Genomic DNA, 114,318 nt, shown 5'->3' with positions numbered 1-114,318 from the left:
TGTCCCAGAGCAGCAGTGTTTGCTGGCGTTTCTGTTTGGTGAGGAGCTCTAGAGTGGGCAGTGGAGCGGGCAGGAGCCTGATACTGGGCAGCGGTGGACAGCACGTTTGAAAAATGGCCTTATCACGCACTGAATGAAGAGAAGCTGGACATTTACCCTTAAACTTGGGGGGGGAAATAGCTTTCCTGTATTTTTTAAAATCCGGAATACACGTAAGTCTTTACACATGATAAATAGGAAACAGAGTATGAGAGTGGTTATTTGAGGCCTTCCTTATCTAGAAATCTACTATTTGGGATTTTTTTTTTTTAATTTTCATTCTTATTTAATTTTTTTTGCTGGCCTTGTGAATTCACAGAAGTAGTATTGCAAGTTGAAAGGAAACAGCTATTACCGTGTCCCCTACTGCTTTTTTTTGTTTGTTTGTTTTTGCTTTTTTCCCCCTTCTTGCTTTCTCTTCTTTGCTTCATTTTAATTTTATTGTTTTTCAGCATGTAATTTTCTTTGGAGCCTCTGCACTTTTTTTTTTTTTTTTCTTTTTCATTTTTTTCCTTTTCCCCCTCCACCCCCGGAAATCTTAACATGCAGACGTTTGTGTGACTGCTTATTTTGCCTCACAATTATGCTGTGAATTTTAGGAGAGTTTATTTTCCCTTTTGATAATTTATTGTACCAAAGCAGTTTTTTTTATAGCACATAGATGTCTGTAACCAATAATGTAGCAGTTGTGCACTTTGAAACAAGGTGTATCAGATTTTTTTTTTAAATGTCAGTAAAATGGCTGTATCTATTGCTTTATTGAAACTGGAACTGTTGTTAATGCGGCATATTTACTGAGAGCTGGATCCCGAACAGTATCGTTTTTTCCCTCTTTTTTTTTTCTTTTTCTTTTTGAAACGGGAAAACAGCGTAAAACAACTGAAACACAACTCTTGTGTTGTAGATTTTAGTTTTGCTTCATTCTGTGAGGTGGAGGGAGGGTCGATGCCCGTGCCGTTGGCTGCTCTGCGGGTTCCAGAGCTCCAGGGTGGCCACTGAGCAACTCGACGTGAGGACAAGGAGAAGCGGTGCGCTGCGTAATCCAGTTAGACACCTATTTCTGAGGTGCCTCGTTATCTGGGTTCCACTGCCTTAAGTGTACAGCACCGTGCTCTCATGAACAAACTGTGCAGAATGTGCACCGAGCAAAATGTGCAGCCCCTGCCTGCTCAGCAAGCGTGATGTTCGAGTTCAGTTTCAACCTTCACAAGCTCAGATGTGAGTTTTTTCCAAACTGGGCTCTTGGTGGCTCAGGAGCTAGGGTTGATGTGTGAGCACAGCCTGGTCTACTAAAGTCGTCTCCCTGTCGCTCTTTCTTTTTCTTTTTCACACTTTCGCTGAAGGTATCTTCATACCCCGTCCTGCTTTCACGCTCCCTCTCTTGCTCTCTCCACGTGAGTGTGATTGATGCCTATAAATACAAGGTAAATGGTCCTATAGGGTTCTTGTTCTTGGCCAGCAGCAAAGGACAGCTAATGGGAGGAGTCCATGAAAAACCCAGGCTTCAGGTGTTTACTTTGTGACCCCATTTTAATAGCTGAAATAGAATTTATGTACATATTTATATTTTTTTAAATAAAGGAAGTTTAGAACTCACTACTTTTTTCCTAATGGTATTTTGAGTACATTTAAGTCAGCTTGGTGACCATGCAGTGGAACTCTGTGGTAGTCAAATGGGTATCAGTGCTTCCAGCCCAAAGTAGTTGACAATACCAGTACAAATGCAAAACTCTAGGGTTTCAATCTAACAGGAGAGTAGATCTTCATACCTTAAATATAATAGACAGGGTATAGTGTGTGGATGTGTGTCTACAAATCCGAATGACGGCAGTGTTTTCATATATTCGTATACATAAGAGATTATGTATGCCTAGTACAGGAGATATTTTTGTTGTGTTAATTTGGCACACGCTTCAATAAATGGGTCCATGTGAAAACTGAATGTAGGCTATTGCTGGAGGTGCATGTAGCAAAGTGCACAGCGGTCGTTTTTCAACAGTCCGAACCGCGCATCCTCGATTTAAAAACATCGGCTCTTCACTCCGAGTCCCATAACTGCGACTACTACCCCAGGACGAGCGCAAAGCCCCACTGCGGCTTTCCCCTCCCTGCCCCTATTCCTGGCCCCCTCAGGCCTCCACGCCCACTTTAGAGTCTCCACTTCTCCTCCCTTTGGTTCCAGGACATCTGGTGTGCACTGCAGAGCTGAACAGCATGACGGAAGGATAAGTACCTTTTATCCACAGATTGTACGATCAGGACTTTCTGTGTAAAGTAAAATGTTACTGAGAGGCAAAAATGGACAAACCCTTTGTACTATATTCAAGCGGTCTTATGTATGACATAAAAAAGTTGCTTAACTTTTGATTGTCTCTTGTTTTTGTATTGTGCCTAACTTCTAGATGCAGACTTACATTTTTCTTCTAGTGGTCTTTGTAACAGCATTGCTAAGCAAGAAGAGACGAGTCACATTTAGCCTCGGAGGTCTACAGTATGTTCACGCACGCTGCCTGTGAAGTGGCGGGACGGATTTAAAAATTATGGCCGATTCTAGATACACAGGTTGAGGAGATTCCAAGTCTCTGGTGAGACTCCACTTCAACTGAACGGTCATTTAGGATGCTGTTTTGAAAGTATTCTTTTTATCTGGAGTGATATAACACAGCTGGTGCATCAAATATGAAAGTGGATGCACACTCCAATCCTGGAGGCTCTACAAGTGTCCACGTAGTTCCTCTACGTCTTACTCAACTCGAGCTAGCCATCAAGCCTTCCATAAGGTGGCTCAAGTGTGTTGGGGGGGAAAACGTGCAGGGTAGTGAGTCTCCAGGGCTAGAGCTGAGAACGCTTATAGCAGCGCTCACCAACCCTCTTCCTTGAGATCTACCTTCTTGCAGGTTTCATCTCCAACTAAAATCTTAAAACCCCTGTTTTAGTTCAAGAACTTCTTGAGACAAGGATTAGATGGTCAGGTGGACATAATTATGAAGGTAGATCTCCAGGAACAGGGTTAGTGACCACTACCTTAGTCACTTCGGCCTATTCAACAGTTCGGCTTCCTAACGTTAAAGGAATGCCTTGCTGACTAGTCGGGAAAGTAAAATAACGTGTAGATTGAATAGTTGACTACATAAAATTTCATTTGAATGTAGCCAACCTTATACTGTTGTTAAAGCACCCTGCTGAAAAGTCCCGTCCTGTCTGAAGAGCTGCCAAAACACAGGCCATGGTGGTCAATATCATCGACAACAACAACAACAAAAAAGCAGTTAGAAAATCTCATTTATTGATCAATTTAGAAAATTAAGAATGATGCTGGAAATTGAACTCTCTGACGTAGACCGAACAAGCTCGATTTTTCAGCTGAGTAGCAATTCTTATGCCAAATTTGAGCACTTGGATACCTTCTGCTCCTGAATCTTACTCTTGTGTTGACTTGATTCTTCCGCTTGAATTGGTGAAGTGGGTCATATAATAAACTGAAACAAAACATGAGCTGTTAAAGCAAAGGAGAATCTCTGAACAAGGTGAAGAGGATTCTGTAAGGAGAAGTGGTGAGGTGGGGGGCAGTGGAGAAAGCGGTGTCGAAAACGTGTCTGTTCAGTAACACACTGATTCCACATTGCTGTAAATGTTTTCAATGAGAAGGAGCTCTCCATGTAAAGGGTAGACCTAGAGAGGAGCTTAACGGAGGACAGGTGCTAGATACACACTCTTTCCTGAAGTGCTTTCCACAATCCATTTTGCTGGGAATTTGCTCTCCATCTTATAAGCACGAGGCAAAAAGAAGAAAACAGGACTGGCAGTCAGTGGCTGTTATGTGTAACTGTACGGTTTAAACACAATCCCAGGACACACAACCTTATCATTCTACTGGACACGAGACACAACTCATTATTCAAATCTGACCCAAGTAGACCACACCACCAGGTTGAATTTTCACTCGGCCTATAAAACATCTGTTGGGGAAACAACACTCAAAGCCTTGCTATAGCCTATACACTGCATGGCAGTGTTTTACATTTTAACAGTTATTTAACATGAAACTGGGGAAGAAAAAAAATGGCTCATACTAGTAAACAGTCTTACTGAATGTTTTCCACTGAGAGGGTGAGAGATAGTTTCAATATGAACCACTAGGTGGCCTACTTGTCAAGTGGCTGAAACCTCACTCCTCATATTACAGGCCACACTGCTCTAATATCCTGCCTATATAATAATGATTTTATTAGCTTTTTAATAACAGCACATGGCTGTAGTTTTTCAACTTTATTTGGCTATTTATTTTATGGATTTAGTCATCTGTCTGAATGCAGCTGTTCAAATGAGCTCAATTAAGTCTCTATGTGCATTCTGCTAGAATACACTAACCCCTGCTTGTTACAATAATTTTTCATTTTAATTAAGATTTATAAGATTTTTTATTTATTTTTAAAAATCTGCTTAAGGGTAGTGCTTTACTTATATTCCCAAAACATGATCTATTTATGTATTAAAGACTAGGATGAGTATGACATTAATCCTTTAAGTGTAAACCTCACACTATTATTTCTCATCTTACCCCTGCAAGATGAAGCAAGTGACTGGTTCTGTTTTCAAAGGATTTTGAAAAGCCACTCATATGTTACAATAATTTTTTAAAAGAATTTTTAAATGATCAAAAGAGTTTATGTAGATTTATGCAGGCCCACATGCACATAATGATATTGTTCTCTGCTTTTGGCCAGCAGCACTGGTCACACCATGTGTCTCTGCAGATGCTGCCTTCAGAAGTCTAACACAGGTTCGAATTCCCAGCCAAATTTCTAGAAAACTCTTGAATTCGATGAAGCTTCACTAGAAAGGAGATTCTGGTGATGGTATGATGGTAACGGTATGAAGATTCTCAATAGAAGTGACATTAGGCTGGTCATGGTTTGCAGAATTTTATTGGGAAACTGTCGTAAGGTTGAGATGGACTTTAACAGGAAACATGGCAAGCGCATCACACACACCACACTGTTGCCAAACTTCTTAACCATTTCTGAAGACTGGATGTGTTGCGGACCAACCGAGAACTGGATGTCCAAGGACATCCACTGATGAAGGCACAACCAATGTGGTACTGGCATACATACAGTAGTCCCCTATAAATGGAGACTTTTGGGAAACCTTATAGAGCAGAGGCTTTTATTCAAAGTGACTCGGAATTTGTTGCAGAATACAATCTGAACACTACACAGCTGTTTGGCAAAGCAAGTATGTGTATGTTCTGGGGATTCAGAGATGTTTCCTATAAGAATGAGATTAGAATTGATTATTAGGTGAAAGATTTCTGAGATCAGAATCTGTGTCAAATGACCTGACAGTACAGTGTACTGAGATGTTTTAATGCTGTAACTGCATCTAGTTGAAAAAGAAGGGGAAAATAATGTAGCACTGGAAACTGTTAGAGCACAGTAGCAAGATAGTTTTAAAAACACTTTTTTCCCTTATACTCAAGGTATAAATATTCAAAGACAAAACAACAAAGAGCCCACACTCTAAAAAAAAAAAAATGCTGGGTTGAGCTTCTTGGGTCATTTAATTGAGCTTTTTGTCAGTCTTGGGTAGTTTTTGGGTAGTTTTGTGTAACCCAATCGCTGGGTCATTTTCACTGACAGTTGAATCAATGCAACGACTGCACTGCTGATGTCATCGTCCAGCTCTAAACTCACCTCAGAGTGAATGCTCGTTGCTTTTGGCTTTTGATTGTAACCGTGGAGTCGGAGTCCTGAGGCGAGGAAATGAAATGACCACAAGTAAGTTAGTGTTCATCACTATTTAGCGTTAACGCTGCTGAAAATGCCTGACTGAGTTTGTGATATTTAGGCAGTGAGCTCTCGAAAATGTATTCAATGGAAAACAGTAACTCATTATTATGATAATTAACTTTACCTATCACTACAGCTTCAAAAGTGAATATCATGTACTGCTTCCTCAGTGTTGGCATTACACTACTAGTGTCCTGTGTTTTTATGTTGGCTGTGAAATATGGACTGAGGTTATTTTATAATTCTGTGTGTCTGCATTTTATCTGAAGCTCTGAGTTAGGGTTAGCTAGCTGGATACTGTCACCAATCACAGTAGGGATGAGTGATGCTAACATAGACACTCACTTGAGTTGCTAACATTACTTTAGCATACAGCTTGCAGTAATGTTAGACATTCGAATTACCTTTTTGAGAGTTAACGATAATGTAGTATAACAGCTATTCACCATGATGTAATACAGAGAGTGGGTTAACGTTAACTACATTTAGCAAGTGTTTTGGACAAGGCAAGCTGTAGAAATTAGCTTTAGGGGGATGGGTTAGGGCCGTGTTTCTTCATGTATTCGGTGAATGTTTATGGTGGTTAACAGGTGCACACAGTCAGTGGCTAACGGAAACGAAGCTAGCTCAGTAATATCGAGGCCAAAAGTTCTTCACAAGGTTAACGTGACAAAAAGAGAGGATGGGGTTTAGGTTGTAATGCTTACCACTGTCTCTGTAATGTTGGTTGACTTAATTAGGTTGTGCAAAATAATTGGCGGTGAGGTGCTAAAAGCAGGAAATTAAATATTCACAAGTTAGCTAGATTTTCCTGGTGAGTCTGCAGTGCCATTTTGTTCATTAGCAGAGAGGAGGTCATGTTTCCAAAATTACACAAATTGGGATTCTGTAAGGCAATTTCTCAGTTAAAACCCAAAAGCATTTGTCCATATTTTGTAGCTAACATCTAACCAACAATATTTTTGCTCTTTTACATTTTTTCTAATGTAAGGCACTGGGTCTCCTGTCTTTATAGTTGGCCAATAGATTTGTAAGAAGATGCATCAACTCCAATTCTTATATCTGTCAAAGGTTTTAATGATTTTAATAAATGTCATCTGAATTTCACGCAATTGTTTGTAGAGCATTTTAGTAGAATTTTAGCACACAAACAAATCGCATTTTAGAATAATTGTAGGGAAAAAGGTATAAAGACATCTCAGTTTTATATTTGTGTTGTTTTAACACATCTTTGTGTGGAAATGTTTAACACACTGATTGTGTTGAAAGCAGCACAAAAGGTGTTGTCCTTAACTAGACACAACTGTGTTATAAATTAACTCATGATGCGGTTATTTTTAACACATCTGTTTTAAGAGTGAAGGTCTTATCAATATATTTATCCATAAAACCATTACTGTACACTAGAAAAAGAAAAATGTGCGATAACAGTCCAGTTTACATGACACTAATTGCACCGCTATCTTCGTTAGTTTTGACTTACTTGTTTGTAATGTCCACTGGATCTGAAGTTGGTTACTATGTTTTAAATGGCTCCTTTGATAAAAATCTGTTGTTTTCATCTTAAATATATGACTTATTTGAGTCGTTTACTTCAAAGTCTATATATAACACCACTTTAGCAGCTCTAGCAATACATTTCTGAACACATTCTTGTGTATAAATAAAGGAGATACCATGTTGACATATTTGTTTATAATGTGGTATATTTGACATTTTCAAAGGGTAAAAATACCCCTGGAAATATTAAGCCATTTGTTTTTAACTCAGTGTTTTTTTTTTTTTTTTTTTTTTTTTTTTTTTTTTTAGAGTGCAACGTTTTTGGAGGCGCTTTATAAATTCCTACAATTTTTTTTTTTATCTATTTAAAAAAAAAAATGAGGTAACAATTTGTATTTATTTTTATGCATTTAGACTGACTTTATCAAACACAACTAGCTAAGTACTAATGACATGATTTATGACAATCTTAGAAAAGTAAAGTTGAGCCAACTTAATATAGAAAGAAATAAGAAGTATAAAGGCACCTTCAGAATTTCAACCCTGATAGTGAAAATTTTAAAAGACAGATCAAAATGCTTAGCTTAAAGCACTGTAACTGTAACTTAGCTTAAAGCACTTAAACTCCTCTTTTTGAGTTATTATTAGGGGCCAAGCACCAGAGCTGCTTCTTGTTCTTCTTGTTCTTGTTCTTGTTCTTCTTCTTGTTCTTCTTCTTGTTCTTCTCCTCCTCCTCCTCCTCCAATGGGAGTCTATGGCAGCCCTATCAAGCTTAAGTAGGAAAATGATGAAATTTGGCACACTCATGCATATCACCATGAGTAGTATCTGCACCAATTACGGGGTCTCTAGGACCAACTCTATAGCGCCACCACTAGTTCAAATAATCACTATTCAAATGGTTATTATTGTTGAACACTTTGTCCTAGAGAAAGGAAATTTAGTTCATCAGATTACTCTCTCATGGTGACCCCAATGCACATCTTAAAGCAAGACTCCACCAATTATAGTAGTCACCATTCTGAAATGTACAGTATTCAGTTTTTTTGCTGCTACTCGTTCAAATTGTGTCCCATTCTTACCAAAATTGTCTCAGATGATCAGTGGACAGAGCCACACAATTTTGATATTCTTATTTATTCAAAAGTTATGATCCAGTATCTATTAACATTCTAACTAAGGCTGTTGTGTACTCATTTTCACCTTGGAAGCTCTCCTCAGCATCAAACCAAATGTGCATTCTGTGGTTCGTGCACTGTGATAAACAACCTTCCATTCTAAAGGTCCTGGGTTTGATTCCCATATGGTGCCAGTTCTTAAAAACATCTGTAATCTTGTGTTCTTTCTTTTGTGGCTCAGTATTGCACTAACCTTTCAACCGCATGGCATGCAAATAAATGCCTCTGTTCTGTTCATGTCCTGTTCAATCTTATTCTCAGCTGTGCTTCTGAACCTATCTTTTATTCATTCATGTACATTCTATTTCTCCCCTTTGTGTTATTCAGGCTCCACATTGCGCTTGCTGCACCTTTGGTGCTTGGCCCCTTTAATCGCTGCTTGCAGCTATATTTATTATTATAAGTTATGTGTATTGCCTAGCTAGCTGCACTGTCTATGACTCAGTGTGTCAGACAAGTATGTCTCAAAGATACTTACTTAATTTCTGCCATGTGCATTTGTGTGGGGAATAAAATGGTAGTTAATTCCTCTCAATTAATATGTTTGACTCCTTAATTGGTTTCATAATGTGCAAGGAACACATATGATAGCTTTTTTCTTTTTTTCTTTCTTTCCGTTTTTCAATGACTTGCCTAAATACTTGAATACTTAACATAGTCATCTCAAATTACTTCTCAAATTGACTATTTAATAAATACAACTTGGAAAAAAAAAGTAGTTCATTTCATTTTATTTATTTTAGTTAAATAAAATGTAACTATGTTGTTAATATTGTTACTTCGCTATCATGAGGGTGGGTGAAATTAAATCCTTAATTTAAATTTTTATTTCAATGGTTTATATTGAATTGCATTGCAAATGGTTGTTACAAAAGTGTCTAATATTTCGACATAATCTCCATGTACAGTGGAGTACAATACAATAATCTGTATTAGTATTCCCTACAGCGTTAGAAAAATTGGTTCTTTAGGGGTTCTTTGGATAGTTATGGGTTCTTAACTTCCTATAAAAGTTCTGCTTGAAGCCCCTCTGAAAGAGAATCCTTCTTTTCCACACAGTTATAAGCCAAAGAACCCTTAATGGAAATTACATTTTAAATAGTAATTAAAGTTGTCATCAAATATCATTTCACTGAACCCATTGTTAATTCACTTGAGTTATAGATGTAGGAAATAAACAGGTAATATTCTTTTTGCCATGCTTTCTCCTTATATGCTACAAAAACAGCACATTATTGTTTCTAAAAATACCAGATGTGTTTGGATGAAAATAGCTCCAAATAGACACTGTTTGTGAACCACAAGTTTGAATTGTGTTAAATAGTTCTATGAAGCCTATATCTGACTATAAGGAAAACAGTTTTTGAGTGCTAATTCATTGCTAAGGATAATTGCACTTTTTTATACATATGTCCTTTTGAAGCACCTCATACGGACGATGTAGTTGCATAATTAAGCAGTTCGTTCTAATTACTGTGTGAGAGTTATCCAAGTTGCTGCCCCAGGCCTAATTAAAATCAGCTCTCTGCTGTTAAGTGTCCGAGTGCTAATGAATGGAGGTATTAGAACTGTAGTGCAGTGCCTCTTTAGACATGTTCAGAAACGCTCTCCCAACACTCTGCTCTGCTGGTAGACTGTATGTTTACAGCTGTGGAGGTGCTGTTGATTCTGATTCATGATTCTGATTCATGGTGGCTTAATGGTTAACACATTTGCCTTGCACCTCCGTGGTAGGGAGTTTGAATCTCGCCCCTGTGCTGTGTGTGCAGAGTTTGCATTTCCTCCCTGTGCTTCAGGGGTTTCCTCTGAATACTCCATCTTTCTCCCCCAGTCCAAAGAAGTGCGGTGTAGGCTGATTGACATTTCCAAATTGTCCATCATGTGTGAGTGTGTGTGTTTGTGCCCTGCTATGGGTTGGAAGTGGCACCCTGTCCAGTGTGTCCCCCGCCTTGTGCCCCAAGTTCCCTGGGATAGGCTACAGGCTCCTTGTGACCCTGTGTAGGATAAGCGGTATTTAAAATGGATGGATGGATGGATTCTGATCGGTCAAGAGGGCATTCATTAGTTTTATATAACAGCACACTGTTCTTTAATAGATCAAATGTATAAAATGTGGCACATTGCTGTGGTATAAAAGGAATAAAATTCTTTGGGACATGCTTTTATAGGAAAACAGCATCAGCTCCAGCTCCAGAGACAGGACACATGACATGTAATCCCATAACTACTTTTAACAGACTTTCATAACCATGTGATGTAAAGCCTGACTGATCCAAATTCATAGAGTTCTATGTGGCCCAGGCTGAAACACAGGTTCACACACAAGATGTTGCCTTGTTTATCTGTTTTGTTTCGTTTTTCAGTTGTTTTTTTTTATCAGAATTTGTTATGTTAATAATTAAAAAGAGACTGTGGATATTTGCATCATGGGTAATCATGGGTTTTCAAGCCCTTTTACCCCAAAATCCAAATTTGAAAAGATTAAGCATGGTAGACAGGAATTTATTGGTCTGTTAATTTTGTTTTATTCTTGAACTTTCTACCCTCAGAACCAAAACACTGTGTTAACATATAATTTTTTACATTTTTAAATTATCTAACCAGCACTTTTCTGGTTTTATTAAAATCGGAGTTAGATTCAAGTTGACTTCGGGTGACTATTCAATTAGGCGTATAATAAAAATGAAATATTAGCTATAAAAAAAAAATATGGTGGTAGTTGATAGTGCTTTCCACCACTGAAAGATCATTCAAAAGATAATGATTAGAAAATTGTGGATGACCTTTCTATACATCATGGATACCAACACAGATCTCTGTCTGGACAATTCATTATTTACCCCAGGTGCAGGGAGGGTCACACCACAGCTCCAATAAGAAATTACCATGTTCCGTACTGTTTCTTAAATCCCACCACCTGCTAAATTTTAAGCCATTTACAAGTATGTTGATGTTAGAAGAACACTACACATGTGGTCTCAAGGTCTGGTTTGCATCCCTGTATGTAGAGACATGACATGAAATCCACATCTGCTATTATCATCACCTTTAGTCAATTAAACTTGATTTGTCAGCTACACAGAAGACAGTATATAAAAATTAATATTGTTTATCATCTTACTATACTGCAAAGTAAAGAAAGAATGAAGAATTAAAGACATAGCTAGAGTAGGTATGAGTGATTAACCACGGATTGCACATAATTCATTATTAATTGTTTGGGTAAATTCTTATACAGGCTTTGTTGCTCTTTCTTGTGATCTTGATCTTTTTTTTATTTACTTGCCTGTGTATTTCTTATTTGTATTATTTTAAAAATATTTCCACCATATTCATCTTATTTGTCAGTCCTGCCATGATTTTGAGATAGCAGAAATGAATGCAAAATCAAGCAAATTCCGCAGTCTTCGGAGGAGCTCGCAATTTTTCAGAACTACTGCAGAGTTTCCTCAGATTTGGGCCAAGAACGTGCATTTGGTCAAAGCCCTCTTCGATTCACGAACGTGAGTACAGCTAAAAAGGCCTCATTTACCAACAAAAATCACTGCAAAAGACAATTCTGTGCAATTGCAATTTCGCCAATTCAAGTAGTTTTCCACAAAAAAAGCAGAAATTATCTCTGCAAATTGCATCGCAAAGTTTGAAAAAAAAAGCTTCAGCAAAATTAAGTAATTTTGGCCACACCAATCATAAAAAAAACGGAAAAAAACACTCCTGTATGGACTGAATAGTTGGAAAGTAGTTACCATTTAGAAAAAAAATAAACTTTAAAATCTTCAAAAAAGTAAATAAATAAATAAATAATTGTATTGTTGTGCATCTATGTAAACACTCAAAGAAAAAGAAAAAAGAATCCGGAGTTGGACAGATTGGTGTTAAGTTTGACTTTACGTGCACATCAGGACAATAAAGTTCTTCAGACTTTGTAATGTGCCAATCCCATGGATAATTCACTTATCTTAAAAATCTGTGAAATAAAGACAGAATACCATCATCTTTAGCAAACACAAAAGGAATATTGAGATATGGTTTATTTCATGAGTATTTATAGAAATCAACAACAACAAAATCATGATGAAATATCTCTAGAAACATTAAGATGACTATTGTACCATATTATGGCTTCTTAGTTAAGAGTTTAAAAATCAATATCTAAAGGAAACAAAAGGAGTAATTAAAGTAAAATATGCCCAGTGTTCCTGACAGTATTTCACCCTAGAAAGTTGAGTTACAGAGGAATCAACATGCCTGTGTGTGTGTGGGAGGTTCTCTTGCCCTCTGGATGGCTTGCTTAAAAGGAGAGGGGTCCCTCGGTCCGTCGAGGAGCACGATTAAAGGGCACTTCAGCAGACATAATGTACACTTAGAGTGGTGTACATTGCCTTTCTGATTCTAAACTTACTAACAGCCTTACAACTTTTTTTTTCTTAAAGCAGGTCAAAATTATTTCCCTCTCACTCTGTCTATATACTTGGCATGCAAATATTCTGTATATATTTCAAGCTGCAGGTTTGTAGTTGATATTACTCCACAAATTTTGAAAACTCATTTCTTTAAGCCACCAATTTCACCTTTTGAAAGCTTCATAATCAACAAAATCAGCTATTTTCTTGAAGAAGCTGGAAATCAATAAAAGGCCCTGGAGAAATAATGGCTGTCCTTTGTGTTCAGTTCTTGCTAAACATGATTTACATTTTTTTTTCTATGAGAAAAATGTAAAGCCCTTCAGATGTAACACATTTCGGCTTTACCCTTAAAACATCCAATTAAAAAGAAAAACGGCTTCCCTTTCGTTCTCAGATTGCTTTAGTGATACAGGGCTTGGTCTCTTTGGTTGCTCATGTTCAGGAAAAATGGATGAAAGGTTTAATGGAAAAAGAAGGTCTAAGATGTCAGTGCTTGAGGTAAAAGCCCAACTCCCCCAAACTATACAGCAACGTATACTGTTTTGGAATATTACATATTAGAACACTCTCTTTTTCTGAGTGTCTATCAAAGAGCGATAAAATTTACCTGAGGGGCCTTAAGGGAAAAAATGTTTTCATTTATGACTGTCAGATGAACAAATGACAATTAAAATAGGAAATGTTTCTCAGTCCTCAGGGAGAACGTGTGCAAACAGCACACCATGAGTCATCTGGGAGCTACACACTCACACAGCACCTGAGGCTACCTGAGGCACACACACGCACACGCACGCACACACGCGCACACACACACACATGAGCACACATGCACACGTCTTCTGTTTAAAGGTGTGAAGTACTAAGAGTAGAAAGTAACAGAAGTCTAAAGAGGGCTGAAGGTGAACATTGAGGTTTAGCGGGACATGCACAGTCAGGTCCAAACACATATTCCATCAGAAATCACTCGCACGCTCCAGGCTAAAGCTTTTGCATCCAGTGAAAGATCATTTGCGCCTCACCTACAACTACCTACCATCATTTATATACATCATACAGAGTAAATCAACTATTGTTAAGGTTTGTACATGCGTAGAGATATATACATATATGTTTCTGAAAACCCAGAAGGTAAAGAAATCCTCTTCCAAAAGGCAGAATATACACACCTGGTCCAAATGATCATAGTATCAAACAGCCACCTGTCAAATGTTCACTCATCTCAAACAAATTAATTATTGAAATATATGTACAAAAAATACAAATGTAAATGCCCTAGAATATATCTATATATTCATATACATATATAACTTTTTATCTTTCAATTAAAAATCTGAAAATAATGTCTTTTATTTTTTATTTTAAAGAAGAAGAAGAAGAAAAAAAGGATTATTTGAAATCATGCAGTTTGCCCAAGCCTCTGAGTTTATCCAACTTTAGTCTCTTTGGGGCACAAGAGACATGGAGAGCAAGGAAGAAGAAAAGTGAGACAGGGGGTTGTAGGAGGCTGTGTGCTCTGCCCGACGTTTAGGGCTCTTTCCTGAGCTGATCTCAGACTGGTGTCCAGCTATGCAAAGCAGAGACAGACAGGAAGGCAGAGAGATTGTTTAATATCATAAATGAGGGGATTGGGTGTTAGAGGTCCTGTGTGAGAGAATACGTGTTAGGGTCGTTACGTATGGAGAAGAATCCGCACCAGATAGAAAAGCAACCAGGGGGAAAACATGAAATGCAGTACACAGACATTATGGCATGAGGAAAACTTACCACAATGAAAAACAAAAACTCTCTTACATCTCTTTAGTGAGAAACAATAAGTAGGTGTTTGCTTTTAAGTATTTAATACTGACTTTGCATAATAAGTGAATGTAATTCCCTGTTACGTTGCATTTAACTTTCAACACTGATTGCAGCGGTGCCACACTGAAATGCAACCACTATCCAATCACAGCCCTAAGCCATACTCATCATATTCCAGGAGGTGTTGCTGTTCATATAAGGAACACCAGTTATAGGCTCTTTGTTTCTTCATTCCTACTGCATTGATTGTTCATCAAGCTTTACTGAATTGTTACTAATACATACGACTAAAATACTTACAACGTACAACAGGACCTAGTAGTTTTAAGTATTGCATGCGTCAACATTTTTTCAGTAAATATATTTCTGTTGAGATTATTCACATGAAATTTTCACCAGACATCAGTATTAACTCAAGAAATCTGCAAATATAAAGAATTCACAACATTAAAGTCCATAAATAAAGTTATGTGTAATGAAGTGGAATGACACAGGAAAAAAGTATTGGATACGCTAAGTAAAAGCAGTTCTCCAAGGCAAGGTAAGGCAAGGAATCAACCGAAATCCATAAGTAATTATGCCTCCAATCTGTGCAAATTAATATCAGCTGGGTTAGTAAATTGATGGTCTGTAAAAAGGCTTTTTGTTTCCAAAGTATCAGACAAGAAACATGTCATGATGGGTAAAAGCAAAGTGCTCTCCCAAGACCTTCACAACCTTATTGTTGTGGAACATATTGATGGAATCAGATACTGACGTATTTCAAAACTTCTGAATCCTCCAGTAAGCACCATTGGGGCCATTATCCGCAACTGGAAGCAACATCACTCCGTCATCAACCGGCCACGCACAGGAGCTCCTCACAAGATTTCTGACCAGCGAGTCAGAAGAATAGTCAGAAGAGTTGCCCAAGAGCCAAGGACCACTCGGAAAAAGCCCCAGAAACACTTGGAGGCAGCAGGTACCATCGTCACAGAGAAAACAATAGGCAATGCACTCCACTGCTCACGCTCACCCCGCAAGACTCCATTACTAAAGAAAAGGCATGTCAAAGCTCGTTTAAAGTTTGCTACAACTCATTTGGACAAGTCTATGAAATACTGGGAGAGTGTAGTCTGGTCAGACGAGAACAAAATTGAACTTTTTGGCTGTCATACTATACACCATGTTTGGAGAAGAAATGGCACTGCACATCACCCTAAAAACACTACACCAACAGTGAAGTTTTTCAGGTGGAAGCATCATGGTGTGAGGCTGTTTTTCATCACATGGTACTGGCAGACTTCATATAACTGAAGGAACGATGAATGGAGCCCTTTACTGGGAGATTCTTGAGACAAATCTGCTGCCATCCACCAGGATGATGAAGATGAGATGTGGGTGGATCTTCCAACAGGACAAAGATCCAAAGCATACTGCAAAGGAAACTCTAAATTGGTTTCAGAGAATAAAAACATCAAGGTGTTAGAGTGGCCCAGTCAATCAGCTGACTTGAATCCAATTGAACAAGATTTAAAGACAATACGTTTAGAATAATGGGCCAAAATCACACCTGAATACTGCAGCCGATTAATTTCTTCATACAGGAAGTGTCTTGAAGCCGTTATTACAAACGAACGCTTCTCCACTAAGTAGTAAATAAATTTCAGTTAGCGTGTTCAATACTTTTTTGCTGTGTCATTCCACTTTATTACAAATAACTTCATTTATGGACTTTAATGTTTGGATCTCTTTTTATGTGCGGATTTCTTGAGTTAGTACCAAAGTCTGGTGAAAATTTCATGTGAATAGCCTCATTGGAAATATATATTTACTGAAAAATATGTTGACATATTCAGTACTTATTTCCCCTACTGTAAATTCCGCAATGTTGTACCTTCAGACATAAAAAAAGGAGGCGTTTGCTAATGATTTAAATGTGGATACATTAGTAAAAATAAAAAAAGAATAAAACAAAAGCGGTCAGACATGTACTGCTTAACTAGGCATGGCTGTTTGCTCTCTCCTTATTCCTTATTATTCCAGGTAACAGAGTAATATCACCACCTACTGGATATTTCAGGTAAGTAAGTTATTCACATTCAAGATACTACAAGTAAGGTATAGGATCAAGCTTTATCAATTAAATTCTTTCCATACTTTAGAACAACATCATTGCTGTATACTGCATGCACTTCCTTTTAAGGGTTTGCAGAATGTGATCAGCTGTAAATATACACTCTGGAAGAATATACACATCAGTTAAATGCACAACACACACACACACACACACACACACACACACACACACACAAATATACCTATATACATATAGTCGTTAATATAAACCAATAAGAGAACGTCAGCATGTTGCTGGAAATTCATTTGGAAATGTTCATCCTACACCTCGCTAAAAGTCCAAGAAATTTGTTAACAACTTTAAGGTTAAGTTTTTTTTAATCAATATTAATAGTTTTATCACATATAAAAGCATTGTTAAGTGTATGTAATAGTTATGAAAATATTGATGATTAAGGGTTTAATGAAGTAGGATTAAAGAAACAATGACCCTGTGAGGAACTATAAAGGGTGTTATATGGATGCAAACACCCCCTGGGGATTGACGCTTACAGGCCAAACACATTCCTGAATGCAGTTTCAGGCTGTGATTGGAGAGTGTGGCATAACTGCAATGCACCGATGAAAGTAAAATGCAAGGAAATCCATCCATCCATTCATCCATCCATCCCTTCATCCCACTTGTCCTACACAGGGTCATGCGGGAGCCTATCCCAGGGAACTTGGGGCACAAGGTATGGGACACCCTGGATGGGGTCCCAACCTATCACAGGGTACAGTCACACACACTACAGACAATTTGGAAATGCCAATCAGCCTACAACGCATGTCTATGGACCGGTGAGGAAACCACGGTAGCTGTAGGAAACCCAAAAAGCACGGGGAGAGCATTCACACAGGGAGGAGGTGAGATATGAACCCAAAAACCTGGAGTTGCGAGGAAAATGTGTTAACCACTAAGCCACCTTTCCCCCATGCAAAGACATATAACAGGGAATTGCATTTGTTTAATTCTTAATACTGAAGAGATAAAGCTATGTAAGAGCAATGTAATGAAGCTTTTGCTTGTTAGTGTGGCACATTGTACTCATGTCACAAATGTAAAGCAATACCACCTGAGTATTGGATTTCACATTCACCCCCCCAGTCCGATTGTTTTATCACTGGCACGGAATCTTCTCCATAGCGACACACCAATCTGACTCTGAAATACTAGCACCTGAACACTAAGAACTCGAACACTAAGTACTGCGTGCCAAATTGCGTACCACTGTACGAATAGTACAACACCTACAAGTATAGAGTTTCAGAAATTTTTATATGGTCTGTCTGTAATTTAAATAGAGCTAGCAAATAACAAATAAGGGATAATAATTCTCTGTTTGTGAGTTAGAGAACTCTTTTGTCTTCTGGCCTCTGATGCCAATTCAGCATGTTAAATCAGCACTGATCTGTACTAACAAGGGCCAAAAAACAAACAAAAAAACACCACAAATCTACAGTCGATTAGTTGGCTGTCAGTCAGCTTGGTGTGTCAGAGCTCTTAGAGAGAGAGAGAGAGAGAGAGAGATAGAGAGAGAGAGAGAGAGAGAGAGAGAGAGAGAGAGAGAGAGAGACTGAGGATAATATCTGGGCAATATGACGATATAATATCTGCATGACAAATTGTCACAACACACTAATCTGCGATATTGTGGATATTATCAGTAATTTTATAACAATTACAAACTTGGAAGCAGATGATTAGATATAAGACATTTGTTCTGTTTTATAAATGAAATGTTAATATTTTCTAAGGATTAAAAAAAAAAATCTCTCCTTTTCAGTGTTAAATATTTTGGTTTTAAATGCAACACTACTGTTTAACCAGCAGTTTGTTAGCAAGCATATATACTGTGTTACATATTGTGTATCGTACAAATATCTTCATGAATTGTGCTATATTTTGGTCATATCGCCCTCCTCTGTTGAGGATGTCTGACAAATGTCTGAGAATGTGTGCGATTTTGTGAAATGGAGAGAGGGTTAGCAAAAACTCTCTGCTCTGCCCTGCTTGCTCCACTTTACACTTTGGACTCGTTCTCCATGTTGGCAATGTCCCCATTGCGTTCCTGCTCTTGTGTCTCTCTGCTCTCCTTCTCCTGCTCCTCCTCATCATTGCGTGAGTCTAGCAGGCCATGCTGGCTCAGTTTGCTTGCCACGGACCAGGAGAGTGGCAGGCGTGAGCGTGCGCTCATCTCGGTCAGCTCGCGCGCGCTGCAGCTCGGTGTGTTCGTCTCGTAGATCTCATGGAAGCTGTTGTAGTCGACCTCATAGAAGCCATCCTCCAGCGTGAGCACGGGCATGAACCGGTAGCCCCACTTGATCTCACTGGCCACATACGAGCTGCGAGCCTGGCAGGTCATTCCTATCAAGAACAAAGAAAAACAACACAGATGAAAGGTGCCATTCTGCAACGGCTTACACAAACTGATCAAAATGTGAGAAAAACTACAACCACAGCTCTTTTTTTCCTTCTTCTTCTTCTTCTTTCTTTCTTTTTTTTTTTTTTAACTAAATTACGTTATATTAAAAATAATCCGGACAACTGAATCTCAAATTATACCTTCAAATAATGAAATAATATAAACAGGGATGTGTATGTGTATTAACACTTGTCTGTTAGACTACTGCTAAATAAATGTATATAGAGAAATGCTGATTTTATCTATATTATTTATAGAATTATACGGATATCACATTCCCCATTATCTGTCATTGTGTAGACATAGTAAAGCAGTCCAGTGCTAGAGTTTTGTGTGCTTGCAGAGACCATTTATCACAGTGACACAGGGCAGCAGTTATTCACCAGGAAGATCTTATTCATCATTACACTTTCTCTCTCTCTCTCTCTCTCACACACACACACACACACACACACACACACACACACATAAATCTCTAACCTTAACATTAGCAACCAAAAGGAAACCTTTTGGGTCTTTTTTCTTTTCTTTCTTTTTTCCTTTTTCTTTTCTTTCTTTCTTTCTTTCTTTCTTTCTTTCTTTATTTATTTTTTACAGCAGCTACTACTTTTGCTTAAAAAAAACCTGTTTTCCCCACATGGTCAAGTCTGTCAGATATGTCTGTCCATGTGAGGTATAAAAACATGTTTACCCAGACACACACTGGCAAGCTATAAGCAACCTATCCAGTCTCACACAGAGATGTCCACCTACCTCAGTGTAATTAAATGAAATTACACAATTACACAAAATTACAGCATCAGTACACAAAACTAGCCTCAACAGAAGTACACCATCATCAGTGTTAAACACATGCTGAGTTAAAAATAGCTCAACTTCATATTACAAGTTTACCTGTAGAGCACAGCATTTCACAGTGGTTTAACTTCTAAAATCATGAAATCTCAACTACCATTTTGTGAATTAAACTCTCACACGGAAAGATCCTAGCAGAGGTCACTAGCATCTTGGTGACTAGAATGCTGAAAGTTCAAATGTTCTTTCTTAATATGGAATTATATGAAAGGATGTTGTGAAGAGTAAACTGTACTTTTCAGAAATATTAGCTTTCATATAATTTGGGCCTCTCAAGGCACTTTACATAAGAAAGAACCAGAAATAAATGGCATAAAACAAAGTATATAGGCATGTATCAAAAACAGTTAATAATAAAATACAATTCAATAACAATAACAGTAATAGTAATAATAGTAAAAGTAAATGCTATCCTAAAGAAATAAGTTTTGAGAGAACATTTGAATACACTAAAAGACTAGACTTCTTTAATATCAGGTGAGTGAGTTCCACAGTTTTGGAGCATTAGGAGAAAAGGCCCTATCACCCATAGTACATAAACGAGTCTGAAGGACAGTTGAAAGACCAGAATTGGAGGAGTGAAGATCACGTTTTGGGGTGTAATGGGTTAAAAAGCTCAGCCAAATAGTGGCTATATGGAGATATCAGGGATACAGTGATTTAAAAAAATAATAATAAATAATTATAAATTGAATTACAAACTGACTAGAAGCAGCTGATTCGATGTTACAGTTTTGTATGAGAATTGTTGGCTTTGGACCTTACTAACAGAACAGTTGCTTAGTCCTCAAAGCATTATGATTAGTTTCTACTACACATGACCATGGAAAGTTTCAGTCTAAGCTGTTCAGTTTATCCGTTCAGTTTTAAATCCAGATCCTGTATAGCTGCTGGTCCTCGTGCCATGTGTATGTAAACTCCTCACAGCCAGCTGGCTGACGCAGGAGCAGTTTTTGCCCTTTATATCCTTGTGAATATGATTAGAAGGACCGGAAGAACTGATCCTGGATCAGCAGGCTGATGATGCTAAGCTGGGAAAATATGGTTTGAGGATTAGTGTTCTGCGCTGCTGGAGTGAAAAAAACTTGGCAGGTAATAGTGAGAGTGTGGTCAGTGTAAGGAAAGATCAGCGCTCATTCTGTTATCAGAGGCAAACACATGCGCGGCATAGGCGTTCTTCTACCGTCTAATTCAGTTAGTGCACCAAGTATTTTACTCAAACATGTTTGAGTACATGTATGTTTTGCTTTCTATATTTACCACTTATTTCTATGGTCACTATTTATGTACAGCTACCATATCTCTCTATCTAACTCTGTATATCTATCTGTCTTTCTATCAATCCATCCATTTATTTATTCACACCTCCATTCATGGTCAATGCAAATGATCGATGAAACACTCAGTGTTTATGTGTGAGCTGAGGAGAACACCAGGCAGGTGTCAGAAGGCCATTGGCTGTGAGGTAAAAGTGATGAATACATTAATTATGTAGACAGGCTGCTGTTTCTCCTGTTTCCGCAGAATGTTTTCTCACCTCTGGCTGTATGCGTTAACTTTTCAATGACATGCAGCATGTGCGGCATGCTCCCCTTTCTCATCGCCATAGCAATAGGACAACCATGGAAGATGCTGCCAGCTGTTATTTTTGCATCCTTGCTCCAGTTGACCTCACTGACTCTCAGCATGTGCAATGTGTGTGTGTGTGTGTGTGTGTCGTGCATGCAAACAAGCAGTGTTCAGATAATCTCAGTGTATGTACATGTGTGTGGCACGTGCATCAATACCCATGGGTGTAAAATTATATTTCCGGATTATGATGTATAAAATGTACAGTGCCCTCCACTAATATTGGCACCCTTGGTAAATATGAGCAAAGAAGGCTGTGAAAAATTGTCTTTATTGTTTAACATTTTGATCTTTTGTTCAAAAAAGTCACAAAAATACTCTCATGGATATCAAACAATTGCAAACACAACACAGGTTTATCAAAAAAATCTTTGTTAAATATAGGTGTGCAACAATTATTTGCACCCCTATGAATTTATATGAGAAAAATATATTTGAAGTGTATTCTCATTTAAAATTTTTTTAGCACACCTGGGTGACTATTAATTGTTGAAATTGTTCAATCATGGCTTCCTGTTTCACAGGGGTATAAATATGAGGTAGCACATAGGCCAAATTCCCTTAGTCATTCATAACAATGGGTAAGACCAAGGAATATAGCTGTGATGTGCGGCAAAAGGTTGTTGAGCTTCACAAAATGGGAAGTGGCTATAAGAAAATAGCACAAGCATTGAAAATGCCCATTTCCACCATCAGGACAATAATTAAGAAGTTCCAGTCAACTGGAAATGTTATGAATCAACCTGGAATTGGACGTGTGTCTATATTGTCTCAATGCACTCTGAAGAGGATGGTTCGAGTGGTCACAAAATCTCCAAGGATCACAGCTGGAGAATTGCAGAAGTTAGTTGCCTCTTGGGGTCAGAAAGTCTCCAAAACTACAATCCAAAGTCACCTACATCACCACAAGTTGTTTGGAAGGGTTTCAAGAAAAAAAGCCTCTATTTTCATCCAAAAACAAACTCCAGCATCTTCAGTTTGCCAGACACTACTGGAACTTCAAATGAGATCGGGTTCTATGATCAGATGAAACCAAAATATAGCTTTTTGGCATTAAACACCAGAGGTGGTTTTGGCACACACAGAGAGGTAGCCATATGGGAAAGTACCTCATGCCCACAGTTAAATATGGTGGTGACTCATTAATGTTTTGGGGCTGTTTTTCTGCCAGAGGACCTGGACATTTTGTTAGGATATATGGCATCATGGACTCTATCAAATATCAACAGATATTAAATGAAAACCTGACTGCATCTGTCAGAAAGTTAAAATGGGCCGTGGTTGGATCTTCCAGCAGGACAATGATCCAAAACATATATCAAAATCAACAGAAAAATGGTTTACTGACCACAAAATCAAACTCCTGCCATGGCCATCCCAATCCCCTGACTTGAACCCCACAGAAAACCTGTGGGGTAAACTGAAGAGGAGAGTCCACCAGCGTGGACCTCAAAATTTGAAGGATCTGGAGAGATTCTGTATGGAGGAATGGTCTCAGATCCCTTGCAATGTATTCTCCAACATCCTCAGGCATTACAGGAGAAGACTCAGAGCTGATATCTTGGCAAAGGGAGGTAGCACAAAGTATTGACTGAAAGGGAGCCAATAATTGTGCCACACATATATTTAACAAATATTTTTTTTGATAAACCTGTGTTGTGTTTGCAATTGTTTGATATCCATGAGAGCAGAGTATTTTTGCGAATTTCTTTTTTAAACAAAAGATCAAAAGGTTATACAATAAAGACAATTTTTTTATCTATATTATTTATAGAATTGTATTACATTCCAACATTCCCTGGTTTGATCATATGAGACTGAGCCGTGACTAATAATGTATGACTAAAGGGAAAACAAGTCTAATGATCAGAGGTGGGTAGAGTAGCCAAAAATGTTACTCAGGTACAAGTAAAACTACTGATAAAAAATAATTACTCAAGTAACAGTAAGTTAATAATGTTACTAATTACTTGAATAAGAGTAATAAAGTATTCAATGAGAAGACTACTCACATAGCAAGGTACTAGTAACTTCAGATCTGATTAAAATGAAGGGAAAATCCTAAATCTCAGACTACATGGAGAACTGTAAGTCACACATCTCCTTGAAAGTCTGTCTGTTCTGTTTATATGATATAAAACCTGGGTTCAACATGAGGCAGCATATGCCAGTCCTCTGATGGGTACAATAACACACAACCTGTCATTTTCAACACAAAATCTCAAACACACACCCCAAAAAACAAACATTTTCCCAACAGTTGACTGCCTTTATTTTCACAACATGTTAACAACACAAACTTGTCAGCATCTGCATTTAAACAAGACAACAGAGAAAAAAAGAACAGACTATAGAACATAACAAAAGAGAAAGTGTGTGTAGAGAGTATGTGAGTGTGTGTGTGTGTGTCCTGTCTCCGTCGACACCCTCGCTTCTCCAGGACTGAGCTGCTAAAAAGTGAGCAGTTGTTGCATCCGCATTCAGACCACTGCTGCGTATCACAAGACTATAAACTAACTATTAAAACTACATATATTCATTAACGTTTAACATTAAGGGAAGAAGGCCACTGAATGTAGAGAAATAAAAGTACATTTCTGTGATTAAAAATGAACTTGAGTAAGAGTATAACTATGGCCAGTTAAACCTACTCTTAAAAGTAATTTATTTTTCAAAAAGTTACTCAAGTATATGTAACAAAGCACGTTACTACCCACCTCTGCTAATGATTATTGCTAAGCAAGTAAATAATTGAACAATAAATTAATGACTGATGAATTGGATGATTACGTGACAGAAGATCTAATTATACATAACAAAAGGATCAATTAATTAACATTAACATGACTAAAACACTATAGCATTTCATACACCATAAGAGTACAGTTGATCTGTGATGTATATTAAATAAGAGTACATGTAAAAAAACAAACAAACACAATAGAAAAGGAAATCTTCTTAGTCCTAATAAGTTAAACGATCCACCTCTCCTCATATTTTGTTCTTACATAAGCTACTGGCTTTTGCTTGGTATGAAAATAAATCTGCACCAAATCTATAAAAAGACACCACTCTGATCAGGAATAGAGGAGAGCAATTATTTTCTTCAATTCATCCTTATAATAAGGAATGTATGCACAACACTGGATACCAATTACTGGAGAAGTTCCTCTCTTTGATGCTAGAAGCTACACTAAAGCTGCTCTATGCTGAAAATGATTAAGCATCATTAATATGACTGAGTGATGATGCTACCCCTTAACTGTGAAGAACAGCACCTAGACCTCTCTACCAAGTAGACTGGTGATGTGTACCAAAATAATTAATTTCAGTGAACCTGTGACATGCAGCATATGTAAGATGTTGAAGAAAAATCTAAAAGCCTACAGCTTTTCAGTTTGTCCTTCTGGGGGAACAATTAACTGTTCTTTGTAGAACACTTATCTTTCAGAGAAGGCTCCAAGCAGAACACCTTAATGATCCAATGTACTCTTGTAGAGCCGTTTTTTTTTTTTTTCTAAGATTGCAGCTTTCATTCTCAGAGCCAGAACTAAATGTTCTAAAGCATGTGTGAAGAAATATAGGATTAACATTCACTTAGCATTTCCCACAGGTCTGAAATATATTTCAGCAGTGTTTGGAGGATCTTTACAGATGTTTTTAACTACAATTTAAGTCATGCAAATATTTTGGATAACAAAGACTAAAACTTATTTAATGTTTCATGTCCTGCCTCAGTTTGTCCATATTAAGGCCTGTTACTTCACCCCCACATTCTCAGCACTCTCACATCTCTCAGGCCACCAGTCTCACTCAGTATGTTTACATGGACAACAATAATCCAATATTAACCCGATTAAGACAATACTCAGATTAAGAAACTATCATGTAAACAGCAATTATTGATGACCTTAATCAGACTAAAGTCATACTCGAAGTAAACACAAATCGAATTAAGAGATGTGGAGTATTTGTATTTTAGTCGCATTATTGAAGTGCGTTATAGACACGTACACACCTCAATCACACTATTAACATCGTGTTGGAGTTTTCACCGCATTTTGTGACAGAACGCGTACACAAACAGCAATGCTCAACCGTTTGACAGTAAACAAGAGCATGGCTGCATCCAAAACCATGTACTTACCTACTATATAGTAGGCGAGGTACATGTATTTCAGCTACTATATAGTAGGTAAGTATGTGGATTCGGATGCAGCCCAAGGATTCAAGCAGTAGTCTATTTGCACATACAGCATGACAAATAATTAACTGCACTTGAAGCTTTCGTAAAATTAAAAATGAAAAACCCAAAACTGTATACGGTACCATAACGAAGACAAACTGTATGTTGATACGTGAAATTCTGGATGGAACATTGGACGGCGTGGTGTGGGGACGTAATGACGTGCCGTTAATCGATCTATGTTCTATAACATGTAAAACCTGAACATGAAAGGAGTATTCTAAAAGCAACTCATGTAAACACCTTAATCACAATATTGTCTTACTCAGTATAATATCATTAATTAGATTACTGCTGTCCATGTAAACGTAGTGAATGACTGTCTGGTGGAATTGACAAAACAAAAGTTTACTTGCATTTTGTCTGATTGTTGAATGCAATTGTAATTTATCATTAAATTAATATTCACATAATCATTATTGGGTTATTTCTGCATTTACTACATCAGCTTTTTTTTGGTAAGTGAACAAATGTTTTCACAATTCCCACCCACTAGCTAACTCTGCCCTATCACACCAAAGCTACAAACCAGGGGACGGTGAAGTCCTACATGTGCTTCCTCCAAAACACATGAAGCCAGTGCATCTTTTCAAACTGCTACTCATGCTACATCACTGGGCAGCTGAACACTTGGAGGAAAGCACTAAATGCCCTTTTCCGCATGCGTTATCCCATAGATTGGTTAGACAGCATGGCCAATTTTTGTTCTCTTGAACTCCTGGCCACAGCAGGCAGTGGCATTGTCAAGAATTGAACTCACAATCTCTTGATAACATGGCAAATGTTGGCAGTGGTGGCTCAGTGGATAGGGCTCTGGATTACTGATCAGAGGTTGGTGAGTTCTGTCCTGGTTCTGCCAATCTGGTACTAAATCCTGATACATCCAAGCTGCCACTGTTGGTTCCTTGAGAAAGGTAAATCCCATATGGATATATGGTAAGCCTGCCAAAAAAAAGCTTTTCTGCTATGCCACTCTGTAATGCCATTGTTGTGAGTTGTCTTAAATAGTTAATTGAAGCCCAGTGATCTCAAATCAGAGTTGCATTACTGGCATATGGGTGCAAACTGAAATCATATAGGCCTTCCAACCATGACATAGTCTAGGTACTATTCTAAATATAAGTGTGTACGGCTGTAAGAAGTCATGGTTCCATGGATGTTATGGAAACTCTCCTTGAAGTGAAAGCTAAGGTCAAAATGAAACAGATGTGACATACAGTATCTGGAATATGAAAGAACAAGTCAAAGAATGTATTGTCACAAATGTATTTATCTTAGTCATTATTGTTAACAATAACATTAGTAATTAGAAGAACTCAGTACAGAGCATCATCCATTGGCTGGGTATTACATACTGTCTCTCTTTAGTTGGTTCATCTTGCACATCTATAATGTGATGCTCTGCTCTACATATTGTTCTACTGAGATTTTCACAATAGTCCCATTGTTATGCATAGCTCAGATGCTACATAATACCACAAAACATCTTTTTGATGCATTTTGAAAGACATTTCTTGAAGACACAATTCATTAGTTCACTTTGCCCTGAGACTTGTGTTTGATGAGTAAAGACCACAGAATGTCCAAAAATAGTTTGAATATGTTCCTTGGTCATTTCATCACTCATTTCTACCTCATTTCTCATTTTATCACTCACATTTCTTAGCAGGTGCATTTGTGTTGATATGTAGGGTGAAGATATTCGGCAGCTATATAGGTTATTATTGTAGTACCATTAATGAAAACATTTGCTGTGTGAAATTTGCCATATTTTCCATCCAGCTCCAAATCTCCTCTCTTGCCACATATGTTTGATGTCAGAAATGGTCTGTTAGATCTATCTGTAGCAGCATGTATTTCTCTCATCCAGTTTCTCCCTCTCTGACAGTGCGATTGGCAACATTACCTACAGAAGTATGTCCTTTAGAGTCACAAGAGTATGTCCTTATCTTGAACCAGATTTCCAGTTCTCCCAGTGTTCCTGCAACCTGTTAGTTTTCATAATTCTTCAAAAACATGGACAATACCAAATGTCTGTATGTTTGGAGTTGATGTTTGGTAAGCTTGCATGTTTTGATTTAGGCCTGCATTTCCTGTTTGTTGAGCTCAAGCTCCTTGGGGTATAGATTCTTTAGCTAAGATGTCAGTTTCAGACTCCACCTGTAGTCCTTTGAACACTGTCCTTCAGTCAGTGAACAACTTGAACTCAGGATTCTACAGTGGAAGCTCTTTGACATGCAAGTCTGTTTACAGGTTTGTCAAACTCTACTTATGTCCATGGTCATTGACCACTCCAGTCATTGGGAAGGATTAAAAATACTTCCAGTATGCTGATTTTAGCGCTTCTAAAACTGTTAACGAGCTTCCTCATTTGATCTTTAAGCCTTGTTCATTGTTTAAAGGGCATGGACTGAGTAACTGAGTAATTTCCAAACTAGCTTTTAAATCAGCACTACACTAGCAATGAGTCTCACCACCAAGTACTACTACTTTTCTTTAGTCATGTGCCACATACTAAAGCAGCGTGATACAATTTTGCTGAATAATAACCCGTTGTGCTGGCGAGATAGCACAGCTGTCAAGAAGTCTTCATATTTGTGCAGAGTGAAAGGCACACTGTGCTTCCCAAAACATGTGCTTCACACAGAGCCCTTTTGTGGTGTGAAATGTAGTTTGCCTTCCTCAGTAAGAGAAAGTTTCTTCATGGTGTGTTTTTCCTATAAGAAGATATTAAGCTAACAATATAGAAGTCCACCCATACATAGTTCCACAGGTCTAAAAATGATCTTCGCTCATGAACAGTAGTTATTTCTGGTAAATCACCATTGTGTGCTTGAAATGAGGACTCTTTGCTTTGTCAGATTCAATATAATGGTCTTGCCTACATATGAGTTCAGTCCATTGGTTCCCCTATCTGTCCTATGCAGGAATGGAAAATACTTGAGTAATTGTACTTTGTTACCATACTTTGACTTATAGACTTAGGCATATTTAGACTTTACTTGAGTATTGCTTAAATTTAATACTCATACTTAATTACATTTCCAAGAAAAACCTCACTTTTTACTTCTTACATTTTTTATTTAGACCTTCAAAGTATTTGTTACGACTCAAAAAGGTCTCTTCTTATCTCATGCAGACAATGACTGTATGCTATTTATTAATCAAATGGACAGATTAGCATCCAATCATTTGTAGTACACCAATGTACAGTGGTGCTTGAAAGTTTGTCAACCTGTTACAATTTTTATTATTTTTCATAAATATGAACTAAAACATCATCAGGTTTTCACACAAGTCCTAAAAGTAGACAAAGAGAATTAAACAAATGAGACAAAATTATACTTGGTAATTTATTTATTGAGAAAAATGATCCAATATTACATATCTGTGAGTGGAAAAAGTATGCAAACCTCTAGGATTATCAGTTAATTTGAAGGTGAAATTAGAGTCAGGTATTTTCAATCAGTGGGATGACAATCAGGTGTGAGCGAGCACCCTGTTTTAAGAACAGGGATCTAGCAAAGACTGATCTTCACAACACATGTTTGTGTAAGTGTATCATGGCAACTTGGCACTACTTAGTTCTAATCTGATTGAAAAAACTATCAAGAATTTTATTTAGGAAGTGGATTGATATTAGCCAAAATGTTATCCACTTATAATTATGGATTACCACTAAAAGACAGGGAATGTTATTCAGATACACTTTCAAATGATGAAGATCCTTATGGCTTGGCATCCTGTCCATAGCTAAATGATCCTAAGTGGTGGCCAAACCGGCAATGGCTGGGCATATACACATATCTCACAGAAACTCTGAGCGTTTATACTAGAGAGATGTTGAAGGCATACAAGTCTCTTGATGTTTAAAATGTTGTTGTTTGTGGACACATTCAAGGCGTAAAGTTTTATGATTACAACATTGAGGAGGATATGGTACTGAAAGTTGATGTACTGCCCAACCAGATGCCATATAAATGCATTAGTTAGCTGAACAAAGTTAGCTCAGTAGGGATGTGTGTTGTGTCCTGCGCAGTAGGTTAGAATGCTGAGTTAAAGACGAGGCACATTTTGGCGAAGAGGATGGCTGATTTTTTATTACCCCCACGCCACACTTCCTTGCTCTCCCTGGTGAACCTCCCATACCATGGTTGTAGTATTTTGAAAACCATCGCTGCAGGCCCACTGTGATCGTGGCTCGGATATAAAGCACTGCTACAACAATGTCTGGGCGCAGAGGGACAGGGCATGCTCGCAACAATCACTGACAGCAATGAAGCATTGTATGACCAAGCTGTGAGCCTCTTATATGAACATTTTGCTGCCCCACAGAGTGTTTTTCTGCGGCGGTTCATATTCCGAAGACGACATCAGCTTCCTGTTAAGTCTGTCAAGCAATATGTGGCTAACTTGAGAGGGCTAGCAAACTCCTGTAAATTTGCCATGCTGTGTGATGAAATGATCCGTGAGCAGCTGATTGAGCACATAACTGACAATAAAATCCAGGAAGCCCTGCTACTACAGCCTGATGATTTGACGCTATCTAGAGCATAACAGTTGCATTTCAAATTTAACGCACTGCTGAACGTGTGGCTACACTAACAAACCGAATGAAGTTCATATCTAGCCCTCCAACACTCATTGACAGTCCCCCACCCATGGAGCAGTCATTGCACAGGGGTGTGGGAGCTGCTGTCGATGTTCCTGACTCTGTGATGCAACTCGCGTGACAACAACACAGGTGACCACAACAACAATAGCCCTGTTCTAACTGTGGATCTCATTCTCATGCCACAAGAGCCCCAAATTGCCCAGCTCAGAGCCAGATGTGTCATAACTGTTCAAAACAAAATCACTTTGCCAGTGTCTGCCGCTCAGCCCCACATAGACCACTACCAAGTACTTCACAGTCTTCACCCACTATAATTCACAATGTGAGATCAGGTCTTGTGCCATTCAAATCATGCACAGTCATCTTGAATGATGTGTGTGTTCCCCTGCTACTGGAAACAGGGGCCATTTTGAATGCTGACATGTACAGGCAGTTTTTTAACATGCTCCGTCTGGCGCCGCCCTCCACGGGCCTGTGCCCTCCACAGCCCTGAAATTAAACTACTGGGGTCAATTACAATGACTGTTTGCTCTGGAACAAAAATACTGCCCTTATTGATTTTCCAAGTGGCCCATAAAGGAGCTAATTCGATGGGGCTGGACCTGTCCACTTCGCTAGCATTCACCTTAGTTGATGTGGGTGGGGCTGCTATCCTGGTGGTGACTTCAACATGGCAACCACTACGGCCAACACTATTCAATGGGCTGGGCTGCCTTACATCATTTAGGCATCAACCCCTCATTAACCCCGGCATCACACCTGCCATTCAACCATTACTTCGCATTCCCCTGGGCCGGCGCAATGGGGTGGCAACTGAACTACAGTGCCTGCTAGGTGCCAGCATCATTGAGCCAGTGACACTTTGCCCTGGGTTTCAAACCTAATGGTGGCAAAAAAGAAATCCGGAGGGCTGCGTATTTGTTGAGGCGATTCAATAAAGCAATAATTCCTGATAAATGTCCTCTGCCAACATTGGAGGAACTCACAGCTCAGTTCTATGGCTCAACAGTGTTTATCAAGCTTGACCTCAGGGAGGGGGATTTGCAGGTGCCCCTGCACACAGACAACAGGAATTTGACAGCTTTTGTTACACATGAGGGAGCATTCCGGTATACCAGGATGCAATTTACCCCGAGCTCAGCCCCTTCCTGCTTCCAACTTAGCGGGCATACCAGGTGTCGTCATCTACCTTGATGACATCGTTATGCACGGGGCAACAATGCACACTCACGATGAGCACCTTAAGAAGATTTTAGACACCCTGGCAAAACACAAATTGACCCTTCATGGTGACAAATGCCTTTTTGCGGTCCCTGTCATTGAGTTTGTGGGGTTCAAGTTGTCAGAACAAGGCATTTCTCTTCTCCAATCCAATATGGACGCTACTCAATCCATCCCTGAACCGACCTTGCCTGCCCAGGTGGCTTCCTTTTTAGGCATGACGGGCTATTATTTAAAGTTTCTTCCTCAGTATTTGGCCACCACTTCCCCCCTGTGCCGTTTGCTTCAAAAGGACAAACCCTGGGAGTGAATGCAAGCATGCTCAGAAGCTGTACATGCTCTTAAGTCCCAACTTACCTCACCCCCTGTACTGTCACATTTCAGTACCTCCTTTGACACCCTGATCACATGCAGCACGTCAGCCCCTGCCATTGGGGCTGTTCTATCACAGGTGCAGAATGAAGTGGAAAGGCCCATAGCCTTCACCTCACAGACCCTTAACCCAACAGAGCAGCGGTACTCAGTGGGTGATCAGGAGGCGCTGGAGTGTGTGTGAGCATGTGAACAGTGACATTTGTATTTGTATGGCTGCCATTTCACACTAAGGAGGGACCACCATGCCCTAGTGGCGCTTCTAGCCACTTCAGGTACAGGCCATAAGCCACTGTGACTGCATCGCTGGTATAACAGGCTCTGCCAGTATAATTACATCCTTCAGTTCAGCTCAGGCCATGACAATGTGGTGGCAGACCTGTTGTCTTGCTCCGTTACGACCCAGGATATGCCAGTTGACAGCTGCCAACCGGAAATCATTCAGCAACTTCATACACCCCTACAGGGCATTGTGTCACTACAGGAGCTGAAATCAGCCTCATAGCAGGAACCGATCCTTTCCCAGCTCCGTACCTACATCCGAGACGGCTGGCCATCACATGTGCCAGGGGACTTGGCTGCGTTTGCTCGCATCAAAGATGAACTATTGTGCTGGAGTGACACGTGTTGCAAGAGGGCTCTGCACTGTGGTCCCAGGGCCTCTTCATGCACATGTACTTGAAATGGCACACAAGGGTCACCTGGGCATAGTGAAGCTCAAACAGCGCTGCAGATACAGGGTCTGGTGGACAGGCATGGACAAACATATTGAACTTCTAGTCAAAGACTGCCCTGGCTGTCTCATGAGCGGAAAGGCCGGCAGGTGCAATAAACTGACCTTGTTCTGGTCTGCCCCCCTGGCAGTTACTCGTCGACTTGGCAGGACATTCTATCTGCTGGAGGATGGCATTCAATGGCATTCCCGCCATCTTCAGATAGTGCCTGCACCACCTCCAGCCACCCCACAAATCAGGGGGACCTGACCCAGTGTCATTCTTGGTCCAGGGAGGGAACCCTCAATGCCTCTGGCCAACAGGTAAAACCTGGACTCCTCTCTACCCCGCCCCCTGGATTTCCCCATTCCCTCTGTGATTCCCCAGGCCCCTGGGTCCCCTGGGCTCCCAGACTCTTTCTTGCCACGGCCAGTGCATACCTGATCACGGCCTAGTCATTTGGGAGACTTTGTTGTTAGTTTCCATATGTAGATGGCATAGGGAAGGGAAGGGGGGATGTTGTGTCCTGCACAGTAGATTAGACTGCTGAGTTGTCTTGTTGTTTTGTTTATACATCACAACATGAACTAGCTATCTAGCATTAGCTAGCTAGTTTCCTGATATAGATTTTAGGCTACTTAGATTTGTTAAACTAAACCTGTAAACCAGTTCCCTAGCTAAGGTAGGCTCCTCAGTCCTAATTGCCTATAACCTTATGTCACATCTCACAGGTAGATGCAGAAGCAATCGCAGATATTCAATGTTTTATTAAACAAACAAACAACAAAACAAAGACACTAAGACAACTTGGCAAAATACTGTGGCAAAAACCAAACATGGAAGCGTGGACAATAGCATAGATAGACAATTACGTGAGACAAGGAACCAGTACAAACAGTGGCTATAGGAGTGCTTGTTAACAGAAATGTGATTCAGGTGCAGGTGGTCATGTGACATATTGTAGTACAGTGCAGTGGCTGATGGGAACTGAAGTCCAGAGTTACCTCCTTGATATATGACAGAACCCCCCCAGGGCGATTCTCCCGGAGCGCCCAAAAATGCACTCCCTCCATCTGATGGTCCTGGCCCCTTGGGCAAAATGTCCCCAGCAGAACTAGGAGACTGAGTGGCATCCTCAGCGGAGTAAGAAAGCAACGCAATGTCCTCAGTGTAACAGGTAAGCAGAGCAACATCTTCAGTGGAACAGGTAAGCATAGCAAAGTTCCCAGTGGAACAGGTAAGCAGAGCGACGTCCTCATCGGAACAGGAAAGCAGAGCGACGTCCTCAGCGGAACAGGTAAGCAGAGCGACGTCCTCATCGGAACAGGAAAGCAGAGCGACGTCCTCAGCAGAACAGGTAAGCAGAGCGACGTCCTCAGCGGAACAGGTAAGCAGAGCGACATCCTCAGCGGAACAGGTAAGCAGAGCGACATCCTCAGTGGGGCTGGAGCACAGAACGATGTCTGTGTGGCAGGACAGCGGAACAACTTCCTCCGCAGGACAGGGGAGGGGAGCGATGTTCTCCGCGAGGCCAGGGAGAGGAACGAGGTTCTCCGCAATTCCAAAGGGAGGAACGATGCTCTCCGCGGAGCATGAGGGGGGAACGATGTCTTCCGTGGAGCAGGAAGGGGGAGTGACATACAGCGCGCAGCAAAGAAGAGGAACGACGTCCTCAGCGGAACATGGAGGCAGAGCGACGTCCTCAGCCAAGCAGGAAGGTGGAGCAACGTCCTCAGCCAAGCAGGAAGGTGGAGCGACGTCCTCAGCCGAGCAGGAAAGCGGAGTGAGGTCCTCAGCCGAGCAGGTAGGCGGAGCAACTTCCTCAGCCAAGCAGGAAGGCGGAGCGACGTCCTCAGCCGAGCAGGAAGGCGGAGCGACGTCCTCAGCCGAGCAGAAAGGCAGAGCGACGTCCTCAGCTGAACCGGTAAGCACAGTGGTGTTGTGCGCGGGGTTGGCAAACAGAGGGGAGCACTTGGGTATGTCAGGACACAGAGCAACGTCTTTAGCCAACCCGGGTGACTGAGCGGCGTCCTCAGCTGACCCGAAAAGCTGAGCGGCGTCCTCAGACGAGCAGGGAGGCTGACTTTCGTTCTCCGCTGACTCCGTTTGCTGAACTAGATCCATTATAGGGGAGGGAGGGTGGGAGATGGTACTAGCCCCGACCACAGACTCCCACCTGTACCCGGACTCCTCCTCCTGTTGGCGAGGTGTGGCGCAGTCCTCCGCGAACATAGGTGGTAGAGTGAAGCCCAGGTATTTCATGGCGACCTGCTGCTTACATGGCTCAGCTTGGTACTCCTCCTCCTGTTGTTGTGGCGTGGCATAGTTCTCCGTGAACATAGGTGGTAGATTGAAGCCCAGGTACTTCCTGGCAATCTGCTGCGTCCATTGTATGTCTCACGTTCTGTCACGTCTCACAGGTAGATGCGGAAGCAATCGCAGATATTCAATGTTTTATTAAACAAACAAACAACAAAACAAAGACACTAAGACAACTTGGCAAAATACTGTGGCAAAAACCAAACATGGACAAAAGAATAGATAGACAATTATGTGAGACAAGGAACCAGTACAAACAGTGGCTATATATAGGAGTGCTCGTTAACAGAAACGTGATTCAGGTGCAGGTGGTCATGTGACATATTGTAGTACAGTGCAGTGGCTGATGGGAACTGAAGTCCAGAGTTACCTCCTTGATATATGACACCTTAACTGCCTTCTGGTGGCTTGGAAAGGTGAACGATGCAATAGTATACAGTGAGAAAGAATGTGTTTATGAACAATTTCCCGATTATTGGCACCCAAAGCAGCAGAACATGATATTTTAGAAAACCAATTCTGGTTTGCTCTTAAAAATCACTGTACTCTCCCACTATGTTTTTGCAACCAGGAGATGTATCTGATACACGTCACTCTATCATGCAGGGATCTACAGTATGTAGACTATATATGGGTCTATGTTCCAAAATAAGCTGAACTTTGCACCCTAATGAAAACAATGGATGTTAAACAGCACCCTTTTTTCCTCTCATCACATCCCTGTATCAAACACCATCTGCGTCACTGGATGCCTTGATGTAATCATCAGGGAAGGGGTGGGGGTGCTTACGCTCAAAGACATACCACATTACTGTATGTGTTTGCCAATAGAGATATGCATTTTGTTCAATTTCACAGCTCAAATACTCAACAGACAAAATGAGCATCAAATTCCCAAGAGCTGATCACAACTTTATAGAACCCATTGATTTGCACCCTTTATGAAACGTATGGCATCTTCTGTATAACAGCCAGTTTTTCATGTTTTTGTTTTGTTTGTTGCAGGTGTTTAGAGCTATGTGATGTAACATTTTTGCAGTCCTGGAGGCAATACTCAAGTTGTGACCTGGGAAGATGCTCTCTCCTCTCTTGATGCTGACCAAGCTGCTCCAAGAAAATTCTCCTCTGATTCATTTTTGCCACTTTTCCAATTACTGTTGATTTCCCACCAACTAACAAAAGCATCAATGATGTTGGGAAAAAACACCATAGGTCAATGTGCAAAGTTCATCTAAATTGTCTATCCTGTCTTTTCACATTCATCTTTTCATCTTTATGCATAATACTCCTCAAGAGGACATTTGACTTTTTTCTTGGGGTTATACTGTAGGACACAAGTGCAGTGGTGTTAACAAAAGCAAAGACAGATGAAGTCACTTTCCTGGTGTTCATTTCCATGAGCTCTTTTGTAAGCTAAGGTTTGTTTTTTCATACAGTCCCCAACATCATGACCTTTCTTTTTAACTGTTCCTCACCAAGAGTGTACGACATGAAGAAATTTGTCACAAGTTACATTGTGGTCACATGTCTAGCCATCAAAGCCAGGATGACCCTCATTACAACAGAGGTGGCCCACACCTTTATCTGCATACATGTTGAGCATATATACTGAACTTTTCCACTGAAAGCATCAAGACATTCATTAACAGTTATTTATGGAGATGGACTGTACAAAAGAGCCACCTATCGTTGCTGAACCTATCTATCCCAAATATCCCTCATGACAGCCAGCTTGTCATGCTCCCTTTTACATGTTCCTGCATGAGCGCTATCAAAGTGTGACATAAGAGAAGATATGCATAGCTCACACGCCACTGCCCAACCAGTATCAGCATTCCAAATGTTTTCTGTTTGCTTCACCTTTATACCTGTACTGTAGGCTTGCAAGAGGGTCATATCTATCTTTCCATTTTTTCTCCAACTTCTTTCTTTTATGTTTGTTAGCTCGAAAATTATGTTTTTTTTGGAGGTGTGACTTACAACTCAAAGACTGATTTAATGTCTGTTCCATAGATGGCAGCATATCTAGTGGGACATGAAAGCAATTTGATTGCATTTTCCACACTAAGTCTGCCCCATCTCTCATCTCTCAGGTGGGGATAGACACCATGACAATTTTCCAGTTTTAGATGTGAAGGTGTCTAATAACTGTGAAACAACTCTTGATTAGAGAGTCGAGATCATTCGAGATCATTCAAAAGGATCAAACTAAAAAAAACAAAAAACAAAAACAAACAGTCATTAGAGCAAGATCCCTCATAAAGTGTCTTTCACATTGCCTTCAATCATGAATCTCAGAAAATCTTTGTCTTCTTCAGTGCTACAAAGGTACATTCCCAAAGTCTCAGCAGCAGAAAATGTCTTTTTCCATGTGATCAGTCACATGGAAAAAATAAGTACACCCCTACATTTATCACACATTCAAATTCATGAAATTAGATTCAAGTGTTCAATATTGGGTGCCAGTGATTAGAACCTGCTTAGGGAGTGCAGGTGGAACCTGTCTTATTTACACCCCTCTCATATCTAGTGTCTGGTGTTCCCTTTGTTATAGAGGTGTGTGATGTCATCATGCCAAGATGTAAAGAGTTCTATAAGGCCTTCTGAAAAAAGGTTTTGGATGCCTATGAGTCTGGAAAGTGATTTAAAAAGATCTCCAACTTATTTGAAATACATCATTCCACTGTAAGGAAAATCATCTACAAATGGGGCCAATTTGTCCAGGACTGGCTGTCCTGGCAAATTCAGCCCAACAGCAGACTGATGCAAAAAAAAAGTCCCCAAGAACCCCAAGATTTCATCACAGGATCTGCTAGTAAGTCTTGCAACTGTTGGTCTCAAAGTGGATGCGTCTACAATAAGAAAGAGATTGCACAAATTTGACCTGCATGGGAGGCATGTCAGGAAAAGGCCTTTGCTGTCTAAAAAGAACAATAGAGCAAGACTACAGTTTGCCAATGAGCATATAGGCAAACTCCAGGCCTTTTGGAATAATGTGCTCTGGACAGACGAATCAAAGAGTTGTTTGGCCACAGTAACAGCAGACATGTTTGGCGCTGACCAAAGACGGCTTTTCAGGAGAAGCACCTCATACCAACTATGAAGCACGGTGGTGGAAATGTTATGGTTTGGGGTTGCTTTGCTGCCTCAGGGACTGGACAGTTTGCATTCATTGATTCAACTATGAATTTTCCATCATATCAAAGAGTGCTTGAAGTTAATGTGAGGCCATCTAATGGGAAGTGGATCTTTCACCAGGATATAGATCCTCAGCACACTAGGAAATCCAGCAATTTGCTAAAAAGAAGAAATGGAGCGTTATGGAATAGACTAGTCAACGCGCAGATTTGAATTCCATTGAAATGTTGTGGGGGGATTTGAAACAGGCAATACATGCAAGAAAACAGTCAAACATCTTGCGACTGAAAGAATATTGCAAGAAGTTATTTTTGCTAAAGGAGACAATACTAGATTCTGAGGCCAAGGGTGTGCTTACTTTTTCCACAGAAAAATATGACAAATATAGTATCTCACAAAAGTGAGTACACCCCTCACATTTTTGTAAATATTTGATTATATCTTTTCATGTGACAACACTGAAGAAATGACACTTTGCTACAATGTAAAGTAGTGAGTGTACAGCTTGTATAACAGTGTAAATTTGAGGTCCCCTCAAAATGACTCAACATGCAGCCATTAATGTGTAAACCGCTGGCAACAAAAGTGAGTACACCCCTAAGTGAAAATGTCCAAATTGGGCCCAAAGTGTTAATGTTTTGTGTGGCCATCATTATTTTCCAGCACTGCCTTAACCCTCTTGGCCATGGAGTTCACCAGAGCTTCACAGGTTGCCACTGGAGTCCTCTTCCACTCCTCCATGACGACATCACGGAGCTGGTGGATGTTAGAGACCTTGGGCTCCTCCACCTTCCGTTTGAGGATGCCCCACAGATGCTCAATAGGGTTTAGGTCTGGAGACATGCTTGTCCAGTCCATCACCTTCACCCTCAGCTTCTTTAGCAAGGCAGTGGTCGTCTTGGAGGTGTGTTTGGGGTTGTTATCATGCTGGAATACTGCCCTGCGGCCCAATCTCTGAAGGCATTCCGAAGTACATGTTGGCATTCATGGTTCCCTCAATGAACTGTAGCTCCCCAGTGCCGGCAGCACTCATGCAGCCCCAGACCATGACACTCCCACCACCATGCTTGACTGTAGGCAAGAGACACTTGTCTTTGTACTCCTCACCTGGTTGCCGCCACACACGCTTGACACCATCTGAACCAAATAAGTTTATCTTGGTCTCATCAGACCACAGGACATGGTTCCAGTAATCCGTGTTCTTAGTCTGCTTGTCTTCAGCAAACTGTTTGCGGGCTTTCTTGTGCATCATCTTTAGAAGAGGTTTCCTTCTGGGACGACAGCCATGCAGACCAATTTGAAGCAGTGTGCGGCGTATGATCTGAGCACTGACAGGCTGACCCCCCACCCCTTCAACCTCTGCAGCAATGCTGGCAGAACTCATACATCTATTTCCCAAAGACAACCTCTGGATATAATGCTGAGCACGTGCACTCATCTTCTTTGGTCGACCATGGCGAGGCCTGTTCTGAGTGGAACCTGTCCTGTTAAACCACTGTATGGTCCTGGCCACCGTGCTGCAGCTCAGTGTCAGGGTCTTGGCAATGTTCCTATAGCCTAGGCCATCTTTATGTAGAGCAACAATTCTTTTTTTCAGATCCTCAGAGAGTTCTTTGCCATGAGGTGCCATGTTGAACTTCCAGTGACCAGTATGAGGGAGTGTGAGAGCGATGACACCAAATTTAACACACCTGCTCCCCATTCACACCTGAGACCTTATAACACTAACAAGTCACATGACACCGGGGAGGGAAAATAGATAATTGGGCCCAATTTGGACATTTTCACTTAAGGGTGTACTCACTTTTGTTGCCAGCGGTTTAGACATTAATGGCTGCGTGTTGAGTTATTTTGAGGGGACAGCAAATTTACACTGTTACACAAGCTGTACACTCACTACTTTACATTGTAGCAAAGTGTCATTTCTTCAGTGTTGTCACATGAAAAGATATAATCAAATATTTACAAAAATGTGAGGGGTGTACTCACTTTTGTGAGATACTGTGTGTGTGTATATATATATATATATATATATATATATATATATAAATTTGTGTTGAATAAACGATTGAAAAAGCTAATTTTCCTTGTGGATTTGTTTATATCAACTTTATAAATAGGCACTGTTTCAATTGTGTGTGTGTATATATATATATAACGACACAAGGCAGGGCACAATAATGAGTCTTTATTGGTCACATATATATTACAGCACAGTGAAATTCTTTTCTTCACATGCCAGGAAGCTGGGGTCAAATCACATGGTTAGCCATGATACAGGATACAAGGGCCAAATAGTGGCAGCTTGGCAGCTCCAGGGCTTGAGCCCCCGACCCTCCGATCAGTAACCCAGAACCTTAACCGCTAAACCACCACTGCCAATCACCCACTATGGACACGTTTGGATATCAGCCTACAGTTCATGTCTTTGGAGTTCGGGAGGAAACCGGAGTAAGTGTGCTGCACAAGTCCTGAAAAGTGAAGCCAAAATGTTTCGATCACTCCCGGGTGGCTGGATGCAGTATAAACCCCGCCCTCTCCATGTAATCTAATGGGACGTGAGACAAACTAAACAATCAAATTACACTTCAAATAAACTTTTTCCAAAGATGTTTAAGGTTAGGGTCATTTTAGGTAGTTTTTATCATGCTGATGTAAGTTCAAGTGTTCGTGTTTTAAATAGGTTTGATTTTAGGTAGTTATTTGATGCTATAAAAACGAGGGTGTGATGTCATGATTGACAGCTGTGATTGACAGCTTCTCTGAACGAAGTAGTCACTGAGGCACCAACTGACTTTTTTCAGGATCTTCAGGAGGAGATTGGAGCTTTAACTTTAATTTCTACATTTCCATAACTGTTTATTTCACACTGACATAATGAGTTGAAAAAGTGCAGGGGTGTGTGCTTGCGATTGATTCTGCGGGAGTGTGGGCGGGACGTTGATACCGTAGCTCCACTTTATGCTCACTACTGCGCAGACTCGGTCTCCGAGTTCACTACTGCGGAGACTCGGTCTCCGAGTTCACTACCGCGGAGACTCAGGCTCGGAGATGTCAGCGCCATACTGGGACATTGGTGGCTTCACTTTTCTACACTGGAAGAGAGTGAAGGTGTGTCATCCATCTTTTTTTACAGTCTATGACACACACACACACACACACACACACACACACACACACACACACACACACAGAGTACTGTGCAAATGTTTAGGCACCCTATTACTTTTACTACAAACTTTGTTATAGATTCTTTATTTTATGACTTCTACATTATCAAGTCAGTACAAAAAACATTTTCGATTACCAAACATTAGTTTTCTAGCACAAAAATGTTACAGAAAAATGTTTGTATGTCATTAAAGAAAGCAGCATATTTTGTAAGAGACGCTTTTCAGACAAAAAAAACTATGAAGGCTGCTGGGTTTTGCTGCAAAAATTGGAAATAAGTGTGACAGTCAAAATCAAAAAAACTTGTCACACCACATATTGACTTGGTTTCATTTATGGTATATATATTTTTAAATGTAGAAACATTTTTTCATTATTTTGAAGGCATCTTTGCTTTACAGCATTTCTTTGCATGCGCCTAAAACTTTTGCACAGTACTGTGTGTGTGTGTGTAATATATATATATATATATATATATATATATATATAACACACACACACACACACACACACACACACACACACACAGAATGAGAAATTTCCAGTGACTTCACAGATGCACCTGCATGAGAGATGTCTTGTTCATGGCACTTGTGAAGTTACAATGCTGCAGTGTTGATGGCAGGTGTGTCTGTGTTTGTGTGTGTGTGTCTGTGTTTGTGTGTGTGTGTAGGTGTGCAGGTGTGTGTGCGCGTGTGCATGTGTCTGAGAAATTTCTGTAGGGGGCGCCTGGTCACAATATCGATATAAAATCATTGTTTAATAATGGTTCCCATTAAAATAGGAATGAAGTATGAAGTTGATTAAAAAATGTCAAGTATGATTTGTGAGGCCTAACCCAAACCCCAAATGTCCATCTTGTGCAGCTCTAACAGGCAAATATTCACAAACATGATATAGATTCTTTGGTTTACTTCCTGACTGTATGCATTCATCACTTTACCTGCAACATAGAACTGTAATGTTCATTAACATTATAAGAATAAATCATTATAACAGCAAAGAAATTAGTGATATTCCAGATATTACTGTCAGATCAGCATTTCTCTTTCGCTCTAGGAAACATGTCTCTGTATGCTAAAGCTAACACTTCTTCACACATAATGTAAAGAAATCATAGGATATCTTTCAAACATCAAATAATCTCAGGGTTTCTTCCAGAGCTCCTTCAGCTGCTATGGAAAGCATCTGTTTAAGGAAACTATTTCACATTTGTCTGAAACCATCACACTGATGTTCTACGTATGCTCTTTTAAAGCCCAACAACTGAGCTGTGTTGTGATCTGTGGTGCTACATGGTACTACACAATGCTTATCTTTTATTTAAATAAAAAGAGGAGAAAAAAGAAACAGTTTTATGCACAAAGACTACCAGGATAAATCCTTACAGTATCACTTAAGATGAAAAGATTTCTGTTACCACAAATGTGAAAGAGAAAGCCTTCTCTCATATTTATATCAATTAGTAATGTATTTAGCTTTGTTCAGTAATAATAATAATAGTAATAACAACAACAACAACAACAAAACAACAACAATAATAATAATAATAATAATAATAATAATAACAACAACAATAATCGTGATGTTTATGATGGTGATGGTGCTGGCTGTTTAGATAACAGACTTGTGTAACATCAGTGGGTTTTCCTGCCACTCACACACACATGCTCTCTCTCTCTCTCTCTCTCTCTCTCTCTCTCTCTCTTACTCTTAACACCATCTCTATAGCAACCACTCTCACAAACCACTCAAAATAGAATCACAGTTGCTGGAAAAGCAGAAATTTCGACTGATTGTTCCAACCCAAGATGCAAAAATCCATCATGTTCATCCTTTATTTAGTTCCGCAGTCAAGTGCTTGTGATGATCGCCAAGCTGAATAAAAGCTCTGGGGCAAAGAGGGTCATCTTTGTTCTTGATTAATGAATGTATCAGTTGGGTTTTCCGACACTGGCAGTATAATGAGCGCTAAAAATACACCTGCAATAAAGATAATTATTTTGCCATTATTTATGAAAACTGTCTGAAAGAAAGCTTAGGGCTGATCACAGAGGCCTTTATCATAGTGTTTCCCCCAGTAAATCCAGTATAATCAGCATTTTAGCAGTGAGTGTGTGCGTGTGTGCGAGTATGTGTGTGAGTGATAGAGAGATAGAGAGAGAGAAAGAGAGAGAGAAAGAGAGAGAGCAGACAAAATGGAGGACAAATGTAGAGGACTGACTCAGGCATGACAGCTGTCCATGAATTCTAAAAACAGCTACAAGGACACACAGGAGCAGCTTGGAATGAAAAGTCTAGACTTGCCAAACACACACACACACACACACACACACACACGTTTTACTTACTATTCTTATGAGGATGACATAAGTATTCCAATAACATAATTATTAATGTGTAGGGTTAGAGTTAATGCCTTTTAATAAAAGCTGCAGTTTTTGTAACAAAAACAACAACAAAACAACAACATCAATAAATAAATAAATAAATATGGTTTCCCTTGTGGTTTCCTCCAGGCACTCCGGTTTCCTCCCCCAGTCTAAGGACATGCGTTGTAGGCTGATTGGCATTTTCAAATTGTCTGGAGTGTGTGAATGGGTGTGTGAGTTTGTGTGTGTGTGTGATTGTGCCCTGTGATGGGTTGGCACCCTGTCCAGGAGGTCCCTCGCCATGTGCTTTAGACGTTAAAGGATTATTTTTTCATTTTTTAGCGAGGAATGTCATTTTGTAGTTTTTCATAACACAGGAAATGGAAGTCTAGACTTGCTAATTTTGTCCTTTATTCTTGTATATGATTTCTGTGACATGTTTTTTTTGTGTCAGGTGGACCAAATTAATAAAATAGTAGAAGTTTTGGGGGTTCCTTGCAGTAATATACTGGGTGTGCCCCACCTTGTTCCCTGAGTACCCTGGGACAGGCTCAGGCTCTCTCCCCATCCCCAAAAATCGAAATACCCCTCCCCCCTCCCCCCATTAGCTTATTTCACTGTTAAAAGTGAATGAACAGTCAGACTGCTGTTATTGTAATCCTGTTAGACATGCATTGACTCATTTTTCCATGCCACTCATGTGTAGCACAATTACTCTGCTCATTTGGCAGTAAAATGCTTGCAGTGTTATCAATAATAAATAATAAATTCTCACACAGGTATCTGTTCTCTCCTTCTCTGACACATAACAATCAAATACAGACAACCACATAAAAAGGACACTGCGGACTGCAGGAAGGTTATACATTCATAAGCTCTAAAATGCTGGAACACACGCAGGGCAGGTTTGCCTGAGTGTTCCCTATGGACTGAGTGTGTGTGTGTGTGTATGTGTGTGTGTGTGTGGTTTTGCAGAATGTTGTTAAATCCTGTGGGAGTAACCCACTTGAATTACTCTTGCCTCACTGACTAAAGCAAGTGACTGCAACATCATCTGCCCCAAAATAGGAAGCTGAAACTCTACCCTTCTACCACAAAACCTCAAATTTTACCTCCTATCAACCTATGCAAGCATAATTTACAAAGCTCTAGCTTCATACAATTACCTTTTAATCCTTAACCATTATGTCTATAAATAAGACAATTTGAAGCGGTTATGTTTTTGTTTTGTAATGCTCCAGATAGCTGCATTTTCAGATAATGGATGAGGATCTACTACACAAACTGGACCAGTTACTGTTTAGAAAACTGTCACTGTCAGTCGCTGCTGCTAATGCCACAATAATGCTATGATAATACAAATGCTATAATAACTTGTTTGCATATGTGTATTGGTTTTGCTGCTGTACTTTTTTGGTACTCCGTTTGGTCCACTGAAATACTTTGTTATGTTCTGCCAGTTGATAAGTCTTGCCCTAAAACTTCAAACCACACAGCCTTAAACTTATAACTTCAAATTACATTCCTATTCCTAACTTTTCAGAGTTTTCCTAAAATAAACGTCTATGTCCCCTGACAACCTCAAACAATGTCACCAGACACGACTAAATCTAATACCACACAACCTCAAACTTTTGCCACCACAACTTCAAGCTGTCCACCCCCTATACAATCTCTCCAGTCTCAAACTTGGACTGCACACAGCCTCATCACTCACAGTAGGTTTCTTATTCTCCAGCTCATTTATTCAATACCTTCAATAGAGCATTAAATTCAGCATGCCCATGAGAGCTTGCAATTTCTCCTTCAACCACTGACCATTCCATAGTCTATCATTTACTCCCAGGAGGACTGCTTTGCCTCACCTGCGGTTCACAGCTCAGGCAGCTGTGGCCTCAGATTCATGGCTAATGAAAGATCATCTGCATTCCTTGCACTAGCACAGCTTGACTGGCTAAAGGCCTCATAAAATAGTAATCTGCAACAATTACCTTGAAAATCTGAGGTGGTCAAATGCTGCTTCCAATTAGCCTGGCTTCTGCTGTCTTGAGAATAACCTCTGCTGTATATGGAATGAAGGGTGCTTAATTAGAATGAAATGAGTTGTATCTTTCAGCTGAATCAAGTGTGTAGAAGAAATCTAGAGAGAGTTCTGCTGGCTGTAAACGTGGTAAGACTTTTAAAATGCTCAGAGGAACACAACCAGCACTGTGCTGAACTCACCGGCTGGAATTTTGTGCTCTCATTTTGAAGCACTGCTGCTTTTATCTGGCCATGCTCCAAAGTCCCTCCTAAACTGGCTATAACCTTACAAGTTAAGATCTATGAGAGTCAGCATTAATGCTGATCCTCCTCTTTAGACAACCTTGTTAACCCTGGAATGATCTATGGCCATATGCAGGATTCTGGTATAGTCTAGATTGTCGTGTTAAAATGTTATTTACGTCCTGCATGTCTTCCTGATTTCCTCATATTGTTACCACATAAACCATAGTCAAACACTGACAATATATATAACGTCATTTTAGACATTTTGTATCAAGGATTAACCACTCCCACGAACATGGCAGGGTGAAAACTGACGAACCATTCAAGCTGTTCAATCTCTCTTCATCTCCCTATGAATAATCTTTACAAGATATGTGTTTTATAGGCTGTAATCCAAAATACATGACTGCTCATACATACATTAGATCATTAGCAGCTCAGCACTAGTAATACTAGGGTTAGGGTTAGGGTAATACCACAGCTTGGGTTTAACATCAAACTTGGATTACATGAGGCTAGGTTTTTGAATGGCAGGAGAAAGTAACACTGGTGAAGCAAAATTTGTAAAATACTGTAGCACTGAGAAAAAAATCCTCATTATTAACCCTTATATCTTGGTATAATTCACAATTTTAACAGTGGAAATGCATGCTGACAATATAGGCTTTAATTATACTGTTTACTTTGTGCAATATACAAATAATTGATAAAGAAAAATATTATTTTTCCATTTCTTTTCAAATAAAGATTTTTACCAGGTAATTTCTTTCCTACCAACACCACAAGGAAAAACATCCATTTTCAATCATAGACTAGCCAGGGGGAATCCTTTAACCGCTAACACTGGATGCCAACATCCATGCTACTATGGATTTTCATCTGATTTGTCTCAATTTTGACATGACACTCTTTCTCTTCCATTGCAAAGCCACTCATAACAATTCTGAATGATACAAAAAAAATAGTTTTTTTCATTTGTTTTGAAAAAAGTTTTTCTTTCATTTGTTATTACTATAAGCACTGATAGCAACATCAAATTTGATTTCCAGCTTAGGCAGATAGGAAATGTTGTTCGGTTATTGCGTACAGCAATTAGTGATAATAGTTCACCAATTACAAAATTGATACAATAACAATAAGCACTAGAACATTCGAATGGAGATTTGGATATGAGCTGTTTGACCTACCGCATGCGACACTATTGTCTCACTATCAATCCCTAGAAGAGATAAGGTATCTTGTTGATCACCACTGTTCCTCACCATTGTTCTATTTTTTTTTATACATCTTGCATTCCTTTCAGCAAAGAAATTAAGTAAATGGTTCAGGTACTTTTTCCTGTATTTGTAAACAAACTAATGAAAGCTCTACATAAATTAACTTAGTCATACTGCTTTTATATATATGAAATATGTGTCATGACTAGATGGAAAACATAAACTTAATTAGATTGGATTTATATCACACGACCTGTACTCTGGAAGACTGATTTTCCTGTGAGTGAGTAAGTGAGTGTATGTTTTGAACCCTCTGTTTGCATACTATATATGATGCAGCATGATGTATTTTCCTCTCCTTTAATGGCACTGACTTTCCTTTCCATCTAATCAGTGGAATCTCTGTCTGCACAGAGTGTTTTTCTCCAGCACACCATTTCCGCCAGCCAGATGGATTTTATTCTGTTACTAATGAAAGATCAACTCATTTACGCTCCCCGGTTAGACATATATGACCTCACACACAGGCCTTCAATAATCCTTGGACTCACAACTGACAAGCATGATGCAGGATTTTCAATAAAACACACCAGGCACAAAAACATACTTTCAAAGGCACATTTTTCTAACCTTTACACACATAGAGGCCTTTTCACACAGAAGAGCTCTTTTTTTTCTTTGAAGCCTCTGAGTTTCTGGTTTCATTTCACACACAAAAAAAATGTGTTCTTACCTGTGGCCTCCACCATGCCTTCCAGAATTACAACAATCTCCAGCTCCTCATTAGTTAGGCTGGCTTTGGAGATCTCCCAGAAGGGACTATGCTGGTTGATCTCATGGCAGATGATGAGTGGGGACACAAGGAAGAGGCGGTCGTCACCCGTGTCATAACCCACATTCATGTCTGTTTGGTTGAGGGGAATAAATTCCCCCTCCTTGGTCTGTTTGGACTTGATCAGCTTGGCTCGGATTGAAGCCTCAACGATGTGTGAGTTCCTCAGGTCACCGACGCGGAACATCAGACAGAGGCGCCCGTCACGCATTGAGATGACAGCGTTGGTGGAGAAAACCAATGTCTCTGCACGCTTCTTAGGCTGCGAGATCTTCACAAACATACAGCCAACCATAAAGGCATTCACAATGGAGCCCAGCACCGACTGCACTAGCAGGAGCACGATGCCCTCTGGGCACTTGTCTGTGATCACCCGGTAACCATAACCAATAGTTGTCTCAGTTTCGATGGAAAACAGGAAGGCTGAGACGAAACCCTCCAGGTTGTTGACACACGGTGTCCATGTACTGTCACCTATGTGCTCCAGGTCCCCTCGCGCGTAGGCAATCAGCCACCACATGAGGCCGAAGAAGAGCCACGTAACTGTGTAGACCAGCACAAAAATGAAGAGGTTGAACCGCCACTTCAAGTCCACTAGCGTGGTGAAGATGTCTGTGAGGTAGCGGTAGGTCTCACGGACGTTGCCGTGGTGCACATTGCACTTGCCATCCTTGCGAACATAACGCTGGGCCTTGCTCTTGACTCTATCGCTGTCCTGAAGCTGCTTGGGCAAGTCGTGTCGTGTCTGCTTGGGCAGCCGTGGCTGTCTCACTGTGACGGGGCTCTCCACATCCTGCTCCATTTGGCCTTCTGGAAGGATCTGAGCCTAGAGGAAAGATATATGAGATAAGATCATCCTACATACACTTCATCTTGGGTAATCAGCTAATTATACTCATATTATATGAATCCTGAATCAACCCAACTGCATGAAGTGAACTAGAGATATCATGTATTTTGTATTACAGGATGAGCCATGAGGCACAAACACAAACAAAAGACAGAGCTGTAACACTGCAGAAATGCTATATGTTCTAGAGATTTTTATTGACCGTTGGCACTGTGCTCTCTGTGCCTGGGTGATTTTTGTGAGTTCTATGCAAACTTGTTTACCCTTTTTCCGTCACCATATTTCTGACCAATTAATTTTGCGTTTTGGTTTGTTTAATTATGTGCAGTGTGAAACTAATCTAAACCAAGTAGCAAATGAACCAACATTGAACAAAACATGTGATGTATAAATAAATAAATAAATAAATCACTTAGCAGTGCAGAAAGGAGCAAACTGCTGAGAGGTCCCAACTGTTATGTGCCATCCATTGTTTAGGATTCTTAAGAAAGAATTGATATGAATTTTTAATTTCTGTCTATTTCTGTCTTGACATTTCTCCTTCTCACTGACAATTCCACATGACCTCATTATGCTGTTCTGTGCTGGATCATCACTCTTCAATTAAAATAAGTGAAATAGGCTTCAGCTTGTCAGTATAAGTCACTGTAATGTCTGTGAAAATGTAGAAAACATCTACATGTAATACATTTCACATTTAGAACAAAGAGGTCAATACCATATAGACATTGAAACAGCTGTGTGCTGAATTAACACAGGGAAGCTGTGTTTTCATATTTTCATATGAACATTCATTTATGTGGGCACATTAGCTTTTCTTGGGTTCTGAGGCATTTTTACCCAGACATACTGTATCACAAAGATTAATTAATTAATTAATTTATCTTCAGTAACTGCTTTATCCTGTTATGATGGTTATTTTGGTGGTGGGAGGAAACCACCAAATGATGCAGAAATGGGGAGAACATGCACAGAAACGCCACCAGACAGTATCCAGAGCTCACGATTAAACTGGGGACCATGGAGCTGTAAGGCGGCAACACTACCTGCTACACCACCATACCCTAAGAAGGAATAAGAAACTGTAAAAAGGCAGATTTTAAGTAATTTCACTGCCCAGTAACCAACCGAACCAGCTGAATGTAAGCAAAGTGCAGTGTTCTAAAACATACATATAGTGGTACTCCTGTAAATACACCATATAAGTAGTTGACAGCTAGTGCTTTCTAGATCAACATATTGTTGCACGAAGTGACATTTTTCAGACATAACATCTGACATTTTACTAAAAACCAACACAATGAAAGAATCTACATTTCAATATGTTGAAGAGTAGACAGAAATATTACAAAAAAATATTTGTGATATTATCCTACTTTGGCAATTTGACTTTTTGTGCTAGTCAATAAACGAGCTAGATCTTATCCCTTTACTGCATGGTGTTGCTATATGGCAACTATTAATTTATCTCCAATTTTTTAATAGGTAATAATACAAAACTAGTATTTTCCTAAATAACTGGAAAAAGGAGGCTTTAACGTTGACATAACAAAAAATGGCATTTCATGTGACCAGGAAGTGCTGTTTGCATTTCACATTGCATGGTGAAGGGATCTCAATATTTTATACATTTTTAAATATTTAGACAAATCTACTTAAAGGAAAAAAAATGAAAAACTATCTGAGGTAAGTTAACAATCATTATTTTGTCATTTAAAGAAGTTTATATATTTTGAGTATTCTGTTAAATGGTAAAATGTAGTTGTTGCCATATGGCAACAACATGCGATAATGGAACTGTGGTATGTGCATTCATTACTTGAAACAGGCCTACATAGCAAAAAACAAAACAAAACAAAACACTAGGCTTCTCTATAGTATATTTACATTTTTCACATTCAAAGTAAGAAAAACTGTTGTAATTTCAGACATTTTACAATTGCACCGTATTTTCTACATTTTATGTTTCAAGAGAAAAAATAAGAATTCAAGAGAAAGCATTAAAAAGATACTTCACCCAAAACATGCTTGGATCTAATTTCTGTATGTATTTTTGTATGTATTTTGAGTGACTGTAATTCCTTTCTAGAATATATAACTTTTACATGCTTACCAGGTAGCAAAAAACTCTGTTTACTTATATGCAGCAAAAATGCAGCAATTGGAATTGTAATCTCATACATTTTGTGTAATTTTTGACTATATGATTCCTTCCACCATTGACCATTGTTGCTGTACGGCAACAATTTACCAACTACCCCACCTAAAAAAATTTTCACAATTCACAATTTCACTTTTTTTTTTATCTAGTTCAAGTAATAAAAATCCATTAAATTTTTTTTTTTGATGTAAATGTAATAATTCATGCAGTAGAGGGTTACTACCATTACTACAGCTACTGCACACAGAGAGGTAGCCATATGGAAATGTACCTCATGCCCATGGTTAAATATGGTGGTGGCTGTTTAATATTTTGTGGCTGTTTTTATGCCAGAGGAATGGACATTTTGTTAGGATACATGGCATCGTGGACTCTATCAAATATCAACAAATATTAAATGAAAACCTGGCTGCCTCTGCCAGAAAGTTTAAAATGGGACATGGTTGGATCTTCCAGCAGGACAATGATCCAAAATATACATCAAAATCAACACAAAAATGGTTTGTTGACTACGACATCAAGGTCCTACCATGGCCATTCCAGTCCCCTGACTTGAAACCTATAGAAAACCTGTGGTGTAAACTGAAGAGGAGAGTCCACCAGCGTGGATCTCGAAATTTGAAGGATCTGATGAGATTCTGTATGGAGGAATGGTCTCAGATCCCTTGCATGTATCAGGCACCTCATCAGGCACCATAGGAGAAGACTCAGAGCTGTTATTTTGCCACCGGGAGGTAGCACAAAGTATTGACTGAAATTGTACCAATAATTGTTGCACACTTATATTTAACAATTTTTTTTTTGATAAACCTGTGTTTTGTTTGCAATTGTATGATATCCATGAGAGCAGAGTATTTGTGTGAATTATTTGAACAAAAGTTCAAAAGGTTAAACAATAAAGACAATTTTTCACAGCCTTCTTTGCTCATATTTACCAAGCGTGCCAGTATTAGTGAAGGGCACTGTATATAAATAGCACATTTATGATTATCTTTGTTTTATCCCTTTATTTCAGTGAGTTGGCCTTCTCATTATCCTTCTCAAAAAATAAAAATAAAATTATAGTTGGCACAAATGCTCCTATTGCTCTGTACATGGTCGTACAAAATCACCCAATAGTTGCAGCTTCTAAACTTAAAGCTTATGTATCATGGATAGAATTGGCTTCTTCTCTCTAACTTCTATCATTTTCTGGCTGAAACTGAAGTGAACATGGCTTGCAGAGATGTATAGCTTTTGGTTTAACACTGTGTCCTATGGGAAGGACAGACAAAGCTTACATCATTGACATGAGTCCACTTAAATCCTCCCTTTGTTCACCTTCCCCTCTCCACACCGTTCCGTTCCCACAGAGCTGTCAGAGTTGATTCTGTTCCTGCAGACACACGACCATGAGGCAAAGTGCTGCTCTCTTTCTCTGTTCTGCTTACAGAGACTTTGCTGATTAGTCACACACAGAGGCGTTTCACTCCCTGACCTTGCAAGCTTATTCAGCATCATCAGCACTGAAAACCACGAATTCTGCAAAACCCTTTAAGCATCAACAGGCAGTGTGTCTACAGGAGCTGGTGAGAAGCATTACTTCTTTGACAACTTGGAGAGCACTTCATCAGTAATGTTTTATTTTACTGTATATATTCGTTGTAAGATGCAATGCAGCTACTCAGACCAACTAGGAAGTATACAGTTGTTACAATGTACTAATTATGAAAGTAATACTATATACAACATACATGTTTGTAAGTTCATGTCTAAATTCCACAACTTGTCATTAATGGTCGACCGATATATCGGCAAAGCCAATATATTGGCCGATATTTGGCATTTTTAAATTATCAGCACCAGCCGATAAATCTTCCCGTTCGGCCAATATGTGACAAGCCAGACTTTTGACACTATATAGTACATAAGCACATTCTTCCTTATTCTGGATAAAAAGCACCCACTCAGATGTGAAGCGAGTATCTGACAGACAGTAAAATGACCAGTCATCATTCACTTTTAACGTGACTCTATGTAATGCTACACACAACAACACTCCAGCATGCAACAAAGTCTTATTCAAACAGTGCCGTGAGATGTTAGAGCCGCAGCCCAGCAGTAGCGAAGAAGCTCATGGTGAACTCCCACGAGTTCACAGAGGTGCAATAAACAAATTCAAAAAAACTGAATACATTTTACCTTACAAACAATCATAAATCCCATGACTGGTTCTTCCACAGACATGTGCGTGGTCTTAGGTAACTTTTAAACAAGACGCTTTTTACCTGTGTACACCTGAATGAAAGCTGGGTCGAGTGAGCTGGATAAGACCTGAACATTGTATGTATGTAATGCGAGATGGTAAGTTTGAATACCTAGATTTTAAATCCACGTGTGCCATATTTAATTGTGTCCCAGTCTTTTTTTGATGCTAAGCTCAATGCTGCTACCTAAGCATGCAATGGTAAAAAAAATATATGCCTTTTGTCATGCGGGCTTGTATTATTTTTTACAAATGTGGTTCAGGTGGTAGAGCGGGTTGCCCACTAATCGTAAGGTTCGATTTCTGGCCCACATGACTCCACATGCCGAAGTGTCCTTGGGCAAGAAACTGAACCCCAAGTTGCTCCCGATGGCAAGTTAGCACCTTGCATGGCAGCTCTGCTACCATTGGTGTGTGAGTGTGTGTGTGAATGGGTGAATGAGACACAGTGTAAAGCACTTTGGATAAAAGCGCTACATAAGTGCGCCATTTACCATTTACCAAATAGAAAGACAAGCAAAACACAACAGATATAAATATTTCTTATTCAAATAATATCCTATACATTGACTTAAGTTAAGAAAGTAAAACAACCTGTTACTGGAGTAACTATATGAGATTTTGAGTAACTATGTATTGTATATTAAATACATGGAATTATACATACAATTGTTGTCATTAATTAATGACTATTGGTCAGATTTGTTCATTAAATTGATTATAAATGCTATCTATAACTTGCTACTGGATTAAAGCAGCACTACTTATTTATGTGATTGGAAAATCTAATTTTACATAAGTTTTGAACTACAATATATTTTCTTTCTTTATTCTGCTAGATGGACAGAAAACAAATCCTCTATGGGAGTAGTTTACACAGCCAACATCAAGAAATGGAAAGTGCAATAATTGCAGTGAAATGCACGTGAAAATGCGGGCTGCAACAAAGAGGAATATTACATAAATATTATGCACAATAAATGTTAATTTTTTTTCACCAATTTTCTGTATTCCATTTACTGTAATTAAATTTGTGTTATATCTGTCTCATATCGGTTGAGCACTACTTGTCCTATTTACAACTAAATAAAATGATTTCACAAAATAATTTTAGCAGTTCTCAATATCAAAACTGTTTATTTAAAGCTCGTTATAAGCACTAGGCATCAATTTGTAGTAATTTACACCAATCATCTGTGATGAAAAATGACTTATGAGTAACAGTTAAGGTTAGTGCTCTAGGCATGTTTTGTGGTGGTGTATAAACAATGTAAATCCTCATTAGTTGTTGTAACTAGGCTTTCACAATTATGAAATTGAATATTAATTCAATGCATTGAATATTAATTCATATTAATAGGGTCCGGGGTTCGATTCCCGCCGGGGCCATGTGTGTGTGGAGTTTGCATGTTCTCCCCGTGCTGTGGGGGTTTCCTCCAGGTACTCTGGTTTCCTCCCCCAGTCCAAAGACATGCATGGTAGGCTGATTGGCGTGTCTAAAGTGTCTGTAGTGTATGAATGGGTGTCTGAGTGTGTATGTGATTGTGCCCTGCGATGGACTGGCACCCTGTCCAGGGTGTACCCTGCCCTGTGCCTGATGTTCCCTGGGATAGGCTCCAGGTTCCCCCGCGACACTGAAGAAGGAGTAAGCGGTAGAAGATGGATAGATGGATGGATTTATATGTCAAGATATAATTGTGGAATCCAATGGTTAATCAAGATCATCTCAATTAACTGATCAGATTATTAGACCTAGTTCTAACTAATTTTATATAGGTATCAGTATTACTTTATAGTAAGTTGTGGAATCAGCTGTGTATTCACTTTGCATAATTCAACAATGTCATTAATATTTTCAAGTTAATGAGTCTTTATTGGTCAGATATACATTACAGCACAGAAAAAGTATTTTTTTCACATACCACAGCATGCCAAGAAGTTGGGGTCAGAGCACAGGGTCAGCTGTGATACAGCGCCCCTGGAGCAGGGCTCAAGGGACCAACAGTGGCAGCATGGCTGTGTCGGGAGTTGAAACCCTAACCTTCTAATCATGACCCCGAAGCCTTAACCGCTAAGCCACCACTGACCCCAATGTTGCAGCAGGTTGGATTGTGGTTTAGTAGGAATCTGCAACAAGAGGATGGTGTTTGGAGTATATCATACAGGTGTAATGTGGCCCTGTCTTCCCTGTACATTAATATAATTTCTCTTTTTTTCTCTCTCTCCCTGAGCATTGAGTTGAGCGTAAGTATGTGGCTGTGCGCAGAGTAAAGCAGAAAGTACCGGGTGAACTGGAAAGCTGCCAAGCTATTTGTGTTGAAAAACTTTACATTATTGATTGACTGCCCTGCCACAGATACATGCTTAGATACAAAGCTCAAATATCATGTTACAGTGGTGTACTGCCAATAATATTAAACATAAGCAATACTGTGTAACTTCTATTTATAGTTAAACAGTTTCTTGCACTGTGAAACGGCAATGAAGAAAATGAAGCCCAACAAAGCTACGGGCACAGATGGGATCCCCATCGAAGCCTGGAGATGCTTGGGCGATATGTCGATAGGGTTTCTCACTGGGCTGTTCAATCACATATTTAACACAGAAGTAATGCCAGCGGAATGGAGAGAAAGTGTTCTAGTACCCATCTTCAAAAACAAGGGAGACGTACAGAACTGCTCCAACTATCTTGGTCTGAAGCTCATCAGCCACACTATGGAACTCTGGGAGAGAATCATAGAATAGATAGACTCCGCAAAATTGTCCCTGTAAGCGAGCAACAGTTTGGATTTGTTCCGGGCAAGAGCACCATAGAAGCTCTGTCCGCCCTGCGGTTGCTTATTCAAAAAGAACTGCATTGCATATTCGTGGACCTGGAGAAAACATATGATAAAGTCCCACGTGAAGAGGTTTGGAGCGCCTTGCACCAGTCAGGTGTGCCAGCCAAATATGTCAGAGCAGTTAAAGACATGTACGCTGACAATAAGACCAAAGTCAAAAGCGCTGTGGGTACCACAGCTTTGACGTTAAGGTTGGACTCCACCAGGGGTCAGCCTTAAGTCCATTTCTGTTTATCACCCTCATGGACAGGCTGACAGATGGACTCAGGCAAGAACCACCATGGACAATGATGTATGCCGATGACATCGTACTATGCACGGACAGCAAATGCCAACCTGAAACAGCACTGGAAAGCTGGAGAGCCGCGCTCGAGAAGGGGGGACTGAAAACTAACAACAAGAAGACCAAATACATGTGCATTGGTGATCCTAAAAACCATGACTCATTGAAGTTCAATGATGGAGAAGACATTGAACAAGCAGATAACTTCTGCTACCCTGGACCCATTGTGGAGAAAAATGGAACGACCCGACAAGAGGTCAACCACAGGATCCAAGCAGGTTGGGCCGGCTGGAGAAGAACTACTGGAGTCATGTGCGACAAAAGAGTGCCGGCTAAAATGAAAGGAACCATCTACAACAAAGTGGTACCACCAGCCATGCTGTATGGTCTGGAAACAGTGGCTATCACAAAAAGACTTACTGCTGCTCTGGAAGTAGCAGAGATGCGAATGCTAAGATTTTCGTTAGGCCACATTAGGCTAGACAAAATCCAAAATGAGCAAATCAGGAATACGGCCCAAGTCACGCGCTTCATGGACAAAGCAAGAGAAGAGCGACTGAGATGGTTTGGACACGTAAATAGAAGAGGGGTAGCGCATGTCACACGAAGAATGCTCGGAATGAAAACCCCAGGAAAACGGAAGCTACATGGCCCAAATAAGCATCGACTTAAAAGAGGCCAGGGTGTCGCTGGAAGACACCCACGACAGAGACATATGAAGAAAATTGATTCGCTGTGGCAACCTCTGAACTAGGGAAAAGCCGAAATGAAAAGAGAGAGAGAGTTTCTTGCACTGTGAAAAAGGGCTATGGTAACTGCGATCACCCCATTTCACACCTGGAAAAACAGTCTAGCAAAAGCAAAAGAGTGAAAACTTTTGCGTCGTATCAGGTGTTCAGCTTTTATCAGTAATTCCTATGCCATTGGCTAACACAAACCAAATGTTAAATTCCCTCCCCTCTCAGAGACTGATGTTTCTAAACTCCTCCTCTCTAACTGCCCCACAACCTGTCCTCTTGACCCTATCCCTTCTCACCTTCTTCAGTCCAGCTCTTCCACACTATTACCTGCACTCACAGACATCTTTAACACATCCCTCTCTACTGGCACATACCCTACCTCATTTAAACAGGCCTGGGTTACACCACTGCTTAAAAAAACATCACTTAACCCTGCTATGGTTGACAACTACAGACCTGTTTCCCTCCTCCCTTTTCTTTCTAAAACTCTTGAAAGAGCCATTTTTAATCAACTCTCCAATTTTCTCACACAGAACAACCTCCTGGATACCAAGCAGTCTGGCTTCAAGAGCAATCACTCCATGGAGACTGCTCTGCTTTCCGTCACTGAAGCCTTACGACTAGCAAGAGCAACCTCTAGATCATCTGTCCTCATCCTACTCGACCTCTCTGCTGCTTTCGACACTGTGAACCATCAGATCCTCCTGTCAACTCTCTCCAGCCTGGGCATCACTGGAACGGTTCTGCGCTGGGTGGAATCCTTTCTCTCAGACAGATCCTTCAAGGTATCATGGAGGGGAGGTATTTCTGAAACTCAGTAACTCACAACTGGCGTTCCTCAGGGGTCAGTTCTGGGTCCACTGCTCTTTTCTATCTACACTACATCTCTGGGGCAGGTGATTGAGTCTCATGGCTTCTCATAAAATTGCTATGCTGATGACACCCAGATATTTTTGTCCTTCCAGCCTGATGATCCATCCGTCTCTGCACGTATCTCTGCTTGCCTGTTGGACATCTCGGTCTGGATGAGGGAACACCAGCTTAAGCTCAACCTGGCAAAATTTGAGCTTCTCGTCATCCCAGCCAGTCCCTCAATCAACCACAACCTCACTGTACAGCTCGGCTCAACCACACTCAAGCCAACCAGGACAGCCAGGAACCTTGGGATGATTCTCGTTGACATCTTGACCTTTACAGACCACATCTCAACAACTGCACGATCCTGTAGGTTCATTCTGTACAACATCAAGAAAATCAGACCCTACCTCACCGAACAAGCTACACAGATACTAATCCAGGATCTTGTTGTCTCAAAACTGGATTACTGCAACTCACTACTCTTGGGCCTCCTGGCCAGCTCCATCAATCCCCTTCAAATGATTCAGAATGCAGCAGCACACCTTGTCTTCAACCACCCAAGAGAACCCATGCCACACCCCTCTTCATCTCCCATCTAATTCAAGGCCTTGATGCTCACCTACAAGACCTTGTCTGGAACAGCATCCTCCTACCTCAACTCTCTCCTGAAGGCTTACGTTCCCTCACGCAATCTGCGATCAATCAATGACCGATGCTTAGTAGAACCTACCCAGCGTGGCTCAAGGTCCCTTTCAAGAACATTCAAACTAACTGTTCCTCAATGGTGGAATGAACTTCCAACCTCAATCCTGACTGCAGAATCTCTTACTATCTTCAAAAAACAGCTAAAGACCCAAATCTTCTGTGAACACCTAACCAACCCATAAAAAAAACTTACTCTGGCACTTACACCTCTAATCTGTGCACTTTGCTTCTTCTGGAACTCAATTAATGGATCTTGTATGGTAGCACTACTTGTATAGTTCTCTGCTTGATATATCGCTTTGCTTGTATTTTCTCATTTGTAAGTTGCTTTGGATAAAAGCGTCTGCTAAATGAATAATTGTAAATGTAAATGTAGTATTGCCCTCTTTAGCAGAAATAACTTCTTGTAGGCATTTTGCATAATTGTCCACCAGGCTTGCTGGAATTTTTTACCACTCTTCTATGCAATATTCTTTCAGTTGCAAAATGTTTGAGGTTTTTCTTGCATGTACTGCCTGTTTCAAATCCCCCCACAACATTTCAATGGGATTCAAATCTGGGCATTGATTAGCCTATTCCATAACCCTCTATTTCTTCTTTTTGAGCCATTCCTTGATGGATATGTTAGTGTGCTTAGGATCAATATCCTGGTGAAAGGTCCACTTTCAGTCCAACTTCAACTTTCTGACAGATGGCCTCACATTATCTTCAAACACTCTTTGTTTTGATGCAGAATTCATAGTTGAATCAGTGAATGCAAGCTGTTCAGTCCTTGAGGCAGCGAAGCAACTCCAAACCATAACATTCCCTCCACCATGCTTCACATTTAGTATGAGGTGCTTCTCCTGAAAAGCTGTCTTTGGTTTCCGCCAAACATGTCTGCTGTTACTGTGGCCAAACAACTCTATCTTTGATTCAAATTGGCAGTCGTTTGATATCTGCACCATTTGTTGATTATTATCCTTACAGTGGAATGATGTATTTCAAATAATTTGGAGATGTTTTTAAATCCGTTGCCAGACTCATAGGCATCCATAACCTTTTTTCTGGAGGCCTTTTAGAACTCTTTAGATCTTGGCATGATGACACCACACACCTCAATAACAAAGGGAACACCAGACACTAGATATGAGAGGGGTGTAAATAAGACAGGTTCCACCTGCACTCCCTAAGCAGGTTCTAATCACTGGCACTCAATCTTCAACACCTGATTCTAATTCTATGGATCTGACAGTGTGATAAATGTAGGGCTGTATGTACTTTTTCCATGTGACTGATCTGTTTTTTTTGTTAATTTAAATTGTGAAAAATACATTTTATAGAGTATATCAAATTTATTAATAGGCACTGTTTCAAAGAGGATCAGATGTTTGCTTGTCCAAATATAATATACATAACACCCAACAATTTTCATGGGGCATACTTATTTTTTCACATGACTGTATCTGTATCTATGTTTATAGTAAAGTACTGTGTTATCTTACATAGGACACAATAATAAAAGAACACATAAACCAGTACTTTTACCTTAACCACTGAGCAACCACAACTAACTTGCACTAGCTTGGTTCAAATCCCAGCACCACCAAAATGCCATGATTGGGTCCTATGGGTTTTTTTTTTTTGCCTTGTGCACTCACTGCCTACACACATGTCTAAGCTGTCAGCAGACGTGGATGTGAGCAGAGCTTGGTTGTCCCCGTCAGCTAACTTGGGCGTGAACATAACTTGGTTGGTTGGGTCATCAGACGGGAACATGAGCAGAGCTTGATTGTTTGTTTCAACAGACACTTGGTTGTGCATGTCAGCAGACATGGACGTGAGCAGAGCTTGGTTGTCCGTGTCAGCAGACTCGGGCGTGAGCAGAACTTGGCTGTGCGTGTCAGCAGACTTGGGCGTGAGCAGAACTTGGCTGTGCGTGTCAGCAGACTCAGGCGTGAGCAGAACTTGGCTGTGCGTGTCAGCAGACTCGGGCTTTGGCAGAACTTGGGTGGTCATGTCGGTAGTCTTGGGCGTGGGCTGAACTTGGGCGACCGGGTCGGTAGACTTGGGCGTGGACTGAACCTGGGCGACCGGGTCAGTAGACTCGGGCTTGAGCAGAACGTGGTCGGCCGTGTCGTTAGACTTGGGCGTGAGCAGAACTTGGTCAGCCGTATCAGTAGACTCAGGCATGAGCAGAACTTGGTCGGCCATATCAGTAGACTCAGGCGTGAGCAGAACTTGGTTGGCCGTATCAGTAAACTTGGGTGTGAGCAGAATGTGGTCGGCCATGTCAGTAGACTTGGGTGTGAGCAGAACTTGGTTGTTAGGCTTAGATATTAGCGGAACTTGGTCAACTGGATCAGCAGGCTTGGATGTGACATCAGGAACTTGAGACTTGACTTGGACTTCAGAGACTGGAGACTTGACTTGGACCTCAGGGACTTGAGACTTGACTTGGACTTGGACCTCAGGGACTTGAGACTTGACTTGGATTTCAGAGACTTGAGACTTGACTTGGACTTCAGAGACTAGAGACTTGACTTGGACTTGGACCTCAGGGACTTGAGACTTGACTTGGATTTCAGAGACTTGAAACTTGACTTGGACTTCAGTGACTGGAGACTTGACTTGGACTTGGAACTCAGGGACTTGAGACTTGACTTGGATTTCAGAGACTTGAGACTTGACTTGGACTTCAGAGACTTGAGAATTGACTTGGACTTGGACCTCAGGGTTGAGCTCTGGTGCTGGAGCCTCCCTGTTGACCTCTAGCTGGAGCTCGGCAGGTGAGCCCACCTCGTGGGTCTCAGGTTCGAGCTCTGAGGTCGCCAGGTTCACCTCCGGCTGGGGCTCAGGTGCTGAGACCTCCGACGGGCGCTCCGAGGTCACCCTGTTGACCCCGGGCTGGATCTCTGCACGGGCTCTCCGGTGGAGTTTCTTATGCTCCCGCCAGCTGCCTTTGAGGCATTCATGAGAGCAGTAGAATGCTTCCTGGAGACCCAGTTTTTTGCAGGTAGGGCATTGTAGCTTGGTCTCCCTCCTGCAGCCCTCAGACATGCATGTCGGTGCCACCTCCTCCACATTGGCTGGAACCTGAAGCAGATCGGTGGAGGCTGACCTGTCAATCCCCTCATAATAGAAGTTAAAGGGCAGGTCAGGCTGGGGCTGTCCATTGACTCTCCACCCCAGTAAATCCAGACCATGAAGCTGCCCTGGTTGCGTGAACTCCTCCATAAAAAGTTCTGCAAATTGAGTGACATCCTGGAGGGCAGAGGACTCAGTGCTCACCAGCTGCTCCGCCCAGTCACGGGCTGGACCGCAAAACCTGGACACCAAGAACCCGATCCACTGTCTCTTAGTAGGCTTGGGATACGCCAGGCTGCAGAAATATTCCTGGCAGCTGAAGAGGAACTCCAGCGGGTAGCTCCCCAATCCCGCTGTCTCTGGTGGCAGTGCACGGACAAGAAATGCGGCCAGTAATCGGAACGTTTCCCGATAAGGTATTGTCCTGCTACTCCCATTGTAGCGTGATGTCTCCCCTGTCCTCCTGCTGCATCCATGTTATGGCGGAAGATTCTGTTACGAATTGTGACGGAGCGGAGATAGGACGGATGCAAGTGCAGTATGAACAGTGTTTATTTTAAAAGAGAGACAGGCAGACAAATCTATAAACGTGATTTATAGACGTGATCTATAAACATAATCCAAAACAGGCGAAGGTCAGGCGATCGGCAAACAGGCATACACAGGGTTAAACATGAATCAAGGTCGTGGTCACGGAAAACAGGGTCAATAAACAAAACGAGAAACATGAACTATGACGAGGAACTGGGAGCGGATAACCCAGCGTGAACTAACTCTAAACATGGAACGTGACTATGACTACTATACTAACTAATCTAATTCTACGATAATCTTACGCGTTGTGTGCTGGGAGGCGCGCGGTATATATGTGGACATGATCAGCGTCTAAACTGCTAGCAGCTGAGGGCAATACAGACACACGTGAAATCCCAGCCAATAACAGAACAGGGAGGAGACATGACAGAAACATAAACAAAACACATGTGTCCAGATGTCACTACTGTCAACAATGGAAAAGCAGGTGCTCGCGCATTCGCGCTTAGAGCATGCTGCTTCAAGGGGAAATCATGACAGTGAGCACGAACACCCAGGCTGGTTCTAGCGCATATGTTTTGGAAGAATGCTTTATTTTACAATCCAATTCTCTTATATTCATGTTACATTTGCTCATTTGTCTGACACTTTTGTTCAAATCAGTTTACAAATGAGACAGGATGCAGGTGATTGTTGCAGCCACCATTTCCCCTCTATATATAATCCAAGAAATAAGCAGCAAAAATGCAACATTTACTTGGGTAAAGGATACACTTCTAGACTGCGTGGAACCAATAAAATGTAAGCTTTAATCTGGAATAAATCAATTCATTTGCACAAAACTTTAATCCTCCTGCATATATGCAACCATTTATTCCTGATTTTAGTTTTACAGCAATCTTAGATAAAGTTTTAATTCAGATTTAATGTTTAGAAACAGAGTGAAAGCTCAGTGAAAAATTCGTTTTAATGTCACGATCTCCCCTTTAGACAGAGCTGACTCTATAATAATTTAGACTATAATACTCCGCGAAGTGTACTGTGAGGCGAGGGGTATATATCCCGAACATAATCAGTGTTAAGTGTTGACAGCTGAAAACAATGAAGAACCCTCGAACAACAACCAATGACAAAACAGGGAGGAGACAGAACAGAAACAATACAAACGCACGCGTCAATAGTAAACAATGGCTCGTGCACGCGTGCGTCCTCCGGCACTCCAAAGGCGCACGAGCCAGGTACAGGACAACGCTCTTCGAATGCTGATAACTGTGACATTGTTTACTATTGACACGTTTGTTTGTTTTGTTTCTCTTCTGTCTCCTCCCTGTTTTGTCATTGGTTGTTGTTCAAGGGTGTTACTTCATTGTTTTCAGCTGTCAGCACTTAATGCTGATTATGTTCGGGATATATACCCCTCGCCTCACAGTACACTTCGCAGAGTATTATAGTTAGATAGTAGATAGTTAATGTTACGTACCTCGATAGATTCATTTAATTTAACGTTAGATTAGTTCACTTAGACCACGCTGGTGTTTTCCGCTCCCAGTTCCGAGTCATAGTTTCATGTTTCATCTTTTGTGTTTTGACCCCGTTTCCAGTGACCGCGACTTCGATTCCTGCCTAGCCCTGTTTATGCCTGTTTGCCGATCGCCCGACACTTTGCCTGTTTCTGACTACGTCTCTGTTTTACGATTTGGATTTATTTGCATATCTCTCTTCAATAAAGCTCTTAACTGCAATTGCTTCTGCCTCCGTTACCGCTACATTACAGAATACTCCGCCACAACATGGAAGCAGCAGAACTACATGGAGATGTCTGGCCACCATTCAAATCAGTCCAGTTTCCCCAGAGGACTGCCGCCGAACTCCCGTTGGAGACTTATGGGTTGGAGAGCTACCCGATGCTGTTCCTTTTCCACAGCCAGGTGTACTTCACTAGCTTGGCGTATCCCAAGCCTGCCAAGAAACAGTGGCTTAGGTTCTTAGTGTCCCGGTTTTATAGCCCGGCCCGTGACTGGGCGGAGCAGCTGGTCTGTACAGGGTCCAGTGCCCTCAACGACGTCACTCAGTTTGCTGAACTTTTTCTGGAGGAGTTCACGCAGCCAGGGCAATTAAACAGCCTGGATGTAATGGAGAGGGGAATCAATGTGATGAACAAGGCTGACCTGCCATTCCACCTCTATTATGAGTGGGTGGACCGGGTAGAATCTGCAGCTCCACTTCAGGTTCCGGCCAACGTGGTAGAGGTTCCACCGAGATGCATGACTGAGGGCTGCTGGAAGGAGACTCAGCTACAATGTCCTACATGCAAGAAGCTAGGTCTCCAGGAAGCATGTTTCTGCTCTAAGGAATGCTTCAAGAGCAGCTGGCGTAAGCACAAACAGCTACACAAGAAAGCACTTGCAGAACTACAGGCCGAGGTCAAAGTAGCCATCTCGGCACCAGAGCTCGCACCTGAGACCCATGAGGTGGTCTCACCTGTGGAGCTCCTGCCAGAGGTCAACGTGGCGACCTCAGAGCTCCAGCTTGAGACCCACGAGGAGGTCTCACATGCTGAGCTTCAGCCAGAGGTCAACGTGGCGACCTCAGCCCCAGAGTTTCAGCCCATGAGGGACCCATGAGGAAGTCTCAGCACCAGAGATCCAGCTTATAGTCAAAGTCCTGCTAGAGGTCAACAACGTGACCTCCCAAGTCATGTTCATGTCTGAGGTCGAAGAAACTGCCAACCTAAGCTCTCCTCATGCCAAGTTCCTGTCCCAGGTTGAATAGACAGCCAACCAAGTTCAGCCTGCAGAATCCGCTGAGGACGTTGCTCTGCTTACCTGTTCCGCTAAGGACGTGGCTGTGCTTTTGTGCTCCGCTGAGGACGCTGCTCAGTCTCCTCTTTCAGGGGGCCTGGACCGCCAATGGAGAGGAGTATTTTCTGAGAGGTGTGTGTGTGTGTGTGTGTGTGGGGGGGGGTTATGTCACGATCTCCCCTTTAGACAGAGCTGCAGCCTGCAGCATGCTTGGAGTGCCGGAGGGCTGATTGGCGTGTCTAAAGTGTCCGTAGTGTATGAATGGGTGTGTCTGATTGTGTGCCCTGCAATGGACTGGCACCCTGTCCAGGGTGTACCCCGCCTTGTGCCCGATGGGATAGGCTCCAGGCTCCCCCGCGACCCTGAAAAGGAGTGAGCGGTTGAAGATGGATGGATGGATGGATAGTTCACTTAGACCACACTGGTGTTTTCCGCTCCCAGTTCCCAGTCATAGTTCCATGTTTTGTGTTTTGACCCAGTGACCGCGACTTCGATTCCTGCTCCGTTTATGCCTGTTTGCTGATCGCCCGACACTTTCCCTGTTTCTGACTATGTCTCTATTTTACGATTTGGATTTATTTGCATATGTCTCTTCAATAAAGCTCTTAACTGCAATTTCTTCCGCCTCCGTTACCGCTACGTGACATTTAATAATGCATCTGAGGTGGTTTATATTTGTATATTGCCAGCATATATTAGTTTCTCAAAAAAAAAGTTCAGTCAGGAAAAAAAAGTTCAGTCAGGAAAAAAAAAGTTTTGATAATTGTTAATTCCAGAAATAACAAGAGTAAAAAGTAAACAACTGTTTACTTTTTAGACTTGTAAATCCATCATGGTTGACAATAAGACTTAATTCCAAATCATGGTTTCAATCACAGGTTAAGCTTTTAATTGTTGATTTATTTAGCCATGTGTAAAATGAAATGATGCAAGAAGCTGAAAAATAAAATATGTTTAGCCCTTTTTGGTGCAAGATTAAATCTTTGGTTTCTCACTCAGTCAGAGTCAGGGGATTTAGGCTGTCTTGTTTGGAGGTGCAGTTAAAATGTCTAGTGGACATCTTTTACGATAATGCCTGCCAATGAAATATAATATTTCTATCATAATGAAGAACTGCAGGGCTCATTGCTGTATGTTTTGATTAAATTTTATTTAACTTTTTATTTCTACTAGCCATCCAGAAGGACAGTTGGATAGTGTTTCTTGTACCTCAATACTATATAAACACACAATTTGGCCTATAGATAAGTTTATGGGCACCTGATCATCACACCCATGTGTGCTTGTTGAACATCCTATTCCAGATTTAGTCCCTCTTTACACTTCGGGTTTAGATGTGAGTGTGATTTAGTGTTCATTTTAAGCACTGTGAGATGTGAACTTTCGGGTGCTATACAGTTGCAGTTGCTACACTATGGTGAGAATTGTAGATGTGTGACTAATAGATAATGTGGACTGTTTCAACGGCAGCAGGCAATATTTGGTACATGTGAGTTAAATGCTCACTCAGGTTTGTTGATGATGGAGTGGCTGGATGGCTTATGTCCCAGGGCACCCTCATGTCTGTGTTACCTTCTGGCTTTCCTTTTTAGTTATGGTGTCATAGCTAGTCTTGACGGAGTCCCTGCTTACACTCAAGCAAAGTACATTGTCTTTAACCATTACGGGACAATAAGCATACCTAATAATCTCTCCCTTTCTTTCGTTCTCTCTTTCTGTCAAGCTACACATGATACTCCTGAGATACCAGTGATACTGACCCCTTCTGCTATCCGTACCTGCCTGATCCATCCTGTTGTCCTACTTCTGGTTGGAGTTCTCATCAATTGGAAGTCACATGCTGCTGCTGAGGATGGCCCCACATGGTGCAGCCTAAAGATCATTGAGCTTACTGTGGATGGTACCACTTAAAAACCATAAAAATGGCTTTGGACCTCCATTCATATGAACAGTTACGCTGTGATGGCTAGGACTACAATTGCTATTATAGCTTTAGGACTGCAATTGCCACAAACAGTTTTGCGCTCAAGTCTCCATAAGTGGACAGTGGATAAGTTCAACAAAACAGACTTCATGTAAAAACTGTAATAAAATTTCCTGGTTACACAACTGCACTATTTGACCATGTAGTATTAGCACATTTATAGAAGGGATTTATATATAATCTCACTATCCGTTGTCACCCAGATGAGGATGGGTTCAATTTTGAGTCTGGTTCCTCTCAAGGTTTCTTCCTCATTGTTATGGAACGAGACTTGGACAGGAAGTAAGCGCAGGAGGGAAGTCTTTATTTGATACTTCAGCAGAGGACATGGAACGGAAACACTAATTGAACTAAGGCCTGAACACTCCTTAAACTAATACATGAACGTTCTTTAACCCAAGACATGAACCCTCCTTCAACTAAGACATGAACGTTCCTTAAATTAAGACATGAACATACCTTAAACTAAGGTAGGAAACACTCATCTAACTTAGGCATGGCATGAACACTCTTAACTGAGGCATGGCATGAACACTTAACTATGGCATGACATGAACGCACAACTATGGCATGGCATGAACACTCAACTATGGCATGACATGAACACTCAACTATGGCATGGCATACACACTCAACTATGGCATGGCATAAACACAAAACTTGCTTGGCCTGGTGTTGCTTTGCTGCAACTCTAGCTTTGTCTCTCTTAGTCCAGTCCCGATTCGTGTGGGTAGATTCAGTTTAGTTCAGGTTAATGCCGCGCGACGTGCGCAGCAACACGAGGCGTTTAAATAACTAACATGATTAATCTAAACCAAAGACACCTGGGTTAAATCAAGGACATCCTCAAACAGAAACTAGAACTCGGGCAGGAAGCGAATGAAAACAAAGAGTCACGTGAGCCGCATAGCAACCCCGCCGCAGTGCCATCTGCCGGCGGTGGCGTATCACTCATATCGTCTCAGGGAGTTTTTCCTTGCCACCGTCGCCTCTGGCTTGCTCAAAAGAGATGAATTCATACAAATTTATATCCTGAATTTATATATTTCTGTAAAGCTGCTTTTGGACAATGCCCATTGTTAAAAGCATTATACAAAGAAAACTGAATTGAATTGAATTAATGTACTTGATAATGACAAAAAAGTTTTGAATGTAGGCCAATCCAGCATCACCCCTGCATCTGGCCCTGCTTAGAGCTAAAAACCCTGCCCTATACAAATAACTAAGGGTTATTATACTAATAAGGAATAACTTACTCTATGAGTGTAGCTCAGTGCTCATATCTCCATTTTGTGCAATCATTATTTGCAATCATTTCATTATTGCTCTTTTCCAATATAACAGTTCAGTCTGGGGCAGACTAGGTGGCTATACGATGATGAACACTAATCCAGAAATGTGATGAATTGGGGGTGTTGTGACCTTTAAATGTGTCTTTTAGAACAATCCTTTAGAACATGGAGTTGTGGGTGGTTATAGTTCAGCACTCTTTAAATATCCCTTATATTATTTGCTCAGCTCTGACAGTAGTCTATTCTGCATAGCTCTAGTTCACATTTCTGAGCAATTATGCTGCAGCACAATTTGTCTACTTATGCTATGCACTAAAAGTATGTACTCTTTTTGTGAAGAAAAAGTACATACTTTTGAGTGCATAGCAAAAGAGTTTGCAAGTACTGGGACATAGGCTGTTTCTCAATTCAAAGTACGCAAATAAAGAACTTGCGTTCTCGTGAAGACCGGTCTTGCCAGGCTGCCTTGAAAGGATGAACTCGGAAGGACATGAGGACATAGGACGCATCTTTGTAAGAATTGAGATGTGCTGTCAGCTCCCTGTTGCACAATGGACTGTCCCAGCACATTTGCAGTTGGGGGACAGCGTCCAACTCTGTTTTGAACTCCGACCTCACGTTAATTAAAAACTAAGCTAACAAGTTTACCATTACCGGTACCATGATGGAATCTAGAGTAGTTTAATTAAAATATTTCTGAGGGATAATTTGACTTTTCAACAACTTCATATATATGTAAATCTAAATCCTATATGAAAATTCTTTTTAGATGCATATTTTGATTTATTTAGATTATGGTTGCTAAAAAGTTGTTAAAACCACAACTATGGGTCAGGCTTCCATCATCCGCTGTTGTTTTGCCGTAATGACTTTTGGGACTTCAAGCGGGTTCGGTGCACTCAGGTCTGCATCCGATGCATCCTCGATATCCAGGTAATTTCATGCATCCCCGGTACTTGCGTTCTTGAGTATGGTAATTGAACTTCAGCGGTGGATGATGACGTAGAACCAGTTCACAAAGATGCAAGGTTGCATAAGAACGCATATTGAGAAACGACCATAATAACACGCCATGTAATGAAAAAGAAGGTTGTTACCTAGTTACGAACACTGTCACCATAAATAAACTCCTTGTTGCATTTCAGTTTTAAGTTTTAAGTTCTAAGATTTAAGTTCTTACACTTAAAAACTGAAGACGGCTCACCGGTATTTTACACGCGTCCACCATGTTTGCAGATTGAAATCAGCGAAGCAACAGATACAGCGTCACAAAGCTCCTCATCCTTCGCGCAAGGAGTTGTGGGCAATATTAGCTGACAAAGTGTCCATAGATCCACACTTCGAAAATCTACCGGATATAATAGTACCTTTGGGACATTCATTTCAATATACTACAGTTTGGGATACTATATAAGACAGATAGTAGGTGAATTGGAATGCAGCATTAGAATTTCTTCAGCTGACATAAAGCACACATAGAAGCACATGACCACCAACATGAACAATGCTGCATGATCAAGAAAATATATATTTGCTTTTTTTGGTATAAGTGTGTGGTAGGGCATTATGTCAAGTGCGTATTTATATTTTGTGTGCCACAAACTTATTTCTACACTTGGTTCAGTGATGCTGCTGAAATGCTGTAACCTCTGATCTGATGAAAGTTAACGCAGAGCATCAAAATCTAATGTCAGCTGAAATCAAGTGTGGCATTATGTTTGAACTGTAAGTTCCTTGAGTCAGAATTCAGTCTATTACAAACATACAAAGAAATAGCCACATACATCAACCCACACACACACACACGCGCACACACACACACACACACACACACACACACCCACAGAATCGCAGTAGGGGTTACGCCACACTTAAAGTCACCCGGTGTCTCAGCATTGTGTTTGAAGGAGATGGACCTTTACACACAAACACACACACTACAATGATGGCCTCTAAAAACAATGTTCCTGCAAAGGTCACGCCATTTCACATGGCAAACAAATTGTATTAGAGTGACACTGTTTCCTGCTGAGAGACCTTATGATCTCTATTTTGTCATTCAACACACACACACACACACACACACACACACACACACACACACACACACACACTTAATCATCCACTAATCACAGTGCCTTCTACAGTAGCTCAGGGACACAATCTGTAGGTGGCACCTATTCCTACTCAATCAAATCTTAGCTTCTTGGCCACTCTGTTGCAGGAAAAACTATATTTTGCAGTTACAATTTACTGAATATATAAAAATGTTGCAAAAATTAAACATATCTCTTGGAACAGCACCATGCCCTAATACGACATCCACAGCGTGACATGTGACCGGGGGGGGGGGGGGGGGGCAATTTTTGAGGCTGACAGCTGTTAAATGTCATGTGGTCATATGGACCACCAACCTCCAACCAATCAGGACAAAAACAAATTTGGAAAGCTTCACTTTTTTTCATTAGTATTAGCACCTCATGGCAGTAGGTGTGGTTACACTGGTAGTGATAGTGAATGTGTGATCTTTTTCTCTTTCTTTCTTTCTTTCTTTCTTTCTGATGTGTGTGTTTTTTTTTGTTTTGTTTTGTTTTTTTGCATATTTGTGAGTGATAACACGTCCTAATACTCCAGAAAATGTTAAAATGCTGTGTTCCTAAGCAAAAGGTGTGAAATGTTGGCAGGTCTATTAATATGTGGCCCAGCTTTATAAAAATCTTTTGACCTGGAATACAAGGTTTTCCATTAAAACATCACTATCCACTATTATTGCAACAATAATTTTTTCCTTCCATCTTGAATGGAAAGAAATGTCTGATATGAACCAGAAAAGACTGATAAACCTTTACAATGGAGCAAATACAGTGCTCTGAATCACAATGTCCTGAATCAACTCTTATTTGTAGTTGCCACAGCACTAGCTCCAGCTAACTTCCACCAAACCCACAGATGGTAGAGTCTGTCGTAATGGCACAGCTCTGTCCATTCTCTGTCTCTGTCTGAATGGATGATCAGATCATCTCATGCATATACAGTTTCTGAAGGGCCCAAGGACAGACCAATGCTTGCTAATATCCATAATCCATAACACTCATACACACACATGTACATGTGCATAAATATGCTTTGAGTTTCACAGTATGGCCTGGAAAGACTGTGATTTCTAATTGGTCTATCATACAAGCCTCAAACTACAGTGTCTCAGGTTATATGTTGAGCATCTGGAAGGCATCTTATGGCTGCACTCCAATCGCTCCTGACAATGCATTTACCTGACAGGACAAAAAAAAAGAAGGTTTTTAAATGGATGTTATCTGTCTAGTCAGATATCTAATCATGTCATATGGTCTGCCAAGACAGTGTCCCAGTCTGTCCAATCACTGTCTCTTCAAATACAATGGATGTAGAAATACATTTTAAAGATTAGATACAGAGAGACACAAAATACAACTAATCAAACCAATACCAACATGTGATGAGTAGTTAATTGAGAACTACTTGTGTTATATGCCACCTATACACTGTTAAATCTAATGCACTAGAAGGACAAATAGCCACATCTTTAAGGTTTCAGATTTCAGATCCAGAATCAGCTCTCTCATGCCCATGGAAAAACAATCATATGCAAACAAAGGGTAAAACCTTGTCCTAAATCAATGCATTTAAGCCCTGCTTTGTTCCCGGCTCCTGAGTTTTGAAGTAGGAGGTATTTCAACATCATCTCACAATTATAAATTCATAGCAATTCATTTTAAAAATGCTTAATATTAGGTGGGGTTGGGCTTAGTGCTAATACTTTTGCTTATAACTATGAATTTATATAGCTGGAAACCAAATGCAATTTGACCACATTGCACTCTTTTATTTGAATTCCTAGAATTTATTTCTTGACTTTTTATTAGGTCTACATGGGTCATTTTTCATGATTAGTTGAACTTTAAACCTAAAAGTATACTGAATGACCCCTTTACTGGTTATGACTAATTTCTGTTGTGAAAGAAGTTCATATGTACGCTGTGGTCTTAAGTTATGTCAATAAATCAAAAGGTTAAGCAAATATTTGCACAGGAAAAGTTACTTGTATTCAGAAATGGTTTAAGCATCTGCTTAATTTGATCCATAATCTCAATTGTGCATAATTCAGATTATGCAAATTAGTTGTAGTTCATGTAGTTCAAGCCAGGTTGTTTTTGAGCAGAAGTGTCAGAGACAGTGTTTTTAATAGCATCTAGACCACCTTCTTTAAACACGAGACACTCCCTTTAAGCCTGAAAATGATCAGGGATATTAAATGCGGACTGAAGAAGGAAATAACATTTTGTTCCCCTTTCCTCTCAAATGTAACACAATATAACATAAAAGCAAGAGACAATTAAATTTTTTTTAAAAAAATTAAAATAAAAAAGCCTAATATATATAAATAATATACGTATATAAATGAGGAGGTGGCAAGCACTGAAATAAACATCTGATATTTTGCCAATATATTTCTGCATGAAGAATCCTAATTGTAACCATGACGTTAATCACTGCAAATTTAGCTTAATTTTACAATATGGCTTCCAACCTCAATACTCTACAGCTTATGAAATAGCACTTGATCCAGCACATAAAATTATTTAGCACTTTTTTTGTATTGTGTGCAACTGCTGATTGTGTGCATTTAATGAAGCCACGACATGCTAAATTGAGCTCATGAAATGTTCGGTGTGTGTGTGATGCAGGTCATTTCAGCATGGTTTTTAATTATCTATTTTAGTTTTTTGAATAAAATAATGCCAATGTTTTGGTTAATTGGATTTGCTCTCTTGTAAAGAAAATGTGCCCTTGGTTTGAAGGATAAGCTGACTGAGCCCTCATCCGCTACACTTACAGCTTGCTTTACGTCAAATCATGATTTTATCCATAAAAATATCAAATGAAATCTAATCAATGCTTCAGCTGCTGTTTCCTCTGATGTCCTCCAAGCAGAAAAAAAAAAATCATGGATTCTGAAGGGAAGCTTAACTACTTAATTAATAGTGTAATATTTATGTAATTAAATTTTGTGCCCTCAAAGGCCTTTCTGTAGTTTTCAGTGTTTTTACAGCCCAAGACATGAATTACAGTGTGACACATTGTGGTTATATCAAACTGTGGTGCGGGACTTAATTAATACTGCTCCTACAAGATCAGAATCATGCATGACTGAGATATACCTCTGTTTAGGTAAACTCCACTCTACAAATTTAAATCTTGTACAACATCTAAGTAGTTTGCTATTAAATCCTCACGGTATGTGTTTAAGTCAAATCTGAATGACCCAAAGTGTCCTTATTGAACAGAATGTGGGAATAATGAGTGACCCGCATCACTCTGCTCCACAGTATCACTTTCAAGTCCATTCCAATCCCATTAAATATCACTTTTATAATCAAACATTGCTTTTCATACATTTTAAAAATCCTAATAGGAACTTTCCTCACAGTACCCCAAAAATTCAGTTCCTGAAAGTAATCAGATTCAAAACTTTACATGATAATTATTGTTCTAGTATTTCTAATCTGGCGCAGTCATATAGAAATTTCATTAACATTGCCCTCCTGTTTTTATTCCAACAGCCATCAACTGTTTTTTTTTTTTTTTTTTTTTTTTTTAAATGGATTATTAGGGCATATTTTTTAACTGGAAAATGAAATCATTATGAGAGAGTAATTTAGCTGGTTAAACTTTGCCAAAGGACCGAACATCTACCTGAAGGTAATTTCATATTATTTATAATTACTGGTGTGTATAATTTATGTCTTAATAGTTAAAATATAGTTAGCAATGGACAGAAAAAAAAAAATACACACACACACACACACACACACACACACACACAGTGAGTTGTCACAGGTTTACCATCTTCTTGGCTCAGATAAACAGAATGTTCTAGATGCCCTTACGGAAAGACATTTCATGCTAGCCTGTGTCTCTGACAAGCTGTGCCATATGTGTGTGCAAAAGCGCACGTGTGTGTGAGTGTGAGGGAGTGAGGGGTACATGGCAGAAACAGAGACAGATGTGTAAACATTTACTGATGTGATTAATCAGCTCTCTCACTGTCTAGCCACCCAGTGCACTCTTTTTTTTTTTTATCTCCTCCCTTACTCTTTCGTTCTGTCCCTTTCTTCTCATCGCTCTTCTGAAGAAGGGACTGAATGCTGAGTCACTCCCTAGCAGTGTCAACTCTGTTACTGTCCCTTCTCCTAATAATACTCTAAAACTCTGCTCTGAAATCGCACCCTAATAATCCCTTTAGCTGCACTCAACACTGTTCTGAAACGGTTCTCTAATAGCATTTTATAACACAGCTCTGTAACAGATCTCCCTAAATCCACTTTCTAATACTGCTCTGTGAAAGATGCGTGTAGCGCTAATATGTAATATCTGATATCTAAAATCACTCAGTGTGTTCTGCGTTCTTTAACAGCAGCCTATAGGACTGCTCTGTGAATTGTCATCCGAAATATTGCTTTGTGACGCTGCGTTGTAATTACACTTTTATGTAACTATAACATTGTTCTTTGTGCTGTTATAGGTTATAGAGTAATAGGTAAAATCAATGCCATGGTAAAATGGAGGTTAAAACAAGATAGCTACTGTATACTGAAATCTTTTTTGTGTTTCTTGAACTTAATTAGGCTCTAAAAGTATGAATATTTGTATGAGTTATTTAGCCAATGTATTTATCTTTTGCTCAAAATATGGTCATGTATTGAATTAATCAAATTGTTGTTTTGGAATTAATTTTTTTTTGCGGGGTATACTGGGATATAAAAAGCAACTTGTGCAAATCTGTGCTGCTGTAATCACATTTTGGTGGAATAATTGCTACTGCGCTGCGGTGTGTCTCTTCCATCTTGACCATAGCAGTGGGTGTGACTCCGTGATGGATGTCACACCAAATATAAATCTGATTGGCTGCCACTTGGCAAGATTTGCTTCTCACTTGCATAGACTTGTTGAGGAAACTCTCAACTTTTCACCACTCTCATCACCTGCTGCATGTCGTTCTCGCTCCCACAAAACTCTGCACAGGATTTTCAGCTGTCTCCACGGAAAATAAATGAGGGGCCAGGATGAAAAAGACTTTGCACTGCTGCAATGTGAATCCACCGCAGTAGCTCTTTGTAACACTGCTCGGGAAGAACAGTCTAAAAAGCTATGCAGTTAATGTACCCTGAAGCATGGTGTTATATCACTTTGTAACACTGTACTGTAACAGGTAAGGAGAGGCATTTCAGGCAAAATTGTTACACCAATGTCTTAAAGCATTATGTAAATAATATTGAAGTATTTAAACTGCCATGCCCAGACTCTCTGTAAGCTCTCTGAAACTGTAATTATAAAATTATATTATCACTAAAGTAACGACTGTCTTCTTACCATACCACCACACAGCTGACTGCATAGCGATGAGAGACAGAATCACTTTGCACTGGCTAAACCATAATTTTCCCAGGGAGAGAAAGAGGTCTAAAAATACTGTATGGGGACTTTTGTACCTTAAATTGAGATACATTTTCTCAAAACTGCATCCAGAACAATCACAAGTGATGATGCAGTAAACCAAGGGCAAACCTTTCACAACCTGCAGGCCTTATCTTACCACTGGCATGCATTACCACAAGCATGGTAAACATGAAACCCCTGTTAAACAAAACTCAAAAACAGGGCTGTTTCTTCCTGTAACAGTCTGTACAGAAGCTTTTGTGTGATTGTTGCGGCCAAAAATGCTTGATTTTGCTGCGGCTTTTTTCAAAATTTGTGATGCAATTTTCGTTTGAGTTTTTTTGTGCTTTTTTTTTTTTTTACAGAAAACTACTCTAATTGGTGAAATTGCAATTGCACGAAATAGTTTTGCACGGTCCTTCTCAGTGATGTTTGTTAGAAAATGAGACCTTTTAGCTGTACTAATGTTCGATGCACGTGAATCGAAGAGGGCTTTGGCTGACTCCGTGTCGTGATGATGTCACATGACACATCTTGGCCCAAAGCTGAGGAAATTTAGAATAATTTAAAGCTCCTTCGAATGTTGTGGAGCTTGCTTGAGTTTGCGTTCATTTCTGCGATCGCAAAATAACAAAATACTGGAGGGACTGCTATAAGCAGTGTAGAAGGTTGCTTAGGGCCACCAGATCAAGGAGCCCTATTATTTTTATGCATTTATTTATTTATTTATTTTAAAGCACAGTTTTCTGTCATTTGGCAAAAAATATTTATGTATGAAGCAGTTGCAGGGGGCCTCTTTGCGGTGTTAAAAGTACAGAAACTACAATTTACATATCTCTCTGTAACTCTACATTGTAATATCTCTCTGTGTCTTTACATTGTAATAGTTCTCTGTTATAATCCACAGTGTAATAGCTGTTATCATCATCATTATCATCATTGCTCATTAATATTTCTCTGTAACACTGCTCTATAATAATTTTATCATAACTGTCTATAATGTGCTCTGTAACATTTATGTAACACCCCTCTGGCTCTACTCAGCTGTAGGTTCAGGGCATCAGCCTAACTCACCAAAAGAGAGAAGGTGGATTGACACTTTCTCAGATGTGGATTGACAGCTCTGAATGTCCTCTTCCTGCTGAGCATAAGCAAGCAAGTAAAGGTGGAGAGGTATTACCAGTTTCAAGATCAATAATAATCATATAAATGTAATTTCAAATGTAACTTAGAAAGACGCAGATTCACAATATTGCCAATGAATTGGATTTTTTTATTTATTTCAGGCTTCTGTATACAAACAGAGCTGCTCAGTTCTGCCCCATTGCCTTTAAAGACAAACCGTGAAGACATAAAAAATACAAAGCAGAGCTCTAAAACGATGCTGTGCAAAGCTATCATTAGCATTCCTCTAATATGGTTCTGCCACCATCTCTGCAACACATCTTTGTAAGAGTACTGTGAACAGATCATTTAGTGAATTTTAAGAGCAAGACAGAATTTCTTTTCTAAAATGTTGTGCTGTGCTGTTGGGAGTCATTTCTGAACATTTGGGAGCCCTAAGAGACAACTAATTCAGGGTCCCCACCCCACCATATTATTTTACATGCAAAAATGAACAGAATTTATACTTCATTATCTTGGATGAGGGAAGAACAGTTTAATAAACAATAAAATAAAAACAACTGAACAAGATACCTGATACCAAACTCGTATTCTGGCCATTCCACCTCAGAATTTTTGTGAGAGCCTCAGGAGCTGCAGTTGAAGTCATTCTATCGAACATTTCTATCAACTAACACCAATAACCTAGGCTCTGAGATTATGAGATTAGAAAAGAATGTTTCTAGGGAAACGAGGAACTAACAGAAATTATTCAAATGTATGCATTATTAGGTAATAACATTTATGATACTGATTATAAATAAAAGTTGTTGTTTTTTTTTTTGTTTTTTTTAATGAATGCATTCCTTTGTTTAATCAAATGTTATAGGATACCTGTTACTGTTTGAAAGCTACTAACCAGAGAGTCACTCATGTTGCTTGCTGGAGTTTACGCCAAAAGAAAAGCAGATCAGGATTTACAACACAAGGTTTTAATTTTCCCCCTGTTATTAAGCTGTAATTTTAAAAATTTTCAGTGGAACTGTCATAAAGATATTTTCTGTCAACGTTATTAATTTTTTAATTAGATTGATTGTATGTTGTGCCTTAAATTATTAAAATATCAAATTCACCGCTCCTTTTGCTGTCTGACATCCAACTGAAATGCATGAGCATATCACACTTACCAATTGAACAGATCAGGAAAACAATTGTGATTTTATTTTGTATATTTCCTCATGAAATTACATTCTGGTTACACCACTGCCAGCACAACACATGACTCGTTTTTATACACTAGTGTGACTTACATCAAGCGGAGCACACACTGGTCAAGCCAGTTGTGGTAGAAACTGGAGTGCACATATATATTGCAGTTTATTGTAATACCCTTTGGATGGGGAAAAAGGCTGCAGATTTTCGGTTTTAGTTAAGCACAGTGAGATGTGAGCCCATGCACAATAGCGGTTGTTACACTATGGAGCTTCTGTGAATTCTGGATAGTGTGACAGTGTTGAACAGTGCTGTACTATGGTCATTTCAGTATTATTTTTTCCATTTTCACGTGTGCCAAATAAAACGAGTAAAACACGTGTTTGACACAGGTTTTCTGTTTGACACATACTAAAATACCAGATAGCCATTATATTTTTCCATTTCAATTACATCAACAAGCAGAAGCAACAAAAGTTAGATATGAACACTTCGTGATTGCCACTTCTTCGTGATTTTATGACATTAGTAACATGCGTGATACATTTGTAACGTTCATGATACGTAAACCTCTTCACCAAATAATAGTACTGTATAAGTGTGCTTTTTTGCATATTTATACTTACAAGCTTATCTATTTTAGAAAATCATTTAGATTATAGCAAAAAAGGCCCTGGATTTTCAGAATCTGAAAAGTCTTCATAAATGCATTTGTTTTTACCGCATACTATTGTCGATAGGCTATCAAATCAGACATCTTTCCAAGCCAACAGAAGACATAGTTACAAACAATTAGGTGGAATGGTCGGTCTGATGAGCTCCTGTTATTGCAGTGCCTATTTCATCTCAGCTAAGTCACCAACTACTATATCACCGAAGTTGGATTGCTAGGCTTATCTTGCTAGTTAGCTAACATGCCTAATTTATATTGGTTTAACAAACCTACATAGCACACCTTAAATCTACCTCAAGAAACTAGGTAGCTAACCGAAAATAGCTAGGTCATGTTCTTACTAAGGAGTTGCCTATAATGGACACATTTAGCTAGCTATCTTTGTTCAGATAAAAATCGTAATCGTAATTGTAAAACATTATATCTTGAACATGCCTGCAAACAACAAAGTTGTAAGCATCTAGGGATGTGTATGCCTTCAATTTCTCTCTGTATAAATGCTCAGAGTTTCTATGAGGCATGGTTATATCTCTGACCATTCCAGGGAAGACCATTGCTTAAGATCATTTAGTCACTGACAGGGTGCCAAGCCATAAAGATCTTCTAGAGTTACACCATTCCCTACCTTTTAGTGGTAATCCATAATAATAAGTGGATAACATTATAGCTAATGTAAATCTGATTCCTAAATAAAATTCATGATAGATTCTTCAATCAGATTATAACTAAGCAGCATCAGGTTGTGGCTGCTCAGGTCTTTTTGCAACCAGTTTGCATGTGCATCTCTTTTTGTTTATAAAAACTAAAGGGGCCTATAACTATATGATTATGAAATGTATAAAGTCAAATGTATCCACATATACATGTCACCCAGTTACCTTTGTTTAAAATTCAGCCTAAACTTTCTGAAACATATTTTATGACTATATGGTTTTTCGAGATTCATTTGAGTGAGAAAGCTGTCGCTGTAGTAGTTTTACCATATACCTTTAAGAAACCAGGAACTAAACATCTAACTGAAAATTCGAGTTAGGACACAGAACAGGGAAGTATTACTGAATCCTAAAATATAAGCGCCAATCAGGTTCAAATGCAAATACGGGTCATGCAAATTTTAGGAGGATATATGCAACCTTTCCACAATAGGAGGCCTGCCAAAATGACAGATTGCATGTGTTGGGGTGCAGTCCAGCACCTGGGGCCTCATTAATTTATCTGCCAAAGGGTCTGGTGTTACTTTATTTACAAAACAAATCACATGTTGTATAAATTTTGGAATGAGTATTGATCTACAGTGCCAATTTAATCAATTTTCAATAAGAGATGAAAACAACAACAACAACAACTACTACTTTTGCTAAACTCGCCTACCTACTATCAGGGAATAGCTGCTAGCTACTCACTGAAGCTAACTGATACTTCTGATACTTATATTTATGTTACTTACTTACATGCTTTCTCCAATATGTAACACTAAAATAAATACAATGAGATCTTTAACATTAAAATGTGTCTTTTACAACGCAGTGTTACAGCATACTGTTATAAAGCAGTGTTATAGTGTTAGCTATTACTGTTTGTTAATAGCTCTCTTTTAAATATTGTCTCTATCACAAATCTACAGCATTGATTCTGTAACTCAGCTTGTGTCTCAGGGCATTAGTTTTCCTGCAGAGAGGACATAGCGAGCAGATGCCAGACAACTGACGGATACAAATACCACCTTTGTGCAAGTGATGCTTTAACATCTGAAAATATATGTATTATTACTTCAAATATCTTCGAATTTCTCCAGCTTTCCATGGATGAAATGATTATTCTACAATAGCTGGAGAAAGTGCCGAACAACAAGCAAAAAACACCACACAAACACATGCTGCTCTCAAGCCCTCTTTCTAACATTTCATTTCAAAGAACTGCCTTGTTTATTCAGATTCGGACAATATGCTTTGTCTTGGCCGCTTAGTCACTGTGCCGTCCAAATGAATGGCATAAATGAGAAAAAGATTTACAAATATTCATGAAGCCAGTGAAAAGGCGCGGCCAGATGCAGTGAGGAGAGTGAATGAGCACATTTCCATAGCTGTTGTCTATGCAGAAACAGAGGCACACACTAGAACACCGAACACATGCTGTAATTGCATTACACATGCAGTCGCTCTTCTCACACTCATAGACACACTCATACAAGCAAATAAAAACAGTACAAATCTGCTTCATTCCAGAAGCTCCTGGCCTCTCTTGTGTTTATACCAGTTTCAGTTATTTCATTGACCTTTTGTGTTAACCAGAAAAGTCCCTTCAACTTACATCTTTAGAGCTATTGTTCCAGCAGTCAGGACATCAGCAAGGTTTATATATATATATATATATATATATATATATATATATACCTAAAACATAATGGAAATCTCTTACAGTACTGTGTAATTACTGTTTTTCTAATTTCAGATTCAGTTTCTTGGCCAGTTGGTCAGTATATTCCCGGGCAAATTATTGCCACTTTCATTGGACCTTTTTTGTATGCTTGGGCTGATTGGCGATGGTATTGGGGACTGCAGATAGATTCACTCTGTCACAATGGCTATTTACATTTAAATGTCAGAAAACAGTCTGCAGATTTAAAGGTGTCTCTGGTCTGATCAGAATTCCTGCTTATTGCAGGTTTTTCAGATGAAAAATGGCTTGTGTGGTATAGACTCAGTTTTGTACCAAAAATATTAAATAGACATAACAAGATCCACAATAAAGATATTTAAAAAATGTAAAAATGTACAAATCCAAAAAATAGTAAGAAATAAATCTACTTAATTTTTCTAAAATGTACCTGCTCCTTTAACACTAAATAAATAATCATTTTATGATGCAAGTTGTTTTTTTCCCCCAGAAACAGCTTTGGAATCTAGAAGCAATGCATCAACAAAAAAAAACAACAACATAAAAAAACAGCAAAAAAAAAAAAACCATTTAATAAGACACATTTTAGAAATAATACTTTTTTGCTATTTGTATTTGCAAGATTGTTCTTTATTATTTTTTTAATAATTGATATTTTCTTTGCTTCTGACATAAAAGTAACTCCATAGGCTAAAGAACTTTTCACCTTGAACACAGCTTGAGACCCGGGATAATTTCTTTGAGTCAACCCCATTTACTGCTCTGCCTCATTTGCATTTGGTTGAATGCTAATCTCTTCCTGATAGTGGTAGACAATGCCATTTCTACAACCAGTTAATGGAGTAAAGCTACAGTACCATGCACTGCTCACACTTAGCACTGTACTGCTAGTATTTTGTACAGCATGAAAAGACAGACAATGGCAGCAGCCATTGCTGGAATTTCCAACCATGCCATGTAATAATAATAATAATAATAATAATGATCATAAAAAAATAATAATCATGCCTCATAGCTCCAGGGTCATTATGTATTCCCTTCTTATGCCCAGTGCTCAGGATAAGCACTTTTAACCTCAGATAAACGCTATACCCCCAGACTCGATGATACTATGGATGATTACTAGAGGGTGTGATTGTAAGATGGTATATTTCACAAAATGTCACAAGCCTACTTTTCAGTTAACTGCTAATTAAAAATAAGTTCATCGCAACCTGGAGTAAAAAAGGGTAATTTGATTGCCAGCTAGGTTCTGTTCAGTTATATAATTGGCTGGAGTGAAATGGCATACTTGAAACATCATCACCAATGTGTAAAGTTGCTGCCAGTTTTAGTGCTGCAGTGACTCAGAAATCGTGGTGGGCCAACATCAAAAATTATACTCCCTTACAGAGATACTGTGTAGTTCTTACATACAGTCGTATGTGGCCATATGTGTGAGAACTGACAGCAAAACGAGAAGAGGGGTATTGGGTGGGTTGGGGGGGGGTAGTTTTGGAGGGGCAGGATAGAGATATACTCCAGTTATAAACTCAATACATTTGAATGACAATTTTACATAAATGACAATAGTACACCATATATACACTATAACCATTCAACTAAAACCATTAAACACCACAAAATCCATTGAACACTTAATTAGTATAAGATAATGATAAGATAATTTTCAGTAAGTTGTATGGTATATATACTGTCTGGCCTCTAAGGTCTTGGTTATTTTATTAAGATGTAGAATGATTTAACATTAAGGCCACAACTAAGGAATCATTTTGTTTATTATGTCATTTGTGTTTTTGTGGTTAGATATTATATTGATTGATATAATTAATTAATTATCGATATTCTTACTTTTCAACTATCTACCAATTTCTTCTACTCTTGTAGAAGTCTTAAACGAAGAATAAAACTGAAATCAAATCAAACACCAAAGAGCCCATTTCTCAATTTTCTCATTTTCCTTGGTTCTGCCTCTTCTCTGTTGAGGCACAGACATTGTCATCCTAAGCTGAATGTAAAATAAAGGTGTGTGTGACTGAGAGGATATGTAACTTAAATACTTGTGCTCAGTAACCAAAACCTGACACAGGTGCATCAAGCGATGATTTCAGCGTAACCCTGACATAACCTCATCCTCAGTGGAGCAGGGAGGCAGAGTGACGTCCTCAGTGGAGTTGGAAGGTGGAGCGGTGTCTGATGTGGAGCCGGGCATAGTGATGTCCAGGGTGGAGCAGAGAGACAGACTGACGCCCATGGCGAAACCATGAGCTGTAGTGGCGTCCTCTGCGGGCCAAGGAGCCAGAACAACATCTGTCAGGGAGGGAAGGGAAGTGGGGCAGGGAGGTTCCAGCCAGTTTGGGAAAAAAAATCCCAGAGGAGGAGCAAGACATTGGGCCTAGACATGAGCTAGTCCAGGAAGGCCTCGATCCGGTCGAGCTGCCACTGGTTCTTACCCAGGGTGATTTGCAGGGTGATTTGCTCACTCTGGGCCCACATGCATTGGAGCATTTCTGCTGCATTCATATTTGGTCTAGCTTTCTGTCAGGGATCTTGTTGAGGAGGCGGATGCAAGTGCAGATATCAATTTTAATAAGAAACGGCACAAACTTAGACACCAAAACATGAAGTATGATTCAAAGGCAAAAAGACATATATAGACGAGAGAGCACAATGTGACAACAAACAGCAATGAAAGACAAAAGCTAGACAATAAGTTGGGTGCAAGACGTGACTTAAATACTTGTGCTTATTAACCAAAACCTGACACAGACAGATTACAAGGGTGCTGCTGTAATATACTTTTAACACACTTTTTGGTTCAATCAAAACCAGATAATAGCAAACCTGCTCAAGCTGGGTCACTCTCGTATTTTAGCCTGTTGCATTGAATTGTTTCATTTGATCTCTGAATGGATCTATAGGACTACATGTGACAGTAAGACTGCTGTGTTTGACCATGTTGGGGAAGCTACCTTGAAACTGTACAGTAGCTTTTCAAGCTACAAGCTATTCGTAGTTTGAAGTAGTTAAGCTACATTCAAGCTACCCTTTTAAAAAAGCATTTAGCTACACTACAAGTTACTAAGAAAAAGTAGCTAACTACATTGAAGCTACTTAAAAGGGCAACATTTTTAGTATGTCATGATTGTGTATCAGCTTATGTCATCATCTGTATATAATTTTGCATAGAGAAATTAAAGACAATTTAAAGATAATTCAGAACAATTTTGAATTTATAGACTTTTGTTTAATTTTTAGACCATCCAAAGATACAATTAATACTCATACTGTATATTAATATTATTATTACTACTACTACTACTGCTAAAAAAAATAAAAAAAAATAAAAAAATAATAACAACAATATAATGTAACTAAATCCAGAAATATAGTCTAATTATAAATAATATGTCCACTAGGCTACTTATCAATTGAAAATGAGAAAGATTACATATAAAAGTGTAAGATTTATTATTTGATTCCTTTAAGCGATATGACTTTCAACAAATAAAGCCACGGGTAATTGGTTTTCTTATTTTAGGAATCAGTCGCCATCTCCCACTCCATCATGGGTAATAAGGATGAGTGTGTCGAACTTGAATAATCGATACTTCCGATAAGCCAATAAAAATACACGCAATGATAACTTTTTTTTTCTATGTATGCAGAAAACTAAACAATACTTCTGTAGGTGCCCATGCATGCACTCCCTAGAAATGGTGTGTTTTATCAGGCTAAATTTTAAAAACTGTGCCAAAATTTCAATTACATTTTATAACATAACAGCACATTATAATCTGTGGCTCTCTATATGATTTATGCATTATGTTTATACATTATAACAGATTAACTTAGGGCATGATTTGAATAAACCATCATCTATAGCCAGATTTGGATTCAAAAACTGAAACAGGTTCTTGACTTTTTGCTAAAAGGTCACTGGATGAGATTAAACAATATGCCTAGTTGGCTGAGTTCTCTTGGCTGCACATTTGTAAAAGTTTTAAAGAGCATTTAAATATTCTAGGGGCCAGCAATATAGCCAATACCACTTGCTGCTAGTGTAACAATAACAAATTAATTCAGCAGACAGACTAATGTTCTCCATTTTCAAATGTAGCTGCTTAATGGTTGCCTAGCTAATAAGCCTCTGTTGTGGGCTGTTGGTGATCTTCCATGTAATTAATTCAATGTTGTATTTTGCAAATAAATCTGAGCTTCATAAAATCTGCATTTTCATTTCCCTATTGTTTTCGTGTTTAAAGTCAAGTGCTTGTGTATAAAGGCAATGATCTACACAGTACTGAAAAACTCCACCTTGGACACCACTACTTGGGGTGAAATGCATGCAGATAATTTGCTAAATCTGAATGGGGAACCCAGAGAATCTACTTAACTATGTGTGTAACCCGTCTCTAATATGAGTAACATTTCCCACATAAACACTGATAACTTTTGAACTTAAGTTTCAAACTTAAGTCACCAATTTTCAATATAATCCTATGGGTTTTATTTTGTGTTAACAATTACTCATTCTTTCCAACCAACTCAAAATATAGTTTTACCATCTATTTAAGCAAATATGGCTAGGAAGGTTGGTGATCTTCTATCTAGCTAATTTTGTTTGGTAATGGCCCTGTTTTTGTTAGCTAATTAATATTAATTTGTAATGTTTTGGCTTCTATGCTTATCCATTATGTTTAGCTTGATGACAATAAATACACATATGGAAGTATTTTGTGGACAGTTTTCAAAAGCAATTGCAAACTGTATTTGAACAACCCCAATTCCAAACAAGTTGGGACAGTATGGAAAATGCTAATTAAAACAAAGAGGAGTGATTTGTAAAGGTATTTTGCCTTGTATTTAAACAAAAAACGTATAAAGACAAGGTATTTGATGTTTTACTTAATCACGTGCATAGTTTTTTGAAGATAAAAGTTTATTTTGAAATTGATGCATGCAACATGTTCCAAAAAAGTTGGACAACTAAAGGGCAACTTAGAACTAATAGTGATGTGACAAGTTGAAATAAGAAGGTGATGTGAAACAGGCGAGGCAATCGTCTAATCATAGTATATAAGGAGCCTCCAAAAAAGGCCTAGTCCTTCAAGAGGAAGGATGGGTCAAGGCTCGCCAATCTGCCAACAGATGCAATAGCGAATAATCCAACACTTTGAGAACAACATTCCCAAAAGACAAATCGGTAAGATTTTGGGCATTTCACCTTCTTGAATTTTCAGATGACTCTTTTTGTTAATTTTTTTGCATTTTCCATACTGTCCCAACTTTTTTGGAATTTTTGTAATTTTGCTTTCTATTTGTGGACGCATAAAATTGTGACATAATTCAAATGAAAATGCAGATCGTGTATTACCGTTTGCATTTTCATTTACACAAACGTACAGTGTCTGCCAAATTTCAAATGGAAACGCAAAGTCTATTTGCAATTGTCTATTTGAAAGTCCAAGAACATCGATCTGTGGCCATTATACCCAGTTGTAATAGTATACTGATCTCTAAGTAATTATTCATCTTACTTTAAAAAAAATAAAAATAATAATAATTATAATAATAATAATAATAATAATAATAGAAAGAAGATTAACACTACTGCAAATAGACTACTGTCTATTTGCAATTGTCTATTTGCAGTTATTTCCTATGTCTTATGAGTTATGACCCTGTCATATGGAAATAGCAATAGCAATTACCCTGTTTGCTATTTCATTTCCTCTGCGTCACATATGGAGCCTGCCAAAATTCAAACGGAATCTCAATGCATTGCATATGCATTTCCGATGCCTTGCACAGAAACCTGCCAATCAGTGTTAGGAGTGGGAGTATACTATTGGCCGTGTTTGTATTTCATCCACAAATAGGAAACGCAGTTGCAAGTACAGTTTGCAATTGCTTTTGAAAATTGTCTTCCATATACATATACAAAGCCTTAGAACACTGCTTGCTATTTTTATCTTTATCATTATCATTATAATGCCAGAGCAGTACCTTTGATGCTACCATAAGGGCATAGATTTAATAACAACCCAGATCTAACTATAGGTCACACCACCAAATCACTAAAAGCTTTGTATAAATAGGAGAAAAACCTGGAAAAAAATCTCTTAAAAGATAGCCTTTGTTATTTCCTTTCACACTTGAATCGGATCAACATACATTTGGTCCTATATATTGATTAGGTTCAAAAGTGGCTTTGGAGAAAGCTCACATGTAGTCTCTCTATATTCTGGGCTTCCTCCAGTGACCAGACATCTATAACCTTGGCCAGTTTCTAGAACGACTGTTAATTTTGAAGTTTTATTCTGGCCTGTGCTTTGGCAATATACGGCGCGTGTACAATATATGGTGCTCATTGTGTATTGTGAAGGTAAGTAAGTCAACCACTGTAGTGCTGTGTAACTGCTCGTTTCAGGCTTTGAATGCAGTTCAGAGAGTTTTTATTGAGGACCATTATGTTGAATTAATGATGGGTTCTGGGATTATGGCAGCTTGTTGAATGGACCAGCAGTTACATGTGCAATTTTCACAAAGCTCTCAAAACCAAGCCTGTACATAGCCATATCTACACTGCAGATACCAACCTCTAGCCATTCCCTCACTGCATCTCTCTAACCCTAGCCAAAAACTACACTGCAATGCTCAAACCTAAAACCACTGCTGCACTGTAACTCCCTAATGTGCAGCCATAACCTCACTGCCACCTTCAAATACAAAAGTATTCCCAGAGTGCAACTCTCAAAATGGCAAAAATGACCACACTGAAACTCAAAAGACACATTCCTACAGAGTTAAAACTGATTATTGTAAATTCAGATTACAAAAAATTCGAACAGTAGAAAATTTGTCACCTTATATTTATAAAAATTCTGGTTATACAAATCAGGCCATGGAAATTCAGGGAAAGAACACATGATGCAAGCCCATAATCGAACATATGATTAAACTCAATCTTGGCCAATCACAACAAATATGAGGTCAAAGGTACAAACACATTTAACATGGTTGCCCTGGAAACACTGTCTTGCCTCTGCACATCACATGTTAGTTCTGCACACTGCTGAATTGATATCTAAAATATACTGTATACATACACACATATGCATACATATATATAGAATATAGAATAATATATAGAATAAAGATGAACTATACATATATATATATATATATATATATATATATATATATATATATATATAGTTCATCTTTATTCCATATATATATATATATATATATATATGTAGTTCATCTTTTATACAAGTCACTGTTCGAAGAGAAAAACTATATGAAAACAGCAATTGCCCTCCACCGTCTATAGAAATTGACCAAAAAAACTACCCAAATATGAACATTCCATGCCTTTAAATGACCAAGGTTGTCTTTTCACCTTTGACTAACTTGCAAGGAAAAGAAAAAAGAAAAATAAATACACAGTCTTAATATCTCCTAATTTGTGTTATCCCCATGGATACCATGCAGTCAATTTTTCATCTGGGGTAATTTGATGTGTGTAACATAAGGTAATTAATTATGATGATAATTCTATTTTTAACCACACAATTCCATTATAATAAGAAGATTTATGTTTTATGGTGAATGTCGTCTATGAGAAGATAAGGTAAAAAGAAAAGATTTAATTTTCAGTAATGTCCAGTAATGTTTAATATAACTCCCGAGTCTTGAAGTACAGTGAAAGCAAATCAGGCAGGCTACATCAGGTTTGCAGTTTATGCCAGCTTTACACCAGAAGAGACACTGCATGCACAGTACATTGCAACAATTTCATTTACCCGCTGCTCTCATATGGATCATTAATTTCATGCAAATATAATGTGTTTTCAAGTGATAGTACTGATAGTACTGATAGTCAGATGATTAAAATCATGCATTGCCATGAAAGGGCCATATTCAGAGTTTGTGACTTAGGTCCAAAAGTTCATATTTACATGGGGAAATTTGTGCATATCCAGCCATGGGTTACGCAGTTGCTTAAATCAGCTTTATGGGCACCCAATTCAGATTACACAAATCATCTGTGTGTAGTTTACGCCTCCAAGATTGCCAGATTTCTCTTGTGTAGAAGCGTCCATGACAGGGTTTTTCAATAGTGTCTAGACCACAGCTTGTGAACACAAACACTTGCCTTTAAATGAGAAAAATCAGCTTCTTTTTTTCCTGTAAAATGTAATAGTCCTAGTTGTAATTATCGCATTAATCACTGCAAATTTGGTTGAATTTAAAATTATGGTGGCTTAGTGGTTAGCACGTTCGTCTCACTCTGGGAGCTACAGTTCATTGACGGAACCATGAATGCCAACATGTACTATGACATACTGATGCAGAGCATGATCCCCTCCTTTCAGAGACTGGGCCGCAGGGCATTATTCCAGCATGATAACGACCCCAAACCAACCTCCAAGATGACCACTGCCTTGCTAAAGAAGCTGAGGGTAAAGGTGATGGACTAAACTCTATTGAGCATCTGTGGGGCATCCTCAAACGGAAGGTGGAGGAGCACAAGGTCTCTAACATCCACTAGCTCCGTGATGTCGTCATGGAGGAGTGGAAGAGGACTCCAGTGGCAACCTGTGAAGTTCTGGTGAACTCCATGCCCAAGAGGGTTAAGGCAGTGCTGGAAAATAATGGTGGCCACACAAAATATTGACACTTTGGGCCCAGTTTGGACATTTTCACTTAGGGGTGTACTCACTTTTGTTGCCAGCGGTTTAGACATTAATGGATGTGTGTTGAGTTATTTTGAGGGGACAGCAAATTTACACTGTTATACAAGCTGTACACTCACTACTTTACATTGTAGCAAAGTGTCATTTCTTCAGTCTTGTCACATGAAAAGATATAATCAATTATTTACAAAAATGTGAGGGGTGTTCTCACTTTTGTGAGTTACTGTATGTACGATATGTAGTTAAAATATGTAATTGGATCCAATTATGCATATTGAATGCATATGAATTCAGGTTCTGGTAAATGTGATTTAACTACATACTGTACACAGTATCCTGTGTAATTCCTCTTTATTACACATAACTTCATATATGGACTATAATGTTTGGATTTATTTATATTTGTGGATTTCTTGAGTTAATGCTGATGTTTGGTGAAAATTTCATGTGAATAACCTTATTGAAAATATATATTAACTGAAGAAAATATTGACGCGTTCAATACTTATTTCCCCCACTGTATGTCAGCTGCATGTGTGGAACGCTTGTCAGAGAAGACAAGGCGATGTTTTTTTCACACCCAGTGGTAATTTAGGAACAGAAAATTCTCAGAATGCACCCCGTGAAACATGGATTCGGTCTTCCGACCTTTTACCATCGTGTCAGTTGATTTTGATTATTATGTGTGGGGGAGAGAGAGAGCATAGACAGTACTTAGTTTGAAGACAGAGAGAGCATGCAGGGGGAGGGGCTCGCTGCTCATTCTCTCTCAGTTAACATGTGCCCTATCACAAGCGCAGCAGTCATCTACATCACTCATAAATCACAATAACTGATCAAATAAGGCTTTAGCGGGACAAAAATTCGTTTTTGTCCCGCTAAATTTTTTGTCACCAAAAAATTTTCAATGCAGCAAAAACCCTGGTATATTTGATTTGCCACTACAAATCTCAAATATGAACAGTAAACATTCCCTTTCTTGTACCTATGAACCCACAGCCACTAACACACTATAGCTGCAAACACCATCACATATTCATCACATAAAATTTGTGATTAATTTTATGGTGAATAAAAATAGTTTAAATCTACAAAATCAATGACTTAAAATAAAACAGCAGCACAGTATAGCTTGAGCAACATTAAATAACATATACACAATGTTTTTGTCAAAAATAGTCATGTGAAAAAATAAGTACACACTATGGAAATGGTTGGCTTTTTTGACATATTTGCACAAGCAAACATTTGATGACCTTTGAATCGTGCCTATTAATAAAGTTTCTATACTCGAACAAAACCACAAGGAAAATAGCTTTTTCAATCATTTATTCAACAGAAATATCAATAGAATATCAATAGTACACCCTTGGCCCCAGAAGCTAGTATTGCCCCCTTTAGCAGAAATACCACAAGGCTTGCTGGAATTTCTGACCACTCTTACATGCAATATTCTTTCAGTTGCAAGATGTTTGAGGCTTTTCTTGCATGTACTGCCCATTTCAATTCCCTCCATAACATTTCAATGGGATTCAAATCTGGGCTTTGATTAGCTTATTCCATAACTTCTCCATTTCATCTTTTTGAGCCATTCTTTGGTGGACACTCTTTGATATGATGCAGAATACACAGTTGAAACAATGAATGCAAGCTGTTCAGTTCCTGAGGCCGTGAGGCATCCCCAAACCATAACATTTCCACCATCGTGCTTCACAATTGGTATGAGGTGCTCCTCCTGAAAAGCTGTCTTTAGTCTTCTCCAAACATGTCTGGTGTTACTGTGGCCAAACAACTCTATTTTTAATTCATTTGTCTAGAGCACTTTATTCCAAAAGGCCTTTTGCTTGCCTATATGCTCATTGGCAAATTGTAGTCTTGCAAAGGCTTTTTCATGACACACCTCACATGCAGGTCATTTTTGTGCAATCTCTCTCTGATTGTAGAAGCATGCACTTTGACACCAACAGCTGCAAGACTTACTAGCAGATCCTGTGATGGAATTTTGGGGTTCTTGGAGATTTCTTTTTGCATCAGACGATCTGCCCTTGGACTGAATTTGCTGGGAAGGCAAAATCCTGGACAAATTGGCATTCGTTTGAAATCTGCGCCATTTGTCGATTATTGTCCTTACAGTGGAATGATGTATTTAAAATAATTTAGAGATCTTTTGAAATCCCTTGCCAGACTCATAGGCATCCACAACCTTTTTTTCTGAAGATCTCTTTAGATCTTGGCATGATGACGCCACATACCTCAATAACAAAGGGAACACCAGACACTAGATATGAGAGGGGTATAAATAAGACAGGTTTCACCTGCACTCCCTAAGCAGCTTCTAATCACTGGCACCAAATCTTGAACACCTGATTCTAATTTTATGGATTTGAAGGTATGATAAATGTAGGGGTGTACTTACTTTTTCCATGTGACTGATGGTTTTTTTTTTGTTAATTTAAATTGTGAAAATTACTAAAAAATGTCCATTTTATGTATCATTTGATAGTGTGTGTCAACTTATTAATAGGCACTTAATAACAATTTCCATGGGGTGTACTTATTATTTTTTTCACATGACTGTATTTACAAGGGGCTTCATAAGACCAATACAATAAAAATAACATTTGTGAGCATCTACAAAGTGGTACCACTCACCTGGATGAATATCTATGTGCTAGAGACAAGAAATTCTTATTTGGAGCTGCTTTTCATGCATGCGCATGCATTGAAATTACAAAACTGACCTTATACACTATTTGGCCAAAAGTTGGTGACCATTATACCTAAATGTCTTTTTTGAACATCCCATTCCAGGTTTATTCTCCCCTATCCTGTTGTAATAACCTTCACTCTTCTGGGAAGGCTTTCCACTAGATTTTGGAATGTTGCTGTGTGGATTTGTGCTCATTTAGCCACACAAGCATGTAAGATTAGGCACTGATGTTGGGTGAAGAGGCCCGGGGTGCAGTCAGTGTTCCAGCTCATTCAAAGAATGTTCAGTGGGGTTGAGGTCCGGACTCTGTGTAGGACACTTGAGTTCTTCCACTCCAACCTTTGCAAACCATGACTTCATGGAGCTCGCTTTGTGCACTGGGTCATTGCGATGCTGCAGCAGAGTTGACTTATTAGTTCTAGTGAAGGAAAACTGTAATGTTGCCATATACAAAGACATCTTGTACAATTGTTTGCTTCCAAATTTGTGGCAACAGTTTGAGAAGGACTACATATGTATGTGATGGTCAGGTGTATACATACTTTTGGCGATATAGTGTGTATATAGGCCTATATTCTTACTAAATCTTTACTAAATATTTCCTAGACATATTTGCACTAGCATGCAAAGACTCCAAGTTAAAATAATTATAATCCAAAAAAGGTAATCCAAGTTTTATGAATCTCTGCAGGGGACTATGGACACCAATTCCCAGCAGCCACTGCACCTTTGCATCACGGTCCCATGACCACCCGCACCTAACTCTCATCTCAGTTAACAAGCACCTGTGTGTATTTAAGTCATGGTTTGTACAGCACTCCGGGTCTGGCTTTGTTTGTCCTATGTTGTCACGCTATGCTTGCCCATGTCCTAAGTACTGGTTTGTTTTCCTTGTTCATGTATGCTTAGTGTCTTTTGTGCTTTGTTTCAACTCTTATTAAACTTTGAATCTGTACATGCATCCACTTCCGTCTCCGTATTCGTGACACCAAGACACACTTCCAATTTAGACTGTTAAAAAGCCTTTATTTAAATGAATACTGCATAGTTGAAATATTAAAATAATTATATATTACTCTGCTTCTATGATATCCTTTCTACTCAGGTGCTCACCTCTGCTTGTGTGTTACAGTGGTATGAATCCTGATTTCTTCTGTTTTTGTGTATATCTCATACTAATTTGTTTCAGAAATGAAAACAAAATCTAATATAAAACAAAGACAACCTGAGTAAAAGCTAAATACAGTTTTTATATGAAATTGTTATTTATTCAAGCAAAAAGAGTTATCCAATACCAACTGGGCCTGTGTGAAAATGTATTTGCCCCTGTAGATACTAATTCCCCAAATCCATTAAACTGCATTCATAATGGGGTTCAGCTGGACTAGACACAACTAGGCCTGATTACTGCAAACCTTGTTCAATCAAATCAACACTTAAATAGAACTTTTTCAACAGCATGATGCTGGTTAAAAGGTCTTACCCAGTAACACACTATGCCAAAGTTGAAAGAAATTCCACAGATAATGAGGAAGAAGGTGATTTAGACTGTGATTCAGTCTGGGAAGGGTTACAAAACTATTTCAAAGGGTCTGGGACTCCAAAGAACCAAAGTGAGAGCCATTAGCTCCAAATGGAAAAACCCTGCACAGTACTGAACCAAAATTCCTCCAAGAGCACAGCAACAACTCATCCAGCAAGTTACAAAAGTGCCATGGACAACATCAAAGGACCTACAGGCCTCTCTTGCATCAATAAAATTCACTGTTTATGACTCCACTATTAGAAAGACACTGGGCAAAAATGGCATCCATGGAAGTGTGGTGAGGCAAAAACCACTGCTAACCCAGAAAAACATTAAGGCTCGCCTGAATTTTGGGAAGTGTGAAAGTTGTGTAAGTGTGATGATGTGGGGATGCTTTGCTTCTTCAGGGCCTGGGCAATAATTGAGGAAAACATTAACATGTCAGAAAAACCCAATGGAGAATGTCCGGTCTTCAGTCCGTAAATTGAAACTCAAGCGGAACAGGATTATGCAGCAAGACAATGATCCAAAGCATTGGAGTAAATCCTAGTCCTAGAGGTAAGTGAAAGACTGAGCTCCAGTTATTTGAAGCGTTTGGTTGCAGTCATTGCTGCTAAAGGCGGCACAACCAGATTTCTAGTTTCAGGGGGCAATTCGTTTTTCACATTTGTGATAGGTGTAGGATAATTTTTTTGCTTCAATAAAATAAATAAATAAAAACTGTATTGTGTGTTTACTCAGGTTGCCTTCATTTTATGTTGTATTTCATTTGAAGATCTAAAACTATTTGGTATGAAATATACACAAAACATAAGAAATCAGGATGGGGCAAATACTTTTTCACAGTACTGTATGCAAATTGCCTTTGAGGAAAACTTATTCCTGTCCTTTAGAAGTCTGGTTCAATGCTTCATTGTTTAAGCCTGCTGTTGTAAGTTCTCCATTAGTGAAGGAAATTATGTTGTTAAATGATATACACTATATAGCCAAAAGTATGTGGACACCTGACCATCACACCCATATGTGGTTCTTCCCTAAACTGTTGCCACAAAGATGGATGCACACAATTGTATAGAATGTCTTTGTATGCTGTAGATTTACAGTTTCCCTTCATTGGAATTAATGGGCCCAAACATGCTCCAGCAGGTTTGCCAAGGAAGGGAAGAACTTGAGTGGCCTGCACAGAGCCCTGAACTGGAATGGTGACTGCAACCCAAGACTTCTTGCCCAATATCAGTGCCTGACCTCACTAATGTTCTTGTTTCTGAATGGACAAATCCCCACAGCCACATTCCAAACTATAGTGGAAAGCATTCCCAGAAATGTGGAGATTATTATTATTATTATTACTATTATTATTATTATTATTATTATTATTATTATTATTATTATTATCTGGAAGGGGCTGTTCAAAAAACACATATGGGTGTGATGGTCAGGTGTCTACAAACCTTGTCCATATAGTGTATGTTTATAAACCAGTTTGTGTGATAAAGAATATTAACACTGCCATCTATTAATTATTGCAGCCTTATTCTACACCACAACCCTCCAACCACAAACCCATTCTCAACAACACTACATCTCCAGTCAAACCTATACATATAGGTTTATAGCTTCAATCTGCAATGTTTACATGTTTAATCAGCACTCTGTGTGTGTGTGTGTGTGTGTGTGTGTGTGTGTCTTAATTATCTTAAATGTTAATGCCTATGTGTAATCTACACTTCTGATCATTAGATCTGACAGCTTCGTTTTCTTCTGCCTAGAAGACTCTTTAATTCAGGCTTTCAAGAACAGAGATAGTGTGGATAGAGTGGTTCAATCATATAACTGGTTGCATCTACATATAATAAAGTGCCACAGTCAGGGCCTTGTATGTGATCTCTCAAAGAGCTTATTGTGTTTCTGTATGCCCGTTCTAAATCAATAATTACACATGGAGGTACTGGCTGTAACAGTCTGTTAGCTGATTGCCAAATTGTGATGGTGAGCTTTTTTGTTATGTCAAGTTTTGTATCATCTTGTCGTGCTTTTTTTTATTTCTAAATCCTTACTCCTCCTGCTGGGAAATGACCAGGGTAATATTCCGCATTACGCACATGCTGGTCATATCGGCTGCTCCCATCTATATTACAATCTCCTCTCTTGATTCATGTAGTCCTACTGACTGAGACAGCTGTGCACACAACAACAGTGAGCTATGACAACCAGTGACAAAAGAAAACGCATAAGTATGTTTACATTTACATTTAGTCATTTGTCAGATGCTCTTATCCAGAGAGACTTACAAAAATGTACAAACAGTAAAAGGCAAAGTGATTACAAAGTACATAGTAGAATATAAAAGGATTTACAACTGAAGACAAGAGTATCTTATCTTAGTTTGAATGATTACAAGAGTCACTTTTAAAACATGACTGAATCTAAATAATTTTTATTTTTGAGATATCTTAAGGTTAAAGCCATTGGTTACATTTGTTATATGCACATGGAACTGAAAATGAAAAAGCGTTCCTCACATAATGTACGTGAGACTCTACAAACAAAATAAAGTTAAGATACAGTGTAATCACTGTGAAATAGATATTGGAGTCCAAGTAAGTAATAATTAACTGTTAACGTCAACATTCTCATGTAAATCCATAATGTTACCAAAAACTGTATGTCTTCATGTGGGTAAGTTTGGGTGGGAGGGTCAGCAGGATGAAAAATATTAACATGAATGTCACCAGGCTAAAAATGCTGTCACTTTATCAGCTAAAGTTAATTAAAGCAGTTAATGAGTGCATATACACACCCAGCAAGTCAAATTAAAATACAGCCACACATGCAGGAGTGTGCGTGCACACACACGCACACACACACACACACACTCACGCCTGCACATCTCAGATCTCTCTTATAAGATTTATGACTACACTGTAAAACATGATAGCCCCATTATGCTATGTGAACTTATTTCTTCTCTTTACCTCCAACTGCCATGAGAAGTTTTGGATATTGAACTCAAGTTTATACATTTTTAAAAATTAAACTTAAAATAATCCATTGTCTTCACTAGTAAAACTTGTAAAACGTAACTTTTTGAGTTTACTCATGTTGCTAAGGCAGCAGGTGAAGTTTAACCACCTGAAATGTTTGACAGTGTACAGATTAGTGTGTGTGTGTGTGTGTGTGTGTTCATGTTTGTGTGTATATACATATAGTATATATATGTACAGTATCTCACAAAAGTGAGTACACCCCTCACATTTTTGTAAATATTTCATTATATCTTTTCATGTGACAACACTGAAGAAATGACACTTTGCTACAATGTAAAGTAGTGAGTGTATATTTTGCTGTCCCCTCAAAATATCTCAACACACAGCCATTAATGTCTAAACTGCTGGCAACAAAAGTGAGTACACCCCTAAGTGAAAATGCCCAAATTGGGCCCAAAGTGTCAATATTTTGTGTGGCCACCATTATTTTCCAGCACTGCCTTAACCCTCTTGGGCATGGAGTTCACCAGAGCTTCACAGGTTGCCACTGGAGTCCTCTTCCACTCCTCCATGACGACATCACGGAGCTGGTGGATGTTAGAGACCTTGTGCTCCTCCACCTTCTGTTTGAGGATGCCCCACAGATGCTCAATAGGGTTTAGTCCATCACCTTCATCCTCAGCTTCTTTAGCAAGGCTGTGGTTGTCTTTGAGGTGTGTTTGGGGTTGTTATCATGCTGGAATACTGCCCTGCGGCCCAGTCTCTGAAGGGAGGGGATCATGCTCTGCTTCAGTATGTCACAGTACATGTTGGCATTCATGGTTCCCTCAATGAACTGTAGCTCCCCAGTGCAGGCAGCACTCATGCAGCCCCAGACCATGACACTCCCACCACCATGCTTGACTGTAGGCAAGACACACTTGTCTTTGTACTCCTCACCTGGTTGCCGCCACACACGCTTGACACCATCTGAACCAAATAAGTTTATCTTGGTCTCATCAGACCACAGGACATGGTTCCAGTAATCCGTGTCCTTAGTCTGCTTGTCTTCAGCAAACTGTTTGCAGGCTTTCTTGTGCATCATCTTTAGAAGAGGCTTCCTTCTGGGACGACATCCATGCAGACCAACTTGATGCAGTGTGCGGCATATGGTCTGAGCACTGACAGGCTGACCCTCCGCCCCTTCAACCTCTGCGGCAATGCTGGCAGCACTCATACGTCTATTTCCCAAAGACAACCTCTGGATATGACGCTGAGCACGTGCACTCATCTTCTTTGGTCGACCATGGCAAGGCCTGTTCTGAGTGGAACCTGTCCTGTTAAACCGCTGTATGGTCTTGACCACCGTGCTGCAGCTCAGTGTCAGGGTCTTGGCAATCTTCTTATAGCCTAGGTCATCTTTATGTAGAGCAACAATTCTTTTTTTCAGATCCTCAGAGAGTTCTTTGCCATGAGGTGCCATGTTGAACTTCCAGTGACCAGTATGAGGGCGTGTGAGAGCGATGACACCAAATTTAACACACCTGCTCCCCATTCACACCTGAGACCTTGTAACACTAACAAGTCACATGACACCGGGGAGGGAAAATGGCTAATTGGGCCCAATTTGGACATTTTCACTTAGGGGTGTACTCACTTTTGTTGCCAGCGGTTTAGACATTAATAGATGTGTGTTGAGTTATTTTGAGGGGACAGCAAATTTACACTGTTGTACAAGCTGTACACTCACTACTTTACATTGTAGCAAAGTGTCATTTCTTCAGTCTTGTCACATGAAAAGATATAATCAAATATTTACAAAAATGTGAGGGGTGTACTCACTTTTGTGAGATACTGTATATACCAATATGCAGTTGTTTATTTTCTTTGTGTAAGAGACGCATTGATCTTTACATTAGAGAAGAGGAGATCAGGGTTGGGAGGGTTACTTTAAAAATGTATTCTGTTGCAATTACAAATTAAAAAATGTAAATAAAAAATGTAATGGGTGACGTAATCCAAGTATCACAATATGAAAGTAATGAAATCTGATTATTTTTGGATTACTTCAATGTCACACATGTTACTAAAGTCAAGAGAAAAGCAATATGATCTAAAATACTTTTATTTAGAGCTTATTTTGGAGCTTAAACCATGTTTAATGTTTGGATTTGTTTTAATAAAATAAATAAATTTGTTGCTCATGTGAGTCACAAGTGGCAAGAGAGAACCAGAACTATAATCATGCAGCTGTCTATATTGTGTTATGTCAAAAGCAGGGCTCCAGACAAAGAAAAATCTATTAAGGAACCATTGGCTCCTGTAAGAAAAAAAAAAAACAGCAGGTGCCAAATGATTTTTTTAAAGTGACACATAAGAATGAACTTCCATTTAAATTTTTTTTAAAACACTTACTTTCAGTCATCCAGTCATGTGTGTAGTCTGGCCCCCTTTTACTGAGTCAGCATTTTCACTTAAAGTGGGAACTGAACGTCTTTTCTGTTTTGCAGAAAGCCAGCATTTGACACATGGTTCAGGATCAAACTGTTGAAGTGACAGGCTGAAAAGCCACGTTCACACTGAGCAGCCAAAATTAGTAGGACAAGCAATATCTCAACTAGATGCATTCCGTTCAAAGCATAGATCCATATCTCCCTGCATTTATTTCCTGGTTTCCCACTGAAGATAAGCAGGGTTGAGCCTGGTCAGGGGACCTCCAGGGGAAAACTAAGGTTGCAGTAGTAAGTGGTGTTAGTGAGGCCAGCAGGTGGTGCTCACCCTGTGGTCTGTGTGGGTATTAATTCCCCAATATAGTAATGGGGACACTATACTGTAAAAACAGCACAGTCTGAGTTGTCCTGACTCTCTGTGGTCATTAAAAATCCCAGAACACTTATCCTAAAAGAGTAGGGATATAACCCTGGTGTCTTTGCGAAATTCCCCCATTGGCCCTTCTCTATTATGGCCCCCTAATAATCCCAATCTCTGAATTGGCTACATCACTCTCTCCGCTCCACTAATAGCTGGTGTGTGGTGAGCGTTATGGCGCACTATGGCTGTCGTCGCATCATCCAGATGGATGTTACACACTGGTGGTGGTTGAGGAGACCCCCCCCCTCCACATACTATGTAAAGCACTTTGACTGTCTAGAAATGTGCTATTTAAATGTAACTATAACATGCTGTCGTTGTCATATGTCTTGCACACATCCAGTCAATGGTTCTTCATTAGAAATATCCGAGAGGTAAATTTGGTGAAAGGCAGCTCTTCACATAAAATCATATAGGTGGTGTTGAAGTTTATTTTTAGCTCCTTCTATTCGGTCTCGTCATGTAGTTCACATGCACGAGACACTGCTTGTGCTAATGGTTCTCTTTTTCATGCTCTTGACTATCGTTTTTGAAATGGTTCGTTCCGGTAATGAAATCCCGCTTTGGAACAAAAGTCACAAAACATTTTGTGTGTGATGATCACACCTGAGCCATACAAATCTTGAATCCAAGAAGTCTTAAAATGCCTTCCTGCACTTTTACTCGGGCATTCATTGATTGACACAGAAAGATGATCCTCTGTGTCTGTCGTTTTCTCGCTCTCTCATGCTGTCACAACTGGAGCCTCTTTTTTATTAGCAGGTGTGCCATCAGCATTGGTGCTCGACAGAGATGAGGATTGTTTGAAAACATCTGATATTTTTCATTTTGACATGTCTTTCTGACACTGAAAGCTGAAAGCTGCATTTTGGCGCTCTGGATGAATTTGAACTCAGAGCTTTTTTCCCCCACTGAAACTTTCATGTGCAGCGTCTCATTTTATTATGTCAAGACAACAAATTATGTGATAGGCTACTCCTCACAGAACACGCAATTAAAAAGACATTACATGCAAATTTTTCAATCATAACGTGTACATTTATACTATCGCCAGTGGCGATCTCATCAAAACTATCATTCGCAAATGAATGTTTTTGGTCACAAATGCAACCATTTTAGGCGCAGTCTGGAGCCACATCTCTGTTTGCATTGCTACTTATTGTTACAGAAGCAGTGAAGTGAGGAAATGTAAGGAGAAAGAGCTCTTCTACACTCTTGGAACTTTAGAGCCCCACTGAATGAATGTCATGTTATAGACCAGCACACTAACACACTTGTACATACAGACACAGACCTGAAAACACCTGCTCCTATCTGCAACAGGTACTATTTAACAGGAACTGTGTGTGTAAATGTGTGTGTTTTCACCTGTTTTAGTGATAATTCATTTCCCTCCCCAGCTGTGTGAGTGCAGAGGAGAGCCTCTCTGCGCAGTGTGCACTAATCACAAACTGAGAGACTCTCAGACAAGAAATATCAGCCATTTAATTAGAACTATCACCTAGACATGAGTCATCACTGCTTTAAAACACCTTTGCTGGTCTTCATCCATCAAGGCCTAAAAAGCAGTTCTGAAAAAAGGTATAATTCAGGCACTGCTACTCACTCATCCAGATTTGCTTGACTCAGCAGAAACAGATTGGAAATGTCGATCAAATGGCCACATGGAGCTGAAAACAATGCCAAACAGGCTTTCATCACGAAACAACTTGCACATCACAGAGGTCAGGAGTGTGTGGAGAGGCATGACGACAATGCATTCATTACATGGGTAGATCTGTCACGGTTCACTTCCTTCATGCGAGTAACAACACACTAAAATGCAGTGGGTCATTACTGTGGTCAGCAAAACAAAACAAAAATGTGGAGAGCATGTGAAGAAATTGTGGAGTCATCGTTTGACAGGTTGTAGATTATAATGTAATGTGTCTTTTTATGACCTGAGTGTAACCTTCGTGTAGTGGACATGTAGTGGTATACAACCCCTGGGAAAAATTATGGAATCACCACACTTAGAGGATGTTCACCCAGATTTTTTATTTTATAGCAAATAAACAAATCACAGATATGACACAAAACAATTTTGCTTAATAGCTGAATATTCTAGCTTTGTGAGACACAGTTCAAACTAATTCAATTATTTTAATTACTGGCATATTTTTTCCCAGATCAAGTAGAGGAAAAAAATAAGGAATCACTCAATGTTGAAGGAAAAAATTATGGAATCATCTCGTAATTTATGTTTCTAAAACAAATACCAGCACAAGTCTAAAAATGCAAATTAGTCTGCAGTTAAAAGAGAGTGCTTAAAGATCTTAACCTAGGACTTTTTGAAACATGGCCCTAACAAGAGAGTTGTCAATTGAAACAATGGAAAGGATTATAAAACTCCTTCAAGAAGGAAATCCAACACAGTGTGGCAAAAGATGTTGTTTGTTCCCAGTCAGCTGTGTTGAAAACTCTGTGTAAGTATAAACTAAATGGGAAGGTTATAAAAGGAAAACATACGGGTATACCAAGGAAAACGGCAAATGTCAGGGTACAAAACTCAAAGCAATATGCCTTGAAAAAAGAAAATGGACAACAAAACAAATGAAAAACAAATGGGTGGAAACATGAGTCAATGTTTGTGACAGAACTGTAAGAAATCGGCTGAATGAAATGGAACTTACATACAGAGAAGCCAAACGAAAACCAGCACTAACACCTAAACAGAGGAAAACGAGGTTACAGTGGGCTAAAGAGAAGCAATACTGGAGTGTGGATGATTGGATGAAAGTGATATTCAGTGATGAATCACGAATCTGCATTGGCCAAGGAGATGATGCTGGAACTTTTGTATGGTGCCGTTCTAAAGAAACATATGAAGATGACTGTCTGAAGAAAACAATGAAGTTGTTTGTGAGGTAAAGGACCAGGGGAGACCTCAACAGTCAATGCATGGGTGTACATTGACATTTTGGACACTTTTCTCATTCCATCAATAGAAAATATGTTTGGTGATGATGAAGTCATTTTTCAGGATCATAATGCATCTTGCCACAGAGCAAAGAGTGTTAAAGCCTGTATTCAGGAAAGGCATATCAACTCAATAACATGGCCAACAAAGATCTCAATCTGATTGAAAATTTTGGTGGATTTAAAAAATAAATTGGTCCATGATAAGGCTCCATACTGCAAAGCTGATTTGTCAACCGCTATTTGAGAAAGTTGGAACCAGCTTGATGGAGAATATTGTTTTTCATTAGTGATGTAAATGCCTCAAAGAATTCAGGCCAACATAAAAGCCTGAGGCGGAGCAACAAAGTACTAATTGTGATTTCTTTTGTTGATGATTCTATCATTTTTCCTCAACATTTTTTTCAATCATTTTTTGTGCCATATCTGTGATTTGTTTATTTGCTGCGAAGTAAAATAGCCAGGTGAGCATCCTCTAAGTGTGGTGATTCCGTAATTTTTGGTAGGGGTTGTAGTATAGCAATGTGTAGTGGACGTGCAGTGGTGTAGTATAGCAATGTGTAGTGTACGTGTAGTGGTGTAGCATAGTAATGCGTAGTGTACGTGTAGTGGTGTAGCATAGTAATGCGTAGTGTACGTGTAGTGGTGTAGCATAGTAATGCGTAGTGTACGTGTAGTGGTGTAGCATAGTAATGCGTAGTGTACATGTAGTGGTGCATTATAGTAATGCGTAGTGGACGTGCAGTGGTGTAGTACAGTAATGCGTAGTGGACGTGCAGTGGTGTAGCATAGTAATGCGTAGTGTACGTGTAGTGGTGTAGTATAGTAATGCGTAGTGAACGTGCAGTGGTTTAGTATAGTAATGTGTAGTGTACGTGTAGTGGTGTATTATAGTAATGCGTAGTGGACGTGTAGTGGTGTAGTATAGTAATGTGCACTGGACGTGTAGTTGTGTAGTATAGTAATGCGTAGTGGACGTGTAGTGGTGTATTATTGTAATGCGTAGTGGACGTGTAGTGGTGTAGTATAGCAATGTGTAGTGGACGTGTAGTGGTGTAGCATAGTAATGCGTAGTGTACGTGTAGTGGTGTAGTATAGTAATGCGTAGTGTACGTGTAGTGGTGCATTATAGTAATGCGTAGTGGATGTGCAGTGGTGTAGTACAGTAATGCGTAGTGGACGTGCAGTGGTGTAGTACAGTAATGCGTAGTGGACGTGCAGTGGTGTAGCATAGTAATGCGTAGTGTACGTGTAGTGGTGTAGTATAGTAATGCGTAGTGAACGTGCAGTGGTTTAGTATAGTAATGTGTAGTGTACGTGTAGTGGTGTATTATAGTAATGCGTAGTGGACGTGTAGTGGTGTAGTATAGTAATGTGCACTGGACGTGTAGTTGTGTAGTATAGTAATGTGTAGTGGACGTGTAGTGGTGTAGCATAGTAATGCGTAGTGTACGTGTAGTGGTGTAGTATAGTAATGCGTAGTGTACGTGTAGTGGTGCATTATAGTAATGCGTAGTGGATGTGCAGTGGTGTAGTACAGTAATGCGTAGTGGACGTGCAGTGGTGTAGTATAGTAATGGTTAGTGGGCATGTAGTGGTGTAGAATAGCAATGCGTAGTGGACGTTTAGTGGTGTAGTACAGCAATGCGTAGTGGACGTGTAGTGGTGTAGTATCACAATGTGAAGCGGACGAACATCTCTGTCTCTCTCACTCAGTAGGTCACTGTGTGGTTGCTGTGTTAAATATTGATTATGCAACCATTCTTAGAGTCTCTGTGGTATTCTGGTCGAGGGCTCAACAGCATTAAGGGTTGGTGCAGGAATCTATGTTTGGCCAGTGTATGTTTGAGCAGCGTGTGCTACTGCGACAACACCATGCTAACAAATAGTAGTTGTTTTCACTGTCAGCACAGGCATCTTGTTGTTACTAGCTCTTGTTACAGGTCAACTCCAACAAAGATGATACTATATTTACGGAACAACGTAAACCACAGACCTGATCTGACACACTACAGCAAGTGGCAATGTTAATTCTAATTATTACTATAAGACTGATCAGAGTTCTGAGCATTTTATCCTAGTTAGGCAAGTGGAAAATTAGTAACTTGCAATGGTTGGTTACAAGCTACTATTTCACCCAAATGGAGACTGAAATGCAAGCAAATATGTAATAGGACATCAATAATCTCTCCCTGTTGAGTACACACCCATCAGTTGCCTTTAGAGAACTTGGAAAGTTAGATAGTCCCACATGTTTCCCCTGCGGCTCATTCACTGGACGGAAAATTCTCTCCTTCACTGGGGAACGCAATCCAGGCAGCCATCATCTCCATGGCAACACCCAGCTCAGCACGCAAAGCGGCAGATGCACAGTGTGCAGTGTGAAGTGGCGCTTTACGGCCGTAAGCTCTCCTTAATGGCTATAGTGATCCAGAACGAACAGCGTTAGTATAACAGCGTTGAGTTTAGATGCCAGTTAACTCAACTATGAGGCGTGATTTATATTACCTGTATTGACGATGGTCTTAAATTTTTGATGCCATTTTTGAAAAAACATTTTTACACATTTTTTTCTACTCAAAGTAGTCACTGTTCATTCCTACAACAAATACCTACTGTAAGTCTCATCTATTCACAAAACAGTGACAGTAGCTTAACAACAGCTTCCTCCAAAATGTAAAGCCAACTTTTTAATCCTTTCTAGCTGCTGCTCATGTACCATCATAGGACAGCTGAATGCACTTGGAGGAGAGCATTAACTGCCGTCATTATGTAAATAGGAAGATGCTTGTGATGGGCTAGATCATGAGTTTGAATCAGTGCCACAGTAATCCATGATTGTGATCCATAGGTGGGAATAACATGGCATTACTCTCTCCCCAGTCAGTCAGACTGACACTAGGCAAGTAGTGCTTTCAATGACTTTAAGGTGTTAAGGTGCGTTCACCCTTCACTGTTGGTAGCTGCCATGTGATAGGAGAGATCTAGCTAGTGGTTGGAAGTTGGCAAAATACCAAATCGGAAGAAAAACTGTTTTGTTTCCTATGTTCCTGCAAAATAAAATAAGATTTACGTACTAATTTAATTTCACAGACTAAATATTGCAATGTTACATAATATTGCAGACTGACCAAAACGATTTGCTAATTTAAGATATTTTTCCTCTAAACTTTTTTTGTTTCAAATTCTTTAATGCTCTGTACCTAGATAAACACTGTTAATTCACCAGTGATGGATCTCTTGTGCAGTTTAAAAGCCTGAGCACAGGGGGGAAACATCATGCTGCATTGTCTCCCTTCATGACTTAGAAATAATGGCTATATAATAAAATAAATCCTGTCAACTGTGCATGCATGCTATAATATGTGACTTTTCATTTTAACTCCCATTATAGCTTGTCTCACAAGCACATGGGGGAGACATTAGCACAGCAGTTCACATTTCTCTTCATTTAATTATGAGTAGGTTATGCCCATGAGAAGCCTTTACTGAAATCTGGGCCTGTGTGCAAATCCCTTTAGAATTGGGCACGGAAGTCCAGTAATAGAGCAGCCTGCCTAATGTCTGATACCTAGGGAATAGCCGGGGCGCATGGAGGAACTTGATTAAATGACATGAGTTCTTCAGTATCAACTGGAGGTTCGTGTGAAAAGGCAAACAAACAACCAGTATCAAAATGGTGACTGAGACAGGGGCGTTTCATTTAGTCATTGAGCTTTTTCTGTAACGAAAAGGCCAAGAGGACATTGGTTTTGAATAGATAAGCAGACACTTTCACTTTCCAGCAATGTTTAAGTACACACAGTAATTGTGGGAACAAAATGCACCACGTGCTCTCCATGGTGCTGAAAATATTTACACGGCATACACTGTTATAAATGATGAGGCACGGTTTAGGTTTTAACTGCTGCTAACATTTCTAGTATTTTAGTAATATAAGCTAGCCTATCCACAGCAATTATGCTTATTATTATATAATTGACCAAGATTATATTTTTATTTTATTTAAAATGAACTACAGATTCACAATATTGACCTTGTGATTCTTTGATGAGTAAAGTTGTGGGACGCATGGAGAAGTTAGATAAGGCTCTAACTCTCGTGTTTATAGATGATACAGTTCTACATTTTTAGGAAGCATACCTCAGGCTGCAACTGCAGGAGTCACACAATAGAGAAACTGAGGAGGAGGATGATCTAAGACAGTCACGTCTGAGATGAATTGAGACACGACCCGCTCAGATTTAAGACAGAGTGATTTTGGAGCTCACTGTAATGCAGACATCACGCTTTCTCTGCCCTTCTCTTTGTCACAGTTGTAATAACTGTAACACATTTATTTACCTTTGGTGACTGTTGTAGGCTGGATCTTATTTAGCCTATAGCCCGAAACCTTAGAAGAGTATGCTTCATGTTGAATGCTTCACGCACACTGCTGGTATCTCCAGACTCTTTTCTGGCTAGTCAGATACCTTCAGGCTGAAGACTTTCTTTCTGGTGAGTTTGTCCAAAACACTAGATGGATATTGCGTAAGTGCTTAATTTGCGCTCTCTCTCTCTCTCTCTCTCTCTCTCTCTCTCACACACACACACACATACACACACACACACATCAAGCGACCGTCAACTTGTCAACTCGCTCTTTGCTCCTTATATCTATCCATATGTCTCGTCTCTAGTTTCCTTTCTTTCCCCTGCACTCATTTTGTCCCGAACCCGAACCGCGCGCCCTTCATTCTTTCCAATGAGAGACTGCCGAGTCGCCATGGAGACCGGTAGAGCTCGCATCCAGAACACTATGAAACACACACACACACACAACCCAAAACCGTCGGCCACATTTTTCACACGTGCCTCATAATCAGGCAGGAAGAGTAGTACCAGTGGAAAAAAAAGCGAGTTTATTGCAAAGCTCACAATCCATCTCATATCCGGATCATCACAGGCCACAATACAAGCTATTTACACGAGGACTCGCTGAACAGACTGTCTAAGTCACAACACAGATCCTAACTGCTGAGATAACTGAGAAGAAGTGCCATCATCTGGACTGCAGGTTAACCGCCGGAGCCCCGGAAGCCCACAAAGACAATCAGACACTAAGAAATACCCCGTATTAGGTATAAAACCTGCAGCTAACAAGAAACATCTTGCACTCTCTGTCTTTTCACCCATGCACTTAGATTCCTAAACTCCTGAATGTTCAGACTGTTGCGTCCTTCCACCTTTACAGCTCATGAGCTCTGTCCGAAAGCGCACACTACCGCACTAAGTAGCAGGTCAGAATAGTACGCCACTTCAGGTGCACGCGCTATGGTACTGCGCGCTTTCCGAGGTAGTCAATGGCGACTTCTTAGATTACCGGTCCGATTTATTTATTTATTTATTTATTTATTTATTTAGGCTTCAGTCGCCTGTGAGACGTGTCAGCCGTTATGTAATACACATCCCCCACTTCTGCTCCTCACAGTCCGCGGAGATAATCCGAGCCAAACGCGAAAAGGCTGGAAAATGCGCGGAGTGGGGAGATGGAGATGAAGAGGAGAGGAGAACAGGAGAGAGAGAGAGAGAGAGAGAGAGAGAGAGAGAGAGGAAGGAACATACCTGTCTTTAGCAAACGCCGCGCTCACTCATTTTTCTTCATCCCACACTCCTCGGGCGGCGTGTTCTCGCGGACTCGAGTAGCTCGTAAATAAGGACAGGTCGCTAATTTCGCCTTTCCCCCCTGCATCTCACCGCAACATCCATCTCCTCTCATCCCGTCATCTTCTCTTCCGCTGAGGCGAGTGAGTGAGTGAGAGAGAGAGAGAGAGAGAGAGAGTGTGTGAGAGAGAGAGAGAGAGATGGGGGAGGTATGATCGAGCCAAAGTATGAGGGTGAGAGTGAGGGAAAAGGGAGGAGGGAGAGGAGGAGAAGAGGAGGAGAAATACGAGAGTGAGAGAAAGCCTCTGAGTCTTGTCTTTCCGTTTGTGTAATTAAGATAACTGTGCTCATGTGATGCAATGGATATGTTATGAATATATTGTTAATGTTCAACTTGTTCTTGTCAAAATTTGTACGGATATGAAGGAGCGAAGGCGATGTGGATGGGTCCCGTTCATACCAGTTGAGTCACATAGCCTACACTTTAAAAAAAACAAACAAACAAATAAACAAACAAACAAAACAGTTACAGTTAGAACCACAAAGGTGTTTTTTTAGTTCAGCTTGATGCCACAGGAGAACCCTTTTGAGTTACACAAAGAACATTTTACTCTCAAGTTACTCTCAAGAGAACCATCTATTTACTAGTGCTTCTTCACGGCAGTGCCACAAGGAACCATGTTATCATAAGTTCTGTAAAAAAAAAACAAAAAAAACAAAACACCTTTAGTTAGTACTTTAAGGAACCAAAGTAAGGTTCTTAATAATGATGCCAGGAAAACATTTTCCAGTCACACAAAGAACCTTATAGGGTTCATTTGAACCTTTTAAGGGATGACACCTAGAAGAACCAATACACTGCTTTGAAGAACCTATAATGAATCATAAAGAACTTCTTTAATCTTCAAAGAACCATATGGGTCAACTTAAGAACCCTATACAATGCAAAGTAGCAAAGTTATGGATTTTACAGTGTCACACCAACTTGGTGTCCTGTCTAGTGTGGCTAAGACTGTGTAAAGTATTGAATTAAATATTATCAAAACAAATCTCTAAGACATTTTTACTATTTGTCTAGCGATGCAATGATGTTTTTATATCTTGGTGTGGCCCAAATGTCCCCACAACGACAGGAATATCTGACAGTTTTGGACTTGTTTGGGGACATTTGGCTGGTCCCCAAGAGGACAATTTAAAATAGCTGCAGCTTTTATTAAAAAAAAAATGCTGAAACGTTTCCTTTCGGTTACCGCAGTGGTAGCTCAGTGGTTAAGATGTTGAACCACTGATTGGAGGGTTGTGAGCTCAAATCCCTGCGCTGCCAACCCGAGCAAGGTTTTTAACCCTCAACTGATCAGTTGTATAAATGAAATTAATGTAAGTCGCTCTGAAGAAGGGTGTCTGCCAGAAATTCCATAAATATAAATAGTTAAAGTTAGATTTAGGTGTACAGTAGGCATAGCATTAATTAGCTACATTAATAATGAGGTCAATGGCAGGTCCTTACAAGGATAGAAAGACATGCGTGTGTGTCAGTGTGTAGTCGTATCTGTCAGATACAGCAAAAGATTTTGTACCTAAAAGGACAGTGGTAGCTAACAGGCAGGCCCAAACATGCACAAGTACACACACACACATACACACACACACACACACACACAGAAACTGGAGTAATTACCATTAGAACTGGCTAAATGTCATGTACCAAAATAACTGAGGTGGCTTTATTTGATCTGACTCAAAATAAGATTATGCCTGCTGTCTCCCGATCATCTTGCTTCATCTGATTTGCACATCCTTGTCCTTATTCCACTGAATGCTGCTGATGGAAAATGAGTTAAAACAAGGAATCAGTGATGAGGTCATACAGTAGATCCCAGATGTATGTTTGTATGTATGTGAATGCTCAGATCGGGAGCAGATGACTGACACTCAAAGATAAGTGCTCTGCGTGAATCACAGAGAGATGGGGAGGGAGGGAGAGAGAGAGAGAGAGAAAAAGAAAGGATGGATAAAGAGAGAGGGAGAGGGGACACAGGCTGGAAAAGAAAGGTTGAATTAGAGAGAAAAGAAGGAGGGAAGTGAGGTAAGGGTGAGTCTCCTGTGTACTGTCCTCTGGGAATCACCCCATATTGTAACAGATGAACATCTGTCTCTCAGCCTTAGTCATGTCAGGCTTTGTGTGTGTGTGTGTGTGTGTGTGTGTGTGTGTGAGAGAGAGAGAGAGAGAGAGAGAGAGAGAGTTATTGCTCTGATTGCCTGTTTGCAGTTAAATGAAATAGAAGGTCATGTTTCTTTCTGGTCAATAGGAGGTAAGAAGTGGTGATTTGGATCGATGCTTCGATACAACTGAAATTAATCAAGGGTACAATCATACATTGATTATTAGCAATTCTAATTGATTAGCAATTATAAATTTGATTGTTACCAAAAAAAGGAAAGACAACTAGTGAGTAAAAAATAATTCACATTTTATAGCTGATGTGTAAATAGGCTAGCAGGGTGATTTTTCTGTGCTGTAACTTTGATACTTAAAGGGGTCATGATATGAGAAATCAAATTTTCCTTGATCTTTTGACATATATGAGGTCAATGTACCATTAAAAAATCCTGCACGTTTCATAGCTTAATACGTAAAACAGCATTTATTGAACCAAGCTCGAAAAATGGCTCGTTTGGATGTGGCGGGATTTGTGATGTTACACGGGCAAAACATTTGCATATGACTGCCCCTACAGCAAGACATGGGCACCTACTTTTACATCATCACAACACTGGCCCCGCCCACTGGTGCTCAGTCACTGAAAACAGTTCTGCATTGGCAGTGGGTGTTGACAATTAATGTTAAGATGTTAGCCAATCATAGCAGTGGGTGGTTACGTTGATGTCTTAAAGGTAAAGGACACAGAAACTGATCACTTCAGTCAGAGGGTCCGAGACAGGGTGGGAAATGGTAATAAATTACTACATTTTGTATGTTTTTTTTGTGCGAAAAAACTTTACTAATATTACAATTACACCTCAAGGAAGATAATAAAATAATTTTTAAAAATGTCATGAACCCTTTAAAATATTCTTACAATATATCACCATCATTTACAAATTAACGGTAGACCTACCCCAGATTCTGAACAAAGTTGATCACACGGTGGAGGCTACTAAATTGAATCATATCCTACTGTTGCAGATTCAATGGTACATTCAAATGTAAAATCATTGCCTCAAGATTCAAAATTATATTGCAGTTTGGAAGTTTGCATCCCTAATACAGTGCTGTGAAAAAGTTTCATACTAAAAAGTTTCAGAAATCAAAACAAAATCTAATATAAAACAACGGCGACCTGAGTAAACATAAAATACAGTGTTTAAATGATAATGTTATTTAGTGAAGCGAAAAAACGTTATCCAATACCAACTGGGCCTGTGTGAAAATGTATTTGCCCCCCATAGTTACTAATTCCCCAAATCTATGAAATTGCATTCATAATGGAGTTCAGCTGGACTAGACACAACTAGGCCTGATTACTGCAAACCCTGTTCAATCAAATCAACACTTAAATAGAACTTTTTCAACAACATGAAGATGGTAAAAAAGATCGTACCCAGTAGCACACTATGCCGACGTTGAAAGAAATTCCAGAAATTCATCGGTCTGGGAAAGGTTACAAAGCTATTTCATAGGCTCTGTGACTCCAAAAAACCACAGTGAGAGCCATTTTCTACAAATGGAAAAACAGCACAGTGGTGAAACGTCCTAGAAGTGGCCGACCGTCCAAAATTCCTCCAAGAGCACAGCAACAACTCATCCAGCAATTACAAAAGAGCCATGGACAACATCAACGGACCTACAGGCCTCTCTCGCATCAGTAAAAGTCACTGTTCATGACTCCACTATCAGAAAGACACTGGGCAAAAATGGCCAGGCGAATAACACTTCTAACTGCTAACCTGACTCATCTGAATTTTGCCCAAACACACCTTGATTAACCTTTTTGGGAGAATGTTCTGTGGACTGATGAGTTGAAAGTGGAACTGTTTGGAAGACAGGAGTCCCATTACATCTGGCATAAACCAAACACAGAATTCCACAAAAAGAATATCATACCTGCTGTCAAGCATGGTGGTGGAAGTGTGATGGTCTGGGGATGCTTTGCTGCTTCAGGGCCTGAGCAACTTGCAATAATTGAGGGAAACATGAATTCTACTCTATACCAGAAAATCCTAACGGAGAATGTCTGGTCTTCAGTCCGTAAGTTGAAACTCAAGCGGAACTAGATTATACAGCAAGACAATGATCCAAAGCATAGGAGTAAATCATAGTCCTAGAAGTAAGTGAAAGACTGATCTCCAGTTATTGGAAGCATTTGGTTGCAGTTATTGCTGCTAAAGGTGGCACAACCAGATTTTGAGTTTCAGGGGGCAATTATTTTTTTTCATTGATGATAGGCGTTGGATAACTTTTTTGCTTCAGTAAAAATATATATGTATAATAACTGTATTGTGTGTTTACTCTGGTTGCCTTTGTTTTATGTTGGATTTTCGTTTGAAGATCTAAAACGATTTACTGTAGTATGAGATATACACAAAAATAGAAGAAATCAGTATGGGGCAAATACTTTTTCAAAGCAGTGTAAATACTGACTCAGCTGTGTTACATGTTATATCCCATGTGTTTTAAGCTAAAACAGCATGAGAGGGACCATGATGATCACCTTAAATATGATTGAACTGAGCTGTCCTTCTTAACATGTTTTATGAGTTTGTGCTTGTGGACACAGGGGACATATTACATGTAAGCAGGGTGAAAGTCACCACTGAGGAAAGACATGTCCATTAGAAACAGTATCCTTTACAGTATGACTCTGTCCACTCAGTAGCCAGAACAAATTGTGACCTTTCCCATCCATTTTTAACCCTGATAGACAAGTGACTAATGTCTTTTTCTCCTGCACATTCACTATATATGACCACACTACATATTTATAGCCTTCATAATGACTTTTAGTGGCATTTTTGTAGACACTGATTACAGATCTATTTCAGATGCCCTTATTACACTAGAGCTTAATCAACTTCACATTTTAAATGAAGTACAATATTTACATTGAAATAACTGCAATTCTTCAAACTGACTTCCCTTGAAATCAGCTTTATTGAACATCACTAAGCCATTCGACTTCATTTTCACTTCCTCACTGGAGCATCAGGTTGCTTTTTACAGCCTCGGTTGGATTTCAGGACTTCCAGATATTGAACGTTTTGCATGTCTGCACACATACATTAGAGTTCCTAGCCAGATGTTCAGATGTTGAGCCTTTTTTGCACATTTTGCCAGTCCTAATTAGATGTCCAGATATTGAACATTGGCTTCCTATATGCTCACTATATAGGTTATAACATAATGACACTGTAGAACCAACATGTCAATGCTACTTGACTGTAAAAGCCCATATTAGATTCATCACATCCATTTTCTCTACCGCTTATCCTACAATGGAGCCTATCCCAGGGGACTC

General features: G+C 39.6%; 1 protein-coding gene across 1 annotated transcript; it reads right to left on the bottom strand.

Moving 5' to 3' along the window:
* Positions 1 to 18,833: 18,833 nt before the first annotated feature.
* kcnj6 (potassium inwardly rectifying channel subfamily J member 6) lies at positions 18,834 to 108,966 on the bottom strand. The gene is made up of 3 exons (XM_053645925.1): positions 108,764 to 108,966; positions 48,105 to 49,029; positions 18,834 to 19,177 (listed from the first exon to the last, which is right to left on the bottom strand). The coding sequence occupies exons 2-3, from the start codon at positions 49,003 to 49,005 to the stop codon at positions 18,834 to 18,836; spliced, it is 1,245 nt and encodes a 414-aa protein (XP_053501900.1). The 5' UTR covers positions 49,006 to 49,029; positions 108,764 to 108,966.
* Positions 108,967 to 114,318: the final 5,352 nt, after the last annotated feature.

The sequence above is a fragment of the Ictalurus furcatus genome, chromosome 16 (genome assembly GCF_023375685.1).
Source record: "Ictalurus furcatus strain D&B chromosome 16, Billie_1.0, whole genome shotgun sequence".
Lineage (NCBI taxonomy): Eukaryota > Metazoa > Chordata > Actinopteri > Siluriformes > Ictaluridae > Ictalurus > Ictalurus furcatus.
This window is presented reverse-complemented; position numbering and strand designations above follow the sequence as displayed.

Bases quoted from the DNA above. Each gene is read 5' to 3' on its own strand.
- kcnj6 (XM_053645925.1), bottom strand. From the start codon at position 49,005: ATGGAGCAGGATGTGGAGAGCCCCGTCACAGTGAGACAGCCACGGCTG. The intron at 19,178-48,104 runs GTAAGAACACAT...TGTTCTTGATAG, and splicing joins AGGCATGGTGGAGGCCACAG to GAATGACCTGCCAGGCTCGC.